The sequence below is a fragment of the Capricornis sumatraensis genome, chromosome 1, assembly GCF_032405125.1.
Source record: "Capricornis sumatraensis isolate serow.1 chromosome 1, serow.2, whole genome shotgun sequence".
Classification (NCBI taxonomy): Eukaryota; Metazoa; Chordata; class Mammalia; order Artiodactyla; family Bovidae; genus Capricornis; species Capricornis sumatraensis.
The window spans coordinates 208,397,807-208,541,985 of record NC_091069.1 but is presented as its reverse complement, the minus strand read 5'-3'; the positions used below and the strand labels follow the sequence as shown (position 1 = coordinate 208,541,985).

General features: G+C 34.7%; 1 protein-coding gene across 1 annotated transcript; it reads right to left on the bottom strand.

The window, feature by feature from the left end:
* Window positions 1-29,712: 29,712 nt before the first annotated feature.
* SI (sucrase-isomaltase) lies at window positions 29,713-142,451 on the bottom strand. The gene is made up of 47 exons (XM_068964118.1): window positions 142,334-142,451; window positions 140,970-141,064; window positions 138,970-139,087; window positions 138,566-138,675; window positions 137,462-137,613; window positions 136,129-136,300; window positions 134,503-134,602; window positions 133,278-133,390; window positions 130,667-130,792; window positions 127,894-128,025; window positions 127,689-127,808; window positions 125,710-125,823; window positions 118,506-118,590; window positions 111,812-111,929; window positions 108,879-109,050; window positions 105,450-105,566; window positions 103,427-103,581; window positions 102,422-102,506; window positions 101,473-101,529; window positions 100,623-100,747; window positions 98,380-98,468; window positions 95,127-95,176; window positions 94,007-94,177; window positions 85,849-86,004; window positions 77,116-77,322; window positions 75,148-75,302; window positions 73,539-73,707; window positions 71,833-71,929; window positions 71,615-71,727; window positions 71,401-71,526; window positions 69,813-69,941; window positions 68,986-69,096; window positions 66,641-66,703; window positions 65,191-65,307; window positions 63,463-63,550; window positions 62,360-62,498; window positions 58,685-58,818; window positions 56,700-56,734; window positions 56,496-56,612; window positions 53,349-53,497; window positions 50,217-50,301; window positions 50,078-50,134; window positions 49,366-49,490; window positions 43,818-43,906; window positions 33,468-33,517; window positions 32,842-33,009; window positions 29,713-29,781 (listed from the first exon to the last, which is right to left on the bottom strand). Exons 1-47 carry the CDS (start codon window positions 142,449-142,451, stop codon window positions 29,713-29,715), a joined length of 5,442 nt encoding a protein of 1,813 aa, XP_068820219.1.
* Between the last annotated feature and the right edge of the window lie 1,728 nt (window positions 142,452-144,179).

The following is a 144,179-nucleotide window of genomic DNA, read 5'->3' as shown; positions in this document are numbered from 1 at the left end:
TAAAGTGCAAAATGTTTATAACCAAATATGTTATTAAAAAAAAAACTGTGTGGTGCATGATCTATAAAACTATTGAATCACTATGTTGTACACCTGAAACTAATATAATATGGTATATCAATTACACTTCAAGCAATAATAGAAAAAGAGTACCAAAATCAAATATTTAATCTGCATTCAATAAATATTACAGACTTATGAAGCATATGCATTTTAATATAAATATTTTATTGGTTTCTAATTATGTCTCTCCTGCTTTCTACTCTTTCCTTATCTCTTCCTCTCTCTCTATCTTTATCTCTGTGTGTATGTGTGTACACACTAAGTTATCTTAGTTTCTATCTCTATTTATTATTTTATCTTTATCTGCATACATATATATGAAAATTTGATTAATTTTCTCTGTAACATTTGACTATCATGACATTCCATCTTGACCCATAAACCACATATGAAAACAAATCTTAGCTATATTTTGTCATCTTTAAGTTTAAACAAAACAAAATTATTTTGCTTAGCTAAGAGTTTTATTGTACCTTTTGAGCACTGAACAACTTATTTCCTTCAACCAAGGGCTATGTTACATATAATATGTCTACCTTTACATCCACCATCCCAGAACTCTCCATTTGCTGAGTTATTGTCATTTAGATCAATTTTGAGTTTCATGAGACTCATTTTATAATAAAATAAATTTAAGTATGCAAATTATTAAAACATTATTTATGGAAACAGATATTTTAGAAATAAAATTTTAAATTATCCATATTTGCTTACCTTTTCAAACCAGAAAAATAATTCATTAAGTGCTTAAGTTGATGATATGGAGGACAGAAACAAGAAGGAAACAGAAACTACATTTCTCTGAATATACTCTTTTGTAGATTTGGCATTAGAAGTGTGTAAAAGTTTTGCATAATTATAAAACAAAATTAAATCAAAGGAGAAAAAATAGCAACACCTAAAATCTGTGAACAAAACAGAACAATTAAAGTTGAGCTGATAGCTCTACCATGCAGAGAAGAAATATTTTATCACTTAAGGTATAAAATTTTATACTTAAGGTATAAAATTTGATTGTAAATAAAAATAATTGGGAGAAAAAAGGAAAATAAAACTTAAACAGCTTTTAGTGATACTGTTAGAATCAATATCTTTATTTGGAATAAGCATCACAAATAGTTTCATTAATGTTTAGGAGACTAACATTTTGTAAGAGAAAATAGATGATATTGAAACCATTTACCACAGACTGGGACTCGAATCCAGCCAAAACCCTGCTGGGGACTGGAACTCATGTAGCTGGGACTCAAACCAATCCTGAACCCAAGGTGCCTGTTTTTAGGACCTAATGAAGCTCAGATTCTTGATGTCTCATCACTAAAAGAATTCAGTGAGAGACAAAGTGATAGGTGAGAAGTAGATTTATTCAGATTCAGAGAGCAGCACACTCCATAGACAGAGTGTGGGCCATCACAGAGGGCAAGTGTGGCCCCGAAATTTGGCATGGTTAATTTCTATAGGCTGGGAATTTAATATGCTAATGAGTGGGAAAATTATTTGGGGGAAGGGGTAGAGGTTTCTAAGATTTGGATCACCACCCACTCCTTGGTAGTTCAGCAGTGCCTTGGAACTGTCATGGCACCTCTGGGTGTGTCATTTCACTTGCTGATTGGGTATCAAGATCCAGTCTTATCTGCCAACTTCATCCCATTTGATTCTAATCAGTTTATGTTGTGTCCTTGGGTTGCATCATTCTTTCAAAAATTGTACCCTGCCCCTTTACCTCCTGTTACAATATATTAAGGATTTAATAAAATCACACAATTCTACATTTAAACTAGAAATATCCATATAATTCCCAACATACTTCTTCTTTTAAATTATCCATATTGTCTAGTTCTGTTCATTACAATAGGTATGGGAATAGTGACCCATTCCAAGAATAACAAGCATACTATCATCCACATAGTAGACTTTGAATATCATTTCTCCCACTACTTTAAGAAATACAAAGAATAAAATAAGAATTACAAAATTCAAGGTAGAGAAGAGGAACATAGAATAAGTCATAGCATTGGCTTGTAATACTGTATATTCTAGTAAAGTGATACAGATAAAGTTAAGATAATTCAGTAACAACTGTTGTTGAAAACCTATCAGCTATTTACATCTGTATTTAACAAATTTTATATGGAGACATACACAAATATTCCAAAACTCATATTGCTATGGTAGGGGATTGATTCCATGGCCCTCCTTCATACCAAAATTCATGGATGCTCAAGTCTCTTTTTTATATGACCTAATTCCTCTTGACAAACCTATATGCAGGTCAGGAAGCAACAGTTAGAACTGGACATGGAACAACAGACTGGTTCCAAATAGGAAAAGGAGTACATAAAGGCTGTATATTGTCACCCTGCTTACTTAACTTATATGCAGAGTAAATCATGAGAAATGCTGGGCTGTAAGAAGCACAAGCTGGAATCAAGGTTTCAGGGAGAAATATCAATAACCTCAGCTATGCAGATGACACCACCCTTATGGCAGAAAGTGAGGAGGAACTTAAAGAGCCTCTTGATGAAAGTGAAAGAGGAGAGTGAAATAGTTGCTTAAAGCTCAACATTCAGAAAACAAAGATCATGGCATCTAGTCCCATCACTTCATGGGAAGTAGATGGGAAACAGTGTCAGACTGTATTCTGGGGGGCTCTAAAATAACTGTAGATGGTGATTGCAGCCATGAAATTAAAAGACGCTTACTCCTTGGAAGGAAAGTTATGACCAACCTTGATAGCATATTCAAAAGCAGAGATATTACTTTGCCAACAAAGGTCCATCTAGTCAAGGCTATGGCTTTTCCAGTGGTCATGTATGGATGTGAGAGTTGGACTGTGACGAAAGCTGAATGCAGAAGAATTAATGCTTTTGAACTGTGGTGTTTGAGAAGACTCTTGAGAGTCCCATGGACTGCAAAAAGATCCAACCAGTCCATTCTAAAGGCGATCAGTCCTGCGTGTTCTTTGGAAGGAATGATGCTAAAGCTGAAACTCCAGTACTTTGGCCACCTCATGCGAAGAGTTGACTCATTGGAAAAGACTGTGATGCTGGGAGGGATTGGGGGCAGGAGGAGAAGGGGATGACCGAGGATGAGATGGCTGGATGGCATCACTGACTCGATGGACGTAACTTTGAGTGAACTGCGGGAATTGGTGATGGACAGGGAGGCCTGGCAGGCTGCAATTCATGAGGTCGGAAAGAGTCGGACATGACTGAGTGATTGAACTGAACTGAATGTCAATACGATGTAATTCTTTTGTAGCAGTTGTGAGAAGGGCAAATTCAAGTTTTGTGTTTTGAAAATATCTGTAATTAAATATATATATATATATTTTCCATTTGCTGTTGGTTAAATCTTTCAGTGTGGAACCTCCAGATGCGAAGGGCTGACTGTACTTATTTTTTTTTTTTTCAGAACAGAAGTGATAAAGGATGTCAAGCCCCATAAGAACTGAATGTCTTCAGTCCACGTATGTGTTTCAAAATAAAACTTAAGACAAAGGAAAGTATGGGTGTGAGATAATTAGTAAAAATTATGATCATTAAATTTCCTTGCCAAAGTAAACCTTTCTGCATCTTCTAGAGATTTTAAAATTTCTCTCCATATCTAGTCTTTATTCACAGATCATGCTTTTATTGTACTTTTTAAAAGAATGTACAAGCTTATTATTAAAGTTATCATTCACTAGAAAAATTATTTATGTAGTTTGTATTACTTTGCATAATTTATATTTCTTATTGAGAGGGGAAATTATACCAGAGCACACTAATTTTACCATCTAAATTTTATCACTCTTAAATTTTAGCTTCTAATCTATTTTTTCAAGTATCTTAACATAAAATGGTTTAAAAAATTGATGGCAAACTTCATCTTTTCTCCTCTAGTATAACTTCCATATCACAATATATTCTCTCTGTCTTTCCTTTTGTTGTTAATATTCAATATTAATTCTTCAGTTAGTTACAAATCCTATCCCTTAATAGCAAAAGAAAAGATTCTTATTGGCTTAAAAGCTTTGCGAAAATCACCCAGCTACATTGCCACAAATTAGACTAGATATTACTGAATTTTGCTCTATAGTATACTTAGCCATACATCTTTAATGTACGTCAATTTCTAAAACTACATATAGTTAATGCGTTGATGCAACTCAGTAATCCTCTTCTGAGAGATGTTCAGAGGAGTGACCTGAAGCAGCATTCCCTGAATATGCATGTTTGTGAAGATACTCAGAGTGCCTATTTCTTGGAGATCCTCAGTGCACATTGTCATTGTAGCACTATAAGTTAAAACATCCAAGGGGGCTTCTCTAGTGATTCAGTAGTTAAGACTCCACGCATCCAGTGCAGATGGCACAGATTTAATCCCTGGTCAAAGAAATAATATCTCACAAGCTGCACAATGCAGCTAAAAAAGCAAAATTAAAATAGTTTAAAGACTAAAAATCTTTGATTTTTAAAAATAATAAATAAATAGTTGAAAGTATCTGAGAAATCCATCTGTAAAATTATTTCTTCAGTTGTTTGTACCAATGTTTTCTTTACTTGTTGAAATATAGAATGCTTTTTCATTATAACAGATCAGTGTCTGTGTGTGTATGTTATGCAGTGCTGGGGTCCAGCCCTGGTGGATCCAAGGAATTCGTAGGTGGGGACGGCACCAGCGTCCTTGGAAAAATATGTATTTAATTACAAAGATATAGAGAGATTAGAAATGGATAGTGTAGTAGGAAATTTAGTGGAGAAAAAGAGGCTGAATCACTTGGTTTATGTGGAATAGCATCCATGCTCCAGATAGGAATTCAGCCAGAAAAACGGGGAGCAAGAAAGAAACGACATGGGGGAATCAGTCTTTCTGGAAACTGATCCAATTTCTTTATTTTTGGGTTTGCTTATGTACCTTTTGTTATACATAGGGATGAATACAGAGTCACGCTGGGGTCAGCAGTCCTGACCATCAAAATCAGGTGCTTCACATAAATGTACAAAAAAAAAAGATCTTAGGGATATTAGATCATCTTCTGGCCTTGAGACCTGCTGACATTTTATGATCTTTTCTTTCTGATAACCAAAAAACTTATTTTTTCCAAGGGTGTTTTTTCTTAAACCAGGCACCACCCTCCAAATAAAGTTGCATTCCTATAGGGTGAGGGTGTAGTGAGTTACAATCAAGAAAGGAATTTATTTAACCCAAGGTTAACATGATTAATCTTAAAGGTTAATACTTATTTCTCCTATATGCTTAAAGGTTAATACTTATTTCTCCTATATGCTAGTTATATTCATTATAAGGGCAGGGAACATGGAGATTTAGCAGCAAACATCAGCCCAACAAATGAAAATTGTTTCACCAATATCCCCCTTAAGATCTATTTAGTCTTAAGATAGTGATAAAGTTACATTTTTACATAGCAAGGACACAGTGATTTATAATAAAGTACAGTGATATATTACAAATGAGAAAATTCATTGACTCAAAAAGTCTAGTATTGCTAACCTTAAAAACTACTGTATTTCCTTTTCTGTATTCCAAATACATTGATTAATATATTCCCAAGTGCCTAAGGATATGGAGGCCTGGCGGCAATCATTGACTCAACAATGAGAAAAAGCCCTATGCTAATTAAGACTTTCAAAATACTCCAAAACTCTCTGTGCTGTTTATGGTTGAGAGGTAGTAAACAATCATGTGTGTAGTGGCAGGAGTATGGATAATCCTGTCACACAAGCTAGTCTGTCAGCAGAGATGTTTGACCTGAGACATCCTTGTCCCACCCAGGGCAGGGAATTAGCAGCAATTATTGGCACAACAAATGAAAAACCCTTCACCAATATAATTCCTAGCCAACCCACTATACTAATAATTTCCAACTCCCCAAAAGAATTTGCCTTTAGTAAGTCTAAAACATCTTGTGCCTCTCAGGTTGGGAGGCTGTAAACAATCACATGTGGCCAGACGAACCTATACAGGCGGGCTAGATAACCTTCAGAGGAGTCCGTAAGTTGAATCACTATTGTCACGCCCAGGAATTTTTATTGCCTTGGAGCTGCACGTTTACTCCTTCTCCGAGAGAAACGGTTATAGGGGAGAGCATAAAATAGACTCTGGTTTTGGGGTAGATGCTCAGGAACAGGGGGTTTCCTGAGGCTTGATCATGCCTTTGCGTATGCCAAGCCTTCTTCCTCATGACCTTTGCCATGGGCAGAGTTCCTTACGCTGGCCCCCGACAATGCAGTTCATTATTATTCTCTCTTGGTGGTGACTATAGGGTGTATGCTTGTGCTAAGTCACTTCAGTCATGTCCCACTCTGTGCAACCCCACAGAAAGCCGCCCACCAGGATCCCCCATCCCTGGGATTCTCCAGGCAAGAATACTGCAGTGGGCTGCCATTTCCTTCTCCAATGCATGAAAGTGAAAAGTGAAAGTGAAGCTGCTCAGTCGTGTCCAAGTCTTCGTGACCCCATGGACTGCAGCCTACCAGGCCCCTCCGTCCATGGGATTTTCCAGGCAAGAGTACTGGAGTGGGATGCCATTGCCTTCTCTGATAGGGTGAATTATAGGGTGTATAATCTCTCCAAAAAGCACTATCTTCTCTAAGATATCTTTATTTAAATTCAGATGTCTTACTTGCTCTGAGGAAAATTTCCTTTTAAAAATAAAACAAACACTCCATATTGTACTTAGTTACCAAACAAAACCAAATAAATGCCTCTTTCCAAATTTCTAGTTATCATTTCTTCACATCATGCATAGTTAAATAATTCCAATGGCTCAAGTGGAATTCAAGTGTCCAGTTTGAAGATATCAGTAGTGGTCCAATAAGCTTGGGCAAAGAAAGGCTTTTCTTACAGGAAAATCTATTTTCTTTCACTTCAGCAATTATCAAAAGTGAAAGTAGAAGTTCCATCTGACTTCTTTGCAACCCCATGGATTGTAGCCTGCCTGGCTCCTCTGGCTCCTCTGAATTCTCCAGGCAAGAATATTGGAGTGGATTGCCATTACTTTCTCCAAGGGATCTTCCCAACCTAGGGATCAAGCCCTGGTCTCCTGCACTGCAGGTGGATTGAAAATTAAATGAAATAAGCATGAATTTATAGTAGTATCTAGTCTAGAAGAGTACCTGGTCAATAGTTAGCTCTCAATAAAAGTTAATTGTATTTAATGCTCTACATTGCAGTTTTTATATTTAAATAAATATATATATATAATGATGTATATTTATGATTTGGGGTAATAAACACTATTTTCTAGGTGCCACATAGTAAGTAAATTGTCTTAATTTCAAGCACATTACTGACTTTTGAAGAACAAAAACATTGGGATCAGAAAAAAATTTCCTTAAGCTCAGATAAAGACATTTAATTAGTATTTGACTTCAAAATTTTGTATTTATTCATCCAAATTATATTAGTTAAAATCATATCCCACAGAACGTTTCCTTTTCTGTATGTGCTCTGTCTTAAGATAACATTGTAAAAGTCTATTACTCAAGAAATATGCAAATACAATGCTGGTATTAATAAGAATATTATAATTATCTATGGCAATTGAATTTAGGTTATTTTTGTATAACCTCACTCAAGACAAAAACTTTGTCATATGGCATTAAAAATTATCATCATCAATATCATCATTAAGTTTCTTTTCTCAAATATATACCACTCTTTTATGTGAGTGCCAGCAAAAACTCACCTTAGAAAAATGTTATTTTATCTAGAATATACAAAAACGTTTTTGACAATTTGGAGAAATGATTTTTTTCCCATTGAAAATCTTAGAGAGGAGTAGTAAATGCATATTGGTAATTCTTTAAAGTGAATTCTCTATTAAGGTAACTATGTTACTAATATTTCTAATTGTTTGCTTGCTAAGTCACTTCAGGCATGTCTGACTCTTTGTGATCCCAAGGACTCTCATCTGCCAGCTTCCCTGTCCATGGAATTCTTCAGGCAAAGATTACCTGAGTGGGTTACTGTTTCCTCTTCCAGGGGATCTTCGGGACCTGAGACCGAATCCATGTCTCTTATGTCTCCTGCATTGGCAGGCAGGTTCTTTACCACTAACGCCACCTGGGAAGCCCCAACATTTCTTTCTTTTTTTTTTTTTTTTAATTTTTTATTTTACTTTACAATACTGTGTTGGTTTTGCCATACATCAACATGAATCCCCCACGGGTGTACATGAGTTCCCAATCCTGAACCCCCCTCCCACCTCCCTCCCCATACCATCTGTCTGCAACCACTATGGACAGCAGTGTGGAGATTCCTTAAAAAACTGGAAATAGAACTGCCTTATGACCCAGCAATCCCACTGCTGGGCATACACACCGAGGAAACCAGAATTGAAAGAGACACATGTACCCCAGTGTTCTTTGCTGCTGCTAAGTCACTTCAGTCGTGTCTGACTGTGCGGCCCCATAGACAGCAGCCTACCAGGCTCCTCTGTCCATGGGATTCTCCAGGCAAGAGTACTGGAGTGGGTTGCCATTGCCTTCTCCACTGTTTATAATGGCCAGGACATGGAAGCAACATAGATGTCCATTAGCAGATGAATGGATAAGAAAGCAGTGGTACATATACACAATGTAGTATTACTCAGCCATTAAAAAGAATACATTTAAATCAGTTCTAATGAAGTGGATGAAACTGGAGCCAATTATATAGAGTGAAGTAAGCCAGAAAGAAAAATACCCATATAGTATAATAACACATATATATGGAATTTAGAAAGGTGGTAACAATAACCCTGTATGCGAGACAGCAAAAGAGACACAGATGTATAGAACAGACTTTTGACTCCAATATTTCTAATACTGGATTCTAAATTAAAAATATTTTACCAAAGGGGGAAAAAGAATTTTTGCATTCAAAATATTAATATGACTTAAAATGTCCCAGAAATTAACATTTTATAAAAAGTGATTTCATTAAAAAGTTAATAAATATAGAAATTAAAGAAATGTAATATAAAGAATGAGGAATTTATAGCAGAAAAGCTGCATAATGGTCAGTAAAGAAGTGAGTGAGTGAGTGACTCTTTGCAACCCCATGCACTGTAGCCTACCAGGTTCAAAGTGTCCTATATATACTTTTCATTAACCTGCCAATTTTAATAAGTATTAGATGTTACCAAACTAGGATGAATAGTGAAGGAAGCATTAGGTTCCTTATTCAGTTCAGTTCAGTTCAGTTCAGTCGCTCAGTCGTGTCCGACTCTTTGTGACCCCATGAATCACAGCATGCCAAGCCTCCCTGTCCATCACCAACTCCCAGAGTTTTCTCAGACTCACGCCCATCGAGTCCGTGATGCCATCCAGCCATCTCATCCTCGGTCGTCCCCTTCTCCTCCTGCCCTCAATCCCTCCCAGCATCAGAGTATTTTCCAATGAGTCAGCTCTTCGCATGTGGTGGCCAAAGTACTGGAGCTTCAGCTTCAGCATCATTCCTTCCAAAGGAATCCCAGGGCTGATCTTCAGAATGGACTGGTTGCTTATTACATACTCATTATTTATTACATACAATATGCTATTTTACTACTTCTTCTGGATTATTTCTCACAAATTTTTTTTTTTTTTAATCTGGAACGTCTCCAATAACCTTGTAAGCTATTATTGATGTAGGCTGAATGAATATTTTTTTAGAAAAACTGAAACAAATTTCAAGTATCATATAGTACATATGGGTACATTCCCAGCCCAGGAATGGAACTGAGGTCTTGCATTGCAGGTGAATTCTTTACCAGCTGAATTACAAGGGAAGCCCTATATGGTACAGAGAAATAGCATAATTTTTAGGAAAGCTTTGGTAGAAGTAGAAATAAGCTATAAATAACTCACATACACAAAGTCCAGAGCTACTTATATTTACTTTATAAATATTAATTGATTACAAGCTTCCAAAAGATAAGTTAATTTTCTTCTAAATAGTTCTAGAAACTCATACCTTTGCATTTTTGCAATATTTTTCATATTTTTTTCAATGACTGAATAGAAAATCCCTAATCCTTAATAGAGCTGTGTTCCTTTTATACAAAATACATTTTGTATTATACTATACAAAAGTATTATATTATACTATAAAATAGCAATCATACTATTTTTATGCTTGAATAACAGATAATTAATACATTAAAATTCATGTAATGTATTTTTAGATCCCCAGAAATAACTCTTTATTATTAGATGTTAATATTTAGTATCCCTCTCCTTTTAATGGTTCAAGTTTTAGTTTCACTTATGATTATCAGCTTTCCTCATATCAGATTTCTATTTTACCAACAGGCTAGATTTCATCATAAAATCATTTCTATATGTGGGCCTTAAGTATCCATATTATTCCATTTTCCCAGCTTATTTTTCCAAAAAGTTAATTATGTGAAATTGACTCAAGTCAAGCGGTGAATTGGTGAACCAGGCCTAAATTTATGACTCACATTCCTGATCCTTTTTGTCTAACCTTTTAAGCAATAATTAAATACTTTCAGCTTCTGTGTGTGTGTTCCATTTTTTATCAGAACATTCTACTACTTATCTTCTTTAAATGTTATCTGTTCCCTGTCATTAAATGCTGTGGACAATAAGTTCTATCTGCAAAAGCTATGTTTTACTGTTTTCTAAGAGAATTGCATTTGTGGTTTTTATTTTATTTTCAATGCTGTGACCTTGTCTTTTTTTAACCACAGGCACATGTAGATGGCATGTGTCATTCTGTACCCTTTCTTACCAGATGCACTGCTGTCTTTCTAATTCCTTCCTGTTGTCGAGGATATTTTTCCATATCCTCAAAAATAATGAACAGACTCTATAAATTACTGAAATAAAAGTGTATATAATATATTTTTTCATCTCCAGAATCTGAAAGTTGTAAAGAGACACAAAAACTGATGTTAAGCTATGGTGTTCGATAGCTAAGCTATTGTATATCTCAGTCTTTACCATTTTACATTTATAAGAGTAAATCATATGACTGCTTCTCTAATTTTCATTTATTGAATGAGACCCAGGTTCAATTCCTGGGTCAGGAAGATCCTCTGGGAAAGAAAATGGCAACACACTCCAGTATTCTTGCCTGGAGAATCCCATGAGTAGAGGAGCCTGGCAGGTTACAGTCCACGGGGTCTCAAGAGTCAGACACGACTTAGCAACTAAACTATCCCCACCTAATTTTCATTTATGAACTTACTAAATTAAAAATACCACAACGTATAACCGCAAGAAAATATTGCACAATCAAGATGAAGGAAAAGTTCAAGGAACTTAGACTAAATTTAGTTTATCCTGCAAACTTTTTGCCTTAATTCATAGGCAAACCTAGAGCAATATGAGTCATGCAAAAAATAGTTTAACTGATACTGTTTAAAAATATGGCTAGAGAATATAATATGGATTTGTGTGTAAAGAAATAGCAGAAAGTGAGAATAAAGAAGACAGAAGTACTACCCAAACTGAGAAGGGCTTTAGAAGCTGTGCTAAATATTAACACTTAAAATTTAGAGAGAAACAATTAATGATCTGTTAAATATTTTTAAGTAACATTGCAGTATCAGAATATGGCATTTATGATATATGTAATGAATTTGTACATAACTACCACTATATATTTTCACTAACAATTTATATGTAAATGGAGTAAAATCATCTTAGTCTTATGACACATTTTTAGCTTTTTGAAGATACATAAGAGAGTCTTCCCTTTCTTCATATTCTTTCATCCCTTACCGGTTAATGAAAAAAAAAAGAAATCCTAAGGAATATAGTAACAGAAATTTGGAGCTAACCAACAAGGTCTTATGGTATAGCACAGGGAACTACATTCAATATCCTATAATAAACCACAATGGAAATAAATATGAGAATTAATATATATATGCATATAATATTGATGATTTGATAAACTTGAAGCTAATCAGGAATCCACCTGAGGCCAGATTAAAGTAGTTCAGGCTCTCTGCTTTATCCACAACCCTGTTCTTGAACCATTGCTATAAAACTCCTCACCAAAACCGTTTGGGTCAGGACACACAGTTTTAAGGGCAAGAATCTGCTGTGACCCCCTTTGCCTGGCAAAGCAATAAAACCATTCTTCTCTACCTCATCCAAAACTCTGACTGAGATTTGATCTGGTACCATTGCACAGAGACTGAGATTTCATCATTATCCACTGCCAGCCAGATTCCCAGAACCAAAAGTGGCATAAAATTGTACTGCTTTTTGCTCAACAAAAGAAATGACAACCAAAGCTATGGGAAAACTATCTTATAAATGATAGAAGACATATATGGGGCCCAAGTCAGAAAATGTATCTTGTTGATCTGCATTCTGGAAAATTCAGTCAGTTCAGTCACTTAGTCATATCTGACTCTTTGAGACACCATGAACTGCAGCATGCCAGGCCTCCCTTTCCATCACCAACTCCAAAAGTTTGTTAAAACTCATGTCCATCAATTTGGTGATGCTATCCAACTGTCTCATCCCCTATCATCCCCTTCTCCTGAGTTCAATCTTTCTCAGCATCAGGGTTTTTTCCAATGAGTCACTTTTTTGCATCAGGTGGCCAAAGTAATGGAGCTTCAGTTTCACATCAGTCCTTCCAAAGAATATTCGGGACTGATTCCCTTTAGGATGGACTGGTTGGATCTTCTTGCAGTCAAAGGGACTCTCAAGAGTCTTCTCCAACACCACAGTTCAAAAGCCTCAATTCTTCGGCAGTCAACTTTCTTTTTAGTCCAACTCTTACACCCATACATGACTACTGGACAAACCGAGTTTTGACTAGACAGACCTTTGTTGGCAAAGTAATGTCTCTGCTTTTTAATATGCAGTCTAGTTTGGTCATAGTTTTTCTTCCAATTCCATAGTTTTTCTTCTTTTAGTTTCATGGCTGCAGTCACCATCTGCAGTGATTTTGGAGCCAAGAAAATAAAGTCTGTCACTGTTTCCATTGTTTCCCCATCTATTTGCCATGAAATGATGGGACTGGATGCCATGATCTTAGATTTTTGAATGTTGAGTTTTAAGCCAGCTTTTTCACCCTGGAATATAAATTTTTCAATCTGGAAAATTAAAATGCATTAATTTTTGCCTACCAGGAATTTTTTAAAGTAGAATGGATGATGGATGCAAATTACTGCACTAAAATGGAGTTCTGGGTAATTTTAAGTAGTTACTTGGGATATTGGGAGATACCTTGAGTGGAAAGAGCAACTCTTGTCACTTCTACATCTATTCATTTGCACTAGCAGTTCAGTATTTTGTCCTACCTTATCATTTCTATGAAAAGGAGAAGTCATATTTCACTATCCCAAGCTTTAGTACAATGCTAAACATAGTAGGTCCTAATAATATATTTTAATAGCTGAATAATATTACAGATATAAAACATCTAGATAATAATAAGAAACAGATTAGCAATTAACATGTTTATTTATGATATTATCTTCTATGATTTATGGAAGCTACTAAAAGCCACACATCCTGATCATATCTCCAACATAACAAACAATGTAATTAAAGACTGTAACTAGATGGTGAATATAGGGATGGAAAGAGTGTTGATGGCACTAAAATAATAGGCCAGGGTGGTGACCCTGAGGAGCCATCCTGAGCCTGAGGCCAGGAGCAGCAGCTGGAAGGAGCCACCCACGCCCAAGGCCAGGGCCGGCGGCCGGGAGGAGCATCCCGAGGAGCAGTTGCTGCGCAGGCCCAGAAGGGCCAAAGGATCTATCCCACGTTGAAGGTCAGGAACGGCGGCGGTAAGGAGATACCCCTGGTCCAAGGTAAGGAGCAGCAGCTGTGCTTTGCTGGAGCAGCCGTGAGGAGATATCCCATGCCCAAGGTAAGAGAAACCCAAGTAAGATGGTAGGTGTTGCAAGAGGGCATCAGAGGGCAGACACACTGAAACCATACTCACAGAAAACTAGTCAGTCTAACCATGCTAGGACCACAGCCTTGTCTAACTCAATGAAACCAAGCCATGCCTGCGGGGCAACCCAAGATGGGCAGGTCATGGTGGAGAGGTCTGACAGAGCATGGTCCACTGGAGAAGGGAATGGAAAGCCACTTAAGTATTCTTGCCTTGAGAGCCCCATGAACAGTATGAAAAGGCAAAATGATAGGATACCAAAAGAGGTACTTCCCAGGTCAGTAGGTGCCCAATATGCTACTGGAGATCAGAGGAGAAATAACTCCAGAAAGAATGAAGGGATGGAGCCAAAGCAAAAACAATATCCAGATGTGGATGTGACTGGTGATAGAAGCAAGATCCGATGCTGTAAAGAGCAATATTGCATAGGAACCTGGAATGTCAGGTCCATGAATCAAGGCAAATTGGAAGTGGTCAAACAGGAGATGGCAAGAGGGAACATCGACATTCTAGAAATCAGTGAACTAAAATGGACTGGAATGGGTGAATTTAACTCAGATGACCATTATATCTACTACTGCAGGCAGGAATCCCTCAGAAGAAATGGAGTAGCCATCATGGTCAACAAAAGAGTCTGAAATGCAGTACTTGGATGCAATCTCAAAAACGACAGAATGATCTCTGTCCATCTCCAAGGCAAACCATTCAATATCACAATTATCTGCCAGGAGCCACCACGGGAGATCCCACCCATGACAAGGTCATGTGGAAGAGAACTGTTAAGCAAGGCTTCAGGACTCAACGGGCTCCCAAAGCTTTCTCGAGCATCTACCCCAAAACCAGAATCTGTCTGTTTTACTATTTCATGACTTTCACCAACTCCTCTGACATTAACAGGGGGCTAACCCTGACCACCTTTCTCTGGAGAAAATTAACTTAGGGCTATAGCTAATAAGTCTCCTGGACATGAGAGGAATATTTCCAATCAAAACCCCTCTGTTAGCATTATAGCTTGCTTGGCAGGTATATCCAGACTCTTGCAGCTACGCATATGATTATTTACATCCTTCCAACTGTGAGAGGCATGGAAAGTCTAAAATATAGAGCCTTTTAAAGAATTAAAAGTTATTAGAGTAGTGCTAGGCATAGGATTTCATTATTGGGCCAATGCTTGTTGCTAAGTTCCCATATCTCTTATCCACTGTGCACCTGGGAGTGCATTAGTTAACATAGTTGGAAAGTAAGAAAAACAAGTGTAGCCTTGAAATTAACCACATCAGACTTTTGAGCTAATTGGTTCCTTCATGTAACTCATTGCACCTTTGCTTCATGAGAATGTAACTCTGTTTAATACTTTTTGAGGCTGACATAGATTAGAAATATAAGAAAAAACATTTCAAGGGAAAATAAGTTTTCTGGTTGAGAAGCCTTTATCAAAAGAGGGTCATAAAATGTTCACAGGCCTCCAAGGCCAGAAGATAATGTACACAATATTGTTTATGGGAAAGGTTTGCAGAAAAATCCTGGTTTCAATAAAGACAAAACAGATGCAATGTTTGGGCTAACTCTGTATGACTTTGCATCTTTTATTTCCCTCTATGTTTAAGATAAGGTATAAAACTACCTTTTAAAAATAAAATTATTGAACCTCGCTTGAAGAAGCTTGGTCACCCCGTGTTTTTCTTTTTTCTCTCTTACTTTCTTTTTCAGGCTGATCCCTTGGAGCATAGAGGCTCCCTGCTTTCGCTTATCTGCCTGGGTTTCTAAGACCCGAATGGGAAGACGTACTGCTTCCTCACTCCCTAGGGAGACCGGGAAGGCACCTGTGGCCTTCGTGAACAGGGCAAACTTCTTGCCTCAAAGTTTTATTGGCTTTCTATGTAAACCAAGGAATAGCAGCCTCTTTCTCTCCTCTATTTTCTTATCTACAATATTCTTTCCTTATCTCTCTCTAAATCATTCGCCAATGCCATCTTTCCTTCAGGTTCCCCTGGATCCTGCGGGAGCTGGACCCTGGCAGTTATCCAAGTCTATGCCCCAACCAGTAACGCTGAAGAAGCTGAAGTTGAATGGTTTTATGAAGACCTACAAGACCTTTTAGAACTAACAGCCAAAAAAGATATCCTTTTCATTATGGGGGACTGGAATGCAAAAGTAGGAAGTCAAGAAACACCTGGAGTAACAGGGAAATTTGGCCTTGGAATACGGAATGAATCAGAGCAAAGACTAATAGAGTTTTGCCAAGAAAATGCACTGGTCATAGCAAACACCCTCTTCCAACAACATAAGAGAAGACTCTACACATGGACATCACCAGATGGTCAACACCGAAATCAGATTGATTCTATTCTTTGCAACCAAAGATGGAGAAGATCTATAAAGTCAACAAAAAGAAGACCAGGCACACATCATGAACTCCTTATTACCAAATTCAGACTCAAATTGAAGAAAGCAGGGAAAACCACTAGACCATATAGGTATGACCTAAATCAAATCCCTTATGATTATACAGTGGAAGTAAGAAACAGATTTAAGGGCCTAGATCTGATAGATAGAGTGTCTGATGAACTATGGAATGAGGTTCGTGACATTGTACAGGAGACAGGGATCAAGACCATCCCCATGGAAAAGAAATGCAAAAATGCAAAATGGCTGTCTGGGGAGGCCTTACAAATAGCTGGGAAAAGAAGAGAGGTGAAAAACAAAGGAGAAAAGGAAAGATATAAGCATCTGTATGCAGAGTTCCAAAGAATAGCAAGAAGAGATAAGAAAGCCTTCCTCAGTGATCAATGCAAAGAAATAGAGGCAAACAACAGAATGGGAAAGACTAGAGATCTCTTCAAGAAAATTAGAGATATCAAGGGAATGTTTCATGCAAAGATGGGCTCGATAAAGGACAGAAATGGCATGGACCTAACAGAAGCAGAATATATTAAGAAGAGGTGGCAAGAATACACAGAAGAACTGTACAAAAAAGATCTTCACAACCCAGATAATCATGATGATGTGATCACTAATCTAGAGCCAGACATCTTGGAAAGTGAAGTCAAGTGGGCCTTAGAAAGCATCACTATGAACAAAGATAGTGGCGGTGATGGAATTCCAGTTGAGCTGTTTCAAATACTGAAAGATGATGCTGTGAAAGTGCTGCACTCAATATGCCAGCGAATTTGGAAAATTCAGCAGTGGCCACAGGACTGGAAAAGTCAGTTTTTATTCCAATTCTGAAGAAAGGCAGTGCAAAAGAATGCTCAAACTACCACACAACTGCACTTATCTCACATGCTAGTAAAGTAATGCTCAAAATTCTCCAAGGCAGGCCTCAGCAATACGTGAACCATGAACTCCCTGATGTACAAGCTGGTTTTGAAAAGGCAGAGGAACCAGAGATCAAATTGTCAACATCCGCTGGATCAAGGAAAAAGCAAGAGAGTTCCAGAAAAACATCTATTTCTGCTTTATTGACTATGCCAAAGCCTTTGACTGTGTGGATCACAAGAAACTGTGGAAAATTCTGAAAGAGATGGGAATACCAGACCACCTAACCTGCCTCTTGAGTAATCTGTATCCAGGTCAGGAAGCAACAGTTAGAACTGGACATGGAACAACAGACTGGTTCCAAATAGGAAAAGGAGTACGTCAAGGCTGTATATTGTCATCCTGCTTATTTAACTTATATGCAGAGTACATCATGAGAAAGGCTGGGTTGAAAGAAATACAAGCTGGAATCAAGATTGCCAGGAGAAATATCAATAACCTCAGATATGCAGATGACACCACTTTTATTGCAGAAAGTGAAGAGGAGCTAAAAAGCCTCTTGATGAAAGTGAAAGAGGAGAGCGAAAAAGTTGGCTTAAAGCTCAACATTCAGAAAACGAAGATCATGGCATCCGGTCCCATCACTTCATGGCAAATAGATGGGGAAACAGTGGAAACAGTGTCAGACTTTATTTTTTTGGGCTCCAAAATCACTGCAGATGGTGATTGCAGCCATGAAATTAAAAGATGCTTACTCTTTGGAAGAAAAGTTATGACCAACCTAGATAGTATATTCAAAACCAGAGACATTACTTTGATGACTAAGGTCTGTCTAGCCAAGGCTATGGTTTTTCCAGTGGTCATGTATGGATGTGAGAGTTGGACTGTGAAGAAAGCTCAGTGTTGAAGAATTGATGCTTTTGAACTGTGGTGTTGGAGAAGACTCTTGAGAGTCCCTTGGACTGCAAGGAGAGCCAACCAGTCCATTCTAAAGGCGATCAACCCTGGGATTTCTTTGGAAGGAATGATGCTAAAGCTGAAACTCCAGTACTTTGGCCACCTCATGCGAAGAATTGACTCATTGGAAAAGACTGTGATGCTGGGAGGGATTGGGGGTAGGAGGAGAAGGGGACGATTGAGGATGAGACGGCTGGATGGAATCATGGACTCGATGGACATGAGTCTGAGTGAACTCCGGGAGATGGTGATGAACAGGGAGGCCTGGCATGCTGCGATTCATGGGATTGCAAAGAGTCAGACACGACTGAGCGACTGAACTGAACTGAATGTGAAGGTGGCTATACAGCTCCTCTTAAAAACACATTGTTTAGATTACAAATGTTTGTTAACTTGTCTTTCCATAAGCCCCCCTTCCATCTTATGGAATTTCCCCCCACTTTCCCTACTTCATCATCTCAATACCTCAGATGACGGTACCACCATCTTTCAGTTATTAAGCCACACAAGAAAATCACATGGGCTTCATTTAAGCCAGCTCTTCTCCACTTCTGCTATTTCTTTTGATGCTGTATTCCTGGCAATTAATCACCTTGTGCTGCAAATTCTTAACAGCACTGATATTTTCAATTCTGCAAAGTAAAACATAGAGCAACTATGTCAAAATTGTTTATAAAAATTTAAAACAGCCACATATTAGTCTCAGAGCTAGCAGATTCCATTGTCAAGCACAATAATAAATTTATATGGTAGTTTTCAGTTCTAAAATTTAAATGCACATTTTGAGATCTCTATTAAGAAGAAATTTGGTCCCCATGCTCATGGTGATTCAGAGAAGTCAGTAAGTGGAGGTGCAAGTTAGTCTCCCTTAACTGAACTAGCCATGTATCAGAACTTACCGGACAGTTTTGCAAACTCAGGAGAATGGTTTTTGTCACATTACTAAGAATGGATTTATTTTTCTCAAGCAGTCTGAAAAGTGAAAGTTATAGCTTTCTTTAAATAATTCAAAACAACCTCTTGCAATTCAAGACAGAAGTGCAAATATAAATATCCGAAATGGGATGCTGTAAATTCTTTCATTTGCATTCTTGGTTTGGACAATTCATGAATGACTCGGAAAGTCTATGGCATGGTCATTTGCAACTCTGCTGAAACAAATTCCAGTCATACACCTGCTGGAAGTCTTAAATGTGGAAAAGAGACATTCATCTGGGAACTGAGCCTGGTTTACTACATAGCATCAAAATTTCAATGCAGTTTCCTTCTTTTCCTCTTGTGTCTGCTCTCAGATAAACAATACGGGGCTGAAGGTTGTTACTTCAACTTTTCATTATCAATTTGCATGTATAAATTTTGAAGATTTTAATCCTGAGAGAGATGGGCTTTGAGATTTTTATTTCCTGCTAAAAATTAGAATTAAGTGTCTCTCTGAAGATAACACACATACATACACACACAGCCTGTTATGCTGGAGCTTTATGCTCATCCAAGGGAAGGTTAAAGCGTCTGCCTCCAATGTGAGAGACCCAGGTTCGATCCCTGGGTCGGGAAGATGCCCTGGAGAAGGAAACAGTAACCCACTCCAATATTCTTGCCTGGAGAATCCCATGGACAGAGAAGCCTGGTAGGCTATAGTCCACGGGGTCACAAAGAGTCGGACATGACTGAGCAATTTAACATGAGGGCAAAATCAAAATTAAAGGGAAAGTGATTTTTGTTCCCTTGTCCTATAAATAAAGTGATAAAATCTTATCTTCTTTAACACTTTCCTGATGATAATCTGAGCAAAACATTTTAAAATGACAATTTCAAAAAAAACCTGTAGTGTGGTAACTACTGTAATTACAAGTCTATATATTTTTCTAAAATAGTACTACTTATAAAATCCTAAAGGAAAGAAAAAATATAAAAGCTAATGAAGTTGTTATGATTTGACACTGATAATAAAATTGAGTTATTCAGTAAAGGGAACACGTGTATACCTGTGGCGGATACATGTTGATGTATGGCAAAACCAATACAATATTGTAGAGTAATTAACTTCCAATTAAAATAAATAAGTTTATATTTAAAAAAGAAACAGTTTTTGGTATCTTTCTGTAACATAAATATTGAGATCTCTAGAATAGTTGTCATCAAATATAAATAATGTTATTTCTGGGTGGTGTGATTTCAGGTGGTTAAAATTTCTTAGTATTTTTCTGCTTTGCTCAATTAAAAAAAATAATGCACTATATTTTCTTAAATAATAGACAATTGAAAATAAAACTCTTTTGTAATACCTTTAAATATTATATTGACATTCTAAAGATTTGTTTTATTGTGAACGTTTATCATTCATTAAATTTATAGAAAACCCAGGTTTCAAATCAATGATGTTTAGCATGCAATCATTTTTGGCTGGAGTGAGAATTGGGAGAAAGTGTTCTTAATGAATAATCTCTTTTAACATACATTTTCAAGATAAAGCTAGACTTAAAAGATGCTTACTCCTTGGAAGGAAAGTTATGACCAACCTAGACAGCATATTGAAAAGCAGAGACATTACTTTGTCAACAAAGGTCAGTCTAGTCAAGGCTTAGGTTTTCCAGTGGTCATGTATGGATGTGAGAGTTGGACTGTGAAGAAAGCTGAGCACTGAAGAATTGATGCTTTTGAAATATGGTGTTGAATTAGACTCTTGAGAGTCCCTTGGACTGCAAGGAGATCCAACCAGTCCATCCTAAAGGAGATCAGTTCTGGATGTTCATTGGTAGGACTGATGTTAAAGCTGAAACTCTAACTTTGACCACCTGATGCGAAGAGCTGACTCATTTGAAAAGACCCTGATGCTTGGAAAGAGTGAGGGCATGAGGAGAAGGGGACAACAGAGAATGAGATGGTTGGATGGCACCACCAACTCAACGGACATGGGTTTGGGTGAACTCCGGGAGTTGATGGACAGGGAGCCCTGGCGTGCTGCAGTTCATGGGGTCACAAAGAGTTGGACACGACTGAGCAACTGAACTGAACTGAACTGTGTAATCATTAGTCCTACTTCACATTTTATGTATTTGTATTCAGCTCATTTATTGAGAGGATTGGATAGCATCACTTACTTAACAGATATGAGTTTGAGCAAACTCTAGGAGATAGTGAAGGACAGTGAAGCCTGGTGTGCTGCAGTCCATGAGGTTGTGAAGAGTCAGATACAAGCAAGCCACTGAACAACCACAACTCATTTATTGATATATGAAACAAATCAGAAGATATTTATTTAATTCAAATTTATTATTTGTTATATTAATTTAAATCATAACATTAACTTCTAATATACAGATCACAAATTGTGCTTGCCATGCATTAACTCATGGATCAGTTCAGTTTAGTTCAGTTCAGTTGCTCAGTCTTGTCCTACTCTTTGTGACTCCATGAATCACACCACGCCAGGCCTCCCTGTCCATCACCAACTCCCGGAGTTCACTCAAACTCACGTCCATTGAGTCGGTGATGCCATCCAGCCGTCTCATCCTCTGTCGTCACCTATTCTATGGATGGATGTGTCTATTTTTTACAGCTGAAGAAAAGAAGCATTAGAGAATGAAGTAACATAGCAAATGTGTAAAACTAGTAAGTGATATAAAAGTCAAGATTTAAATCTATGAGCACCTAAGTTTTACATATATTATTTTAATACATTCTTCTGAAATTAAAATAATTTCTAAACTATATAACATCTTTCTGTATATCATATGTTAAATTTTTTCCAATTATCGTTTCCTTTAATCTACATAAATATACGAATTAGATACTATCATTATCCCTTTTTACAGATAAAAATAATTACATAATTTGCCCAAAGTCATGCACTTAATAGTCACAGTAATGCTCATTGATATTCAGTATCCCACCTAACTTTTTAACTCTTACCACAAGGGCCTGTAAACCTTTCCCAGACTTTCTTGCCCAAGAGTTCCTGTGATATATTTCTTGTGCTCCCTTTCATCTTCAAACCAAAAATGGCCAGTCACAGCACCCTGACACTGATGCCCTTCTGCCTCTCTCCTCCCCTTATAAGGATCCTTGTGATTACACTGGAACCACTAAAGTAACCCAGGATAATTTTTCAATATCAAAGTTAGTTGACTAGAAATTTTAATTTCTTCTGCAATTTTCCTTTGCTGTGTAGCCTAATATATTCTAAGATTCAGAGGATAAGGACATGGACATCTCTGGGGTGGGTATTATTCAGCCTAGTACAATTGGGTATAAAAAATAGACCAAAGATAAAGATTTTAGATCACTAACCTTTAACTGGATGACTATCTGAATCAGCTCCGTTCAGTTCAGTTGCTCAGTTGTGTCTGAATCTTTGGAACCCCATGAACCACAGCACGGCAGGCCTCCCTGTTCATCACCAACTCCCAGAGTTTACCCAAACTCATGTTCATTGAGGTGGTGATGCTATCCAACCATCTCATCCTCTGTCGTCCCCTTCTCCTCATGCCCTCAATCTTTCCCAGAATCAGGGTTTTTTCAAATGAGTCAGGTGGCCAAAGTATTGGAGTTTCAGCTTCAACATTAGTCTTTCCAATGAACAAACAGGCCTGATCTTTTTTAGGATGGACTGGTTGGATCTCCTTGCAGTCCAAGGGACTCTCAAGAGTCTTCTCCAACACCACAGTTCTAAAGCATCAATTCTTCGGTGCTCAGCTTTCTTTATAGTCCAACTCTCACATCCATACATGACCACTGGGAAAACCACAGCCTTTATTAGATGGACCTTTGTTGGCAAAGTAATGTCTCTGTTTTTCAATATGCTGTCTAGGTTGGTCATAATTTTCCTTTCAAGGAGTAAGTGTCTTTTAATTTCATGGCTGCAATCACCATCTGCAGTGATTTTGGAGCCCCAAAATAAAGTCAGCCAGTTTCCCATCTATTTTCTATGAAGTGATGGGACCAGATGCCATTATCTTAGTTTTCTGAATGTTGAGCTTTAGGCCAACTTTTTCACTCTCCTCTTTCACTTTCATTAAGAGGCTCTTTAGGTCTTCTTCACTTTCTACCATAAGGGTGAGATCATCTGCATATGTGAAGTTATTGATATTTCTCCCAGCAATCTTGATTCCAGCTTGTGCTTCGTCCAGCCCAGCGTTTCTCATGATGTACTCTGCATAGAAGTTAAATAAGCAGGGTGACAATATACAGCCTTGACATACTCCTTTTCCTATTTGGAACCAGTCTATTGTTTCATGTCCAGTTCTAACTCTTGCTTCCTGACCTGCATATATGTTTCTCAAAGGTAGGTCAGGCAGTCTGGTATTCCCATCTCTTTAAGACTTTTCCACAGTTTGTGGTGATCCACACAGGCAAAGTCTTTGGCATAGTCAATAAAGCAGAAATAGATGTTTTTCTGAAACTCTCTTGCTTTCTCAATGATCCAGCAGATGTTGGCAATTTGATCTGATTCCTCTGCCTTTTCTAAAACCAGCTTAATAATCTGGAAATTCATGGTTCACATGTTGCTAAACACTGGCTTATAGAATTTTGAGCAACACTTTATTAGCATGTGAGATGACTGCAATTGTGCAGTAGTTTGAGCATTCTTTGGCATTGTCTTTCTTTGGGATTGGAATGAAAACTGACCTTTTCCAGTCCTGTGGCCAGCGCTCAGTTTTCCTAATTTGCTGGCATATTGAGTGCAGCACTTGCACAGATTCATCTTTCAGAATTTGAAATAGCTCAACTGGTATTCTATCACCTCCACTAGCTTTGTTTAGTGATGCTTCCTAAGGTCCACTTGACTTCACATTCCAGGATGTCTGGCTCTAGGTGAGTGTGAGTAATCACACCATCGTTATTATCTGGGTCATGAAGATTTTTTTTTTTAACAGTTCTTCTGTGTATTTTTGCCACCTCTTCTTAGTATGTTCTGCTTCTGTTAGGTCCATACTATTTCTGTCCTTTATTGAGCCCATCTTTGAATGAAATGTTCCCTTGGTATCTCTAATTTTCTTGAAGAGATCTCTAGTCTTTACTATTCTATTGTTTTCCTCTATCTGATTACTATGGTCTTTGAGCAAATATGCCAAGTCCCGCCTCCCCCCAAAAATGTATTTGCCATGGTAATTGCTGTGATGATAACTGTGGCAGTGTTTTGCTAGAACTTCAATATTGTAAATATTGTATATAAAATGCAGTTTCCAAAGTTTTCATTTCATAACATTGTTCCTATCAAGGAAATTTGTGTTTCTGTTATGAAAATATCTGTTTAAAAAATTAGCAGTATTTGAAGAAATAAAACACATTTCTGAGTTTTGTTTTAAACCAATTTACACCTATTAGAATGTGTTGAACTGAAAAAGGAAATATCCATATTTTCAGCATGTCAAATGCAAATGTTTTCTGTGTTTTGATGTTTCAGAGGGTGAGAATGCTCCTTGGGTTGGCTAAATTTTACCACAGATATGTCTTATTGTATGCAGAAACCCATTAGTGCCAACGTAAGTAATACTGATTGCTGTTTCCTCCTAATAGACATCAGTTAAAAGAGAAATAATGAATCTATGGAAAATAGTAACCATTCTTTTGGAGGAAACACCTTCTTTTCTGCCACTCCTGATTCAAGTAAATGCATGTGAGAGTATCAAACCAGAATACCTTGCAGCCAAAATAGCTGAGATGAAAATCACCACCATTCTGCCACTTTCATTCTGGCTGACCTTAACAGTCAGATTCCTCATTTAAAAAAATAGAAACAATTATATAAATGTTGTGTTTTCAGGAGAGTTAAAGAAGGTGAATTAATTTCTCCAAAAATATTTATTATCTATTCATTGGCATGTGCTTTTCTAGGAGTTGGGCATCAAAGAGCTCACATTCTGGGGGCAGGTAGACAAACAGGTAGACAAATACACGAATAAACATTATAGTGTGTTTTATGGTAGAAAGTGCTAAAAATGAACCATTGAAGGTGGGTAGGAAGTAAAACAGTGTGGTCAGGGATGACCTCATTGAGAAGGCAACCACTATCAAGCATCTAAAGGAAGTGAGGGAATCAGATGTTCTATTACACATAGAAAACAATAAGTGCCCATAGAGGGACTTCCCTGGTTGTCCAGTGGTTAAGACTCTACTGTAAGGGGCTTGGGCTTGTTCCCTGGCCAGGGAACTGAAATATTGCATGCCCACCCATGTTGTCCCTCCGTCGTGTCCGACTGTTTGTGTCCTCATAGACTATGCTAAGTCACTTCAGTCGTGTCTGACTCAGTGCGACCCCATAGATGGAAGCCCACCAGGCTTCCCCACCCCTGGGATTCTCCAGGCAAAACACGGGAGTGGGTTGCCATTTCCTTCTCCAATGCATGAAAGTAAAAAGTGAAAGTGAATTCGCTCAGTCGTGTCCGACTCTTTGCGACCCCATGGACTGCAGCCCACCAGGCTCCTCCATCCATGGGGTTTTCCAGGCAAGAGTACTGGAGCGGGGTGCCATTGCCTTCTCTGACTATAGCCTGCCAAACTCCTCTGTCCATGGAATTTTTAGTGGTATGAATACTCGAGTGGGTTGTCATTTCTTACTCCATGGAGATACTGCATGCCATGCCCCATGGTGTGTGTGTTGGGGGAGTACCATGGAAGAATATGTTCAAATGTCTCAAGTTGGAAGAAGCAAAGCATTTCTAGAAACACAAAAAACATATGTATAATTGAAGCAGGGAAAGTGAAGGATAGTATGACACCAGGTGAGTATGAAGAACCAGAACTATACCATATCAAGAAGGCTCATGTGACGGTTTATTTACACCCTAAGAGAAAAGGAAAGCCATTGATGAGCAAGTGTGATGGCAATGTAACTGCAGTTGTTTTTATTAAACATGTTGGCTTTTGTAATGAGAATGGGGTGGAGGGGGAGGCAAGAATTGAGGAAACTGAGGAAGATAGAGTAATTAATGGGCTATTATGGCATTCCAGACGAGCCATAAAAATGACTTGTACTATATCAGGAGCTAGAGAGATAAAAAGTTGAAAGAAAAATATAGGACCTAGAATCTACAGAATTTGGGGACATGTTAGTTCTGGGATATTAAGAAGAAATCACTGCCAAAGATGACCTCCTAATTTTGGTATGAAATACTGGATGAATGGTGGGGCCATTTTCTGAAGTGAAAAGGAGTGGATGAAGAGCTAGTTTGGCAATTAAAATGGAGTTGCAAAGTTGGGGAAGATCGTGAATTCAGATATGAAAAGTTCACCTTTGTGCTGCTTGTGAGATGTCCAAAGAACTACTGAAAAGAGTTGCATACACAGGTGTGAAGCCCACATGGAGATCTGGCCTGGAGGTTCAGATTGCTGAAGGTTGAAGCAATAAAGCACTAGAGAAGCAGTGCCAAGGGGGAAGTCAAGCTTCCATTAAGGATAGCAAGATGTGCTGAGGGAATATTCTGAGCAGTAGAAGGATCTGGTCATTAACTGACTGTGAAGCTGAAATGGCCCAGAGAATGAGTAGGAGGTAGAGGAGTAAATACCTGTGAAGGGAAAAGGACATAGGGAGCCTTTGAGGGATATGGAATGCCTCTAAAGTTAATTTACATAGTTCTGCTCTGAACCATTGCATGTTGTTTTTAGAGACATCTTACTTCCAAATTCTTAAAATTTATCTTACTATAGCATCTGTGTATTGATAATGGCTTTCACATTTAAACTATCACATCAGATGAAATTTAAGAGTAAATGTTTTGATTCAATGCTATTTAATCTTATTGTACTTCTAGATAATTATTTTTCTCAATTCATACACTGTGACTTCTTTGAATATTATATCATAATATATCAGATGTTTCAAGTAAAGATTTCACCTATATGAGCTACAATTTTTTTTTCCCAAACTCAGTGTTGAGAAATGAAATACTAGTTGATGATGTTATAAAATTCACAGTGATGAAAGGACTAAAATAAAGTAATAGATTTGGTTTTTTTCCAATTAACCTATTTCATTGTAATCTCATTTTAAAATAAAATGACATCTAGTCACTACATATTATTAGCATTCATTTAAAAAGTGAAGCAATTTTCATATCCATAGTCAACACAAAATTATATCAAAGATCTTTAAAATGTTTACTAAAATGACATTAAGAAATGAAATACATATATTATAAGAGAAAAAGCTTAGCCAGATATGGCAGTAACATACATCAGGAACAAAATGTGGAAGACCTGGGTAATAAAGGAAATAGCTATTTGATCAAATGGCTAATAATTTCAAGTCCTATATGATATGTCAAGTTTAAAAAGATAAAAATTTACATCCAACTATTCAGATAGTGTCCAGAATTACTGAAATACATAAAAATATAACAAGGAGCTATACAAATAGACAAGAAGCAGAAGAAAATGAATTTTATAAAAGAATGGACTTCAAATAATTTATCCAACAATTTCATTTAAAAAAATTATAAGAAGAGAAATATTTAAATTTTGAGAAGAGAAAAAGATTTCTTTTGGAAAACCACAATCTGTAGTACTCAGTAACCATAAGATACAATACATGCTCTCAAGAGAGAATGTGAGATTTGTTTTTTGATTAGTTTGAGACTACATTCAAGCTCTGGAGTCTAAAAGTTGCTATCTGGAAAAGTAAAACATATATAGGGTAGTAACATAATATTTCATTTCCCCTAATTTATGCAAACTGTATCAATTTGAAACTTGTATTCATAAAAATTTGTAATGACAAAAGATAAAAACACCACAATCTCCTCTGCAATCCTTCAACTGCTCAAAAGATGTCTCAACATTTCCTACCTAGTTGAACCAGAAGATCTCCCAGGGAGAGTCCTCTGTATGTAATGTGCAGTTGCTCTCATACCTTTGATGTAAGTTAATAAAAATAGTAACTTCAGTTAGACTAAGTATATAAGTATATTTTGTTACCTGCAGAGATCTTGGTACCAGTTAACTTGCTCCTTCCTTAATCTTGTATTTCTTTTCATCTAGAATGACTTTCTCAAATCTATGTGATAAAAAACCACTTTCTTTACATTTATTCAAAATTGTAAGTATGTACTTTTTTCTAATTTATCCCCCACCAACCAAAGGTCTATCAAAGTTTCCTTTTATCAACATCCTCTCCAACACTTATTTATTGTGTTTTGAATTATAGCCATCATTATCATTATGGCATCCTTGTATTCTGAGCCTTTTGGCTAAGATCAAGTGTAACATGGGGGCTTCCTTGGTGGCTCAGTGGTAATGAATCCACCTGCCAATGCAGGAGATACAAAAGATGTGGATTCAGTCCCTGGGTTGGGAAGATCTCTTGGAGTAGGAAATGGCAACCCATTCTATTATTGACTGAAAAATTCCATGGACAGAGGAGCCTGGTGGGCCACCATCCATGGGGTTGCAAAGAGTTAGGCACAACTGAGCATGTGACTGAGCTATTCTGAGTTATGAATTCTGTTAAATATTTCAATTATAACAACATTCAAAATTTTTTTAATTAGGAAAAAGTAAATTGTTCCAGAATATTAGTTGGTTGAGTAGATTCAAAGAAACCTAAGTGTTAAAAAATACCAATGAATATTCTTTTAAATCATGACTTAGAGAGTCATTCAACCAGAATGAATGAGCTAAGGTAATTTATTCACCTAATTAAATAAATAGATAGTAATGATTTTTTTTTTTCTCCTATCCATAAAGGAAAGCTAGAGGAAGAAATCTGGATTTATACTCTGGCCTGAAGCTTGTGTCCCCCTCCCCTAGATTCATATGTTGAACCTCTAATTTCTGACAAGTTGGTATCTGGAGATGACTCCTTTGAGACATATACAGTCATGTGGGTAGAGCCCTCTTTAATGGAAATAGTGTCCAATAAGAAGAGATGTTGAGAGCTCAGGTACTTTTTCTTTGCTTTCTGCTATGTGGGGACACAAGGAGAAACTGGCTGTCTGCAAAGCAGAAAGAGGGCCCTCACCAGACACCAAATCTGCTCGTGCCTTGATCTCAAACTTCCCAAAACTGTGAGAAATACATTTTTATTGTTTAAGCCACACAATCTATGGTAAATTCTTACAGGAACCCAAACTAAGAAATTTTCCTTTTGGAAAATAAAGAAAAATGTACATTATTTGCATTGATATACAGTTTATTTTTGGTTTCTAATTAAATGTACGGAATAAGAAATAATTAAATCTGATGACAATTGGTGGTATGCAACTTAAATCTACTAAACATTGAAGAAAATGTCATATAAAATTACAAAATTTTTGCTTAATTTAAAAATCACTTATTTAAATTATATCTTAGTTACACACACATGTATTTAGTAATTAGATTACAGTCAGCTGATACTGAGTAAAATAGAACCATTAAATTCTACTAAATATATTTAAAAATTGAATCTAGGCCATGTTAATATTATATAATAGTATTAATGTTGATGAACACTCTGCAATAACTTTAGGTAGATGTTATCAAAATCATATTTTACACAATACAAGAAACAAGTGAAGAAGGTAAACTATAAGTATGGTGGTGAAACTTAAATCCAGATGTTAATTTCTCTTTGACAATTCAGACTGATGGTGATCTTCATGACCAGTTGACTTCTATTGGTTCATCTAGAGTAACATTATTCCCTGTTAGATCAATATCTAATATCTTAAAAAAGAAAAAAAAAGGGTAATTAATTGTTTAATCAGAACTGTGGGGTGTTTTTCAACAAAAACTAATTCCATAAATAAATGCTCTATAAGTAAACACATTATAGCTTGTTTTACTTTCCCATTTTGGTCAATTTTTACATCAGAGAGTTTGCAACCATTTCAGTAGTACTTCCAGCCAACTCACCCATTATACAGACAATGAAAATAAGTCTCAGAGAGCTGTCAAAACACAATCAGAAACTGAGACTATTTACTAGTTATTCTTATTTCTACAACTTTTCTCTTTCTCTGTGACTCTTAAATACTCGATTATAATTGCATTACATATACCTCTATGCTTTCTGCCCTCAAATATTATTCAGTCACCTACACACAGAATTTAGATTTTAGTAATATGCTTTCTTTTGCATCAGTCTCAAAGGGCTTTATGCTGAATTTATTGCCAATGATTTCATTACATGCATGTTACTTTCTTTCACTGGAGAGAATCTTTATCAGACCATATAGGGACTAAGTAGAGAGGGGGGTGACTAATGAAGCAGCTGTACTTAAATAATCATCTGTAATATAATGAACTCACTAGACTTCCATTGCTTTGATATACTCACATGACTCTCAGGGCCTTTAGGTTAGAAAGTTGGATTAAATCATCAAATATGTAAGAGAAGAAGAAAATGAGCATTCCTTTACTGCTAACCAAATACCAAGTATGCACATAGGGACATTATACAATTTATTATTTATTAAAGCACCTTAGACTTTCCCACACTTTATAGTAGAAGAGTTTAAAACATAACAGGTAAATAATGTTCTTAGTACCTAACAGGAAGATTTGAAACTGATCCATCTTATAAGAAAAACTAACAAAATTCTTTTATATCAAACATGAAGAACAACCCATGCATCTCATAGCTCTTAATAGCTGCATAGATGGCAAATAGGCATAATTGTGCTAGGTAAATATTTTAAAAATTTCACTGATACAGCAATTAAATCATCTTTTGTATGTAACTCCCGCACCCATGGGCAAGGGTCACTAAGATAGAGAAAGAAATTGATCACTCCTTCCTTTTTCCATATATCTATAAAGCTTTAGAAAACAGAAGGTGTTCATAAATATTTGTTTTATTTAAATGTACTTAGAAGGGATAGCTCCAATTTTTGGTAAAGTTAACATCTTCTTTTAGAATCATTGAGATTATAAAATATTAAAAAATTACTCTTAAAATTCTTTGTGAATGTTTGAAATCAGTGGAATGAACTTTTCTTTATAAATAATGATTTTTTTTAATGCAAAGTATTTGGTCAAAATTAACTTGAAACAATACTTGATGTGTTAAAATACCTTATTTGACATTGCTTAACTGACTGTATTTAGTTTTACAGTAAAAGTTGTGAGCTTTATTTTTCACCATTGTTGTAGTAAACAAAGAACAAGAAAATAAATAAGGGAAACCATCATTCTCTAATTTCATTGAAAACTCGGTTGTTAAAAAAAAAAGTTGATTTCTGATTATGATGGATAATCATTGACTGTTTATTCTTGGGAAATTAATTTTCCCTTTCAAGCTCAGTTTCCTAGACTGTCATATAAGACTACTGGACTAAATCACTGATTCCCATACTTTAGAATTTTATAAACCAGTAAAAATTTAAGAAGAAAAAAATGAAGGTGAGGTGCTAAGTTATCAACTTTTATTCTACCATGCTGCTACTGCTGCTGCTAAGTCGCTTCAGTTGTGTCCGGCTCTGTGCGACCCCATGGACGGCAGCCCACCAGGCTCCACTGTCCCTGGGATTCTCCAGGCAAGAACACTGGAGTGGGTTGCCATGTCCTTCTCCAGTGCATGAAAGTGAAAAGTGAAAGTGAAGTCGCTCAGTAGTGTCCGACTAGTAGCAACCCCATGGACTGCAGCCTACCAGGCTCCTCCATCCATGGGATTTTCCAGGCAAGAGTACTGGACTGGGGTGCCATTGCCTTCTCCGTTATTCTACCATAGATGGACACAAAATACATAAAACTCTAATTTCTTAAACTTGATAGAGTTTAAGGAAATTTAATGTCAAAGTAGTAATTAAGACAGATATATATGAAAGGGGAAATTCTGATTGCATATAGAATAGCAGTAACAATAGGATAGATGCTAAATTTCAACAGGACAAAATGACTTTGGGTGCTGTCAACTCTCACATCTTATAAAATGTATGAGAACCTAAAATTGTGTCCAAGACACAATTATTTTCTTTTTCAGTTGTAGTCAGCCAAACAACTAGCTGTTTTGTAAATTATGTTCACTGAAGTGGTCAGTTGATTAAAAAGCCAGTTGTTTTCATTCAGCTTTAAACACAAAACAGGTATGTGTACACACACTCAAAGTTTTAACAGTTTAGATGTAGCCTTGAACTTGGATCAAGCAAAACAGTTCATGGATTCTAAAATATATGTTCTTTAAAATCTATTTTTGTAGAATTTGGGATGAGAAAGAGTTTAAGAGATTGTTTACTTGCATATTCTTATTTAATAGGAAAGAAAAAGAAGCACTGAAATTATTTACTCAAAGTAAAAAGCTCATTACTAGCAGCAAAGGGACTTTAACATAAGAATCCTGAGTCCCTATTTAATGTTTGAATCATATCCTTGTATTGTATGCCATATTATTCATAGATGTTAACAGATAATTCTATTCATTTTGAAAGGGCTTTCAAGTATAATTCATCCAAGACATATTAAATGTTCAAATGTGAGCATTTTGTTTTAGAAAAGTACTAGGTTTTGAGGCACTTTACTGTAAAGGGATGAAAATAATTTAGAGATTTAATGTTAATTTTGCTTTGATTATGTCAGAACAATTATAAAATAGATTCCATTAGGTTGATTTATATGACGTTACCAAGGATGATAATATAGAAATAGGTATGAAAGTTTAATGAAAATAAGTAGAGTAATAGGTTTTTATTGTTTTTTTTTTTTTTTTAGACCTAAGAAATGTAAGAGGTTCACATAGATATTTGGAATAGTTCCTTTTAAAAAGAAACATTTTCTTCTGTCAATTACCTCCAGGTTTTGGTCTTCAGTAAAATTAACAGACTCTTTATTTCCGTTATGTGTGAGAGTAACCTCACTAACACGCATCTTTTCTTTCCCCCATATGTGGATATATCCAAGCCTCATTTCACTTCTGTTTACGTAACCACTTTTCAGTATAGTGCTTGTCAAGATGGTCTATGAAGACAAAGAAAAAGAAATCATTTGAACCTTTCATTTAGCAAAAGCAATTAAATCTTTGGTTGTTGTTGTTTAGTTGGTAAGTCATGTCTGAGTGTTTGCGACTTTATGGACTTTAGCCTGCCAGGCTCCTCTGTCCATGTGATTTCCCAGGCAAGAATACTGGAGTGGGTTGCCATGCCCTCCTTCAGGGGAATCTTCTCAACCCAGGTATTGAACCATGTCTCCTGCATTCTTTACCACTGAACCACCAGGGAAGTCCCATTAAATGTTTTAAAAGCATATATTTGTTAACCAAACTGTATCAATATTTCATAGTATACAGATTGTTTATTCATATATTTGAAAAGAGGTATATTATATAACATATATAGTATGTAAATACAAAATATGGCAGAAAACTTCAAATATTATTTAACACAATTGCATATAAATGATCTGTAATGAATACATACCTTATTTAAGTTAAATTGTACCAAGGAATATAGGTCTCTTTCATAGGTGTCTATAAGAGAAAAAAGAGTGATGTATTTATATTTCAAAAAAATAATCTGTAGTAAATACTAGCATATTTTGCTTTTCTTTCACAGTACAAAGGATATCAAATATCATCAATGTATATCTAATTCTGTCTAAGTTTATGTATCTTATTCAACATAGTCTGAGGAACACTGAAATATGAAGAATGAGTCATGTATCCATGTAGACAGAGTCCTACATGGATGGGTAGATTGATGTGTGTGTGTGTTTGTGTGTGGGAGAGTAACTGTAGAGGAGACACAGGTCTAAACACTTCTCTAGGAGGGTGGAAGAAGTATAAGAATAAACAGAATTAAGTGTGATAATCATCGACACTCCCCAGCCATCTTGATGGCTGAGAATAACAATATAAAGGAAAAAGAATATGATGGCCACTTATCCTAGTGTCATTTGAGAAAAACATTCATTATTAGAGATTATTAACAGGACAATTGAAATCAAATGGATAAAACATAGGCTTTATATTCATCACTTAAATTAGGTATAATCTTGCTATACTGAAAACCAATTAAAAATGTAATATTAGATCTAAAATTTATTCAGTATCTGTCAAATTCTAAGTACTTTATCACTATGCTGTAAGAGATGTATTATTATTTTTCCTACTGTATGGAAGAGAGAAATGAGTCCCAGATAAATTAAATAAATAGCTCAAAGTGAAACAACTAATTAATATCAAGTCTGAACTTATGTCTGTTTTTCTCTGATTTCTATGATTGTGTTCATATGTAAAACCAAACAAACATGTAAGACAGAAAAGCAAAAGTAGAGTCAAAGGCATGATAAAAACAAGTATTAGGATAACATTGAAAATGTAACAAATTTTAATTCCTTCTTCCATTACACATGCCAGCATTATGTTTATTAATTCTCTAAAAAATAAAATGCTTAATTTGAGAATAATTTTGTTTATACTAAGATTAAATTATATTATCTGTAAATTTTTTTCTCTATAAATAGATTAATTCATATATGACTTCAATAACACATTTTGAGGCCAAAAAATTAAACTAATTTTAAAATGCATAAGTATAACTAGTTTTTAAGAGCAATTTTTAAGTACAGATCTATGAAATAAAAGAAAGCAAAAGTGACAGCTATTAAGAGCATATAACAGTTTTTTTGTTTTTAATAAATAAGAGAAAGATACCACTTATGATCTTACTTCAAGTTAGACATATGTCTATTTCACTAAGATGAGTAGGAAAAATTAGTATTTTACTAAACTACAACCTTATTAGCTAGAACAGTCAAAATTTACTTAATATATCCACATTTCAAAATAAGTTTATTTTGCTTTATCCTTTTTTGTGACAAATACATGTCTATAAATAAAAGTGATTGGAGCAGAGGAAAGGGACCAGATAGATGATTAAATAGTTAATTCCACTAGGGAGTTTTAAGTTTAAAAAAAAAAAAAAAATCCTGTAAGCTAATGATCACTCAGGAAAATAGGTTTGCTTAACTACAAAATCAAGCAGGCTTGCTTAGCAACAAAACCATACAATGCAAGCACGAGACATGGCCCAAAAGAATAAAACAGTAGTGGAGTGAAACCCACACCCTGCTCAGTAAGATCAGTAAGTTAATGATTCCTAGGACAAGCCTTTCTGCACACACTAAAAACAAAAATATAAGGAAAAGATGGCATTATGCTGAAACCTGAGATAATCTACTATATTTTAGTATGTTACCTCCTTTTTGCTCATTTGCATTGTGCCATGACAGTCCCCATTTGACCATGCAGGGACAAGAAAACTCCCTCCCTTGTCTGATGTGGAGGAGGAGGTGATGTGGGAAGCTTGATGTCTACTCAAGAATGAGGAAGAAGGTGGTCTTTTCTTCCTCCCCACCTCTCCTCTGATTATAAAACAGTAGCCCACCAAGTTCTCAGCACAACACCCTCTTGCCCATCTTCTTATAAACCTCACAAGAGTCCTATTCTTGCATCTTATTAAGGATCCTCTTGCTTAATTCTTTCTGCTCTGAAACATAAAGAATTGGAGCCTCCCAAAACACATTTTTACAGTTTCAATAGTATTCCTTATAATTTAAATGTACTTAAAAGAAAAATTTATTTAGATATTTAGTTTATTAGATAGGTTGGCAAGCTTGTTGTAAGAGAAAATTCCTTCAGAGATTCTGATCTAATAAATCTAAAGATTCCAAGCATTTGCTATGTATTGTTGTTGTTATTCACTTAAGAAATTTCAGAGGATTTGTTGAAACCTTTATAGTTACTTATAACAAATATACTGAGATCGTGAAATATAACCAAACTAGTAGATATAATGGGTCAGAACAACTTTGTATGTTTGCATAAAGAGAACATAGAGAAATATATGAATTCTGCTCACTTTTCAGTGATATAACAAAAGAAAAATCTGCCATGAAACTTCAACAGAGTAAAGGTTTTACCAAGTTCTTTCATCTATACCTTAGCTTGATAGAAAGAGCTGCATTTAAAAAAAAAAAAAAAAAAAAAAAAACTAAGAAAAGCTTTGTCTCCCTACAGCCAAAATGAATTAACTAAATTTGCTAGAGAGTGAGATTCAAATATCCCAAGACAAATGTGCAAATTGTGCATAACTCAACTTTACACTCTTGGAGAATTGTAAGCAAATTCAAAGTGCCTCCTAGTGAGGAAGAAAGGCTATAAACTTTGCAGAACCTCAGTTAATGTGTTAATGAAGTTCAGGGCTCTGAAAACATAGGATTTTATTTAACTAATAGAAGTTGAGTTACTTTCTAATTCACAAAATACTAGGAAAACTTATATATTTATTTTGAGGCTTGCTTATTACCATATGATTCTTATATCACTTTCTGACATAGATTACTTACTAATAGATTCCTATTTCTTATGGTTGTAGACTATTAACTATAATTAACCTGAAAAGATGAAAGAAAGATGTCTTTGCTATTAATGAAAAATCTCTCATCTATGGATAATGTATATAAATTGTAGTAAACCGTCCTACAGCTCCACACAGATGTTAGTTGCTGTGACTAAGAGCCATGTCAAGAGAATGCTAGATCCCCATCTAAGGGAACTGACACTGCTAATCCTCTAACAGTGTTTATTTATCAGTGAAATAATAACCTGGGGGCACTTGACTCAAAGGCATATTTCTGGGCCTCTCCTTTACTTAATGGAATTTGGATGGCCTTAGAATATCCATTCTTTACAAACTAATCAAGAAGCAGAGCACACACTGCTAAAAGTTTGGCAGTTCAGTCCGATTTTGAGGGATAGCCATGGAGTAAGCAAAGATTTAAATTTAAATCCTTAAACTTTTCATGTAAAAAACTGTACAACATTAAAAAAGAAAAAAGGAAAAAAACAAAATTTATAGCCATAAAACACACAGACTAAGTTTAAATTTGTTTCTGAACTATCTCATGTTTTAACGGCATCTTTATGCATCAATATATACACATGGGAACGTGGCTTTTCAACTCAGCTGACCTCACACGTACTGAATGTCTATTGTGCAAACAGAACTGGCTAACTTCTGGGAATACAAAGATGATCAATATACCATCCTGTCCACACAAATCTCTTTGTTATCTAGACATTGATCATAGGGATTACATATATTTAAGATAAGAAGAATGTCTTTAAAAATTTGTAAGTCTATTTTTAAGTTGATTCAACTATTTATTAAATTATTTTATCTCTCAATAACATTATTGGCCTTTTTTTACTCAGCTTCCAAAGCACAATAATAGGTAACCAAAAAATAATGTGAGATAATATGTATGGTATCAGTTATATTTAATCTCCTGTTAAGTAGTTAGAGTAGGAAAAAAGAATCAAAAATAGCAATGGCTAAAGGACAAAGAAAGGAAAAAGCCCACAAAAATAGGTCAAAGGAAGGTCTGAGGATGGGAGTGAGAACCTCAGGTGAAGCAAACAGCCCTCCTGGCTAGCACAGTTTACATGGGGCAGACTCAGGGGTAGGAGAAAAAAACACCAAAAAAGAGGAGCCAAAATTGAGCCTCTGGCTTCTCTTCTCTTCTTTTTGCTTCTTTTGGGTGGGCCTGTCCTCTCATCCACCCTCACACTTTGACGATGTATTTTCCTTTGCTTGGCAAATAAAACTGAGCTGTAACTGACATAATACTGAGCTGTAACACTGGTCCATCTGTCGCTTCTAACTGTTGCTGTGGTAAGACACAACCAAGGAAATTACACACTCCCCTGACATCTCTGGTGCTGTTTCTCAGATATAACCTGGCTGAAACAATGTCAGCCTGGCCCCCATGAGGCAGAGACCAAGCATAGCAGAAGCCTAACTTGGTGAAAGCTCCCATGGTGGAAGCTTAACGCGAAGAAAACGCAGCACAGAGGAACTGACAGGAAGCCCAGTGTGCTGGAAACCAGAACAGCAAAAACAAACTTGGCAGAAAGCTCACATGGCTCAGTCTCAAATTTCAAAAGATCCTGTTAAGGGGTTAAGGTAGAATGTCCTTGATCCTATGGCTGAGGGGACATATGGCTAACAAAATCTTAATGTTGTGGTCTGGGTGTGGGTTGGAAAAGAATTTCCAGACATGAGGCAAAATGAGAGGAAAATAACGTTTATCAGAGTGGGAAACACTGTTAGAACTGTGGGCCAGCTCAAGGGAGAATCAACGTTGAACAGGAGTCCTTAGTCCACTTTTATACCCATGGTACAAGGATTTGGATAGGGGTCTTGTGGGTCATTTGTTGATTGGATGAGGCACATATAGTGGGTGGGGGTGGGGAAGAGTAAGGCAAATATTTTCTCCCAATGGGGTAGTGGAGTATCTATCATGGTCAATAAAAGAGTCCAAAATGCAGTGCTTGGATGCAATCTCAAAAACGACAGAATGATCTCTGTTCGTCTCCAAGGCAAACCATTCAATATCATGGTAATCCAAGCCAATGCCCCAACCAGTAATGCTGAAGAAGCTGAAGTTGAATGGTTCTATGAAGACCTACAAGACCTTTCAGAACTAACACCCCAAAAAAGATGTCCTTTTCATTATAGGAGACTGGAATGCAAAAGTAGGAAGTCAAGAAACACCTGGAGTAACAGGCAAATTTGGCCTTGGAGTACGGAATGAAGCAGGGCAAAGACTAATAGAGTTTTGCCAAGAAAATGCACTGGTCATAGCAAACACCCTCTTCCAACAACAAGAGAGAAGACTCTACACATGGACATCAACAGGTTGTCAACACTGAAATCAGATTGATTCTATTCTTTGCAGCCAAAGATGGAGAAGCTCTATACAGTCAACAACAAAAAAAAAAGACAGGAGCTGACTGTGGCTTGGATCATGAACTCCTTATTGCCAAATTCAGACCTGAATTGAAGAAAGTAGGGAAAACCACTAGACCATTCAGGTATGACCTAAATCAAATCCCTTATGATTACACAGTGGAAGTGAGAAATAGATTTAAGAGACTAGATCTGATAGAGTGCCTGATGAACTATGGATGGAGGTTCATGACATTGTACAGGAGACAGGGATCAAGACATCCCCATGGAAAAGAAATGGAAAAAAGAAAAATGGCTGTCTGGGGAGGACTTACAAATAGCTGTGAAAAGAAGAGAAGCAAAAAGCAAAGGAGAAAGGAAAGATATAAGCATCTGAATGCAGAGTTCTAAAGAATAGCAAGGAGAGATAAGAAAGCCTTCCTCAGAGATCAATACAAATAAATAGAGGAAAACAACAGAATGGGAAAGACTAGAGATTTCTTCAAGAAAATTAGAGATACCAAGGGAATATTTCATGCAAAGATGGGCTCGATAAAGGACAGAAATGGTATGGACCTAACAAAAGCAGAAGATATTAAGAAGAGGTGGCAAGAATACACAGAAGAACTGTACAAAAAATATCTTCATAACCCAGATAATCATGAAGGTGTGATCACTCACCTAGAGCCAGACATCCTGGAATGTGAAGTCAAGTGGGCCTTAGAAGCATCACTACGAACAAAGCTAGCGGAGGTGATGGAATTCCAGTTGAGCTATTTCAAATCCTGAAAGATGATTCTGTGAAAGTGCTGCACTCATTATGCCAGCAAATTTGGAAAACTCAGCAGTGGCCACAGGACTGGAAAAGGTCAGTTTTCATTCTAATCCCACAGAAAGGTATTGACAAAGAATGCTTAAACTACCACACAATTGCATTCATCTCAAACGCTAGTAAAGTAATGCTCAAAATTCTCCAAGCCAGGCTTCAGCAATACATGAACCGTGAACTTCCAAATGTTCAAGCTGGTTTCAGACAAGGAGAAGAACCAGAGATCAATTTGCCAACATCTGCCAGATCATGGAAATAGTAAGACAGTTCCAGAAAAACATCTATTTCTGCTTTATTGACTATGCCAAAGCCTTTGACTGTGTGGATCACAATCAACTGTGGAAAATTCTTAAAGAGATGGGAATGTCAGACCACCTGACTTGCCTTTTGGGAAACCTATATACAGGTATGGAAGCAACAGTTAGAACTGGACATGGAACAACAGACTGGTTCCAAAGAAGAAAAGGAATACGTCAAGGCTGTACTTATTTACAGTCACTCTGCTTATTTAACTTATATGCAGAATACATCATGAGAAATGCTAGGCTGGAAGAAGCACAAGCTGGAATCAAGATTGCTGGGAGATATATCAATAACCTCAGATATGCAGATGACACCACTCTTATGGCAGAAAGTGAAGAGGAACTAAAAAGCCTTTTGATGAGAGTGAAAGAGAGGAGTGAAAAAATTGGCTTAAAGCTCAACATTCAGAAAATGAAGAACATGGCATCTGGTCCCATCACTTCATGGAAAATAGATGGAGAAACAGTGGAAACAGTGTCAGACTTTATTTTGGGGGGCTCCAAAATCACTGTAGATGGTGATTGCAGCCATGAAATTAAAAGATGCTTTTCCTTGGAAGGAAAGCTATGACCAATATAGATAGCATTTTTAAAAAGCAGAGATATTACTTTGCCAAAAAAGGTCCATCTAGTCAAGGCTATGGTTTTTCCAATGGTCATGCATGGATGTGAGAGTTGGACTGTGAAGAAAGCTGAGTGCTGAAGAATTGATGTTTTTGAATTGTGGTATTGGAGAAGACTTTTGAGAGTCCCTTGGACTGCAAGGAGATCCAACAAATCCATTCTGAAGGAGATCGGCCCTAGGTGTTCTTTAGAAAGACTGATGCTAAAGCTGAAACTCCAGTACTTTGGCCACTTTATGCGAAGAGTTGACTCATTGGAAAAGACCCTGATGATGGGAGGGAATGGGGACATGAGAAAAAGTGAATGACAGAGGATCAGACGGCTGAATGGCATCACCGATTTTCCCTGACTTTTAAGTCTTGCAGCTATTGGGGTCCTGAGAGAAGATGCTTTAAAACAGTCTTTTGAGGACAAACTAACTATTTTTACCAGTCATCAAGTGAAACAGCTCCTGAATGGGAAAGGCCATTTATGGATGTCTGATCAAAGGATCCTCAGATATCAAGTGGTGCTGATGGAAAATCCATGCCTGACTATATCCCCTTGTGAGGTTCTTAACCCAGCTACCCTCCTGCTTACCCCTGAGGGCTCTCTTCCTTTTCACTCTTGCCTAGAAACCTTGGACCACTGGACAAAACCCAAGAGGGATTGTCAGAAAATCTTCTGACCAATCCTGAAGAAATCGTGTACACTGATGGAAACAGCTTTGTCTTGGATGGAAAAAGAACTGGATATGCAGTACCCTCCAATTTTGAGACCATAGGTGCTAAACGTTTGCCACCTGTTACTTCAGCCCAGTTAGCTGAGCTCATAACCCTGTCTTGAGCTTTAGGGCTGAGAAAAGGAAAAAGAGTAGCCATTTACACTGACTCCAAGTATGCCTTTGTGGTGCTACATAGACACTGCTATTTGGAAAGAAAGAGGGCACTTGAACACCTGAGGGTCCCCAATCAAATATGGTGATAAAATCCTCAGGCTCTTGAAGGCAGTCCATCTGCTCATTGACTGTAAAGGGAGCATAGATGTGGTACAAGGGAACCAAGCAGCTGATCAGGCAGCTAAGAGAGCAGCATTACAGAACAATAGGGATTGCTACCTTAGATCCACAGACTAATTTGCCAGAAACTCCTTCATAAACTGAAGGTGAGACTCTTGAAACTAAGAGTGAAGACTTTCAAAAATATCATATGAGGGTAGTTCCAAAAGGAGGGACTCATTTTTCTGCCTGGGAACCTTCAATGGAAGTTGGTTAACTAGTGATATGCTACCACTCATTTAGGGGAAAAGGCCCTCCTAAGATTACTAGAAAGGTCCTTCAGAGGAACAAGCCTCCGAACAACTAGAAGGCAAGTGTTCTCCTTTTGTCCCAATTACCAGTTAAACAATGCCTAAGGAGCCCAAAGACACTAGCTGGCCCAGTCTGCCCAACAACGTGGTACCTACCCAGGAGAGGACTGGGAGAAGGATTTCACCCAGATGCCAGTTTCTCAAGGGTATAAATACCTATAAGTCATGATAGATACATTCACAGGATGGACTGAAGGCTTTCCCACCAAGACTGAGAAGGCTGAGGAGGTGGTAAAAAAACTGCTCTATGAAATCATTCTGAGATTTGGTCTGCCCAGATCATTACAAAGTGACAGTGGGACATCATTTTCTTCTAAGGTCATCCAAGGTCTCTAAAGCATTAGGCGTTACTTCTTATATCCATTGTGCCTGGAGGCCTCGGCCTTCAGGAAAAGTAGAAAGAGCCAAAAAATTATTAAAACCAGCGATTAAAAAGATAACTCAGGTGACCTCCCTGGGATGGAAGGAGGCTTTACCAATAGCTCTCCTTCACATCCATATTGCCCCTAAGGAGCAGGTTGGTCTTAGTCCTTATGAGATGCTATATGAGACCATTTGTTTATGTCAATGACCTCTTCCTAGATCCAGAGGCTCAGATCCTCCAGTCTCATACCATGGCCACTGGGCATTCCAACAAGATATACACTTGTGGGGTGTCAACTAGGACCCAAAAGATTCTAAAGAACCACCACTATATGCTCTAGGGACTCAAGTCCTAATAACAGTCTGGAAAGATGAGTCTCCAAAGGCTCAACTCCAGCCCACAGGGAAGGGCCCCTGCCCTGTAATACTTTATACCCCTACAGCAGTTAAGTTAACAGGATACGACTCCTGGATTCACTACTCACAAGTCAAGTCATGGAAGAAAACTGAAGAGGACAATCAATATACCTGTGAGCCCCTGGGAGATCTCAAATATCTATTCAGGACTACAAATGAGTGCCATTCTAATTAAGTTTCTGGGGATAAAATTTCTCAGGATAGCTCTAAAAAGCCAACACAGCTTGGCAAGAGTTGTACTCCAAAATAGACAAGAGATAGATCTCCTGATCCCTGAACAAGGAGGGACTTGAGCCATCTTGGATGAGATATGTTTTTTTCTGGGTAAATACCTCCAGCTAAAGTTTAAGGAAGTCTCACAGTCCTCACGAAAAACAAAACATTCAGATCCTACAGGAGCTCAAAGAATGAGCTGGAGAGTTCTCAGTGTGGCTCTAATCTCTCTTTGTGGATCCTTCTTCTGGCAATGGAGGATTTGGAGCTAGCTAATGCCCCTACTAATCCCTATTATCACAATATTGATGCTGCTTATGATTGCTCCATGTATTATCAATTGTGTAACACATTTTTTGTCTCTGCCCAGGTCAATAAGCTACAACATGCAGTGCCAGTTCAACAAGGATATATAAAACTACACCCGACCATGGGAAATATCATTCACCCTTAGATGGACACCACTATAAGGACTCTGAGGCTTGAGATTAGCAAGAGGGGGAGGCCCAATATCCCTCACTATCCCAGTTTAGCAGGAAGTAGCCAGAAAGACCTCGATGGAGCCCTCTATTCCTAAAGAATTGCACCTCCCATCTCTTGAGGGAGGAATTTTAGGCAGTTAGAATAGGAAAAAGGGAGTCCAAAAAATAGCAGTGGCTAAAAGACAAAGAAAAAGCCTGCAAAAATAGAACAAAGGACAGTCTGAGTAAGAACCTCAGGTGAAGCAAACAGCCCTCCTGGCTAGCCCAATCTTCTGTTCACTTCTTTTGGATCGGCCCACCCTCACGCTTCAAGGATGTTTTTTCCTTTGCTTGCCAAATGAAACTGAGCTGTATCACCAAGCTGTAACACTGGTCTGTCCATTGCTTCAAATTTTTGCTGTGGCGAGACAGAACCGAGGAAATTACATACTCCCCTGACACTCCTAAATGGAACACTTACCAATAGTCTCTCCATCATCCCAAAACAGAGATCCTTGTGCCATCTGATTATCATCTGCAGCAACAATGAGCTTCATGTAATTCTGCCGGCTGTAAAAAGAATATAATTTTATGAACGTTTAAAGAGTATCGAGTGTTTTATTGTATGTGTCCAAAGAACACAAATAAGGATATCAATTAAGGAGAATACAAATTGTTCTAGGAAAAGAAAATAAAAGGATTTTCCTGGCTTCCTTGCTGGTTCAGATAGTGAAGAATCTGCCTGTAATGCAGAAGATCTAGGTTCAATCCCTGGCCTGCAAAGATCCTCTGAAAAAGGGAATGGCTACCTACTCCAATATCCTTGCCAGAAGCATTCCATGGAGAGAGGAGTCTGGTGGGATATAGTCCATGGAATCACAGACAGTTAGACACAACTGAGTGACTAACAAGAATGGAAAGTATATAAACCACAAAATCCTTCATATTTAATAGAAAATATCATGCATATCTTTGATATCAAGGATTCACCTACTATAGAAAATCAGAAGTGACCTCATTTATAATTGAAACCATGTTAAGGTTATTTATTTATTTACACTTTCTATGATAATTCTATGATTGATCATTAAACATAAAGCTATTTCAGTAGCATGTTTTAATCCTTATGACATAAATTATCCTCATATTTCCATATATAAATAACTTAATTATCATTGACAGCTGTTAATAAGAATGTGAAGAGTAGCTATTAGAAAATTGCAAATCCTGTCTTTGGATTGAGCAATACTTACCATCTTCTGCTGATAATATGCTTATTTCTGAATTAAATATCTGCTTCCATTCTCAGTATACTAATCACTTGGTTTGACAGCCTTATACTGCCATGGAAGGATTAATTATGCTTAGCTATCTGCCTTTTCTGATCACAAATGTTAAAGGCTGTACTGCTATGGAAGTCTCCTAAAATATCCAAAATATCTAGAGTTCAAATCTCCATAGCAAGTTTATATTTTCCAAGTAAAGATTTTAGCAAGTATGTATGTATGTATTTCAGTTCACAGTCACTGAATTGAAAGATAAGTAGATCTTATTAGCAACATGAATATCTGTTTTAACATAATTTCCCAACATACTTAAAATGAGATTAAGAGAAGCTTCACAACTTTCATTCTACCCTGTATAGAATGAAAGTTCAGTTTACCCTTGAACAACATACATCCAAGTAACCACAGTTCCTCTGCACCCACAGATTCACCCAATCATGGACTGAGTAGTACTGTACTATTTACTATTGAAAAATATCCACATATAAGTGGACTCATGTAATTCAAACCCATGTTGTTCAAAGGTTAACTGTATACCTAAATATCTTATTTACTTTACTCATCTACACACACACACACACACACACACACACACACACAGAATGGCCTCTCTAGTCCTCTTTAATAACATAAAGATTCTTCAAGGCAAAACTTATAACTGGTCTCCTTCATGAGACTCTTACTTCTCAGGTGCAATCATTTTTCTCCTCTTTAATGATATCAATATAAAGTATTGGAGGAGTACTGGAGCAGGGCATGGCAACCCACTCCAGTATTCTTGCCTGAGAATCCCCATGGGCAGAGGAGCCTAGCCAGCTACAGTTCATGAAGTTGCAAAGAGTCAGACATAACTGAGCGACTATCCACAGCACAAGATAAGGTGTTGATAGAGATGGGTCTGGATGGCTTTGCTGTTGCTGCTGCTAAGCAGCTTCAGTCGTGTCTGACTCTGTGCGACCCCATAGACAGCAGCCCACCAGGCTCCCCCGTCCTTGGGATTCTCCAGGCAAGAACACTGGAGTGGATTGCCATTTCCTTCTCCAATGCATGAAAGTGAAAAGTGAAAGTGAAGTCGCTCAGTCGTGTCCGACTCTTAGCGACCCCATGAACTGTAGCCTTCCAGGCTCCTCATAACCTATTCATGCCAGCTGGGGCTGTCAGCACATGGATCACCATGAGAGGAGGTACAGCAGGAGATGAGAAGAGAAACAGAACTGAGTCCTCTAGAATCTGAATATCTAAGCCAGGAGTTTAACAGTGGAAATAGATTCTGTGATTGGTATCAGAAATTCATTCTTACATCAGTCATAGGAGACAGAATGGACCCACAACCCCTGGTAGATATGACACATCGTTGAACAAGAGGGAGATGTCACATAAGCAATCTTAGAAGATGTTCAGTTATAAATGGTATGGATAGAAAATCTGAACTACCTTTCATTGTAAAATGGGACAAGATTGATAAAAACAGATCTGGTTCTTCTATGGACAACAGAGGACTTAGCAGTTTGAAAGAGTAGTGATATTGTCAATAGATATCTACTTTCATAAACTAATGTGAATCAGGGAATGTGTCATAGTACTGATGGAGGAAGAAAAGGGGGACTGGAAAAGACAGAAGGAAAGAGAAGTCTTCTGAGCATTGTTTTCTTAAAGTTCATAGAAAAGTTCATTTTAAAAATATACTTTGGAAAAGAAGAAGTAAAACTCTCACTGTTTGCAGATGACATGATCCTCTACATAGAAAACCCTAAAGACTCCACCAGAAAATTACTAGAGCTAATCAATGAATATAGTAAAGTTGCAGGATATAAAATCAACACCCAGAAATCCCTTGCATTCCTATACACTAATAATGAGAAAGTACAAAAAGAAATTAAGGAAAGGAAGCAATTCCATTCACCATTGCAACGAAAAGAATAAAATACTTAGGAATATATCTACCTAAAGAAAATAAAGACCTATATATAGAAAACTATAAAATACTGATGAATGAAATCAAAGAGGACACTAATAGATGTACATGGATTGGAAGAAACAATATAGTGAAAATGAGTACTCTATCCAAAGCAATCTACAGATTCAATGCAATCCCTATCAAGCTACCAGCAGTATTTTTCACAGACCTAGAACAAATAATTTCAAGATTTGTATGGAAATACAAAAAACCTTGAATAGCCAAAGCAATCTTGAGAAAGAAGGATGGAACTGGAGGAATCAACTTGCCTGACTTCAGGCTCTACTACAAAGCCACAGTCATCAAGACAGTATGGTACTGGCACAAAGACAGAAATATAAATCAATGGAACAAAATAGAAAACCCAGAGATAAATCCACACACCTATGGACACCTTATCTTTGACAAAGGAGGCAAGAATATACAATGGAGTAAAGACAATCTCTTTAACAAGTGGTGCTGGGAAAACTGGTCAACCACTTGTAAAAGAATGAAACTAGATCACTTTCTAACACCACACACAAGAATAAACTCAAAATGGATTAAAGATCTAAGTGTAAGACCAGAAACTATAAAACTCCTAGAGGAGAACATAGGCAAAATACTCTCCAACATAAATCACAGCAGGATCCTTTATGATCCACCTCCCAATATACTGGAAATAAAAGCAAAAATAAACAAATGGGATCTAATTAAAATTAAAAGCTTCTGCACAACAAAGGAAACTATAAGCAAGGTGAAAAGACAGCCTTCTGAATGGGAGAAAATAATAACAAGTGAAGAAACTGACAAACAACTAATCTCAAAAATATATAAGCAACTTATGCAGCTCAATTCCAGAAAAATAAACGACCCAATCAAAAAATGGGCCAAAGAACTAAATAGACATTTCTCCAAAGAAGACATACAGATGGCTAACAAACACATGGAAAGATGCTCAACATCACTCATTATCAGAGAAATGCAAATCAAGACCACAATGAGGTACCACTTCACACCAGTCAGAATGGCTGCAATCCAAAAGTCTGCAAGCAATAAATGCTGGAGAGGGTGTGGAGAAAAGGGAACCCTCTTACACTGTTGGTGGGAATGCAAACTAGTACAGCCACTATGGAAAACAGTGTGGAGATTCCTTAAAAAACTGGAAATAGAGCTGCCTTATGACCCAGCAATCCCACTGCTGGGCATACACACCGAGGAAACCAGAATTGAAAGAGACACATGTACCCCAATGTTCATTGCAGCACTGTTTATAACAGCCGGGACATGGAAACAACCTAGATGTCCATCAGCAGATGAATGGATAAGAAAGCTGTGGTACATATACACAATGGAGTATTACTCAGCTATTAAAAAGAATACATTTGAATCAGTTTTAATGAAGTGGATGAAACTGGAGCTGATTATACAGAGTGAAGTAAGCCAGAAAGAAAAACACCAATACAGTATACTAACACATATATAAGGAATTTAGAAAGAAGGTAATGATAACCCTGTATGTGAGACAGCAAAAGAGACACAGATGTATAGAACAGACTTTTGGACTCTGTGGGAGAGGGAGAGGCTGAGATGATTTGCAAGAATGGCACTGAAACATGTATACTATCATGTAAGAAATGAATCATCAGTCTATGTTCGATGCAGGATATAGGGTGCTTGGGGCTGGTGCATGCGGATGATCCAGAGAGACAATATGGGGTGGGAGGTGGGAGGGGGGTTCAGGATTGGGAACTCATGTACACCCGTGGTGGATTCATGTCAATGTATGACAAAACAAATACAGTATTGTAAAGTAAAATAAAGCAAAAATAAAAATTAAAAAAAAAAATAAAAAAAATAAAAATATACTTTAATGAATAAAATAATACTTCTTTCCACATATCAGACTCAGAAAAAATAATGAGTCTTAGGTGAGGTAGCCATTTAAAATACAAAAACTTTGCATGTTATCAATACCTTTGCATGTTTATACAGAAGACATTAAATTTCAGTTGTTGTTTTGGTCTGTGAAACATTTCTATCATGTGGGAAATCAATTTTCCATGAGTCAAGTTTCTACATTATTTAAGCACTGACAATTTTTCTCCCTTCAAAGCAAATAATGGTAATTTACTCAAAGTCTACTATAAAAGGTTGAGTTTCCCAAAACTTGGCATTTCTTCATTGTGACACAAACCTCCTGCATGGACAGTATCCACCTGGGTCACTTGATGTCACTCACCCACATGGGACTTGGGGGTCAAGTGACACTGAAGTAAACATGAAGCTCATATTTCTTGCTATGCCATGAGTAAGACCTTTGTCTCAGACACAGTAGTCATGAAACTGTGGCAGGCTAACCTGTAAGGTTGGAAGTAGGATAAAATCTCAGAACTTTCCTGGTTCTTGACAATTCTAGCATTATGTAACTGAAAATCTAATCTGAGTTCTGTAAACACTTTGTTTTTGTTGCTGTTGATCAGTTGCTAAATCGTGTCCAACTCTTTACAACCGTAGCTGACAGGTTCCTCTGTCCTCCACTATCTCCCTGGTGTTGCTCAATTTCATGTCCATTTAGTTGGTGATACTCTCTAATCATCTTATCCTCTGCTGCCCTCTTCTCCATTTGTCTTCAATCTTTCCCAGCATCAGGGTCTTTTCTAATAAGTAAGCTCTTTGCATGCATGACCAAAATGGGGCTTCAGCAACAGTCCTTCCAATGAATATTCAGGCTCGATTTCCTTTAGAACTAACTGGTTTGATCGACTTGCAGTTCAAGGGACTCGCAAGACTTACACTTCACTTACCTGTAAAATGTGTTGTTAGCAGGCTCTTGACATGGTAGGATGTAACCACCACGGACATGTAGGTTGATTTCATATAAAGGAGCTGCAAATGTATGAAATGTTTCTCTGACACCAATATCTTTGCCCTGGAAATGAGACAGTTGCAAGAAAGAACAAAAGCAATATGAGAATCATCAGCAACACTGGTACTTGAGGGGGTACATTTATAGAATCAAATAATATAATTTTTAATTTAAAAAATAATAAAACCACACACATTTATTCAGGAAGTTATGTTGGTTAAATGATAAACCAGTTTATTCCTTAGGTTATTTATAGCTTTGAAATTAACTTACCACTATTTTTTGTAGTATGCACATGCAGAAAATACATGGGTGCTTGATGGGTCACAAAAGTTATTCCTGACTTGTCACATATATTATTCTTGGAAGGAATGAATTACTTTTAGCAATATTCTTGCATACTTAATAAAAGGTAATGACATTTTCATGCACAATGTACAATTTTGACATTTATTTAGTAAAATAAACCCATGACTATATAACAATCTATGGCACAATAAATTAACTCTCTCACTGGTTGTTAATTAGCAAGAAACATCTTATTCTTTTTAAGTGGAAAGGAAAACAAGTATGTCATTAATAAAAATGCTATAATCAATTAGTTACTCATTTCTATTTTGTCAATTCCCCAAAATTTCTTAATTACTTACTGTATGGTAATCAAACCACCGAGCATTAGGGACATAGCCTTCTACAGTGTCAACGTACTGGAATTTAAAAATATAGTCATTAAAAACATATAAACCAAAGAATATTCTTTTGTGAACAAAAATATTAAATGGGACTTACAGGTTCCAATACAGGGGTAACCATAAATGCTGGACCCCACAGAAACTGTTTGAATATATCCCAGGTTGATTTTTCATTTAAAAACCTGGACAAAATATATACAAAGTTAAATCAAATAAATTTATCTCTTTGAAATACAATAAAATAATTATTAAAAACATATTTTGAAGTATGGACTTTTGTGGATAGAAATGCAAATCAAACTATAAAAGATCAAAAACAATTTCATCATTTGGAATTCAATATGTGAAAGTCACTCAGTCATGTCCAACTCTTTGTGACCCAATGGACTATACAGTCCATGGAATTCTCCAGGCCAGAATACTGGAGTACGTAGCTGTTCCCTTCTCCAGGGGATCTTCCCAACTCAGGGATTGAACCCAGGTCTCTGGCATTGCAGGCAGATTCTTTACAAGCTGAGCCACCAGGGAAGCCCCAAAATTCAATACACAGTGGTGCAATATTTTATGAGTAAATCTAGAGCATGACTAAACCTTCTGACAAAATGCAGAGTTGCAATGGACATGTAAGACCGACTGAGTGAGAAATCTCCTTTGAAGTGAACTTCAGTTCAGTCAGTTCAGTTCAGTCGCTCAGTCATGTCCAACTCTGCGATCCCATGAATCGCAGCATACCAGGCTTCCCTGTCCATCACCAATACATAGGTTCAAATATTAGCTTTGCCAAATAGAAGATCAAAAAACAGGAAGCAAAGATACAAACACTCTGGAAGAAAAGTGTGAGACTATGAAAGTGCTGCACTCAATATGCCAGCAAATTTGGAAAACTCAGCAGTGGCCACAGGACTGGAAAAGGTCAATTTTCATTCTAATCCCAAAGAAAGGCAATGTCAAAGAAAGTTCAAACTACCACACAATTGCACTCATCTCAACACTAGTAATGTAATACCTAAAATTCTCCAAGCCAGGCTTCAGCAATATGTGAACTGTGAACTTCCAGATGCTCAAGCTGGTTTTAGAAAAGGCAGAGGAACCAGAGGTCAAATTGCCAACATCCACTGGATCATCGAAAAAGCAAGAAAGTTACAGAAAAACATCTATTTCTGCTTTATTGACTCTGTCAAAGCCTTGGACTGTGTGGATCGCAATACTGTGGAAAATTCTGAAAGAGATGGGACTACAAGACCACCTAACATACCTCTTGAGTAACCTGTTTGCAGGTTAGGAAGCAACAGTTAGAACTGTATATGGAACAACAGACTAGTTGTTCCAGTCCAAATAGGAAAAGGAGTATGTCAAGGCTGTATATTGTCACCCTGCTTTTTTAACTTCTATGCAGAGTACATCATGAAAACCCTGGGCTGGAGGAAGCACAAGCTGGAATCATTATTGCTGGGAGAAATATCAATAACCTCAGATATTGAGATGACACCACCATTATGGCAGAAAGTGAAAAGGAAGTGAAAAGCTTCTTGATGAAAGTGAAAGAGGAGAGTGAAAAAGTTGGCCTAAAGCTCAATATTCGGAAAACGAAGATCATGGCGTCTGGTCCCATCACTTCTATTTCCCCATCACTGGGAAATAGATGGGGAAACAGTGGAAACAGTGTCAGACTTTATTTTTCTGGGCTCCAAAATCACTGCAGATGGTGACTGCAGCCAAGAAATTAAAAGACGCTTACTTTTTGGGAGGAAAGTTACGACCAACCTAGATAGCATATTGAAAAGCAGAGACATTACTTTGCCAACAAAGGTCCATCTACTCAAGGCTATGGTTTTTCCAATGGCCATGTATGAATGTTAGAGTTGGACTGTGAAGAAAGAAAGACTGTGAATGCCAAAGAATAGATGCTTAGGAACTGTGTTGTTGGAGAAGACTCTTGAGAGTTCCTTGGACTGCAAGCAGATCCAACCAGTCAATCCTAAAGGAGATCTGTCCTGGGTGCTCATTGGAAGGACTGATGCTAAAGCTGAAACTAGTACTTTGGCCACCTCATGGAAGAGTGGACTCATTGGAAAAGACTCTGATGCTGGGGGGGATTGGGGACAGGAGGAGAAGGCGAGGACAGAGGATGAAATAGCTGGATGACATCACTGACTTGATGGACATGAATCTGAGTGAACTCCAGGAGTTGGTGATGTACAGGGAGACCTGGCCTGCTGTGAATCATGGGGTCGCCAAGATTAGGTCATGACTGTGTGACTAAACTGAACTGAACTGCTTAATTTGAGTAAATATTCTCTGTGTATTGTTTTTACTGGTTTATGAATAGTGAAATCTAACAAATCACCGCATTCAATTATTCTGATAATATAGGGCACACAAGAAGTTAAGTATATCATGGTTATTATTTTTTTTTTTGGTTTGTATACATGTTTGTTTTTTACTTTGTGTAACATCCATAAGAAATGTATTTGAACTAAAAACAGAACATGCTAACATTTTTGCAACTATATTCATAGAATTGAATTTCAAGATTTGGTCATATATCAGTTTGAGATTTAAAGAGTAAATCCAAAACAATTTTCTACAAAGAATGGGAGAGTTAGGATGGTCTTCCTCAGTCAGGCATTTGTATGTGGTACATTAACTGAATTGCAGTAAACTTCAGTTAAATAAATTATAATATAGAGATAATATTACTTATTTGCAAGAATTCTCAAAAATACACACTGTAATAAGGTCTATAAGTAATCTAAAACAATATTGGTATGTAGTAGTTATTTCTAAAACATTACTTTTTAAAAACTGGTTAATGTACTTCATTTTTAATGGCATATATTAGACTGCTTTTTAGCAGATTTCCTCATGTAAATGCTTATTAATCCAAAATGTACACTAAAACAACAACAAAAAATGTTTTAGTTTAAAATATTTTATATTGAAGTGAAAGTAGATTGGAAAGTGAAAGTCAAGGTCGCTCAGTCATGCTGACTGTTTGCGATCCCATGGACTACACACTCCATGGAATTCCCCAGTCCAGAATACTGAAGTGGATAGCCATTCCCTTGTCCAGGGGATCTTCCCAGCCCAGGGATTAAATCCAGTCTCCCACATTGCAGGCGGATTCTTTACCAGCTGAGTCACCAGGGAAAGCCCATTTTATATTGATAATTGAATAAAACAAAGAATAGCTTATTTCTTTGTGATAGGAAAAAGAATGTGAACTTACTCATGCAAAAGGGGTCGGATAACAGTGCCACCATGAGCATGAATTTCATGCATCTGTGTATAGAAGTAGGGCAATAAAGTGTATCTAATATTAAGAATGTCCCTTGACATTGTAGAAAAAGTTTTATTCCAGGAAGCAGGATCTTGTCTCTGAAACAAAGCAAAATAAAATATAAGCTCTTGTTCTTGGTTAAATCATAGTTTTCAAATACATATTTGAAGGATAAAAACTATGGAATAATTTAAATCACCATCATATGCTATATACGTTCTTCACAAAATTCTTCTGGAGTAATATTTCTATCTCATATGATGGAAAGACAGAGCATAATATTAACACTCTAATAAGAAAGTGCAAATTAAGCTCATACATGATTTCATGTAGGTGAACCTACTTAAAGAGCAGTTCATATTTGAATAGGTGATAAATACCCTTGTCAAGTATGGTGATACTCACTATAGGATGAAAAATCTAGGGGAGAAACAGAATGCTATACAAAAGTGGATTGAAATAAAGAGACATGCAAAGTCCATCACAGTAACCCTGCACACTGTGATCTCATGAGAAATGAATAAACTATGGTACTGAAGAAATAATAGTATAGGAAGAGGAGAGGATCAAATTAATATTGCATAACAAAAAAGAACATGCCCACCAAATCTGCTCTGGAATCACTCTCCAGGTAAAAAGCCTAAAATTGATCCTGGAAAGTTAAAAACTTCTAAATAATGTTATTGTGGGCTTCCCTCGTGGCTCAGTGGTAAAGAATCTGCCTGCCAATGCAGAAGACTCAAGAGAGGCTGGTTCAGTCCCTGGGTCAGGAGGATCCCCTGGAGGAGGAAATGGCAACCCGCTTGAGTATTCTCAAGGGAAATTGCCTGGTGGGCTATAGTCCATGGGGTTGCACAATCCATGCATGCACTCAAACAATGTTATTGCACTTACTGGTTAAAAAATAATAGGGAAATTGATTACTATCTTACATTCTACTTTATATCAAGGGAACAAATAAGACTGCCGCATGACTCCAGGGGACAACACTTTCAGTGTTTTTTGTGATTATCAGCAGGAACAGAGTTTTTAAGAGTGGTATCCTATCTATGAAGATTCCAATTTTCCTAGATTCCAGTAGTAAAAACGTTTGAATGGTGACCAATTGTTAAATTGGTACATGTAGAATTGGAATAGGCAAAACGTTGAAAGTACAATCATCCAATAACTATTAAGCTCTGTCTTCTCCTACTGTTACCAGTTTCCAAGTCAAGTTAGAAGAGGCAAAGACCATATATGTTGCATACTGACTTTGTTGACATTATTTCAGTTTTTACATGCTGAAAATAAGCATTTAATCCTAAATCATAAATTCTTAAATTCAATTATACTACCTCCTAAACTTGAGACGTCTGTTCTTCACATTTCATTCAGAAATACTTCATCAGTCTTTCCCTCTCCAATTTCATAGTCTTCAAAACTCCAGCCACATTCCCACCTTGTGGTCTTTCACTTGTTCCCCTGACTTGAAATTCATCCCCATATGTTTAAATTTGTTTGTTTCCCCAACTCAAGTCTCTGCTCTAATGCTAATGTCACTTTACCCAAGAAGACTTCCCTGAGCATCCCCTCTAAAACAGAACCCAAATAACTCTTTATAATTTTAGCTTACCCAAGTTTTCCCTCATATGACTTATCTGGACTTGCTGTTCTATATACATATTTTATATATGTGTGTGTATATATATATATATATATATATATATATATATAAATTGTCTATTTACATATTTATTGTCTATATACATATTATATATATAAATTGTATATTATCTCTATCCTTTGGATATATATTATATAAATCATATAGTGCAGGGACTTTGTAAATTATTAAATAATAGATTTTCAATGAATTCCTCTTGAATGAAAGAAAAATTAAAGAATTATTAAAGAATCCTTGTTTAGGATTTTATTCATTCAAGCCTCAATCTCCTAATAATACAGCTTTCTGAATTGCATTATTGACAAAATGTTCTCCTGCTAAAATATTCCTATCTTATCAACTTCTCTATTGCCCAACATATTACAAATTATTACAAAGAATTACAAATTCTCCCAAAATGTGGCCCCATACTGCCTTTAATCTTGTATATATTTTCATTTTGTAATACAAATTTTTCTTTCTATTCTGACTAAAATTTCCCAGAGGTGACATGAAGAATTCACAACACATGATGAATTCTGCCATTCAGTTATTATGGCTAGAGTGCATCCTTAAAAGACCAGCTCCATCTACAATTCTTCCATGAGAATATTAAAAGATAATTTATCTTTTTTATTATTAAAAGATAATTTATCTTTTTTTCTGTAATTTTTCACTGAAAATGAATATCACAAAATATAACAGTTAGATACTGTCTTCAATTGTTTATACTTTTCTATGAGCTGTGTGCTGTCACTTCAATCGTGCCCAGCTCTTTGCAACCCTATGGAACATATAGCCCTCCAGGTTCCTCTGTCCATGGGATTCTTCATGCAAGAATACTGGAGTGGGTTGCCATCCTCCTCCAGGGGATCTTCCAGCCCAAGGACTGAACCTACGTTTCCTATGTCTCCTGAACTTGCAAGCAAGTTCTTTACCACTAATGCCACCAACCACCTCACTCAAAAAGTTCTTCCAGTTTAGTAAAGTATATATAAAGTATATAGTGCCACCACATATAAATTTGTTCTCATGATTCCCTTTTCCTTTTATTTCTTCTCAATTCATCTTTAAAATGTTTTCTGTTTAAATTTGCCCATTTCACACATTGATACTAGTATTCTAAGTGACTTTTTCTAATTATTTAGTTTGAAGTCAATTTTTTTTTCATTGTTCTGTCCAGGTTTGTAAGGATTTCGAGAAGCAGTTTTTGCCTTGGCTTCTCCAAATTTATATAGACCAGCAGTACATATGCCGGCCAACCAAGTCTTAAACCCCAAAGTATAAAGATAACCCAAATCAGGAAATTCTTAAACTGATGGGCTCAGATGCCCTCAGTAAATGTAGAGATTCAAAGCATTCATCTGGAAATCAGCCAGGAAGGGTGAATTCTAGTCAAAGATGCTTAAGGTTAGTGGGACAAAGGAATGAGAGTAAATGCAGTAATTACATACTCTAGTAAATGCACTGTTGTGATTTCTTGCATATGGATAAAATGCTCCAAGTTGCATCCAGCGGGCACAGAGCTGATATTCTGAATTGTTGAAGAAACCACAGATATCTGCTCCAGTCTAAAATACAGTGATATTTAATGAACGTTAATAGTATGTTTTTTAATATTCACAAGTGATGAAGATAAGAGGAATAGAGCTACTTACATATGACATTCCAAAGAGACTAAATTCCATCATACCTAAAAATTATAAAAGAAAATTGCAGAAATCAATATTTTGATATTTGCTTTTTTCTTTTTTTTAATTTTAATTTTTTTTTACTTTATTTTAATTTACAATACTGTATTGGTTTTGCCATACATTGACATGAATCCACCACGAGTGTACATGAGTTCCCAAACATGAAACACCCCTCCCACCTCCCATCCCATATCATCTCTCTGGATCATTCCCATGCACCAGCCCCAAGCATCCTGTATCCAGCATCAAACATAGACTGGCTATTCGTTTCTTACATGATAGTATACATGTTTCAATGCCATTCTCCCAAATCATTCCACCCTCTCCCTCTCCCTCAGAGTCCAAAAGTCCACTCTACACATCTGCGTCTCTTTTGCTGTCTCACATATAGGGTCATCATTACCATCTTTCTAAATTCCATATATATGTGTTAGTATACTGTATTGGTGTTTTTCTTTCTGGCTTACTTCACTTTGTATAATCGGCTCCAGTTTCATCCATCTCATTAGAACTGATTCAAATGTATTCTTTTTAATGGTTGAGTAATACTCCATTGTGTATGTGTACCACAGCTTTCTTATCCATTCATCTGCTGATGGACATCTAGGTTCTTTCCATGTCCTGGCTATTATAAACAGTGCTGCGATGAAAACATTGGGGTACACGTGTCTCTTTCAATTCTGGTTTCCTTGGTGTGTATGCCCAGCAGTGGAATTGCTGGGTCACAAGGCAGCTCTATTTCCAGTTTTTTAAGGAATCTCCACACTGTTTTCCATAGTGGCTGTACTAGTTTGCATTCCCACCAACAGTGTAAGAGGGTTCCCTTTTCTCCACATCCTCTCCAGCATTTATTGCTTGCAGACTTTTGGATTGCAGCCATTCTGACTGGTGTGAAGTGGTATCTCATTGTGGTCTTGATTTGCATTTCTCTGATAATGAGTGATGCTGAGCATCTTTCCATGTGTTTGTTAGCCATCTGTATGTCTTCTTTGGAGAAATGACTATTTAGTTCTTTGGCCCATTTTTTAATTGGGTCGTTTATTTTTCTGGAATTGAGCTGCATAAGTTGCTTGTATATTTTCTATTTATTTTTTCTAATACTGACCTCTAATTCAATAAAACAGCTTTTCAGATTATTAATACACTTTTTATTTTTTCTTCCTATAAAATGTACGTATTTTTTTACTTTATGGTATTAATGACATTTATAAAAATAAGACTCCTTGACTCTTTCAAGATGACACATTTAGATCACAAGGCTGTTATGAACAAATTGTAGTATAAGAACGTGTTAATGGCTTCCTTGGTTTTATTATTAAAATAAAAGGCTGTTTCTGTAATTATCTAGCCATAGATCTTATCATTTGAAACAAACTGAATTACCCTTATTAGATAAAATCCCTTGAGGAGTGATTATTTTCATGAAATAGAATGTATGTGAATTTCCAGCTCTTCTTTTAAAGGAATATTTCTAAACATTGATTAAGTGTTTTCCTTGATCCTAATATAAATATAAAGAATTTTTAAGTCTATATCTGAAACTGAAAAATAATCCCTTTAACAAAATAATATTTTATTTACTCTTTATCCAAATATAGTCAGAAAACTTTCAAAATTTGTTTGAGATGTTTCATACTTTAGCGTCTACAAGATATTCTTATTCCCTAGACTCTAGAATTTCTATCCATTTCTTTTCTTAGTTCTATATGTTATCTTTCTCAGTTTCTGCCCTTTCGCAAAAGGAAACTGAGACCAAAAGGGACAAAATTATTTTCTCAAAATAAGCTAAATCCTGCTCTCTGGCCCATTGCTTTTTCATTATGTTATTTGTCAGAGAACATGGTGCCAAAAGCATATTCAAAGGACTTATAAAGTATATGAACTAGCAACAGTGAATAGCTAATACAAACTTCAAAAGAATAATGAGAAAGATGGTGACTCTCACATACCAATGATAGATTTTTCCAAATTGTCCCATGTTGCATAGTTGTCTCCAAGCCAGTGTCCTGACCATCGTCCAGCAGAAGGATATGTGGAACGAGAAATAATAATTCCTCTTTTGCCAGTTGCCTTTTGCAATGCACTAATATAGATGGAGAGGAACTATGAGTTCTTATAATATATGAGATATTTTCTTCATATATTTCTACATAGGACCACTTCCTTAAACAAAAAAGTATTTTATTTATGTTGTCTATGCTGTCTCTTGCTTTAGCTATCCTTTACAAGTGAGTCTTCTCTCATTATACTATAAAATCCTCACAAACATGTAAAACATCTTTTTCCCTTACAACATTTAGCAGAGCAACATGCCTAAGTGGCCCTTTTGCTATTTGACCAGTGAATATAAGCCAACTATTGATATTATCGACTCAACTAATTATATTGTGAGGTTTTGAATGAACTTATTTCATCCTACTTAAACATGTTCTCTTAATAAAGTTTAGGCCCTATTAATGCTTCAACTCTTCTTATTTATAACTTGTTAACAATTAATCTCCGTATCACTCTGCAGAGAATCTTTGCTATAATACTCCCTGTTTTAGAGGGTAGTTTAAAGACAGAAAGGCTTCGCTAGGTCTTAAAAAAATAATAATAAAAATAGTTATTCTATTTTAAGGATAGAATCTGTCTAAAGACAGATCTCAAGAGAATGGTTTTTAAAATTGGATCATATATTTTTCTTTTCCATTCTTTTCAGCCTTTGAAGAACAAGTTTATTGACTTTATTATTTATTTAAAACATATGCTAGTGTTAAGAATAATGCAATATGTTATCAGTATCTGTCTCTTATAAATGTACCAAAAATTAAAAAATTCACTATTGAATGTTATAAAAATAATTGTTTTTATTTTATTATTCAAAATAAATTGTATATGAATAGGGACTATAGAACCATATTGGAAAAATATTTCAAATTCTTAATTAGGCAGATTTGTAACCTACAGGCATGTTATCAACTCTATGTAATCATTTCCTTGTTAAAGATGGATAACAGTGTTTGTACTGATTTCTTTATACATAAAACTTCTTCAATGAGACCTTGAGACTCTGGAGGTTTAAGGAATGCCTTAATCTTCTTTGTACTCCTTATACCTAATATAGTGCTTGGCATATAATTAATTTTTGAATTAATGAATATCTCAAACTTACAGGAAACTGAGAATTATTGAAACTGAAATAATGAAACTAAAAATGGTACAGTCTGAATAACTTGAAGAAAAATATTATGCTTTTCATTCTTTCAGTTTTTTCCAATGTTAAAAAGTCTTACTGTTCATCATTTGTTTAAATGTAATTTATTTATAGCATCCTTTTACATTTGCAAGATCTTTAAATCTATAATGACTATCTCTATAATATCTGAGAGTTCAACAATTTTATTCTTATATAACTGAAAAAATTAAATAGTAAAAAAGTATTTAAAAGATATAAAAAGTCTATGGCTATGCATAAATTGAGTTATTTAACTCAGCATTTAAAACTTATTAATCTTTTAATTTAAACAACAAATATGATTAAAGTTTTACTGAAAGATTTTATGTACAAGAATAAAATTAACATTAAACGGATATTCTTTGGAAAACTGTACCAATATCTTCCTCATAATGCTATTTAAGAACTGAAAATGGATTTTAACATCCCCAAATAACTTATAACATATCATATAACAACATATCAACTATCTAGAGATTTACCTAATTTTTCCCTGAGTTTATTTATAAAATTTTAATAGCTGTGGTAAGATAAAACTGGTTCATTTAGATGTACTAAACATTGCACAGTGTGTCAGGAACCATGCTAAATTCTGTAATGTGCTCCAGAAACTCAATTTATTGTCCTTTTTGAAAAAAAATTTTTTTTTTTCATTTCCCTTAAAGTACATATTTTCTTCTCAAGTTATATAAGTTTTGCTAATGGGTTCACCAGTCACCTCTCAATATTTTTGTTATTCTTAATATCTATAGTATTATGGTAAAGTGAGGTTAAGGAAGGATAATTGTGCCCCATAGTATGTTTCAGTAGGGTTAACTGAAGAAGCATTTGTCTTAATAAAAAAGCATTATTCTTAAGAAATACATCTACTAGTTTTTCTGAATGCCCTTGCATTGGGATTTTGTGAACAAATCTATAGTCAATCATTCATGTAATAATATCTTAGATAATTCACTGATTCTAGGTTGAAAAGTGTTTGGTCCTGGAAATAAGATGTGTGTTTCACTAAATGAGGAAATATTACCCATACCCTTTACTGCAAAATGCTTTTCGTTCTTTAATCAACTTTAGTCATCTACTAGAGTACTGGTTTTCAATCCCAGATGCTCATTACAACCACCTAGGTAATTTTAAAAAATTCAGATTCTTAGCCTGCAATTCAGATTAATTAAAATCAGAATTTATATAGTACAAAAATTTCTAATTTTGTACTATATTTAAAATAGATGACCAACAAAGGCCTACTGTATAGAACAGGGAACTCTACTTAATATTCTATGTTAACATAAATGGGAAAATAATTTGAAAAGGAATATATATACATATATATATGTATATATATACAAAAGTACATATACATATATGTATATATATATGTACATATACATATATATATGTATAACTGAATCACTTTGCCATACGCCTACAAATAACACAACATTGTTAATAAACTACACTCCAATATAAAATAAAATTTAAAAAATATACAGTGGATTACAATGTGTAGTTAAGAGCCAATGATCTAGAGTTGCACTGTGTAGTATGGTGACCATAAGCCACATGGTATTGTTTAATTTAAATTTTTGAAAATTAAATAAAATTTAAAATTATTTTTATGAGTTACACTAGCCATATTGTTCAACAATCATATATGGCTGGTAGCTACCATACTGAACAATCCAGAATTATAAAACATTTCTATCATTGCACAAAAATCTGTTGCACAATGTTAACAAAGACTTTTATTTAAAGAATAGACTATGTTCCATCATTATTAGCCTCATATAAGAATTTGTTTAATAGAGCTATTAGTGGGCTTTCCAGATGTTATCGTGATAAAAAATCCACCTGCCAGTTCAAGAGACATGGGTTCAATCCCTGGGTTGGGAAGACGCCCTGGAATAGAAAATGGCAACCCACTCCAGTATTCTTGCCTGGAAAATTCCATGGATAGACGAGCCTGGCAGGCTACAGTCCATGGGGTCACAAAGAATCAAACATGACTGAGCACGTGTATGAGTATTAAAGTTTGAGAAGCTCAAAGTCAATTACATAGTTTCATATTTGCTAATAATGGATTTAAATAGCAGATTTAGCCTAGCATTTATGCTTTAATTAATGACATCAAACTATATATTGTTTACACATATTCATTAAAAATTATTCTTTGAGCTCTTACTATTCCTGAGGCATTGTGCTACTATGAGCTGAGTACCTGCTTGGGAACAAAATATAATAATTCAGGGTCCTTTGGGAATAGGATGAAAATTTAAAATAAATATACAGACAGAGAGAGAGAAAAAACTATTCCAAGTGCTTTGAATGATCAAGTAAGGTAAGATCAGCAGCGAAGGACTCAAAGTAAATCTAACAAATAATAGAAAGGATGATTATGAAAATTGCTTACTCATAAGTAGGTTTCAGCTGTGACCATCCATATAGATTGTGAACATCATAATGCAAAACAGATGATCCATCACTAAGAATCTGCTCTGTTTCCATACACATGGTTCTGAAATGTAATCCATCAGTTCTTTTTGTGAGTTCTGGGGAGAATCAATGAAAAAACATTAATATGTTATAAAGCCATCTGTATTGAAATCTGTAACCTGTACTCATAAGCTATTTTGGTAAAATATTAATCTCTGTTTGAAAAGAACACTTTTTAACCAATTGTGCACTTTGTTTATGCTAATTTTAAATTAAAAACTGGTCTGCAATTGTGAGTGATTCCAATTACAATTGTGACCAGAAAATATGTGCAAAATTTTACTCTATTTAGTAACAAAAATGTTAATAATTAATATGAATTCATAAAATCATGAAAAATGTACTCCTTAAAATCTACTATATTTTATGCATTTAGATAAGAAATATTGATTCAATAGATTTTTTTTAAAAAGATTCCATTTGCTAACATAAAGCCCGGGATAAAGAGCCAAGCAAATGCTACAACAGCACTATTTCTCAATCAAATTTTTTCTCAGTTTCAGATTAAAATTATCAGAGCTTTGCCATAACTTTAGATGTTAACCATTTATGCAGTTTACTGCCTATGTAGGAGTATGTGGATGAATGCCAAAAGACTGTTCTTTTCTCTCCTAGGTCAGGACAACCAAGGAAGTGCTGTTAGCATTCTTTCACTTTTTCCCTAGTAAAGAAAAACTTGGAAAAAAAAAAAAAAACCTTTATAAAAGATTTAAAGATTTTTATTCAAACAATATTGAGGATTCTCAAATCTGGGATGATTCATAAGAAAATCAAAGTAATCAAATTTAGAAATGTATTCATATAGGTAAATCATGTTTCTTGACCTTTTCTTTTTTTTTTCTCAAAGTAATGTTAGATGATCTAGATGATATTGGTAATGAGCTGAGGTGTGGTCCAGTGTGCAAATGGGTAGTGAGAACTGGGAATGTGAATCCTATTCTCTAGATCATAAAGTATATAAACCTGATAAATCAATGATAATAACATGATAACATCAAAGGTATAACAGCAATATTGTACCTGGGAAATAAGGTGGATAATTTAGCTCTGTATTTCTGCATTGATTAGTAGTTGTTCCATTTACAAAACTTGATGGTTCATTCATATCCTTAAAGAGAGAAAGAAAAGTAAACAAAAAACAAATTTAGAGCATATCTTCTTAAAAGAACTAATTCAGAAACTCAATAAATTGAAATAGCATATCCAAATAACAACACTTTTTTAAAAAGAAAAAATATAAGACAATCTCAACAATACTGAAGAATTTAGTTTAGCTCAATATTTCTTAACATTTTACAGTTCATGTCTCCTTTTTTAAAATATAAAATATCCTATTTTTCTGTGTAGATAAAACCTACATGTAAAAGTGAATTGTTTTCTGTGTTTCTAGACATAAAACTAAATTATAATAGTGTATATCCCCCCATTTTTTTCCCTCCACTTCTGCCCTGAAACTTTGTATAATTTTTATTTTTGAACAATGGCTTGTGGTTTTTAAAACTGCAAGATATAGCTTACAAATACAGAAAACTTCAAAAAGTCTTTATTGAATACACATTTTAGAATCTTAGTAGCCACATATAAAAAGACCATCATATAAATATATAAATTAGTTGACAGTTAAAGGTGAGGAGGAAATGGCAACCCACTCCACTAATCTTGCCTGGAGAATCCCACGGACAGAGGAGCATGGTGGGTTATAGTCCATGGGGTCGTGAAGATTTGGACACAACAGAAGAAACTAACAAACACATTTAAAGGTGATTCCTTTAGCATAAAAAGGTTATTTTTTCTCCAACAATATATAATTCTTGGGGATTATTTAGTAAAATCCCTTATAGCGCACAACTTTATAAATAAAATAAAACTGTATTTCTGTTAATTTAAAAAATACATACACTTTTATATCCTCAAGCGTTGTACATAATATCACCTCTATAATTTTTTTAATTAAAAAAGTAAGTAAATTAATGCAGACATAAGGGGACTTCCCTGGTGGCTCAGACGGTAAAGCGTCTGTCTACAATGCAGGAGACCTGGATTAGATTCCTGGGTTGGGAAGATCCCCTGGAGAAGGAAATGGCAATCCACTCCAGGACAACTGCCTGGAAAATCCCATGGACAGAGGAGCCTGGCAGGCTACAGCCCATGGGGTCGCAAAGAGTCGGACACGACTGAGCGACTTCACTTTCTTCACTGAAAAATCAACAGATAAATTCACCTACAAAAATCTAGAGAAGTATTATGCAAAATCTCCTGTATTAAATGTTTGCTTGTGATATAGTAAATTCATTTTATGTTTTCTCAAAATTTTATTACTAAAACTCTTATATCAACACTTTAATGTTACACATAAAATTAGAATAGTATTTAAAGGATGATTTTGTTACATCTGTAAGAGACTATAACTTCTTAAGACTGACAGTTGAGTGTGAGATTTATTCCTACATTGAATGAAAATAAAATAAATATTTATAAGCACTTATAAATCATTAAAGAGACTACTTTGGTTTCTTAGCAAAGTTGAAATTCAATTTTAATATTCAGGAAAAAGCAGCCAAATACTTAAATTGAATTGTTCAAACTGCATTTTATCAGTTTTTTGCATAAGAAAGTTCTACAGAAAAAAATGAGTGAGATATTTTCATAAAGAATACTTTGCTAAGATTATATAGAATTTAGTATAATTTTTGCATAATCAGTACACAATAAATAACTTAAAATATAAATTTCTTAAAGTTTACTTACAATCCACAATCCATCAAACTTCATCTGGTTATTATAAAAATCTATAATTTCTCTTGCCCACCACTCTGCTGTAGAATTCCTGAAGAAATCTGGAAAAGCTGCATGAGCTCTGGAAGCCTGTAAAAACAAAAATTAGACCAACATGTAGAAAGTCATAAGAGAAACCTTATATTTCAGTAAGACATTTATCTATCAGATTCACAAGTTGTCAACAAGTGATAGTAAAGACAACTTGATCTCAACTCTCATGAAATAATATCCATGATCTTCCTCCAACAACCAAGTCTATGTGTGTCCTTAAATCTAAATGGAGTTTCTCATTGACAGCATATATATAACTTACAAACTGTTAGCTAGACTAAGAAAAAAGAGAAAGTTAAATAAAATCAGATATGGAAGATGAGAATTACAACTGATGTCACAGAAATAGAAAGGATGGTAAGAGGCCATGATAAATAATAATACAACAGATTGGATAACCTAGAAGAAATGGACACATTCCTAGTTTTACACAAACAATATCTGATGAGTAGATATACAAGCATCCTCAACCAAACTATTAGCAAAACACATTCAACAACACATCAAAAGGCTCATACACCATGAATAAGTGGAATTTTTCCCTGTGAGGCAAGGATTATATTACACACAAAAATCAATTACTGTGATACAGCATATCAACAGAATAAATGATAAAAATCACATGGTCATATCAATAACAGTGCTTCCCCAGTGGCTCAGTGGGTAAAGTATCCGCCTGTAATGCAGGAGCCACAGGAGACGCAGGTTTGATCCCTGGGTCAGGAAGATCTCCTGGAAAAAGAAGTGACAACTCATTCCAGTATTCTTGAAAAATTCCAAGGACAGAGGAGCGTGGTGGGCTATGGTCCAAAGGGTCCCAGAGTCAGACACGACTGAATGACTAAGCATAAGCATATCAACAAACAATGCAGAAAATGTATTTGATAAAATTCAACACTGTTTCATGATAAAAATAAAAAACAAAAAACTCTCAACAAACTAGGAATAGAAAGAAATTACCTTAACATGATGAAGACTATATATTAAATCCCGATAGCTAATATCATACTCTTTAGGAAACACCTTGAATATTTCCTTAATCATAATAATCTTGAGTAAGTAGAAAAAAGCTGATGGCATTAGGTTTCCTAATTTCAAGATATAGCTACAGTAGTGAAAAGCACGGTCTTGGCATAAAAATAAACATATAGGCCAATGGCACAGTTAAAGAGCCCAGAAATCATCCACACATGTATAGTTAACTGATCTTTGACAAGAGTGAAAGAGTATGCAGTGAGGAAAGTATAGTCTCTTTAGCAAATGGTGCTGGAGAAACTGGATATTCACATGCAGAACAGTGAAATCTCTAATTATTAAATCTAAGTGCTGAATTTCTTTTAGTTCTATAATTAATCAATATGAAACTCACATTAACAGCTTCATCTTCAGTTAAACTTTCACCTATTGTCACATTAGGCAAATCTGGCCAAACCTACAAAAAGAGAAGAAATGAGAAACCAGCTCAAAATAAATTCAGTGTGGTATGACTTTTATAAATAAAGTATAAGAAAGTTTTATAAGCAAATAATAAAAAAAAAATTCCCTTCAATTATTTGCTTAGTTTGTGTTTTGGCATATGTATCATTTGCAAACTCTTTCCATTTTCCATATTAATCTTCTCTTTAATATGACAAATAAAAAAATCCAACCTTGGTGTAGGTAGTGATTTTGGAAACAAGGCATGCAACCAAATTGTCTAGTCAACAATTAATTTGAATCACATACACCAAATTTAATTTAATGTGATATATTAAAATTATTTCTACACTTACTCCAGGATAAAAAAAAATTTGAAAAACAAAAACATATATTTTTATATGAAAGGAATTGAATATCTGAGTTGGATGAGGCCACACTGAGGCAAATAATCCTCTTGGTTTTCACAGTAGTACTAAAATCCTTCTCTCCACCATATTCCTAACCCAGTCACTGCCTCTTAGCCTACCAGTGTTTCTTCTATTCCAATCACAAACACAAAACAGGACTCAAATTCAATCATGCCAAAAGCTCTGGGATTTAAATTTATGTTGTAGAAAGTAGAATCTGCAGAAGGGTAATTACATATAAGAGATTAGCTGCTGATAGAGAATAGTGCTTAAAAGGTAATAAAATGAGAAAATGTACAAAAATATAGAATTAGAAGAAACTAGGAGGGAAATAATCCCTTTTAATAATCAATATTCTATACTTTTATGTTTCTTAAAACATTGTGATTTTTCACCTTTTACTGCAGAATTTTTTCTATTTAACTTTCATCTTTTTATTTTGAAATACTTTCACACTTATAGAAAAGTCACAAACAATATACCTAGTGTTTTTCTGTACCCTTCACCATGCTTCTCTTAATAGTAATATATTTATAACCATTGGCCATGTTCGAATTTCACCACTTTTATCACTAACGTTAATATTTTTGGTCTAAGATCCAAATAGACTTGCACATTGCATTTAATTACATCTCCCACTATGGAAATTATTTTCATTCTAACTGTGACTAGTGGATTTTTTTCTTTATTCTTTAAAAAATGTATTCTATATTAGAGTATAGTTGATTAACAATATTGTATTAGTTCAGGTATACAGTAATTATGTTATACATATACATGTATCTATTGTTTCTGAAATTCTTTTCCCATTTATGCTTTTACAGAGTATTGAGCATCTTTATTCTTTATGTATAAGCCAAAGGAGGATGTTTTCTACAAGGTATTAATATACTCAGATCTGAATATTATTGTCTAAATGAAATACAACAAACTATTTTCCCTGTTCAGGTAAGGAATATAACTATAGCTTTTACAATTATACAAGATGTTTTAAAGAGAATTACAAATATTAAATAACTTTTGTAGTATAGAATAATGAATGACCATCTTATTAGTGGAAATTTTATAATAAAACACAAAGGTACCAATAAATACAATAAAAAACACATTAAAGATGAAACAAGTAGTATTTGGACATATGATGTATGAATTCTTTCTGTTTCTAATAGTTTGGATTGAACTGATGGAGTGTCTATTGATGGTGACTTCAGCCATGAAATTAAAAGACACTTACTCCTTGGAAGGAAAGTTATGACCAACCTAGATAGCATATTCAAAAGCAGAGACATTTCTTTGCCAGCAAAGGTCGGTCTAGTCAAGGGCTATGGTTTTTTCAGTGCTCTTGTATGGATGTGAGAGTTGGACTGTGAAGAAAGCTGAGCACCAAAGAATAGATGCTTTTGAACTGTGGTGTTGGAGAAGACTCTTGAGAGTCCCTTGGACTGCAAGGAGATCCAACCAGTCCATTCTAAAGGAGATCGATTCTGGGTGTTCTTTGGAAGGAATGATGCTAAAGCTGAAACTCCAGTACTTTGGCCACCTCACGTGAAGAGTTAACTCATTGGACAAGACCCTGATGCTGGGAGGGATTGGGGGCAGGGGGAGAAGGGAACGACAGAGGATGAGATGGCTGGATGGCATCACTGACTCAATGGTTGTGATTTTGAGTGAACTCCAGGAGTTCGTGATGGACAGAGAGGCCTGGCGTGCTGCAATTTTTAGGTTTGCAAAGAGTCAGACAGGACTGAGCGCCTGAACTGAACTGAACTGAACTGGAATCACTGTATCTCTTCTTCTGAATATGCCTTAACAGTTGCTTAATTAAGTAGAAACTTTCAGTGAAATAGCACTTTTACACTTATTTTATTTCAAGCTATCAATTCAATACCTTTGCCCAACAAATATCATTTGTGTTAGGCCATTTGACAAAGACATCTTTCTCCTGTCCTCTTTCAAAGGCAGGGTAAGTCTTCGTTTCATTTCCCGAAATTGCTGGATCCTAAAATGAAAATGAAATACAAAACAGGTGTCTATGATATAGAAGTATAGCCACCTGGGTAGCTGTTATGAAATATTACAAATTTCCATTATCAAATTATCATTGTATTGTATTATCACATAGACTGACAGATGGACTGACGGTATAAATTTCTGTGTTCTGGCTTGATTGTTTTTTAAATTTTCTAGAAGGAAAATTTAAGAACTTTTGAAAATGTGTTAGCTATGATTACAAGCAAGATTACTACTGTTTTTGTTGTGCTTTTATTTCCCCAGTGGGATTTCTGACTGCCTAGCTTGCTTTTGGTAATATATTGATGAAATAATCTCTCCATTGAATCACTAACTCGAAGCAAATTTGTAAACATGGCAAGAGTAAGAAGCTGTCCCAGAGAATGATATGAGAATCTTACAGGAATAGAAAAATCCATCATCACTTTGTGATAGTGTCTATAAACTGAGGTCAGTTTGTAGCTTGGGTGATTATTAAGAACAGCCTGTCTTTGACTCCCAGCTTTATTTAGTCTTAGGTCTCTAAGGGTAAACCCAAGAATGAAGATAGCCTTGTGGCTGCCCATGTAAATGAAGTGTTAAAGGAAGAATTCAAACTTACATATTTCATATTTTGGAACACCTATTCCTCCCTCATTAAGAAGAGAAGTCTGAACAAAACTAAGATAATAAGGCTCAGATAGGAGATAAAATATAAATACTGACCAGGATAATAATGTATCTCATTCCCTCACTTCTCATTTTGTCAACAAACTGAGGAAGGTCACGGAATTCATCATCAATTGTGAAGTCTAATTGCCTTTCCATGTAATCAATATCTGTGTACTGAACATCCTGAAAAATATGAGAATTGTAGTGTGGTAAGAATCAGCAGATTGAGTTCATCACATTCTATCATGTTTATAAAAGTAATAGTAGTATGAAAGTTTAAATGCTTGAGGATTGAGTAGTGTGATATTCAAGAAATAAAGAGCATGTATAGATGCAAAATATTCTAAGAACAAGTTCATATAAATGCTATGTTTTGTTAAAAGTTCATTAAATAGTAACTCTGATTTAGAAGTAAAAATCCTTTCAAATCACTATCTTTTGTTTTATAATTCCCAAAAGAAATAAGACACAAGAGTAAAGGACTTATAAGGTCATGAAATTGTATTAAATAATAACTTGGAATTTTGCACAGTATACAGAAAGAAGTATTGCTCTATTTCTGGAAACAAAAAACAAATATGGGATAATTTCAATAATTATAAAATTATAAAGGAGAATAAATTATTAATAAATTCATCAATTATTTAAAGTTATTCTTTTATCATCCATCAAAGTCATTTTCAAAATAATAGCCTAAGCTTAAATAAGCAAAATATTGTTTATCAGTAGATATTTACAAATATATTTATATGAATAAATGCCTTCATTATATTATTAAATCCTTAATTTAGGCCTAAATTACTTTAAAAATTATTTTCTGTTAAAGACAATTTCTTTTTCTAGATATTACAAAAAATATGGATAACATAGAACTAATAATGAAAAAATCTTCTTCAATATATTTTTTCACTTTCATATCACTATATCATTAACCTATACAATTAATTTCACTTTAATAATGTATTCGGGAACCATATGTTGGATTCTACTGTATGTCTTGATGTCTTATAAATGATACCCTACTTATTCTTCTTAGAGGGAGTTCTTATATACAAAGCATTCTAGATTTCAATTTTTAAATATTACCAGGAAGATACCTGAGATTTCTTAATCTTGCTAAAAAATAAAAATCACAGGAACTGATTATTTTGGATACTTAAAAATATTAATTTCCCACACATTGAGGGAAGAGGATATTCTGCAAGCCCACTGATTCTGTATGACAACTGTCATCAATTCCACGGCAAAAATCATTGTTTTACCTCAAATTTTCTGTAACTTTTCATATCAGTTGATTAAATAAGTTCCCTGGATTCTTACTCTCATTTAAAAGAAGACAATAAATGTGTTTGACTACCTATGAGACAGTTTCTAAGAGAAAAGCAAGTGCATAGTGACTTGTTTAGCACAACTCACAGTCATAAGACTGATGAGAAAGAAAGAAAAATAATGGTATTAGCCCTTTCTTTATCCCTCTGCTAAAGAAAATCAGTATAATCTGATATCCAATTCATTTTGTGCTAACAAACCAAGCATTGCTTTTTGTCAAAGGTTTAAATAATTTTAAAGTGTGTGTTTAATTATTTCATTCTGCTTTTATAGATGACATATTTAACACTGTTTTAAAAATTGATATACATACATAGGGGATCCGAGCAGCCACCATGTCATTATATACTTCTTCAACTTGTGAAGTATTTCTGTACCCATAACGACATAACTGGAATCCCAAAGCCCAGTAAGGTGGCATGACTGGTTGGCCGATTACCTTTGAAAAAAAAAATTCTTGGTGAACTAAGATAAATACTTTATATTATAAAGAAAATGTTATCTCTTTTTAAAATGCACAGTCATACTTCATGGTATTGCTTTGTTACGACTTCTGGAGATGGGCCCAAAAACATATAAAAGTCCAAGATTCCTCCAATCATGCGATATGTCAGAGCAGGCATTGGCTGAAATGTAACATCTGGAAATCCAAAATATTATTACATTTTATCTATATATGTTATTATTTTATTTGAGTCACATAAAATATGATTTTTTTAATTTAAATTTTAAAAAATTGTTTTACCCATTGCATTGCTGTTAAGTAAGAGAACTCCATGAGCATTGTTCTCATCTTCCAGAGCCATGTAATAGGGATGAAATCCATAGGAATTAAGTTTGTACTAAAATTTAAAAAATAAACATAATGTATATTTGAATAATAATAGCATGCGAATTTTTGTCAATGTAATATTTAAATTCACTATAAGATTGAGCCTAGGAATTTAAATATTCCTTCATTGCACACCCAAACTATGACTGAATTAAAACAAACACATTTTTTAAAAAATGTAATTATTCAAACCATTAGTGCATTAGAGTATGAGAATGAATATACAAATGTGTAACACTCACAAATACTGCCAAATTAACTTACATAAAGGAACCACTGGTTTTAGAATAGTTGTGTTTCTTTCCATAGATTATGTATCTTAATTTATTTATTAATTAGTACTTCTTTTTCAATAATAGAATGTTTTATTAATGATTAAAGTGATCAAAGTACTCAATCTCAAGGACTTAATGGGATATCTAAGTTTCTATAATAATTTATGATAATATTTTAAATTAATATATTTTTCCTCTACTGAGCATTTAATTTCATTTTCAGCATCATCTTTTATTTTTTCAGAATGGAAAATCTATATGCAGAGTCATGCAATGTAAAGATTACAAAACTTATAAGTTGATGATCCCTAACTGAATTAATGTCATTGACCCACAATGAATCCTAGTAACTGAGTAGCATGTGACAGAAAATTTATATATTTAGGATCGAGGTTATATAAGCCTAACAGTGCCAATACTTAATGTTGAAGGGCTTTTGTTTTTTTTTTTTGTTTTTTGATTCCCCAACCAAGGATCAAACTTGTGCTTCCTGCAGGGGAAGCATGGAGTTTTAACCACTGTACCACAAAGGAAGTCCCTGAAGGGTTTTAAAGAGGTAAACTTTGGTAAACATGGTCTTTCAAGCTGGAATAAATGAAAAACAGTATTCATAGGTTTGAACTATTGTGATACAAATAAAAATTGTATGAGTACTTTACAATAAGAAGTGGTTATGATAGTATACACATTTATAATCTCATTCTGAATATATCCTTTAAGTACATATGACAAATGGAAAATGCAAATGAACTAGTATTTTTATTAAAATGTACTTTTCTATGATATATTTAGAGTAATTATAGTTAATACTAATTGTGAGAAATATATTAAATATTCATGAAATATATACCATTAATAAGACAAAACTTTGGGGAAAGTGTCATGAGCATATAAAAATATTTCCTAAGATTGTAACTAACAGTATAACCTCATAAAAAGGCACAACTGCAGCTTAGGGTAACAAAGGAAAAAGTGAGAATCCAATCTTCATCTAAGGAGTAAAAAAGAAAATCTCAAAGAAAACCTTAGCCAGTTATTTTCTAAAAGCTGAAAGTAAACATGGATTTGGCAGGGAATATTGAATCTGAATGTTCTTTCTATGCAGTTGAGAGAGTAAGCAATTAGGTCACGACCTCACTTCTCACTGTAGTCAATGATGTTATCTGATCAGTCATTTACTTTCACCTGTACTTTATTGTGACTTTTTGTTTGTTTTTCAGAAAAACACTCCAGCAACTGTCATGATTTCTAGTCCCTTTCTTTGTTTCAATATTGAAATACAGGCCGACAAGGAGATGGCTGTGTCTTAGTTGCCACTTATGGTAGTCAAATACTGGTACTTACACCAGGGGGTTGGTCTCTGGTGAACATTCCCCAAGTATGCCAGTTCAGGTCAAGCCTAAATGTTGTGTGTTCCATTTCCCCAAAACCATACACATATTCTGAAGGTAGGCGTGTAGATATCTGAATGAACTGGTTGTTAAAAGCAAAACCAGGAAGGTGAGAATCCCAACTGAAAACAAAAGAAAACATATAAACATATACAGTTTTATTCCTGTATATGCATACAAATAGGATCACAAATAATAATGGTAATTCTTTCTTAGGTGATGTGAAAATCAGTAGTATTTTTCCCTATATAGGGCTTATCATACCCAGATATAGATGGAAATAGATAATTATTCCAATACTGTTTTGGCTAACATAGCAAATATCAAAATCTGTTTCACAAATTCATAATCTTATTATGGCTATATGTGTATCTTTAGATATATATCACTTTTTAAAATAAAATCAATATAAATCTATAAATAATATATGACCTAGAAGTAATATATGTCCTAAGAATTGAAAGTCCTTCATTTTTCTGTTCTCTTGAATCAGCAAACTTTTACTACATATAGAATAAAAAGAAATCAATATCAAAATAAATAACACATAATGTATATTTTAATTTCAAACTCTATTACTATACCCAATTATTTTCATCTTTTAATTTATATTTGTAAAAACGTGTTTACAAAGAACTCGAGAAGAAATGTGTTACAGAGAATGTCATTTGCAATAAAAAGATAAAAGAAGAGGAAAAGAAAGTTGGCCAGAGGAAGAAAACATTATTACAAAGAATTTGGAACATATTCATATTTTTATATTAATGATTTTGGAAAAGTATTTGCTAAAGAATAATACTTCCTGAATAACAATAAATAATGTCTCTGTACCAGGGATTTTCCACAAAATCATTTAGCTTTTTAACATTTGGAATGAAACTCTTCAACATTTTGAAACAATATAATGTTTTTCTTCATTATTTGTATCCATACTGACAATACCTGAAAACATCCTGACAACATCATGTAAAGAATACAGGGCAAGTTTAAATTACATAGAAGTATTTTGTAATAGAAAATACATAGGAATATACTTTGTAGAACTTTTCACTAAAATAAAGGAAATATTTTAAAAATTAAGTTTATTCATTGAATATAAAAATAATGTCTATATGTACATATCTAAACTTCCTTTCATCAATTCCTTACAGAGATAGTATTAGCTTGATCAAAATCCAGAACTAAAAAACTCCAATTTCAATCATTCTAATAAAATATTGACATATTTCTAAATACATGTATAGATACTTATTTTGACAACACTCATCAGGCTTTTCAACACGAGTCTTTATTTTTGCTCTCAGCTTGAATGGAAGAATGGGTCTGATATTTAATAATAAAATTCATCACATCCTAAGTGTCAATAAAATCTTAGACCAATTGTTAACAGCCCGCTAACTTTCATTTTTGAATATTAAAATAAGCCAATTATTTAATACCTTTAAAACCACTTTTGATGTTCTGACACAGTAGCACAGTGAAGGCTGTGAAAATAATCATCCAACTTTGCCACCTAAGCTAAAATGAAACTATCTTTCATATCAAGTAATTCAATCACTTACATAACTCTTCTTGTGCTTCTTCTTCGAATCTGAATGCCAAAAGGATTTTCCTTGATTTCAACATCATAAAGTCTAGTTTCATAAGTACTTGTTGGTGTAGTTGGAATGTTCAATGGTACTGGAACTTCATATCTCTTATTTTGGGCATCATAAATCTATTATAGGGAAATAATGAAAAGAGATGTGTTTAGTTCTTAATGGTGACATATTAGGTGTTGTGCTGTGATTAGTCCCTCAGCTGTGTCTGATTCTTTGAAACCACATGGACTATTGCCTGCCAGGCTCCTCTGTCCATGGGGATTTTCCAAGCAAGAATACTAGAGTGGGCTGCCATGATCTTTCCAACCCAAGAACCCAGGTCTCCCACATTGTAGGCAGATTGTTTACCATCTGAGCCACCAGGGAAACCCGAGAATACTGGAGTGGGTAGCCCATCTTGTCTCCAGGGGAACTTCATGACCCAGCAATCAAACTGTTGTATCCTGCACTGCAAGTCGGATTCTATACCAGCTGAATTATCAGGGAAGCCCAATATATTTAGGTACATATCATTAACATTTACATTCTTATTTACATAATTCCTAATTTTGTATCCATGGCCCATATATCTATTTCAAATTCCATAAACATATATAGATATATAATGAATTAAATAATGTACTGTATTTTACCTGTTTTAATGTTTTGTAATTCATTTTTCCATACAGTAAGAACTCTTAAAGAAGAGAACTTTCAGAGCTAGATATTCACTTATATGGATACACAAAATTATTTACCACTCATGGTTAGACACAGTTGCCTCAATATTTTAACCTTATGTACGATTTTACAATGAATATTAATGCTAATTTATCTTCATTCACATCTTTACTTAGTATATTACTTACAAGTGAGAATATTAGGTCAGAATGTATTACAATTTGTATGATCCTTGATATCTATTGGTAAACTATTTTCCAGAATTAGTATATTAATGAACATTCTCATTAAAATATGTACTCTAATACTATTCTTTGTTAAACAAGAAAACACTTTTTTTCTAAAATTGCCATTTATTTCCTTGCTGTAGAGGATAAACACAGTTTTCTCATTTTTTGTATTTTTCTTTAATTTCTTTCATTTTTATTAGCCTCCAATTAAAATAAATAAATTTATATTAAAAAAATAAAGGGTGTTAAGTATTTTAATATTTTATTCCAGATTGTATTTCTTCAGTTAAATGCCTGCATATGTATGGGTTAAAATTGTTTTTCATTTGTCATATATGTAGTACAATTTCTAATAATTTTCTTAATGGAGTTCTTCAGTGTTCTTCCTTTGTGGCTCAGCTGGTAAAGAATCTGCCTGCAATGTGAGAGATCTGGGTTTGATCCCACGGTTAGGAAGATCACCTGGAGAAGGGAAAGGCTACCCACTCCAGTATTCTGGCCTGGAGAACTCCATGGACTGTATAGTCCATGTGGTCACAAAGAGTCGGACATGACTGAGCGACTTTCACTTCACTTCACTTCAGCTCTCTTAAGTAAAAGATAACTGCTAAGTATAACTATTGAAAGAAATTATTTCTTTTGTATTTCTTACTATATTGGCCATAAACTTCAGATCACTGTTTAAAAAGAATGGAAACAATAAGGATCTTATTGTGTTTGTTTTGTCCTATTTTGTTTACTTGAATGAAACAACCAACAGAGTCCAACTAAATGATTTATCAATTTATCAATAATTTAAATAATTAAAAATCACCATTATATGTTTAATTGTTCAAAAAGCTAGCAAAAACAGAAAATTTTACTTATTGTGCATCTAGCTATGGGCTCTGTAGGAAGACAAAGAAAGCTTTATAGAATCAAAAGACCATCAATCCAATTAATAATCCTTAATATTACATGAAAAACCCAAGCACCTAATCTATTTAAAATTCTTCTTGAGACATGAATCATGCATTGTGATAGTTTATAATAAACATACCTTAAACTGCAACATATCATCTTTGTGATATTTCACCTCCACACGAAGAGATGAGATGGAATCAGAAGGTAGCTTTATTCGAGGATTTGCAGTATTCAGCTGGAGGTCAGCTGTTATACCCACTGATGAGTACTGAGTTGAGTGGACTAAATAAGAGTTGTATTCTTTAGGAAAGTAACACTCAGGTGCTTTGGATCCTAACTGAGCCTAAAAACACAATACATGTTCATTTCAGAAATTGTAAGAATTGTAATGTTTAGCTAAAGAAAACCAGAGTAGACATGTTAACCACATGTATGACTTATACAATTTTTACATTAAAAATCTGTAAATAGTTTACATTAAATATTAATTAAAATTTATATTATTTGTGTAATAAAATACATTAAATAATTTACAAATTATTTAATACTAAAATGAAAGTGCAATCATAACACAAAATATCTATCAGGCAACATTATCTATCAGGATAGGCATTCCCTCTCCAGGGGGATCTTCCCAACCCAGGGATTGAACCCAGGTATTCTGCATTGCAGGCAGACCCTTTTCCATCTGGGCCACCATCCTAAGAAGACATCAACTAGACCCAAACTGATGGACATTCTACCACAAACCTTGCCAGTAATCTTCAATTATAAAAAGCAAGACTCAGAAATTTCACAACTTAGGAGGAAACAGAGATCAAATTGTGAACATCCGTTGGATCATTAGAAAAGTACTGGAGTTCCAGAAAAACATCTACTTCTGCTTTATTGACTACGCCAAAGCCTTGGACTGTGTGGATCACAGCAAACCGTGGAAAATACTTAAAGAGATGGGAATACCAGAACACCTAACCTGTCTCCTGAGAAATCTGTATGCAGGTCAAGAAGCAACAGTTAAAACTGGACATGACTGGTTCCAAATCAGGAAAGGAGTACATCAAGGCTGTATATTGTCACCCTTCTTATTTAACCTATACACAGAGTACATCATGCAAAATGCCAGGCTGGATGAAGCACCAGCTGGAATGAAGATTGCCGGGAAAAATATCAATAACCTCAGATATGCAGATGACATCACCCTTATGGCAGAAAATGAAGAACTAAAGAGCCTCTTGATGAAAGTGAAAGAGGAGAGTAAAAAAATAGGCTTAAAGCTCAACATTCAAAAAACTAAGATCATGACATCCAGTCCCATCACTTCATGGCAAATATATGGGGAAACTGTGGAAAGAGTGGCAGACTTTATTTTCTTGGATTCCAAAATCACTTCAGATGGTGACTGCAGCCATGAAATTAAAAGATGCTTGCTCCTTGGAAGAAAAGCTGTGACCAACATAGACAGCATATTAAAAAGCAGAGACATTACTTTGCCGACAAATGACTGTCTAGTCAAGGCTATGGTTTTTCCAGTAGTCATGTATGGATGTGAGAGTTGGATTATAAAGAAAGCTGAGCACCAAAGAATTGATGCTATTGAACTGTGGTGTTGGAGAAGACTCTTGAGAGTCCCTTGGACTGCAAGGAGATCCAACCAGTCCATCCTAAATATTCATTGGAAGGACTGATGCTGAAGTTGAAACTCCAATATTTTGGCCACCTGATGCAAAGAAGTGACTAATAGGAAAAGACCCTGATGTTGGGAATTATTGAAGGCTGGAGAAGGGAACAACAGACAATGAGATGGTTGGATAGCATCACGGACTTGTTGGACATGAGTTTGAGTAAGCTCCAAGAGTTGGTGATGGACAAGGAAGTCTGGCATGCTTCAGTCCATGGGGTGGCATAGAGTTGGACACAAGTGAGTGGCTGAACTGAACTGAACTGAGGAGATCCTTGGGTCAGGAAGATCCCCTGGAGAAGGGATTGGCTACCCACCCCAGTATTCTTGCTTGGAGAATTCCAGGGACAGAGGAGCCTGGCACAATGGAGTGACTAACACGTTCACTTTCTTTCTAAATCTCAGTGCCTAAGTCGTTTGGCTGAATGTGGCTTAAAAAATGCCGGCAATCGTGCAGACTGCTCTCCCTTTACATAATCATGAAAGTTCGAGTGGGTCCAAAAGATACAACCAAGCTATATTTGCCTAGTTCATTCACTATCACACTGCACTGGGTAACATTTTCCTTTTGTCTTCATGAAAATCCTCCCAATTCTCATCATCTCCTAATGATTTTCCTTATTATTTCAGTATGGAAAGGAAAGCAATCAGAAGAAATATCAGAATAAAACAGGACAACTACCCGACCATCTCTTTACTTCCTGTTACAAAATATGTTCTGCCTGTGATTCTATATAAGGAAAACCATTTCATTTGTGCACCCAGTCCCATGCCTCTTTACCAGAAAAGACATTTCTCCTGCAATTCTCAACTTCCTGTCCTGTATTACTAACATTCCACTCATTACAAGTTATTCCCAATGGCATAAACTGATTTGATTTTTCCCATCTTGTGGTGCTAGTTGTAAACATTGCACCTGCCAATGCAGGAGACTCAAGAGATGCAGGTTCAATTCCTGGGTTGGGAAGATATCCTAGAGAAGGAAATGGCAACCCACTCCAGTATTTTTGCCTGGAGAATCCCATGGACTGACGAGCCGGCAGGCTACAGTCCATGGGGTTGCAAAGAGTCAGATATGACTGAGGTGACTTAGCATGCACGCATCTTAAAGAAACTGTCGCCTCATTAATTTCTCCAATTACTGCTCTATTTTTTATGCTTTCCTTATGGTCAAAGACAAAAAGCTCACCATATTCTCTATGTCTAAGTTGTGACTTCAGTGTTAATGGAATCTCATACTCACTCTGATGAGGCTTTTATTCCCAGAACTCTATCAGTATTTCTCTTGTAATAGTTACCAAAGACTTCGATGATGCCAAATCCATGCCACTTTCCAGTTCTTATCTTACCAATTTATAAGCATAACTTTTACAATTGAAATTTTCTCTGTCTTGAAATGCCTTGTTTGCTTGGCTGGCAAGAACAACAATTAGATTGCTTTCAATCTAATTCATTTACAATTTATTTTCAGTCTCTTAACTGATTCTTTATCATTTCACTGAGTCAAAGTGTTGGATGATTCAGAAGTTTAGTTTTTGAACTTTCCCCTTTTCAAGCTCCTTCCTTTGATGATGTCACTGCATCACATAACTTTAAAAACTATATTTACATATATATATATATATATATATATATACACATATACATATATACTGACTCTACATTTTATATCTTACCAATAATGTAAAATTTTCAGTTTCATTAGTTTCAGTTCAGTTCAGTCACTCAGTCGTGTCCAACTCTTTGCAACCCCATAGACTACAGTACCCCAGGCTTTCCTGTCTGTCACCAACTCCCAGAGCATGGTCAAACTCATGTCCATCGAGTTGGTGATGCCATCCAACCATCTCATCCTCTGCTGTCCCCTTCTCCTCCTGCCTTCAATCTTTCCCCAAATCAGGGTCTTTTCCAATTAGTCAGTTCTTCACATCAGGTAACCAAAGTATTGGAGTTTCAGTTTCAGCATCAGTCCTTCCAATGAATATTTAGGACTGATTTCCCTTAGGATGGACTGGTTGGATCTCCTTGCAGTTCAAGGGAATCTCAAGAGTCTTCTCCAACACCACGGTTCAAAAGCACCAATTCTTTGATGCTCAGCTTTCTTTACAGTCCAACTCTCACATCCATACATGACTACTGGAAAATCATAGCCTTGACTAGATGGACATTTGTCAGCAAGGAAATGTCTCTGCTTTTTAATATGATGTCTAGGTTGGTCATAGCTTTTCTTTTAAGGAGCAAGCATTTTTTAATTTCATGGCTTCAGTAGGCATCTATAGTGATTTTGGAGCTCAAGAAAATAAAGTCTGCCACTATTTCCACAGTTTCCCCATCTATTTGCCATGGAGTAATGGGACTGGAAGCCATGATCTTAGTTTTTTGAATGTTGAGCTTTAAGCCAACTTTTTCACTCTCCTCTTTCACTTTCATCAGGAGGCTCTTTAGTTCCTCTTCACTTTCTTCCATAAGGGTGGTTTCATCTGCATATCTGAGGTTATTGATATTTCTCCGGGCAATCTTGTTTCCAGCTTGTGCTTCATCCAGCCTAGCATTTCACATGATGTACTCTGCATATAAGTTAAATAAGCAGGGTTACAATATACAGCCTTGATGTACTCCTTTCCCAGTTTGGAAGCAGTCTTTTGTTCGATGTTTTGTTCTAACTGTTGCTTCTTGACATACAGATTTCTCAGGAGGCAGATATAGTTTGTTGTGATCCACTCAGTCAAAGGTTTTGATGTAATCAATAAAGCAGAAGTAGATGTTTTTCTGGAACTCTCTTACTTTTTCTATGATCCAAAGGATGTTGGCAAATTGATTTCTGGTTCCTCTGCTTTCTCTAAATCCAGCTTGAACACATGGAAGGGCACAGTCCACATACTGTTGAAACCTGTCTTCGAGAATTTTGAGAATTACTTTGCTAGCATGTGGCATGAGGGCAATTGTGCAGTAGTTTGAATATTCTTTGGCATTGCCTTTCTTTGAGACTGGAATGAAAATTTACCTTTTCCAGTCCTGTGCCCAGTGCTAAATTTTCCAGATTTGCTGGGATACTGAGTGCAGCACTTTCACAGCATCATGTTTTAGGATTTGAAATAGCTCAACTGGAATTCCATTACCTCCACTAGCTTTGTTCATAGTGATGCTTCCTAAAGCCCATTTGACTTCACATTCCAAGATGTCTGGCTCCAGGTGAGTGATCACACCATTGCAGTTATCCAGATAGTGAGATCTTTTTTGTATAGTTCTTGTGTGTTCATTAGTTTATATCTCACAATTGGAAAGCTTCACTTTGATTTATATTGAAAGTCTTAATTTTAGTTTTTCCAAAACAAAATTATTTCTCTCCTTGCTTGTTTCCCCATAGTTTTGACAGTGTGTTACTAAATACTTTCTCTTTTTCTCAGCTGTTTACACCAAAAACTTGCAGTCATTTTACTCTTCTTTTCTCTCATATCCCATATCCAATCAAAGAACAACATTTTCTAGTTTTAGGTTAAAAATATGGACAAAAGTCAATCGTGTGTGTGTTTAGTCACTAAGTTGTGTCTGAGTCTTTGTGACCCCATAGACTGTAGCCCACCTGGTTCCTATTTCCATGGGATTTATAAGCCAGAATACTGGAGTGGGCTGCATTTCCTCCTCCAGGGGATCTTCCTAACTCAGCAATTGAACCTGATTCTCCTGGGTCTCTTGCACTGGCAGATGGATTCTTTACCAGTAAGTGACCTGGGAAGCTTCCCACAAAGTCAGACACTTATTACTAATTCTACCATTACCACTTTGGCTCAGTCTACCAATATTTTACTTTTTTACTGCAGTAACCTCTTTGCTGGTCTCCCTGTCTTAGTTTTCTCACAGTCTGTTCTCAACACAGAAACCATTATAGTTCCATTAACATGGAAATTTAATCTACTTATTTGTCTGTTCAAAACGCTCTAGCAGAATTCGATCTCGGAGTAGAAATCTTATTACTAAAAGTGGTCTGAGTAACGGAACTACATTATCTGTTTCAATATGTCTGTAATTTTATCTCTTGCTGTTCTTCCTCCCACTCATTCTGTTTCAGACATGATGGCCTCCTTGCTGTTTGTAGACTCTACCAGGTACATTTTTACTTCAGGTTCAATTCAGACTGATTTATTTTCTTTCTGGAATATTATTCCTTGCTTTCTTTCCTTCGTCTCTTTTAACAAATGCCACCTTCTCAAAGACACCTTTTGTGCACACTAATTATAGCAACACCACTGGCATCCCACATCCTCCCTTTTCCTTTTCTGCTTTTTGTCCTCTGTAATAATTATCTAACATAGAACACAATTTTTATTTTTTAAGTTTTTAAAGTATTTTTTGATGTGGACCATTTTTAGTCTGCTGAATTTATTACAATATTTTTTTCTATTTTATGCTTTGTTTTTTGGCTGCAGGGCATGTGGGATCTTAACTCCCTGAAGAGAGATTGAACCCACAGCGCCAGCACTGGAAGACAATGTCTTAACCACTGGACCACCAGGAAAGTGCCTAAAATAACTTTTTAAGTTATCTGTTTTCCCACACTGAAATATAATCTCTAACAGAAAAAAGAGTTTCATTTATTTTGTTCTCCTAGAACAGTGCCTAGAACATAGTAGCTCTCAAGTATTTATTAAATGAATCAAAGAATAAACAGTATGGTCTAAAGAAACATTAATTTTCTAAAGTATATTTGATAAATTTCTAATGTTAAAGCTCCACTTATTTGACTTAAAAATTTATAACGTGTTGAATATGAAGAGTAATAGTAATGGGAATAATAAATCTTTCATACTTTCTTATTAGAAGTTACTAGAGCTTTAGCACAATCCTTTAGATTCAATTTGATAACAGAAGTGACCATGCACTGAACTCAATGGAGGATGGATATGAATTTGAATGAAGTAAAAAGAAGATACTGTAGGCAAAGTGTAATGATACTTCACTATTTGTTTTTATTGATTTCAGAATCTTTTCTCCTTCTCACTTGTTTTCTTCAGTTCTTTTGAAACTTTCCTAATATTAAAGATTATGCAATTTTACCAAGCAATGAAGAGGAATGAGGGCCATTCCTTTTTGGGCAGGTATTTTACGTATTCCTCATATAAGTACTGACATTTCTGGGAAGTTGCTGGCAGATGAGTCTAGACTCTTCTCAGTGTAATAAGACATGCATTTAATTTGTGGGTAACATGAAATTTGGAAAACTCAGCAGTGGCCACAGGAATGGAAAAGGTCAGTTTCCATTCCAATCCCAAAGAAAGGCAGTGCCAAAGAATGCTCAAATTACCACACAATTGCATTAAACTCACATACTAGTAAAGCGCTCAAAATTCTCCAAGCCAGGCTTCAGCAGTACATGAACGAACTTTCAGATTTTCAAGCTGGTTTTAGAAAAGGAGGAGGAACCAGATATCAAATTACCAACATTTGTTGGATCATTGAAAAAGCAAGAGAGTTCCAGAAAAGTGTCTATTTCTGCTTTATTGACTGTGCCAAAGCCTTTGACTATATGGATCACAATAAACTGAAAAATTCTGGAAGAGATGGGAATACCAGACCACCTGACCTGCCTCTAGAGAAACCTGTATGCAGGTCAAGAAGCCAAAGTTAGAACTGGACATGGAACAACAGACTGGTTCCAAATAGGAAAAGGAGTACATCAAGGCTGTATATTGTCACCCTGCTTATTTAAATTATGTGCAGAGTACATCATGAGAAAAGCTGGGCTGGAAGAAGCACAAGCTGGAATCAAGATTCCCGGGAGAAATATCAATAACCTCAGATATGCAGATGACACCATCCTTATGGCAGAAAGTGAAGAACTAAAGAGTCTCTTGATGAAAGTAAAAGAGGAGATTGGAAAAATTGGCTTAAAACTCAACATTCAGAAAACTAAGATCATAGCCTCCGGTCCCATCACTTCATGGCAGATAGATGGGGAAACAGTGGAAACAGTGTCTGACTTTATATTTTTGGCTCCAAAATCACTGCAGATGGAGACTGCAGCCATGAAATTAAGAGACCCTTACTCCTTGGAAGGAAAGTCATGACCAACCTAGACAGCATATTAAAAAGCAGAGACATTACATTGTCAACAAAGCTCTGTCTAGTCAAGTCTATGATTTTCCCAGGAGTCATGTATGGATGTGAGAGTTGGACTATACAAAAAACTGAGTGCCAAAGAACTGATGCTTTTGAACTGTGGTGTTGGAAAAGACCTTTGAGAGTCCCTTGGACTGCAAGGAGACCCAACTAGTCCATCCTAAAGGAAATCAGTCCTGGGTGTTCATTGGAAGGACTGATGTTGAAGCTGTAACTCCAATATTTTGGCCACCTGATGAGAAGAACTGACTCATTTGAAAAGACCATGATGTTGGGCAAGATTGAAGGCAGAGGAGAAGGGAACAACAGAGGATGAGATGGTTAGATGGCATCACCAACTCAATAGACATGAGTTTGGGTAAACTCCGGGAGTTGGTGATGGACAGGGAGGCCTGGGGTGCTGTGGTTCATGGGGTCCCAAAGAGTCAGATATGACTGAGTGATTGAACTGAACTTGAAATAAATGTGTGTTGTTGTTGTTGCTGTTGTTGTTGTTTTTTCCCAAAAAATCCCAATGATGTAACCAAAAGCTCAGAATTCATAAAATTAAATAAGCACAGGAGGGTACTCTTCTCATATACCCTTCTGTAAAAACTTGTGCTTTTAATGACCATCATTGTTCTTGAAGGTTTGACAGAATTACTGGCAGAAATTGTCACCTCTTAGTGGACCAGTTTCAACCTATCAATCAATTTCAAAAGTTTTGATAACTTGAGACAATGCTTTTGAAAGACTACTCCCTACTGGCAAAATACCTTACTGAACTAAGCTAGTCAGTCACAACCAACATCTAACAGTTTGCCACAAATATAATTCTATTTTATTAAAAAAAGTTACACTATTTCTAAAGTACCTGGAGCACAATTTACACATACATTTAGCACAGCAGTATTAAACCATGTCTTTGGAGAATTAATTAAGATAAATTACCTATTAGAAGTTTAATTTCAAATTCCAAATGCTTCTCTAGATGAATTTAGTTTATATTGCTGTAGAATTAAAATTTTAATCTGTACAGTTTACATTGAAATGCTTATGTGAAATCCATTCATGAATAATTAAAAATCTTATTACCGTTTGCCATAAGCAGCCACGTTCTTCACAGCGTTCTTTAGTTGCCGTGTCTGAATCTGGATAACAAGTAAACTTTTCAACTTCCAAGAAAGTTTGATCCCATTGAACAGTAAAGTTTCCTCCAAGGTTAAATGTCAGATTGTAAATTAGTAGAATCTTTGAAGACAAAGAAAATAGTGAAGAGTATTTATGACCATTGGATAATTTTAAAATAGTTAACATTTATAAAATGCAGCAACCCACCAGCAATTCTTCAAATCAAATCTTAATAATTTTAATGCAATATTAAAAGAAAAGAATAGATAGGAGAAAACATGTCATGCCACTGGAAAAGCTAGAACCTCAAGACAGGAAAACTATGAGAAATTACAGAATACTGATGAAAAACATCTTTAAATCCAGACATGAGTTTACTTCTCAATTCTGCCAATAAATGCTCATGAGTCTGAGGAAACCCCTATCTTGTTTTAGCTTCAATTTTCTGCCTCTGTAAAATAAGATTAACAGATAAATAATATGTGAAATTTAAAACACATACAATGCTTGGGACACAGGGCTTCGAATATTAGGTATGATATAAATATTAACTTCTTCAATGAAGACAAAGTTGACACTGTGCTTGATTTGGAGGCTTCCCGAATCAAATCCACTGCTAACAATATTTGAGGTACAAATTAGGAAATAATATGGCAGTACACAAAAAGAAAAAAATGAGAGGATAGTGTTTTATGTATATATATATATATATATATGTATATATATATATATCTGTATATATATAATAGTGTATTGAAGTGTATACACACACATATATATACAAACATAACAATATATAGGTATAGAGAGATAGATAGATAGATAGATATACATATGAGCTTTCTAGGTGTGCTTCTGATTAAGAAACTGGCTGCCAATTCAGGAGACATAAGAGATGTGCGTTTGACCCCTGGGTAGGGAAGATCCCCTGGAGGAGGAAAAAGAAACCCACTCCAGTATTCTTGCCTGGAGAATCCCATGGAGAGAGGAGCCTGGAGGGTTACAGTTGATAGGGTCTCAAAGAGTTGGACATGACTGAAGTGACTTAGTAGGCATACACACACATACATGCATATATACAATACATGTATGGGCTTTCCTGATGGCTCAGTAAACAATCCACCTGCAATGCAGGAGATTTGGAGTTGAAACCCTCAGTTGAGAAGGAGGAGGGCATGGCAACCAATTCCAGTATTCTGGCCTGGAGAATCCCCATAGACAGAGTAGCCTGATGGGCTATGGTCCATTTGGTAGCAAGGAGTTGGACACAACATAGCAACTAAGCATGCACAACATATACATATGTATACATAATGCAACAGTTCAGTTAAGTTCAGTTGCTCAGTCGTGTCCGACTCTTTGGGACACCATGAATCACAGCATGCCAGGCCTCCCTGTCCATCACCAACTCCCGGAGTTCACTCAAACTCATGTCCATCAACTCGGTGATGCCATCTAGCCATCTCATACTCTGTCGTCCCCTTCTCTTCCTGCCCCCAATCCCTTCCAGCATCAGAGTCTTTTCCAATGAGTCAACTCTTTGCATGAGGTGGCTAAACTATTGGAGTTTCAGCTTTAGCATCCGTCTTTCCAATGAACACCCAGGACGAATCTCCTTTAGGAAGGATTGGTTGGATCTCCTTGCAGTCCAAGGGACTCTCAAGAGTTTTCTCCAACACCACAGTTCAAAAGTAACAATTCTTCGGTGCTCAGCTTTCTTCAAAGTCCAACTCTCACATCTATACATGACCATTGGAAAAATCATAGCCTTGACTAGACAGAACTTGGTTGGCAAAGTAATATCTCTGCTTTTCAATATGCTATCTAGGTTGGTCATAACTTTCCTTCCAAGGAGAAAGCATCTTTTAATTTCATGGCTGCAGTCACCATCTGCAGTGATTTTGGAGCCCAAAAATATAAAGTCTGACACTGTTTCCACTGTTTCCCCATCTATTTCCCATGAAGTGATGGGACCGGATGCCATGATCTTAGTCTTCTGAATGTGGACTTTAAGCCAACCTTTTCACTCTCCACTTTCACTTTCATCAAGAGGCTTTTTAGTTCCTCTTCACTTTCTGCCATAAGGGTGGCATCATCTGCATATCTGAGGTTATTGATATTTCTTCCAGCAATCTTAATTTCAGCTTATGCTTCTTCCAGCCCAGCATTTCTCATGATGTACTCTGCATATAAGTTAAATAAGCAGGGTGACAATATACAGCCTTGACGTACTCCTTTTCCTATTTGGAACCAGTCTGTTGTTCCATGTCCACTTCTAACTGTTGCTTCCTGTCCTGCATACAGATTACTCAAGAGGCAGGTCAGGTGGTCTGGTATTCACATTTCTTTCAGAATTTTCCACAGTTTATTGTGGTCCACACAGTCAAAGGCTTTGGCATAGTCAATAAAGCAGAAATAGATGTTTTTCTGGAACTCTCTTTTTTGATGATCCAGAGGATGTTGGAAATTAGATTTCTGATTCCTCTGCCTTTTCTAAAACCAGCTTGAACATCTGGAAGTTCACCGTTCATGTACTCCTGAAGCCTGGCTTGAAGAATTTTGAGCATTACTTTACTAGCATGTGAGATGGATGCAACTATGCGGTAGTTTGAGCATTCTTTGGCAATTGCCTTTCTTTGGGATTGGAATGAAAACTAACTTTTTCCAATCCTGTGGCCACTGCTGAGTTTTCCAAATTTGCTGGCATATTGAGTGCAGCACTTTCACAGCATCATCTTTCAGGATTTGAAACAGCTCAACTGGAATTCCATCACCTCCACTAGCTTTGTTTGTAGTGGTGCTTTCTAAGGCCCACTTGACTTCACATTCCAGGATGTCTGGCTCTAGGTGAGTGATCACACCATCGTGATTATCTGGGTCATGAAGATCTTTTTTGTACAGTTCTTCTGTGTATTCTTGCCACCTCTTCTTAATATCTTCTGCTTCTGTTAGGTCCATACCATTTCTGTCCTTTATCGAGCCCATCTTTGCATGAAATGTTCCCTTGATACCTCTAATTTTCTTGAAGAGATCTCTAGTCTTTCCCATTCTGTTCTTTTCCTCTATTTCTTTGCATTGATGGCTGAGAAAGACTTTCCTATCTCTCCTTGCTATTCTTTGAAACGCTGCATTCAGATGCTTATATCTTTCCTTTTCTCCTTTGCTTTTCACTTCTCTTCTTTTCACAGCTATTTGTAAGGCCTCCCCAGACAGCCATTTTGCTTTTTTCCATTTCTTTTCCATGGGGATGGTATTGATCCCTGTATCCTGTACAATGTCACAAACCTCCGTCCATAGTTCATCAGGCACTCTGCCTATCAGATCCAGTCCCTTAAATCTATTTCTCACTTCCACTGTATAATCATAAGGAATTTGATTTAGGTCATGCCTGAATGGTCTAGTGGTTTCCCCACTTTCTTCAACTTAAGTCTGAATCGACAATAAGGAGTTTATGACCTGAGCCACAGTCAGCTCCTGGTCTTGTTTTTGTTGACTGTATAGAGCTTCTCCATCTTTGGTGTCAAAGAATATAATCAATCTGATTTCGATGTTGACCATCTGGTGATGTCCATATGTAGAGTCTTCTCTTGTGTTGTTGGAAGAGGGTGTTTGCTATGACCTGTACATTCTCTTGGCAAAACTCTATTAGCCTTTGGCCTGCTTCATTCTGTATTCCAAGGTCAAATTTGCCTGTTACCCCAGGTGTTTCTTTACTTCCAACTTTTGCATTCCAGTCCAATGGCATTCTATCATGTATACTATCATGTAAGAATTGAATCGCCAGTCTATGTCTGACACAGGATACAGCATGCTTGGGGCTGGTGCATGGGGATCACCCACAGAGATGTTATGGGGAGGGAGGTGGGAGGGGGTTTCATGTTTGGGAACACATGTAAGAATTAAAGATTTTAAAATTTAAAAAAAAATAAAATAAAATAAAACGTAAAAAAAAAAAAAAAGAGTAAAAAAAAAAAAAAAGAAAAGGATATCTGTTTTGGGTGTTATTTCTAAAAGGTCTTGTAGGTCTCATAGAACCATTCAACTTCAGCTTCTTCAGCATTACTGGTTGGGGCATAGGCTTGGATTACCGTGATATTGAATGGTTTGCCTTGGAGATGAACAGAGATCATTCTGTCGTTTTTGAGATCGCATCCAAGTACTGCATTTCGGACTCTTTTGTTGACCATGATGGCTACTCCATTTCTTCTAAGGGATTCCTACCTACAGTAGTAAATATAATGGTCATCTGAGTTAAATTAACCTATTCCAGTCCATTTTACTTTGCTTATTCCTAGAATGTTGACGTTCACTCTAACCCATCTCCTGTTTGACCACTTCCAATTTGCCTTCATTCATGGACCTGACATTGTTTCTATCACTAGTCACATCCACAGCTGGGTATTGTTTTGGCTTTGGCTCCATGCCTTCATTCTCTCTGGAGTTATTTCTCCACTGATCTCCAGTATTATATTGGGCACCTACCAACCCTTTCCCCTTTCATTATCCTAAAGGAAATCAGCCCTGGGTGAACTTTGGAATATATGATGCTAAAGCTGAAATTCCAGTACTTTGGCCACCTTACATGAAGAGTTGAGTCACCAGAAAAGTCTCTGATGCTGGGAGGGATTGGGAGCAGGAGGAAAAGGGGGCAACAGAGGAAGAGATGACTGGATGGAATCACCGACTCAATGGACGTGAGTTTGAGTGAACTCTGGTAGTTGGTGATGGACAGGGAGGCCTGGTGTGCTGTGACTCATGGGGTCACAAAGAGTCGGACACAACTGAGCAACTGAACTGAACTGAACTGATACATATATATTTAATAGTGTATTGGTGTGTACACTGTATACTCCAAATATTCCATACACTATTATTTTCATTGTTGTTGTTGCTGTTCAGTTGTTCACTCATGTCCCAGTCTTATGGACCCCATGGACTACTGCACACCAGACTTCCCTGTCCTTCACCATCTCCTGGAGCTTGCTCACACTCATGTCTTTTGAGTCTGTAAGCCACCAACTATCTCATTCCTTGTCATCCCCTTCTCCTGCCTTTTATCTTTCCCAGCATAAGGTCTTTTCTAATGAGTCAGCTCTTTGTATCAAGTAGCCAAAGTATTGGAAGTTCAGATTCAGCATCAGTGCTTCCAATGAATATTCAGGGTTGATTTCCTTTAGGATTGACTGGTTGGATCTCCTTGCAGTCCAAGGGACTCTCAAGAGTCTTCTCCAATACCACAGTTCAAAAACAACAATTCTTCAACACTCAGTTTTCTTTATGACCCAACTCTCACATCCATACATGACTACTGGAAAAATAATAGCTTTGACTACATAGACTTTTGTTGGCAAATAACGTCTTTTCTTCTTAATATGCTGTCTAGCTTTGTCATAGCTTTTCTTCCAAGGAGCAAGCATCTTTGATTTCATGGCTGTAGTCACTGTCAGCATGAATTTGGAACCAAGAAAATAAAATCTGTGACTGTTTCCATTGTTTCTCCATCTATATGTCTTGAAGTGACAAGACCAGATGCCACGATCTTAGTTTTTTGAATGTTGAGTTTTAAGCCAACTTTTTCACTCTCCTCTTTCATCTTCATTAAGAAGCTCTTTAGTTCTTCTTCACTTTCTGCCATAAGGGTGGTGTCAAGTGCATATCTTTATTGATATTTCTTTTTTCAATCTTGATTCCAGCTTGTGATTCATCCAACTTGGCATTTCACATGATGTACTCTTCATATAAGTTAAATAAGCAGGGTGACAATATACAACCTTGATGCACTCCTTTCCTCATTTTGAATCAGTCTGTTGTTCCAGTTTGATTCTAACAGCTGCTTCTTGACCTGCATACAGATTTCTCAGGAGGCAGGTAAGATGGTCTGGTATTCCCATCTCTTGAAGAATTTCCCACAGCTTGTGATCCACACAAAGGCTTTACTGTAGTGAATGAAGCAAAAGTAGATGTTTTTCTAGAATTCTCTTGCTTTTTCCTTGATCCAATGGATGTTGGCAATTTGATCTCTGATTCCTCTGCCTTTTCTAAATCCAGTCTGTACTTCTGGTAATTCTCTGGTCATGTGCTGTTAAAGTGCAGCATGGAGGATTGTAGTTTGAACGTTCTTTGCCATTACCCTTTTTCTGGATTGAAATGATAACTGACCTTTTCCAGTCCTGTGGCCACTGCTGACTTTTCCAAATTTTCTGGCATATTGAGTGCAGGACTTTCACAGCATTATCTTTTAAGATTTGAAATAGATCAGCTGGAATTTCATCACCTCCACTAGCTTTTACCTAGTGATGCTTCCTAAGGCCCATTTGACTTCTCACTCCAGGATGTTTGGGTCCAGATGGATGAACACACCATTGATCTTATCTAGGTCATTAAGAACTTTTTTGTATTTTTCTTCTGTGTATTCTTGCCACCTTTTCTTAATGTCTTCTGCTCTGTTACCTCCATACCGTTTATGTCCTTTATTGTGCCCATCTTTGCATGAAATGCTTTTCTTCTTTGCCTTTAACTTCTTTCAGCTATTTGTAAGACCTCCGCAGACAACCATTTTGCCTTTTTGAATTTTTTTTTTTTTATTGGGGATGGTTTTGATCACTGCCTCCTGTACAATGTTCTGACAAAATATGGTGCACTGGAAAAGGGAATGGCAAACCATTTCAATATCTTACCTTGAGAACCCAATGAATGTATTTTCATTGTTACACTATTTCAAATTTTTGTTTGGTTATTGTTTATGACAGTGACAAAATTTATCACAATTTCATCTGTACAGTTTCTTTTATTATCCTTCATAGCTCTAATTTAGAAATAATAAGTCATACAAAGATTAGTCCAATCTCAGAAGAATTAGAAAGATGTACCTCCAAGTGTCTTTGTAAATCTTTGTGGTTGTTTAATTGCTGAATAATGTCTGACTCTTTTGTGACTCCATGGGCTATAGCCTGCCTGGCTCCTCTATCCATGGGATTTCCCAGGCAAGAATACTAGAGTGGGTTACCATTTCCTTCCGCAGGGAAACTTCCCAACCCAAGAATCAAACCCTTCTTCCCTGCACTGGCAGGGTTATTCTTTACTGCTGAGTCACCAAGCCCTCATAAATCTCTACATTAGCATAAAGCTAGAAATAAATATGAACTGGAATTGTAAAAAACATATAATAAAATGATTTTGTACTAAACTCATAAAATTTTCAATAAGTCTGCATTGTTTAATTTATACTGATGAGTTCTTCTAGTCAGAAGAATATTTACTTTATAGAACATTTACTAAATAAAAAAAACAATTAACCAATACATATTTTATGGAAATTCCTACCTGGAAAACTCTGGGCTAGAGGGCTTAGGAGCCAGACAAAAGCACTCCAAAATTATATTCTATATCTTAATTTAGAATTTATGCTAACATTACTAATAATTAAGATTATAGAAATGGTCGGAAAGTAAATGCCAATAAAAATCACTTCTATGTCTTAAATTATTTTATCTAACATACTTAAGCAACATTATGATTAAATATTTCATTTTACATATGAGGAAGCTGAGATATTAATCTATGGTTTAAATGAACAAACTGCAGGGCTAGAATTGAACCCAGTTCTGCTACTTCTTTACCCTTTCTAGTACATTTGTCAAAGGAGTAAAGAATGAGGATAAGAAAGGGACCACTAGAAGGGAAGAGTGTTAACAAAAATTTGAAAAAGAATGTTGATACAAGATATGTTGAGGACAAAGAGCACTCATGAAAGGAGAAGTGGGGAAAACTGAAGAAATGAATTCAATCAATAACTTAAGGAGTCTTAAATAAGAACTTAAAAAAATTACTATTTTTATTGTATGCAGTAGGTAAATTAGAGAAATGGAATCAAAAAAATATTAGGAAGGCAGAGATAAGTGATATCCAAGAAAAAATTGAATAGAGAAGGAGTAGTATGAATTCACCTTACGGTTGATATCTCAATATAAATTGAAATGACCTAAAATGGGATACTGCAAGCAAAAGGAAAATAAAACTAGAAATGTAATGAATAAAAAAATCACAAAACCATGAGCCTGAATGATTATATGTTTAAAATGACAGAATATGACACTAAAATATTTTAAGAGATTGTATTTACCTGGTTGGAAGCATCATAACTGAAATTGTAGTGAGCTCTCAGTGGTTGATTGTCTTCTATCACTGAAACTTCTGTAACGTTGTCTATCAACCCAAGGACTTTTATAGTCTCAAATGCTAAAGCAGTTCCTTCTGGGTACGATGAATGCATACATGTGATATCTAGCTTGTTCTGAAAAAATATATATATCAAGTAGATGGTCACTGGATACAAATCAGAAATAACAATACAAGTGTATTTATAACAAGCGGATTAAATCTTATCGTTCTAAATATATATAAATTATAGTCTATTTACTAAATAAAGACAATTAACCAACACACATTTTTATGAAAATTGCTAAGTGAAAAACTCTGAACCAAAGAGCGTAAGAATTAGATAAAATTCTAAGAAAATATTTTGAATCTCACATGATTTAGAATTCATTTACACTGATATCATTAATAATTTAGTATTTAATTATATGTATAATAAGAAAATAACCAATCATCTATCCTTACATTCTCAACGGCTCTTCACGTTCAAGTACTCTATATAAATATACTTATTAGTGACTCTTTAAAATTTTTTTGTACATATTCCATAAAATTATTTTCAGAGATAAAATATGCATGATGTAAATCATGCATATCCCTTCTCATTCTAGCCCTAATGTTGGTGAAGAATAACTCAGCTTTAACAAAAAGAATATATGAAGAAATATAACTTCTACTAGAAGCACTGCTACTAATTATTCAAAATTTAACCTTGTGCAAAGTGTTTTCAATTTCACCCCAAATCCATGACAGTCACTGCTATGATTGGTATATTAAAACATTGTCAAATATGCTGAGATTATTTTCCTAAGATCTGCTTAAACAAGACATAGTGCTTCAAGAAGTCTTACAATTTTGTGTATAAACTTCATCATCAGAAATTCATCTATTATATTGGAATACACTATTATATTGAAACATAAAAATTTAAGGTAATTCATATACAATTTAATAATTTAAATTAAACAATTTATTCCATGTCTTTCCATTGATCTTTGGAGAGAAATGCATCTTTCCAAGAAAAGGCATAATCTAGACATTAACAAGCTATTATATTTAACTATGTGTCCAAGGAGAATGCTTACATTAGAAACTGAAAATGTATATAAAATGTAGTTTCCCTTTTGGATGGTATCTGTAATGAGGGAAAAATAAGTTATCAGATCAAAATAATGTCATATTTTTATTTTATTATTACAGTTAGACAACACAGGAAATTTTTTAAAAAATAAGTATTATTTATTAAGCAAATTAAATAAATTCTTTTCATTAAACTTCTTAATTATCTTTAAATAAAATAACTTTGGTAGTTTATTTTCCCAGGAAGTAAAGTTAATAAATGCATCTTTGCCCAGTTTGATTTTTCAGACCGCTAAAATAGTTCTAGAAATTCAGAGAATGCAAACTTGTAGTAAAATATATATAACTATTGTTTTGAATGATATTTTATCTCTCTCTAATAAACTGTGTAACAAGAAGTTTATCTTGGGAAGACGTGGGACACCACAATATTGTTTTGCATCTTTCAATTTGTTTTTTTCATTATCTGAAGGACTGAATGTGGAGACATAGTAAAGATTCATGTACACTTTAATGAGAAATATGGAAGAAAATAATTATTTTCTGCATCGTATATGAAACATAGCATTTTTATCAACATGTTTTTTTAACAGGAAACTATAGATTACAACTAAAATATTTGGGAGAAAATAGAGTGGAAAATACAAGGAGAATCCTAGGATTTATATAGACTACTTTGAGTAACATTAATTTACTTAAAATTTTAATTCTAGGGAATAAAATTAAATTTAGAATCTGAATTGAAGGTTATTTTGCTGTTTATATATCTGACTGATTATTCAGAAAATTCTGATTTTAACTTTTCAACACATTTAAGTATATAGCCATCATATTAGATGACTGATTAAAGCATAACTCCATATTTTTAACCATCCTATATGAAGTAAATTATCAATATAGTTCTTAATTAATTTATTTTTTATTGAAGGATAATTGCATTAAGAATTTTGCTGTTTTCTGTCAAACCTCAACATGAATCAGCCATAAGTAAATTTTTGTAAGTAGGAAAAAGTAATGAACTTGGAAACAAATAATTTGAGAAATAAGAATAAACTTAAAATCAAGTCTCAGATGCTACCAATAGAGGTATTGTCTCAACAAAATTCTTTACCTGATGATTATGAACAGTTTATTAATGTTTCTGCTGAAGTCCACTCTTACTGAATTTCTATGTAATAAGTGTTTGGAATCTATACTCAGGTCAGAGCTCACCTTAGTATGCTTAAATTCTAACACACTGAGTAAGAAAGAAAAGTCTGGTGTGCTGAAGTAGAATGAAAAATGGAGAGCAGTAAGGAACAATTTGTGTGAGAGTGCATGTGTGCATGTGTGTGTGTGTAAAATCTACAGGACATGGTGAGTGCTCTGGATTTTGGTAAAGACTGTGGCTCCTGAATGTAATGGTGAATTGTTAGAGGGTTTTGAGCAAAGAGGTGAGCAGAAAGAGATAATTTGAATCATTTTCTAAAGGGCTTACTCTATCTGCCAATTGGTAAAGAGAATGTAAAAAGAGGCAGCTGACAAGAGCAATCAACTTATAGATGATTAGGGAGCTATCTCAGTAATTAGAATGAAAAGTAGTGATGATAACAATGGTGGAGTTGATAAGATTCCTAGATCAAGATGGAACCAAAAGAGATTCCTAGATAAGAGTGAACTGTAAAGTTGTTGGTATCCTGTAGAGGTGAAGTTACCATCAACTGACAAGTGGAAGACAATGCATTTAGTGGAGCAGATATACTGTGGTAATTTACATATTCACAGGCAGGTAAGACTTCAAAAAGAACACAATTTTTTCAAAGATTCCATATTTTTCAAATTATAAGAGAACACACCAATACATAGACTATTTCTTGGAGTTAAGTTAGAGATATTGGATGCTTCACATACTATAATGGGCTTCCCAGGTGGCTCAGTGGTAAAGAATCTTCCTGCTAATGCAGGAGACACAAGAGATGCAGGTTCAATCCCTGGGTTGGGAAAATCCCTGGAGGAGGAAATGGCAACTCAGTATTCTTGCCTCGAAAATCCAATGGACAGAGGAGCCTCATGGGCTAGAGTCCATGGGGTTGCAAAAGAGTCGGACATGACTGAGCACCCAGGCAGGCCATATACTATAAAACATCGGTGAAGTAGTGAGCTATTTAGTTTAGTCGCTCAGTCGTGTACGACTCTTTGCAACCCCATGGACTGTAGCCTACCAGGCTCCTCTGTCCATGGGATTTTCCATGTAAGAATAATAGAGTGGGTCGCTATTTCCTTCTCCAGAGGATCTTCCCGACACAGGGATCAAACCCAGGTCTCCCACGTTGTAGGCAGACGCTTTACCATCTGAGCTACCAGGGTACACACATATATAAAAACTTATATCTATTAAAAAATGAGATTAAAACACCTTAAATTTATGAGAGTGGTTGTAATTTACTAAGTAAATCCAAACAGATCAATTTTCTATAGCATAATTTAATATTAGAAAAAATGATTCTATTTTTATTCCCTTGGTGTACTAAATTCTCAACTTTTGGGCTAATTAATTAGAAGACATTTAATAATTCAAATAAATGATGACATTTATACGGTAAAATCCTTATCTCAAATAATTTGACATTAACTAAATATTTTTATTGAAGTATAGTTAATTTACAACACTTCAGGTAAAGTGATTCAGTTAAACATATACACATATATGTATATATATATGTATATTTCTTTTTTGGATTATTTTCCATTACAGTTCATTAAAAGATACTGAATATAGTTTGTTGTGCTATATACTAGGTCCTTGTTGTTTATATATTTTATATATAGTATTGTGTATTTGTTAATCTCAAATTACCCATTTATCCCTCCTTCCTACATTGAATAAACTTTAATGTTGGTTTTCTTTTACAGTAATAAATTTTTAGTTTTAACCACTATAATAACCTAAGATAGTTGAAAATAAGATGCAATTTACACATCTGTGAACTTATTAACTATTTTAATTTTTATTCAATAATCTAATAAATAAAGGTATCTACACTTGTCAAAGATTTTTACAATAAACCAAGAGAGAAAACTAAATGTTGTAATTAAATATACATAATTTAAATAGCAATGCTAAATTACATAAAGTTACTTAAACTCTTAAGATAGATAATAAAACAGAAATTAAAAACTAAAACTTGTAACATTTTTAAATGAATGTAATTTCATAATAAAAGCAAAACTTCCCATCATCAAAATAAACATTTTAAAGCATATCACTTTGAAACTTACCTTTAGTTTCTCCATCATCCCAGAAAAAGTCTCCTTTTGCTGTGTTATTATCATTTAATGCAACTATAAGTCCTAGAGGGTTCTTTCGGCTGTTAAGTAAGTTTGGGTGTGTTTGTGATTAAAAATAAATTTATAATAGTGAAATATCCTATAAATAAATCAATTTCAGCATAAGGATTTGTAGGATTTCTGCACAAGAACATTGATATTAATCAAATTCATGTCTATATTTATTAATAATTTTTCAATGAGAAAAATAATTTATATACTTGGAAAATAAATGAAAGAAAGAAATACAATAAATATAGTATGGAACTTCTTGAGGGCTAAGACACCACCATCAAAATTGAAACAGTAAAAAAATATTTCAATTCAAACAATAAAATTAAATATATCTTATAAAATACCATATTCAACATGTACTTGCTACAAATATATTAACCCTGCATTGCAATGCATCAAGGTTATAAAATGATTTAAAAAAAAACTATAAAATAAACTTTTAAATGCCACATAGAATCTCTAATAATCATACAAATGAAGCTAATTATACCATGTGAAATGAAATGTGGTTAATTTTTTTTAGTTGTATATTACTATTGGTTTCTAAACTTAAAATGAGGCTGTATAGTCCAAATAACTGCTCCATACAGAATATATTCTTTTCAGCATGCACCCATCAGAGTGTATCTTTCTCTTATTTGATACATCTCTAGAGTATACCTAATGATTTCAAGAACATAATCATGAAACATTGACAATATGAAAATAATTCTAGTAAAGAAATCTAATACATGACTAGTTTAATTCATTCACTCATAAATTTGTTCCTTCAACAAATATCTAGGGAAAGAGCTTATCCCATAGTAGGGCTTCCCTGATAGCTCAGTTGGTAAAGAATCTGCTTGCAATACAGGAGACCCCGGTTTGATTCCTGGGTCGGGAAGATCCCCCAAGGCTACTCACTCCAGTATTCTGGCCTAGAAAATTCCACAGACTGTATAGTCCATGGGGTCACAAAGAGTCGTACACGACTGAGAAACTTTCACTTTCTTCACTTTCATTCCATAATAGGGTGACACTATTGGTAAGTGAGCGCCGAAGAATTGATGCTTTTGAACTGTGGTGTTAGAGAAAACTCTTGAGAGTCCCTTGGACTGCAAGGAGATTTAACCAGTCCATTCTGAAGGAGATCAACCCTGGGATTTCTTTGGAAGGAATGATGCTAAAGCTGAAACTCCAATACTTTGGCCACCTCATGCGAAGAGTTGACTCATTGGAAAAGACTCTAATGCTGGGAGGGATTGGGGGCAGGAGGAGAAGGGAACGACAGAGGATGAGATGGCTGGATGGCATCACGGACTCGATGGACGTGAGTCTGAGTGAACTCCGGGAGTTGGTGATGGACAGGGAGGCCTGGCGTGCTGCGATTCATGGGGTCGCAAAGAGTCGGACATGACTGAGCGACTGAACTGAACGGATTGGTATGTGAACTAAAATGGTGAAAAGTCGGGTCCCTGCCTTCATGGAGTATACAGTTGAGGAGAACAGACATGCTACATACAAGAACAAGTAAAAATATAATTCCATATATTCTTAATGCTATGAAGAAAATACAGCAGGGTAAGGAACATAGAGTGACTATCTATTGAGGTGTTGTAGAACATGGGCAAATGTGTAGATGCAATATGACACATTCTGTCCATATACCCAGAATGAATTTTCAAGATGAAGTACCAGAATTTTCAAGTTTCTCCTTTTTTCGAAATAGTTCTAAAATGTATTCTTACTGAACAACTTAATTTCTATATCATTCTTTACCTATACAGAAATATCTACCTCATTTATTGACTTTAAACATTTTACCTGGAAAACAATCATTTTGACATTTATGTACTGACAATCCAAACAGGTAACAACTGACACTTTAATCAATTATATAACATTTAATACTTCATTATTTAGTAATAATCAGCAATTAATTTTAATTATATATATTCTTTACAGAAATAAGTCAGTACAGTTTTGATACAGGAGATAAAGTTCTAATCTAATTATGCTCATTTTTTTAATTAAGAAGTTTGTTGTAATATATTAATACATAATTTGATTCTTTTTATAACTATGATAGCTATATGTAAGAATCTTTTGCATTAAATATCAATCATTGATTTTTAATAAATATGTGAAACATTAAATATTATATTATAGTTCAGATTTCAATTAATGCCTGTTAATTTTACCTTGCTGTTGTAGTTACAGCAGGTTCTTGAAAGGGGATAATGTAACCACCTCTAAGATGTAATCCTATTTTGTCTCCTGGAAGCTGCATATCAATACGTTGTTTTCTCCATGGCCTTTTTACACCCTAATATTTGGAAAATAAAAAGATTTTTTCATTATTGCAATGACTTTAACCCCATTTCACAAGAATTACACATAGAATTTACACAGAGAAATAATTCTTATTATGATCCATTCATGTGATTTTAGTGAATAGTAGCATGTTGTTTCTAACTTTTAAAGAAACTTCAGTTTACTGAAGAAATTTAGCTAAAATAAATAGTTTTACAAAAAAATCACTATAGAGAAATCCATTTCCTTTCTACAATAATTAACAATATTCTTAATTAGTCCTATTTTTATTCTTTGTTTTTGGTTAAAGTTAACCAGGTCTCTTGAAAGGATTGAAAAAAAATCTTTCTTATAAAATATAAAGGGTCTGCTTAGCAAATATAAGTGTGTTGCAAAATACTTCCCTTTAAAATATACAATTTTTCTGGAAGAATATGTAAAATAGGAAAACTATTAAAATAAGTTACCAATTCTTCTTAAAGTTACTCTTGACCTTTTATTTCCACAATTTAAGATGGATAACTCTTTACACTGAAGAATATACTTCATATTAATCATGTGCAATGCAACATATACCTGCTCACATGTAAGAAAATGTATACCTGTGCAGACTTTTATGCACTATTAAAATCTGAAATTGTTATTTTTTAGAATAATAACAGAAATATTGTTAAGTTCCCATGTATAGCTGTTGGACAATATATACTTTTGATCTATTATTATATTAGGTTTACTTACAGTTTCAAAGTCATACCAAGTAGCATCAGGGATGTATGCACTCACTATTTCTGCACCCTAAAATAAAGCAAGATAATTTGTATGTGGAGAAGGAAATGGCAACCCATTCCAATATTCTTGCCTGGAAAATCCCATGGACAGAGAAGCCTGGTGGGCTATAGATTCCACGGGGTTGCTAAGAGTCAGACAACAACTTAGCAACCAAACAACAATAATTTGTATGTAGATACATATATTTTACTTCAATATTTAACAGAAGAGAGTCACATCAAATGTTGTCAGATTTTCATAGTGAAGTGGAAAGCTTCCTTTGTATGTTACACTACAATATTTTCTATGTATAACAAAAGGCTATTTTAATAGTTTTAGATACTTTCGTAATACACAATATTCCACAAGCAAAGATGAAATAAATTTAAGTGGCAACTAAAAAAATGGATGCATATATTTGTATCATTATCATCTGCATGGTAAGTGTGAGTGTGAACACATTCATTTCTATATATTTCCATGACATACCAACTTTTAAGTAATAGGCAAAATCCACATACTTCATTCCACCATTTTTTCAACATTTTCATATAATCTATTGGCTTTCAAGTTCTCTTTTATTTACAATATAGCAAAATTTCAATGTCTATGACATGAATGACAGTTATTTTTATTATAAGATTTGATATGTTTCATAAATACAGCTTTCTTTTGTGGAAGAATACTAATTGTACACAATTTCTTCTCCCCAGTACATATCATATACTTGAAAAGCATAAATCTATATAATATACTTATAACTTTTCAGAATTTCTTCTATGTTTTAGAATTTAATTAAACACTTATCAGTTTGAAGCATTCTACTGAGTAACATGCATTATTGCCCAAATGTTTTGTAATTTAGTGTGGATTTGATTACACAAAATTCCCTTTAAAATTTATTAAAATTGCATCCTACCTGTTTCAGTACAGGGGTTATAAGTAATGAGGGGCCCCATAAAAACTGAGTATCCTCAATCCAGCTATTTGTATCCTCATAAAACCTAAGAACAATGACAATGTTTACAATATAAAGATAAAAAATGTTAATCCAAATACTTCAATTTATTATCTTTTAAGTTATTCCCTGGGAATAATCATTGTCTTTAATTTTGCTTGATATGTAAAGTTGACTTCATAAAGTCAAAACTGACTTAATATGTAATTTTGAATCTATAATTATTAATGCATCCTCATGGTACACCTGACACTCAAGAAAAAGAAACATAGAAAGGAAAGGAGAAAGTAAAGAAAGGTGGGACAGAGGAAATTACTTCATTTGGAACTCAAAAAAATGATCTATAATATGTGATAAATAAACAAATATGAAAATAAAAAGTATAATAAACAACTATTCTGTTTAATTCATTTTTTCCTGTAAAATAGGTTCATGAACTATCAGAAATCCTTCATATTCTACTTTCCTCCTTTTTATACTTTTTCCTTATAAACTTCAATTTGACTTGGACTTGAAGGGATCTTTAGTCATTTCTTGAGGAATGACCTTGTTTTGGTCAAGAAATACAAAGACAAGCACAATTCATATTTAGATAATTTTCACAATATACATGATTATGCTGTTAATATTTGCTTATTTAATTATATTTAATGTTTATTTAATAAATGATATTAAATGATATTTAATGCATGTAATATTTAATATGTGTTTTAATATTCTGTATTTAATATTACTTACTGATATACTTACTCCAATATATTCTACCATATTTCTTTCCTTTTAAGTTCTATACAATTATTACATTTCTAGATTGAACTTGTCCATTTCACCAAATTAATTATATTTACTACTATCATTTTACATTTCACCAAATAATTTATATAAATGTCAAGAAAAGCATCAGAAATCCACATGATTTGTCTGAATATAATTTGAAATACTGAAATTCCTGAACATGATACTCACTCATGAAGAAAAGGCCTTGCTACCGTTTCTCCAAACATATGGGCTTTATAAAATAGAGTATAAAGGAAAGGTAACAAGGCATAGCGAATATTCAAATAGTGTTTTGATGACTTAACCAAAAGAGAATCCTGTCCAAAATATGCTGGATCCTGATGCTGTGGGATAAACGGAGAAATTGAAATAAGAAATTTAAAATATGAATAAAAATTAAAACATAAGCATTTGATCTATTTTTGAAAACCAAAATGTGTACTTTTTAGCATGCTTATAGATAGTTGAGATGACTCCTATTTCATCATTTCTAGTTTTTATGTTTTCATTTGGATATATATAGTAATTAAACTTTATTTTAAAGCAGACATTTCCCTTTGAATACACATTCTTGGAGAAGGTAAAACATTTTAACAAAGTATTCTTCATTTCTATTTTTTGCAGTAGATTGAATTATTGGTCCCAATTTTCATGCCTCCTTGTACCCACAATTTCTGTTATATAAATCTTATTAGTATCTACCTCTAACAGTGGAATGTATTTCCCCACTATTTGACTTTGTGCTCAGCTACATGATATACTCCCACCAATGTAACCTTAGGACACATGACACTTGCAAGTAAGGGCTTGAAACGTGCTTTGCTGCCTTGCACCTTGTCACTGCTATTAGAACAATAAGCTCAGTCTGGAAACCAAGGGACACAAAGAACAAAGCCATCTGGTCAGTCTGTAGGCTTGCAACCAGCAAGAAGGACAGCCTTCTTGCTGAGCCCAAGCTAGCTTAGTTGACTCAGCCAAGCTATAATGATGTAAGCAAACCTGCTTAGATTTCCTGAAACCAGCTACTGCCTCCCTGGATACACCATCATGTTTACGCCAAAGCCACAGTTTCCTTTGGCTGCTCCCTGGAAATCAATGAGCTTGGTGGGATATATAGGACCTATGCCGAGGAGATACAGGTCTTCTCCAGTGGTCAACTTTGCCTTGAGGACTCCCTATTAGATGAGCCAAAATTTCATTTGAACTGGGCTGTAGAATATAACTGTTTATCAAACCTCCTTCTTTGCCTTCATCTGAATCAGATTTAGGCCTGAATTGTGATCTGAAGGCTCTCTCCACTTTCTCCTTCTTCTTCTCCTTTATCCACCACAAGTATTTCATCAATAAATTGCTAACGTTTCTAACTCTGTCTTGGCATCTGTTTTTTGGAGGACATACATGAACACAAGTATAATTTAATTCACATGAGGATCTCCCAAGAACACAAATTTATTGAAGCATCACTTAGGTGGATTAGGAAATAACAACTATCAAGTTTATACCTTTTACTTCTGTATTGTCATGCTTTCTTCCAGGCGGAGCTCTGAGTGGCTGTCTTTCTTCTCAAAGAGAGTTAAGCCCCATTGTCTGTACAGTGAATAATTTCTTAACCAGTTTGGACTTAATTGACTTAATGCTTTCACCTAATTTTCTCATTCCCTCTAAGAAATATGCCTATGAGAGCCCATAGCTCAGGGTTTGTAGATTAACCTCCCAGCAGTTCAGATGCATGTTTACAAAGTGTTAGTTTTAAATTTTTCCCCACCTGTCATTACAATTTTATTTACTAAAGAAAAATTATGGACCCAAACTACTTTACAAGTGTCTTTAATTTCTTGTATATCTTTAATAAAAGAAAAATTATAAATCCTTAAGAATATATTCTATTTTTATGAAAGAAAAGTTACCTGGAACTTATTATTAGAATGTAAGAATTCAGACTCAAAAAGCTTTGTCATTAACTTAAGATATTGTAATTTTACACATGTGTATATGTGTTAGGCTTAAAATATTTCTGCAATTCTGTCATGATTTCCTTATTTGATCATATTTTTATATACAAAATACAGACCTTGTGAAGAAGAGTTCCAACTCTTCTTTGCGAATTATACCACAAACTTTCAGACCAGATCTCTACATATATACATTTAAGTACATTGCTAAAAATAGGATTATGTTTTATTTTGAAACATGGAGAACAAGAGGCATTCACCTGATATCCATCAGCGTTATGGTTTCTGGCATATGGATAAAAAGCTCCAAGTTGCATCCACCTTCTGCAAAGCTCTTCTGTGGTCTCAGCCACAAACCCACAGATATCTGCTCCAACCTAAATAACATATATATCTATTATTTATATTGTAAAGATTCTCAGATTGCCCAGGGCATCACATTTATGCAACTGATTAATCTGTACCAACTTAGTCTTTGTTTTACTGTCTTTTTACTACTCCTCCTTGGTCTAGTTGATTTTGTATTTTTGCCACACACTTGCCTCTAATTCAATGTATAAAGCCAAAACTGAGTTATTAAAATGTGTGGCTTCTTAATCCAAAACTCACCATCTGTGATTTGACTTTCCCTATTTATATTTCTGTAGGAGTAAAAGAGTAAAAATATTGCCAGATGTATGATCACATATAATTGTACTTTTTGTCCCTCAAGAACTCTTCAGAAAAAAATGACTATACTTAATTTACTATTAGTATTTAATGTTTACAAGTATTTCTGTGTTTTTGTAAGTGGTTTATATGTATCTATAAACAATATATAATACTATTTTGCATTCTTATTACCTTTACATAAGTGACATGTATGTGTTACACTGCATTTCCCTTTTATTCTCAAAGAATTATTTTTGTGAGATTCAATTAGGTTAATATGGCTGCAGTTCTCTATTGTATGGGATCCCATCACTATAAAATATGATTGTATGAAGCATGTATATAAGCTTCTTTGTGAATATATGTGTATATAAGGCTACATTCCTGACTTATTGGAAAAGCATATTTTTAAAATCAAAACTAGTTGTTTCTTGTCAGGGAACATTTAACAGGAGGATTCCTGCATACTGTTTTCTATTTCTCAAGGATTCTCTGTTCCTTATCAGTTCCTATTCTGAGAATGAGTAGAGCTGCACGCAGTTCTCAGGACTGAGGTCATAAGATGAGACATGCAGTAACTCTTTTCAGTGTCAGGGACCTTGTATGTATTACACTATCCATATTGTGGCTATTGATAAAATTTCCTCCTGTGTAACAGCTGAGTAATCATCTTACTAAAGATATTTAAGCCTGCATTTCTGCTAATAAAGCACCCTTGCTCCATCAGAGCTTGGGTCCCCATGTCTTTTTCTTTCTTTCTCTCTCTTTCTCTTTTCACTTTCTTTTTGTTAACTACGGACGCCAAGTTCTGGTCCATTAAAGGACCCCAACAGTAACTATTTATAATAAGTACAGTCACAGTACAGGAATGTTCCCACTTGCTTCATTTTCTTGCTGATTTCTGATATTTTCAGGCTTTTAATTTTTATCTCCTATATATATTAAATGCATTTCACCAAAGTTTTTACTTGCACATCTCTGATTACTAGGAAAGTTGAGAATTCTTTCACATTTTTTAAAATTTCATATGTATTTCTCTTTCTATAGAATTGCTTGATATATCCTTTGCTGACTTTTCTACTGTTTTTACCTTTTATAGATTTATAGTAGGTTCTTTAAATTAAATATTAATCATTTATTACTTATATGAATTGAAAATATAATTTTCCAGTAGTAGGAAACATTTTATTTTAATTTTTAAACTAGATATTAGATGAACAGAAATTTTCATTTTGTAACCAAATTGTTTCTTTATTAGTTGTGCCTCTGTGCTCTGTTTAAGAAATTCAACTCTTAACTTTACATCATAAAGTTACTCACTTATATTTTCTTCTATGATGCTTAAAGTATACTTTTCACACATAGGTTGTGTATTATTTGAGGCAGAGAGTCATTTTACTTTATATTTTAAATGGATAATCAATTGTCCATATGAATGGTTGATACTTTATTCACTGAGCTACAGTGATAGTGCTACCATTAAACAAATTTCTATTAATGTATGGACCCATGTCCTATTTTGAAATATTAAATTATTGATTATTCAATTAAGTATCATTGCATTATATCACTATTTTAGCTGATAGGGCAAAATCCATATGCTCTTTTCTGTCTTTAAAGTGTATTGTCTTCCACATGAAGTCTAGAATAACTTTATATGTTCTTCAAATTCTCTTTATAGCTTAAAATAGAACATCACTGAATTTAGATAACAGTTTTGGGAGAAAGTATATTTCTATGAGACTTCTTATCCACAAACATGGTGTATCTTTAATTTACTAAGTTACTACAATTTCTCTCAAAAAGTCCCACACTTAGCTTGAATATTTACTCCTGGTTATTGCTTATTAGTTAGTTGCTATACTATACATAACACCTTATCTTGGAATACATTGTAATATTGCTTGTTTTTTCCTTTTATTTTTTTGGACAAAACTTGCCATATATTGGTCTATTTTATTCAAAATTTCAGTCACCTTTTTATTTTGACATTTGTTTCTCTAGAGACATTGCTTTCATTGCATTCATCTCTTATTTTCATTATCTATATGTTTAGATTTATTGTTTTCCATTTTTGTAATTCATGTACTTCACTAATTAATGTTTAAAACTTCTATGTTTATAATCTAAGCATTTAAAGCTAAAAATTTTCTTCTAAATACCAATTTGTCTGATGTCCCAGATTTCTGATATGAAGTACAATTGTTTACATTCAATTTTACAGTTTCTTTCCTTCATTTCCATTCAGTTTATTTTGGTGAATCAATTGATAATGTGTTTACTTTACTTTCCAAATTCAAGATGATGTGTGTGTGTGTGTGTGTGTGTGTGTGTGTGTGTGTGTATGTGTGTGTGGTAGCTTTTTTGTTTTGGTTTGGTTTGGTTTGTTTCTGGTTTTCATTTTGTTTGATACATATGAGAGAATAAATGAATCACTATAATTTTATAAATATTTCATATTTATTTTGTTATGTAATGATACTTCTTACTGTTGAAAATCAACACTGCATAGTACTTTTTTTTTTTTTTTGCATGATTTAGAGACTTACCTGGTTTCTTACATTTGGAATAGCCTATATAATTTTCTCTGCTTAAAAAATCTGAAACATTTCTGTCATCTTTTCTCTTTTAAATAGAAGAAACAACTTTATTATTCTTTTAACTTAAAATGAAAATCTAGAGAATTTTGAATATATCTAGACTTTTGATATTGACTTTTTTACAATGCCAATTTGGATTTTTCCCTATGATTTTCTCTGGTGCTTTTGTATTTATTATATAAGATTTTTCTGTCCTTTGTTTATATTGACTTTTGTTTTAGGAATTAGTATGATTTGACTGAATTTTGTTCATTCTCTCTTTACACTCTAATGTTATAGACACTATCCACAATCTTATTTTTCTCATAAATTCTCTAGGAATAGAAATTGAAATTTTCTGTCATATACCTTCAATCATTTAACTGAAAATCATTAAGATGACAATATTACAACATTGGTAATTGCAGTGTTTATAAATAATATTGTAAAACTACTTACCAAAGGTATTCCAAACAAACCAAACTCCAGCATTCCTGTAATAGACCATTCCATTTGTTCCCAAGAAGCAGTATTGTCTCCTAACCAATGTGCAGAATGGCTTCCAGATCCAGCAAAAGTCGATCGGGTGAGAATAAAGCTTCTTTTATTAGGAAAAACTTTTTCTATAGCTCTAAAAACAAAATCATATTAATAAAAAACATTTATTTTAAAATAATATTGATATGATAAATTCTAAAATCTTAAATTCAAGGCATATATTAGTTTTTAGAACTAATAATAGCTATAATAGTAGCTATAATAGTTACAACTATTTAATTAATATTTTATATTAATTTTGTATTTACATATTAATATGTACTTAGTAAAATACATTCAGATCAAACATAGAAAAACAAATTCTAGAAATGATTTACACTTTGAATAATTTTCTTTACCAAATTAAACATGGGTTTTCTGTACCCAGAAAACAAATCAATATTTGTTTTTCAAATATGTGATTTAAATACAGTGAAAAATCTCTTTATAATATAAAATACAGTAGTCCAAATTGAACCCCAAACACATTTTTTGTGATTCAGTGATGCTCAGTTCAGTTCATTCAGTCACTCAGTCGTGTCCAACTCTTTGTGACCCAATGAATCGCAGCACACCAGGCCTCCATGTCCATCACCAGCTCCCAGAGTTTACTCAAACTCATGTCCATTGAGTCAGTGATGCCATCCAGTCATCTCACTCTATCGTCCCCTTCTCCTCCTGCCCTCAATCCCTCCCAGCATCAGAGTCTTTTCCATTGAGTCACCTCTTTTCATGAGGTGGCCAAAGTATTGGAGTTTCAGCTTTAACATCAGTCTTTCCAATGAACACCCAGGACTGATCTCCCCTAGAATGGACTGGTTGGATCCCCTTGGAGTCCACAGGACTCTCAAGAGTCTTCTCCAACACCACAGTTCAAAAGCATCAATTCTTCGACACTCAGCTTTCTTCACAGTCCAAATCTCACATCCATACATGACCACAGGAAAAACCATAGCCTTGACTAGACGGACCTTTGTTGGCAAAGTAATGTCTCTGCTTTTCAATATGCTATCTAGGTTGGTCATAACTTTCCTTCCAAAGAGTAAGCATCTTTTAGTTTCATGGCTGCAATCACCATCTGCAGTGATTTTGGCTGATCATACATTGATGTCTATATTTTCAAATATTATCTAGCAATGTTGATGTAAAACTTATATGCTTGAAAAGCATTTTATTTTGTTTTAGAATTTCATCTCCACAATACTAGCATTATTCATCTCACCACTATTAGTACCTGAATATTGTTGACAAATTTTTTCATAATTGGAAAATAATCAGAAAAAAGGTAATAAAAATTTAAGTTTGTAGATTACCTTAATAAAAATATAATAGTATTCTAAGGTGCTTTTTTAAAATTACCTTTATATGAACTATAATATTCTTTCTTTCCAGAATTTATTTACTTATACTCTATGATATATAGATTGAAGTGAAGTAAACACTATGAAGATAGCATATACAATTTTGATATCCTAGTATGCTTTGGGATCAAATATGCTTTAGAATTAAAACTTGATCACAGTTGCTTAATTATGAGAAAAATTAAAATTTATTGATCCAGAATTTGTTTTTTTACTTACTTTTGCATTATAGGTCCTTATACAATGCTTGAAAAATAGTAGGCAATCAATATATGATTATCTCCTTTCTTTGCTTTGTCTCATGCTACATTTTTACACACAAGCAAACCCATTTTATTAGAGATGCTACGTACAAAATCGCATTTTAAATGAAACACTCTTTAAGTGAAGAGAAACTAAAAAGCCTCTTGATGAAAGTGAAAGAGGAGAGTGAAAAAGTTGGCTTAAAACTCAACATTCAGAAAACGAAGATCATGGCATCCGGTCCCATCACTTCATGGGAAATAGATGGGGAGACAGTGGAAACAGTGTCAGACTTTATTTTTTTGGGCTCCAAAATCACTGCAGATGGTGACTGCAGCCATGGAATTAAAAGACGCTTGTTTACTCCTTGGAAGAAAAGTTGTGACCAACCTAGATAGCATATTCAAAAGCAGAGACATTACTTTGCCAACAAAGGTCCGTCTAGTCAAGGCTATGGTTTTTCCAATGGTCATGTATGGATGTGAGAGTTGGACTGTGAAGAAAGCTGAGTGTTGAAGAATTGATGCTTTTGAACTGTGGTGTTGGAGAAGACTCTTGAGAGTCCCTTGGACTGCAAGGAGGTCCAACCAGTCCATTCTAAAGGAGATCAATCCTGGGTGTTCTTTGAAGAATGATGCTAAAGCGGAAACTCCAGTACTTTGGCCACCTCATGTGAAGAGTTGACTCATTGGAAAAGACTATGATGCTGGGAGGGATTGAGGGCAGGATGAAAAGGGGACGACAGAGGATGAGATGGCTGGATGGCATCACCGACTCGATGGACATGAATTTGAGTGAACTCCGGGAGTTGGTGATGGACAGGGAGGCCTGGCATGCTGCGATCCATGGGGTCGCAAAAGTCAGATATGACTGAGCGACTAAACCGAACTGAACTTTAAAAAAAAAATAGTGACTTGTTCAAATAGCACCATTTTCTTAGGCCAGTTATGAGATTCATGTTTAGAACACATGTTCAGTGACACCAAGCTGAATCAAAATTTAGAAGAATAATTTCAGTCAATGAATTAAAGTATCACAGTTAAGTACATATATCATTTAGTTCTTGATAATTAAGTTTTAAATATGTGAATATTTAATAAAAGAGGTGATGCTTTTATGTCCTAATTTTTCACAATGAAAATATTATCTTTCTTTGCTTTTCTACAGTTGTTATTATCCACTCTATGTAAATTACCAAATATATTTCTAGACAATAAAGTTAGAGAGTTGTCTGAGTGAAATTGTACTTACTTCTCTGTGGCTATAGACATACTATATCCATAGAGGCTGTGTACATCATACTGTTTTCCCCAGTATTGCATGGCATCCATGCAAATTGTTTTGGAATACATGAGTTTGTCAAGAATATCTTAGAAAGAAATATAAGAAATAATTAGAAAAAAAAAATAATAATTAGGTAAGAAACATTTTGCCATTTTAAGTTGCGTAATTCTTAAGTGATGTGCTATGTAATACTATATATAATTAGAAAATAATTAAAGACATCACTTTATGCTAAATTCCAATTGGGTCTCTACCCTTTATTCTCATTAACTGACCATTACATTTGCACTTAAAGTAATACATATTATGTTTCTTAGCTTCAGTAATAAATAAATTCATGGAAAAAATAGAGTTTATGTATATAGAAATATATACATTTGTATTGTAAATCATATAATTATATTCCGATTTGAAAATTGAATAATTTTTTAAAATATAACCTAATTCCACACATGTAGATTTCTTACACAACAGCAAATCATTTAAATCTCTGCTTTTCAGTTTTTACTGTCTTTTGATTTGCACGCTTATGTGGCATTGTAGTAATTATTGTTATCTTTCTTCAGATATCCTTATCACAATCTATTTCCCTAAGAGCACTTATTTGTCTTTATGTTAAATTTTTAACCAGTTTTAATGGTGAAAACGTTCTTTTTAAAATAGGTGAGAAGTTATTCACATTTGTTATTGCTGTAGTTTAGTCACTAAGTCATGTCCAACTCTTTTGAGACTCCACGGAGTGTAGTCTACCAGGATTCTCTGTTCACTGGAATTGCTATTTCCTTCTCCAGGGGATCTTTCCAATGTAGGGATTGAATCTGTGCCTCCAGTATTTACAGGTGGATGATTTACCACCAACTCCCAAGGGAAGCCCAACTATTCATATTAACTACATGGTGGAGAGGTCTGACAGAATGTGGTCCACTGGAGAAGGGAATGGCAAACCACTTCAGTATTCTTGCCTTGAGAACCCCACGGACAGTATGAAAAGGCAAAATGATAAGATACCAAAAGAGGAACTCCCCAGGTCAGTAGGTGCCCAATATGCTACTGGAGATCAGTGGAGAAATAACTCCAGAAAGAATGAAGGGATGGAGCCAAAGCAAAAACAATACCCAGCTGTGGATGGGACTAGTGATAGAAGCAAGGTCCGATGCTGTAATGAGCAATATTGCATAGGAACCTGGAATGTCAGGTCCATGAATCAAGGCAAATTGGAAGTGGTCAAACAGGAGATGGCAAGAGTGAACGTCAACATTCTAGGAATCAGTGATCTAAAATGGACTGGAATGGGTGAATTTAACTCAGATGACCATTATATCTACTACTGTGGGCAGGAATCTCTCAGAAGAAATGGAGTAGCCATCATGGTCAACAAAAGAGTCTGAAATGCAGATGCAATCTCATTGGATGCAATCTCAAAAACGACAAAATGACCTCTGTTCATCTCCAAGGCAAACCATTCAATATCACGGTAATCCAAGTCTATGCCCCAACCAATAACGCTGAAGAAGCTGAACGGTTCTATGAAGACCTCCAAGACCTTTTAGAACTAACACGCCAAAAGATGTCCTTTTCATTATAGGGGACTGGAATGCAAAAGTAGGAAGTCAAGAAACACCTGGAGTAACAGGCAAAATTGGCCTTGGAGTATGGAATGAAGCAGGGCAAAGACTAATAGAGTTTTGCCAAGAAAATGCACTGGTCATAGCAAACACCCTTTTCCAACAACAGAAGAGAAGACTCTACACATGGACATCACCAGATGGTCAACACCAAAATCAGATTGATTCTATTCTTTGCAGCCAAAGATGGAGAAGCTCTATACAGTCAACAAAAACAAGACCAGGAGCTGACTGTGGCTCAGATCATGAACTCCTTATTACCAAATTCAGACTTAAATTGAAGAAAGTACGGAAAACTGCTAGACCATTCAGGTATGACCTAAATCAAATCCCTTATGATTATACAGTGGAAGTGAAAAATAGATTTAAAGGACTAGATCTGATAAATAAAGTGTATGATGAACTATGGAATGAGGTTCGTGACATTGTACAGGAGACAGGGATCAAGACCATCCCCATGGAAAAGAAATGCAAAAAAGCAAAATGGCTGTCTGGGGAGGCCTTACAAATAGCTGGGAAAAGAAGAGGAAAAAAAAAAAGAGAAAAGGAAAGATATAAGCATCTGAATGAAGAGTTCCAAAGAATAGCAAGGAGAGATAAGAAAGCCTTCTTCAGGGGTCAATGCAAAGAAATGGAGGAAAACAACAGAATGGGAAAGACTAGAGATCTCTTCAAGAAAATTAGAGATACCAAGGGAACATTTCATGCAAACATGGGCTCGATAAAGGACAGAAATGGTATGGACCTAACAGAAGCAGAAGATATTAAGAAGAGGTGGCAGGAATACACAGAATAACTGTGTTATCACAACCTGGATAATCACGATGGTGTGATCACTCACGTAGAGCCAGACATCCTGGAATGTGAAGTTAAATGGGCCTTAGAAAGCATCACTATGAACAAAGCTAGTGGAGGTGATGGAATTCCAGTGGAGCTGTTTCAAAACCTGAAAGGTGATGCTGTGAAAGTGCTGCACTCAATATACCAGCAAATTTGGAAAACTCAGCAGTGGCCACAGGACTGGAAAAGGTCAGTTTTCATTCCAATCCCAAAGAAAGGCAGTGCCAAAGAATGCTCAAACTACTGCACAATTGCACTCATCTCACATGCTAGTAAAGTAATGCTCAAAATTCTCCAAGCCAGGCTTCAGCAATACATGAACCGTGAACTTCCAGATGTTCAAGCTGGTTTTAGAAAAGGCAGAGGAACCAGAGATCAAATTGCCAACATCTGCTGGATCATCTAAAAAGCAAGATAGTCCAGAAAAACATCTATTTCTGCTTTATTGACTATGCCAAAGCCTTTGACTGTGTGGATCACAAAAAAACTGTGGAAAATTCTGAAAGAGATGAGAATACCAGACCACCTGACCTGCCTCTAGAGAAACCTGTATGCAAGTTAGGAAGCAACAGTTAGAACTGGACATGGAACAACAGATTGGTTCCAAATAGGAAAAGGCGTACATCAAGGCTGTATATTGTCACCCTGCTTTTAACTTATATGCAGAGTACATCATGAGAAACGCTGGGCTGGAATAAACACAAGCTGGAATCAAGATTGCCGGGAGAAATATCAATAACCTCAGATATGCAGATGACACCACTTTTATTGTAGAAAGTGAAGGGGAACTAAAAAGCCTCTTGATGAACGTGAAAGAGGAGATTGAGAAATTTGGCTTAAAGCTCAACATTCAGAAAATGAAGATCATGGCCTCCGGTCCCATGACTTCATGGCAAATAGTTGGGGAAACAGTGGAAACAGTGTCAGACTTTATTTTGGGGGGCTCCATAATCACTGCAGATGGTGAGTGCAGCCATGGAATTAAAGACACTTACTCCTTTGAAGAAAAGTTATGACCAACCTAGATAGCATATTCAAAAGCAGAGATATTACTTTGCTGACTAAGGTCCATCTAGTCAAGGCTATGGTTTTTCCAGTAGTCTAGTATGGATGTGAGAGTTGGACTGTGAAGAAGGCTGAGCACTGAAGAATTGATGCTTTCGAACTGTGGTGTTGGACTGCAAGGAGATCCAACCAGTCCATTCTGAAGGAGATCAGCCCTGGGATTTCTTTGGAAGGAATGATGCTAAAGCTGAAACTCCAGTACTTTGGCCACTTCATGCCAAGAGCTGACTCATTGGAAAAGACCCTGATGCTGGGAGGGATTGGAGTCAGGAGGAGAAGGGGACGACAGAGGATGAGATGTCTGGATGGCATCACTGACTCGATGGACGTGAGTCTGAGTTAACTTCGGGAGTTGTTGACGCACAGGCAGGCATGGCGTGCTGCGATTCATGGGGTCGCAAAGAGTGGGACACGACTGAGCGACTGAACTGAACTGAATGATGGCAAAGGAGAAAAGGAAAGACATACCCATTTGAATGTAGTGTTCCAAAGAATAGCAAGGAGAAATAAGAAAGCCTTCATCAGTGATCAATGCAAAGAAATAGAGGAAAACATTGGAATGGGAAAAACTAGAGATGTCTTCTAGAAAATTAGAGATATCAAGGGAATGTTTCATGCAAAGATGGGCTTGATAAAGGACAGAAATGGTATGGACCAGCAGAAGGAGAAGATATTAGGAAGAGGTGGCAAGAATATACAGCAGAACTATACAAAAAGGATCTTCACAACCCAGATAATCATGATCACTCTCCTAGAATGCAAAGTCAAGTGGACATTAGGAAGCATCACTATGAACAAAGCTAGTGGAGGTGATGGAATTTCAGTTGCTCCTGCTGCTGCTAAGTCGCTTCAGTCGTGTCCGACTCTGTGCGACCCCATGGACAGCAGCCCACCAGGCTCCCCCGTCCCTGGGATTCTCCAGGCAAGAACACTGGAATGGGTGGCCATTTCCTTCTCTAATGCGTGAAAGTGAAAAGTGAAAGGGAAGTTGTTCAGTCGTGTCCGACTCTTAGCACCCCCATGGGCTGCAGCCCACTGGCTCTGCCATCCATAGGATTTTTCAGGCAAGAGTACTGGAGTGGGGTGTCATTGCCTTCTCCGAATTCCAGTTGAGCTATTCCAAATCCTAAAAGATGATGCTGTGAAAGTGCTACACTCAATATGCCAGCAAATTTGGAAAACTCAGCAGTGGCCACAAGACTGGAAAAGGTCAGTTTTCATTCCTATCCCAAAGAAAGGCAATGCCAAAGAATGCTCAAACTACTGAACTATTGCATTCATCTCAGATGGTAGTAAAATAATACTCAAAATTCTCCAAGTGAGGCTTCAACAGTATGTGAAATATGAACTTCCAGATGTTCAAGCTGGATTTAGAAAAGCCAGCGGAATCAAAGATCAAACTGTCAACATCTTCTGGAACATTGCAAAAGCAAGAGAGTTCCAGAAAAATATCTATTTCTGCTTTATTGACTATGCCAAAGCCTTTGATGTGTGGATCACAATAAACTGTGGAAAATTTTTCAAGAGATGGGAATACCAGACCACCTGACCTGCCTCCTGAGAAATCTGTATGCAGGTCAGGAAGCAACAGTGAGAACGGGACATGGAACAACAGACTGGTTCCAAATAGGAAAAGAAGTAGATCAAGGTTGTATATTGTCACCCTACATATTTAACTTCTATGCAGAGTACATCATGAGAAATGCTGGACTGGAATAAACACAAGCTGGAATCAAGATTGCTGGGAGAAATATCAACAAATTCACATATACAGATGACATCACCCTCATGGCAGAAAGCGAGGAAGAACTAAAGATGAAGGTGAACTAAAGATGAAAGAACTCTTGAGAAAAGTGAAAGATGAGAGTGAAAAAGTTGGCTTAAAATTCAATATTCAAAAAACTAAAATCATGGCATCTGGTCCCATTAAAGTGAAAGTGAAAGTGAAGTCACTCTGTCGTATCTGTCTCTCTGCGACCCCGTGGACTTTAGCCCACCAGGCTCCACCATCCGTGGGATTCTCCAGGCAAGAATACTGGAATGGGTTGCCCTTTCCTTCTCTAAGCGATCTTCCCAGCCCAGGGATTGAATCCAGGTCTCCCACATTGCAGGCAGACACTTTAACCTCTGAGCCACCAGGGAAGATCATAACATCTGGTCCCATTACCTAATGACAAATAGATGGGGAAACAGTTGAAACAGTGACAGACTTTATTTTGGGGGGCTCCAAAATCACTGCAGATGGTGACTCCAGCCATGAAATTAAAAGACACTTACTCCTTGGAAGAAAAGTTATGACCAACTGAGACAGCTTATTAAAATGCAGAGACATTACTTTGCCAACAAAGGTGCATCTAGTCAAAGCTATGGTTTTTCCAGTAGTCATACATGGGTGTGAGAGCTGGACTATAAAGAAAGCTACATGCCAAAGAATTGATGCTTTTGAACTGTGGTGTTGGAGAAGACTCTTGAGAGTCCCTTGGACTGCAAGGAGATCCAAACTGTCCATCCTAAAGGAAATTAGTCCTGAATATTCATTGGAAGGACTGATGTTGAAGCTGAAACTCCAATACTTTGGCTACCTGATGCAAAGAACTGACTCATTTTAAAAGACCCATATGCTTCAATGGAAAAGATTGAAGGCAGGAGGAGAAGGACAATAGAAGATGAACAGATGGTTCGATGGCATGACTGGCTCAGTGGATATGAGTTTGAGTAAACTCAGGGAGTTGGTGATGGACAGGGAGGCCTGGTGTGCTGTAATCCATGTGATTGCAAAGAGTAGGACGTGACTGAGTGACTGACTGAACTGCATAAAGACACAGAATTACAGCATAGTGTTCAAGGAAAAAAATGTTATTACTTAAATTATGATTTCAAACAAATTTTGTGTCTTTTATTTATCATTTAATCATAAGCAATTCATCAGTGGTAAAGACAAAATATTCTGCACCAAAATTTAAAAATGTGCTCCTTTACTTAGGCATAAATATTTTGGACAAAAATAAACACCAGTTATTTCAGGGTCTCAAAATTATATCAACATCTGTAATTTAGAAAGATATGCTTGAATTTACCAGTAAATAAATATAGTTTTTCTCAATTAACTGTAGAAAATAAATGAAATTTACCAGGAGTAAAAGGTGGGTAATTCAGGTTGTTCGCACTGCATCCTTTCTTTGAACCTTGAACAAAGCTGGAAACCTCATTCATGTCCTAAATGGATTTAAGATATAAAACAACAGATTTTAAATAGTTGTAAATCATTTGCATAAGGTCTATTTATTTGTAAATATTTTATCAAGCGCAACTATGACATTCTTCTCCCAGAAGACAAATATAACCTACCAACCTACAAGCAAGCTTGTTTAACTATTCGCATTACTTGATTCTGCTTCTAGTATGAACAAGTTATTATAGTGAGAAAAAAATATTACTTGTGTTTGAATAAATGTATATACCAGATAACATCAGTATCTTGATGGAATTAAAGGGTTATAAACAACCAAAATATATTTGATTTACCTTGTTTAAAATACATATAAACATTAATCATATTAGAGTAAATGTATTAAGCAACTGTCTTTTTTTTTTTTTAAGGTATTAGGTAATTTAATTTTTTTTTTTTACATGATAGTATACATGATAGAATGCCATTCTCCCAAATCATCCCACCCTCTCCCTCTCCCTCTGAGTCCAAAAGTCCATTATACACAGCTGTGTCTTTTTTCTTGTCTTGCATACAGGGTCGTCATTGCCATCTTTCTAAATTCCATATATATGTGTTAGTATACTGTATTGGTGTTTTTCTTTCTGGCTTACTTCACTCTGTATAATCGGCTCCAGTTTCATCCATCTCATCAGAACTGATTCAAATGAATTCTTTTTAATGGCTGAGTAATACTCCATTGTGTATATGTACCACCACTTTCTTATCCATTCATCTGCTGAAGGACAACTAGGTTGTTTCCATGTCCTGGCTATTATAAACAGTGCTACGATGAACATTGGGGTACATGTGTCTCTTTCAATTCTGGTTTCCTCGGTGTGTATGCCCAGCAGTGGGATTGCTGGGTCATAGATCACTTTCTAACACCGCACACAAAAATAAACTCAAAATGGATTAAAGATCTAAATGTAAGACCAGAAACTATAAAACTCCTAGAGGAGAACATAGGCAAAACACTCTCCGACATAAATCATAGCAGGATCCTCTATGATCCACCTCCCAGAATTCTGGAAATAAAAGCAAAAATAAACAAATGGGATCTAATTAAAATTAAAAGCTTCTGCACAACAAAGGAAAATATAAGCAAGGTGAAAAGACAGCCTTCGGAATGGGAGAAAATAATAGCAAATGAAGCAACTGACAAACAACTAATCTCAAAAATATACAAGCAACTTATGCAGCTCAATTCCAGAAAAATAAACGACCCAATCAAAAAATGGGCCAAAGAACTAAATAGACATTTCTCCAAAGAAGACATACGGATGGCTAACAGACACATGAAAAGATGCTCAACATCACTCATTATCAGAGAAATGCAAATCAAAACCACAATGAGGTACCACTTCACACCAGTCAGAATGGCTGCGATCCAAAAATCTGCAAGCAATAAATGCTGGAGAGGGTGTGGAGAAAAGGGAACCCTCCTACACTGTTGGTGGGAATGCAAACTAGTACAGCCACTATGGAGAACAGTGTGGAGATTCCTTAAGAAATTGCAAATAGAACTACCTTATGACCCAGCAATTCCACTGCTGGGCATACACACCGAGGAAACCAGAATTGAAAGAGACACATGTACCCCAATGTTCATCACAGCACTGTTTATAATAGCCAGGACATGGAAAGAACCTAGATGTCCATCAGCAGATGAATGGATAAGAAAGCAGTGGTACATATACACAATGGAGTATTACTCAGCCGTTAAAAAGAATTCATTTGAATCAGTTCTGATGAGATGGATGAAACTGGAGCAACTGTCTTTTAAAATAAATGTTCTGCCTATGTTTTCCTCTAAGAGTTTTATAGTTTCTGGTCTTACGTTTATGTCTTTAATCCTTTTTTGCATTTATGTTTGTGTATGGTGTTAGAATGGGCTTCCCTCATAGCTCAGTTGGTAAAAAATGGAGGAGACCTGGGTTCAATTCCTGGGTCAGGAAGATCCCCTGGAGAAGGGAATGGCAACCCACTTCAGTAGTCTTGCCTGGAAAATCCCATGGACAGAGGAGCCTGATGGGCTACAGTCCATGGGGTTGCAAAGAGTCAGACACTACTGAGTGACTAACACAACTCCTTCATTTTCATGAGAGAGTGAGAATACAAAAAAGGTGAATAGATTTTAGCATTCTAATAAACATGGCTGTGACCTTATTGAATCCCTGGAAGAGTTTCAGGGAAATCTAGGGCTGCTGGACCACATTATAAGAACCAGTGATCTAGATACCTTTTGGAGTCAGAGCTTGTGGGGTGTTGTGTCTATGGATTTTCTTGCTTTGTAAACTGAGGCCTCAATATTTTCTTCCTACTTACTAGTTTTATGTCCACAAACAGTTGAGTAAAATCTTTGGACCAAAAAAGATAATTCATATAAAATCATTTATAACATGCTCAAGAAATGTGTGTCTTTCTCCTTCTCTGTTAATACACCAAACTTCTATATATTTTTGAGTCTTATTTCCCTCATCTCTACAATATTTTGTTTCTGCTTTCACAAAGGTATCAAACTCAGTCAATTCCTTTGTTAATCTGGTTTTCCTGAGAGGAAGCATATTCTCTTCATTACTCTTCCCTTCTTCAATCCACATGATGTTCAGATGGAATTAATGTAAGAAATTAAGGCCATTCAGGGAGAAGATATAATTTCTCATTTTGATACACATTTTTGTTTTCTTAAGAGCCACAAAGAAAAACAATTAAGTAGTTATTATAAAATATACATTTTTTTACTGAAATTTACCTAATATATTCAATTTTGCTGTCATATGTCCACTAAAATTAATACAAAGAGATACTATAGTTGAACAGGCAATAATTTTAGATAAACATAAATATATTTTTTCTTTTTGATTGTAGAAATTGAATTAAATTTAAACATAGCATCAAGTACTGAAATTCATAAATGGAACTGAGTTGTATTATTTTAAATTTTAAGTCTTTTTCTAAAATATTTTACTAACTCTTGTATATAATATCACTGAAGAAATGCAAGAGCAAACATTTAACTCTGATTTTAATGTTATTCTACTTGAACTGTGTATTTGCAAACTTGCAAAAAAATTGCAGCATTCACTCAAAATATACTTTATCTTATTCAATTTAAGAGTAAATAAAATAATTTAATAAATATAATATAATAGCAAAATAACAAAATGATTTTAACTATATTCTACAATAAATGGATAGCATTTGATATTTTCTTATTTTTAATTAAAATATCTTATCTATTTGGAAAGATTATATTATTAATAAGCTAAACTTACTACTCATAATTTGAAGGAATTGATTTGTATTTCTTTTAATGTATTTTGTATTTTTGTTCTTTCAGAATTCTGAAAATACTTTTCTCTAACATACTCAAATCATTTAAGTGATGTTACATTTATATAATGTCATGTAAAAAGTGAATTTGATTAGCATTTCAACTTAGAGTCAGATTGAAAATTTTGAAAGTTTTGAGGCAGAGAACTCAATGAATTAATAGTAAGATGTATTCCTACAGATTTTCAGGTATCATTAAAATCATCTCAAGCCTAGTAATGACTATTTGTAGAAATTGGCAATGGCATTTTTATGGGTACTTTATCAAGTCCATTGAAAATTTTATAATAATCTGGTGACATTACATAACTTCACATTTAAACTAAATCTAAATGAAGTGAAGTGAAATTGCTCAGTCATGTCTGATTCTTTGCGACCCTATGGACTTTAGCCTATCAGGCTTCCCCACCATGGGATTTTCCAGGCAAGAGTACCGGAGTGGGTTGCCATTTCCTTCTCCAAAAATCTAAATGAAAATGCCTTTATTTTCAAAGAAATTCAAATAATCGACTTTTTCTAAGAATCTTATGAAATGTTGAGAGAACATATCCAATTAAGCCTTCAGTTATTTGGGATACATTGAACATGTTTGGATATATTTTCTTGATGAATTTTAATCTTCCCAACACTATATATTAAATTATTGGACTTCTTTATGGGAAAACTCAGTTGTTCAGATTTTAAAGAATAAAACCATAAAAACAATGTGATTATGAAAATATGCCTATTTTTTCAGAAAAAAAATGGAACTCTTCTTTGAATTTTAAAAATATTGACTGATGCTTTTATTTTAAAATCACAGTTTTAGTCTTAATTGTACCAAATGCAGTTGGCTCTTATTTCTAAAAATATTAAGATATTATCTTAAGAATGATACAGAAAAGATAATTCAACTGTAATGTATTCTTATATGCAAAAAAATCTATTTTTCTACTTCAATTAAGTTCATAACATTTTCTGAAGTGATTTTAATACTTAAAATTAAAAAGCATTAGCATTGAATCAAAATTAAAACTCTATCAAATTATAAAATTATACAAATATTTTACAATTTGACATGAAAATAATTTTTCATTAGTTAAATAATACTCCTTTACTATATACTCATTGTCAGAAAAAATAATTTGAATAAAATGAAAAAAGTGGAGAAACAACTAGCACTAGAATTTGGCAGTTATTTAGGTAAAAGCTAGAAACAGAATATCCACATAAACCAAATGTATGGTTGTGCTAAGAGTAAAGAACCTGCCTGTCAATGCAGGAGACTTAAGAAATCTGGGTTTGATCTCTGGGTTGGGAGGAACCCCTGGAGGAGAGTTTGGCAACCCACTCCATTAGTCTTGCCTGGAGAAGCCCATAGACAGAGGAGCTTGGAAGAGTACAGTCCATAGGGTTGCAAAGAGTTAGACAAGACTGAAGCAACTCAGCATACACACAGAGTAAATATGAATTTGGTGATATTTAATGAGCTTTGACATCATACTAGTTATCATGTTGTGTGTGTGTGTGTGTGTTTTTTAATTAGTCAAAATGCTTCTGTGTCAGTGTCATAACTACTCTGACTTGCTCAGATGCTCTTCAGCCCATCCTTTCCTCTCTTTGGATATGAATCAAGTATTTCAGTCTTCAATAGACTTGGGAACTGGAGTATTTTCTCTTTATAGCATAGTCAAATTCTCTTGCATTATGGCTAAATGTCATTTATACTTGTAACTCTGATGCAATGGACTCAAATTATTTCATATGCAATAAAAAGAAAGAAAGGAAGGAAGGAAGAAAGGAAGGAAGGGAGAGAGGGAGGGGAAAAAAGGAAACAAAGAAAGGAAAAGAAAGGAAAGAAGGCAAGAAGGCACTTCTAATTTAAATAAAGCAATTGAAATTGGAGCTAGAATTGAAAACAAAACTCAAGAGAAGATTGCTTTGTTTTTTTTGTTTGTTTGTTTGTTTTTTCTTTTGGTCATTTCTACCAGAACTGAGTGTTGTTGATTCTATCAAGAATTGTTGCTAAAAAAGGAAATAAAGAAATGAGGTAGGATTGATGGTGACAAGTATGGTCAAGGATTCCCTACCCGGCTTTTTTCTTCATCATAAGGAAGACTTAAACAGAATAAAGTGAAATATCATTAGCAAAAGAGATTTAAAAATATAGGAGGCAAACTGCACAGAAGAGAAAGAAAAATCCACATGGGAGGACTGATGCTGACTGGAGTAAGAGCCACTTCATCAATTGAAAATGAAGAGAAAGAGGAGGGATGCTGGCTTTTGATGGGTTGGGGTGGGAAGTGGAAACAGTTCATGTCATAGTCTTCCATTATCTCTATAAAGGAGAAAGAGAGATCCTCTCTATAGATAAGAGCTGTTAGTAAAATGGAGTATTCACTGAGGATAAATGGAAATTTAACTGATAAAAAGACAAAAGAGAGGACTGCTAGATGACAGTATGTCTTATGAGTTTTGGGGTGAAACTATAGTTATCTCACCAATAACTGTTTGTGTGGAGCATCTGATAAATTGACATTTTATTAAAAAGACAGAAAGTAAATCATGAAAATAAAATCCCAGCAGCTAGATATCATCATTGCAGTCTCACTAATTTTCTGTCAAATAACTAAATGCCTTTCCATCTTCATTTGGTTATCATCATAAGAATTCTGAAGGTTATGCTAATCTTTTAGTCAACTCCATGTTTTCATGATGGTGAAAAATAAACACCTGTAATTGATTGGGTAAATAAATGATTAGATGAATAATTTAATAATGACTGAATTAATAGTGAAAATTTCAGGAAAGTGGAGATGCTGTGACCTCAAAGGTAAAAAAATTTAGCTATCCCCAGATATCCATTATTTTTCCTTCCAAAATTTTGTACAGCTGTAATAACTTTGTAAAACATGGCTGATGTTCTGTGTCCAAACTTTTTAGATTTTTTTTTTTTCCTGAAATACAGAGTTCTCAGATTACCAAGTAATTTCATTCCCCAAATGTTATAGTTTTATAGTCTGCCAGGCTCCTCTGTCCATTCAGGCAAGAACACTGGAGTGGGCTGCCATTTCCTTCTCCAGGGAATCTTCCCAACCCAGAAATCAGACCTGTGTCTCCTGCATTGCAGGCAGTTTCTTACCACTGAGCCACCATGGAAGCCAAGTATCTTAAACAAAAGACACTAAACCATTAACTATAATCACTATTATTTTAAATCATAAGCCTACCAGCAGGCATCAATAGCTATAGATGTAAAAATTTTATCCAAAGCAACTTTTAAACATTAGTGTTTTCCTTTAATAACTTTACCAGTAAACATACAATTTTGCCTGTTTATTGTTGTCATCTGTCTTGAGATAAAACACTTAACTTATTGCTAACATTGATTTGTTCTACTTATAAGTTATTAAAAGAAAGTTTCTAAAGGATAAGAGCTTTTCAAGCCCATGTTGCTGCAATTGCTTAACTACTGCATCTATTAATAAATGTTTTTGAAGTTGCACTACAAATTTTGTTAAATGTTTTCAACTTAAATTATTAACCATAAAAATATAACCTCTTAGTTATAGAAATAAACTTTAATCTATAAAGAATATTATTAGATGATAAAAATCTCAATTAATAGTTTTTAGTTTGTATTTTCTGACCCATAAATATGTCAGGTATGATATTTATATATTTTAGGAAAATTATAACTTATTTTATGCTTAATATATTATAAAGTACATCTTGTTGAACTTATATTTATTTTATGAAAAAATAATTCTACGTTTATTGTCCAAAATCACAAGTCTAAAATAACTACTTACAATCCAAAGTCCATCATAATTTACTTGTTGATGAAAAAGGTAGCATTCATTTGCCCACCATTCTATGCAACTTGGATTTGTGAAATCAGGGTATACTGTTAATCCCGGCCATACCTGGAAGAACAGATTATTCCCATATATACAAATGTAAAAGAAAACATAAATAATGGTAATTCAGACTGAGTGAAGAGGAAGAGTAAAAAATTTTTAAAGTTATGACATTGTACTTCTTTAGGTATATGTGATCCCTGCACCACCTATATCTACAATAATCTTAGGTCTACTTGAAAGCACAGACATATTAACTGTTTGATAAGAGGAATTATATTAGTGCATTTCCAAAGGCATATGTTCTCAAGAAATTTAAGCTAAAAAGTTCTTTGTGTGTTTATTTATATTTGTGTGTATTCTTAGTCACTCATTTATGATGTTCTTGGGACTACTCCAATGGCTTTTAGCTATTACTTCATTAAATCTTCACTAGAAATTTAGGAACTAGGTACTATTTTTATCGTCACTTTACAGAAGAGGTAAGTAGTATAATTAAACTCATTTTGCTGTTGAAAAAAGTGATAAACAAAGGAATTTTTCAAAGTCACTTGCTAATAAGTAGTACAGAAGGAACCTCATATCCAATCACATATCCAGGCACTCTCATATCCAATTCCATGCTGTTAAATACTAGATGCCTCTTTATGATTTATGCTTCTTCATATTATTTTACTTACCATGTAAAATAATGACATTCAGCAAGATAAATTCAATTTCAGATGTATTGGGACAAATAATATTGTTTTAATATTCAAATTATGCATATTAGTGATCAGATCTGTCCATATTCAATAGAACAGGTCTTGGTAGTGGTTTAGACGCTAAGTCATGTCTGACTCTTGTAACCCCATGGACTGTAGCCTGCCAGGCTCCTCTGTCCATGGGATGCTCCAGGCAAGAGTACTGGAGTGGGTTACCATTTCCTTTTCCAGAGGATCTTCCTGACCCAGGGATTGAACCCAGGTCTCCTGCTTTGCAGGCAGATTCTTTACCGACTTAGTTACCAAGGAAGCCCTGGTACAGGTCTTAACAAAATATATATTTTAAGATATTAATGACATTAGGGAAGGAATATTTTGTTTCCTGATGGAGCTCATAATTAAGAAAATTTTCATCAGAAATTTTAACTTTGGTGAATGTGATTAAATAAAAAGTTATTGTTAGTATAGTCTTTATTGTTGTAAATAAATTTATTTAGTCTTATTGTTTTATTTAGTCTTTATTTTTGTATATATAGTCATAATAAATATGTTTCTATAAGTTGATATTTTCTGCTGTTTCATTTCCCTTGACTAAATTACAGAATTGGAATTATCAGGTCAACATATCTACACATTATGGTTTTTGGTATGTCTTATGGATCTGTCTCTAGAATATTTATCTTGATTAAAAATTATGCCTTTGGGAGCTAGGCATTTTCTTCACACTGCTCTTTATTAGTTCCATGATATGAGGAAAGTTAAAAATGGAAAAGGAAATTTAAACGTTAAAGCCATCTCAAATTGGGTTTTTTTCAAATGTAAAGTATTAAAAATAACTTTAATCATAGATAGCTGATGATTTTATTGTAAAATCATTGCACCATAAATATACACCATAAATCTTATTATCCAACATGTAAGTATTCAATTTATACATGCAATTATTTTACATCAAATTATGAGTATTGCTGTAATCAAGGTATTTATCATATTTGTATAACTAATTTCATTGCTTATCATTGAAATTTATCTGCCTTCTTACAAAAACTGCTTTAGAGATAATTGGAATATTTACCCTAAAACTTCTCTACGCAATTAAAATAGCAAATCCAGATTTGAAAGCAAGCAAATTCTCTGACACACACATACGTACACACACTCAGAAACACTTGTTGCTGTACAATAGAAAATCCAAGCAACACAAATTTAATGAATATCATAATTTACCTCTCCAATAATAGCTGTAGTCCCATCTGACTCATTTACCCACACCTTTTGGGCAGTTCCCCTATCATAGGACTCATATGCTGCCCCATTCACACGTTTGTCTATGGAAACTGCAGGGTCCTAATAATAGAGAGAAGAAACTAGAAAATCAATTAATTTTCAAATGTGTAAATGCTAAAAATTAATATATATGTTCAGTTATTACCAAGATGATGACATATTTCTGCCCATGGGCATGCAAATCTTGAACAAATTCTGGGAGGCCGTTAAATGCAACTTGATCATAAGTAAAGATTTTCTTGTCTTCCATATAGTCAATATCAGTGATTTGTGTGTCCTAAAAATTAGCAGAGTATATTTCAATAAACAGTACTGAAAGAAACCTCTAATCACATCAACCCTGAAGTCCAAAGAATTTCTATATAAATTTAATGATTAAAAGGTAAATGAAATTAGATCTCTTTTATTTCACTAAAGACACAACGATATGGCTAATAAAGCTAGTTTGTCTAATGATTATTCACATTTGTTTAAGTGATGACCACTCGGTATGTATTATGTTATAAACACATGTATATGTACATATATGGGATCATTGTATAGAAAACAAAAATCTTCACATTAAATAAAATACATAAAATTTTATTACATTAAAAGTATACAAACTCTAAAAGTGTATATAAAAACAATATAATTTTGTTCATACTTCAACATGTGTTCTATTCTAGTATAACTCATGATCAGTTCTCAAAATTCAGGTACACCTGAGCATTGTGTATGGACATAAAGTGTACTTCATCATTAATAAGCAGCTTAGTAACCTATATCTATATTTGGCAAACAGCTATGAAAAGAAGAGTAACAAAAGGCAAAGGAGAAAAGGAAAGATATACCATTTGAATGCAGAGTTCCAAAGAAGAGCAAGGAGAAATAAGAAAATTTTCTCAGTGATCAATGCAAAAAAATAGAAGAAAACAACAGAATGGGAAAAGCTAGAGATCTCTTCAAAAAATTAGAGATACCAAGAGAATGTTTCTTGCAAAGATGAGCACAATAAAGGACAGAAATGGTATGGACTTAACCGAAGCAGAAGATAATAAGAAGAGGTGGCAAGAATACACAGCAGAACTATGCAAAAAAGATCTTCATGACCCTGATAATCATGAACACTCTCCTAGAATGCAAAGTCAAGTGGGCATTAGCAAGCATTACTATGAACAAAGCTAGTGGAGGTGATGGAAGTCCAGTTGAGCTATTCCAAATCCTAAAAGATGATGCTGTGAAAGTGCTACACTCAATATGCCAGCAAATTTGGAAAACTCAGCAGTGGCCACAAGACTGGAAAAGGTCAGTTTTCATTCCTATCCCAAAGAAAGGCAATGCCAAAGAATGCTCAAACTACTGAACTATTGCACACATCTCACACGGTAGTAAAATAATACTCAAAATTCTCCAAGCGAGGCTTCAACAGTATGTGAAATGTGAACTTCCAGATGTTCAAGCTGGATTTAGAAAAGGCAGAGGAACCAGAGATCAACCAGAGGTCAACATCTTCTGGAACATCACAGAAGCAAGAGAGTTCCAGAAAAATATCTATTTCTGCTTTATTAACTATGTCAAAGCCTTTGATGTGTGGATCACAATAAACTGTGGAAAATTCTGAAAGAGATGGGAATACCAGACCACCTGACCTGCCTCCTGAGAAATCTGTATGTGGGTCAGGAAGCAACAGTTAGAACAGGACATGGAACAGCAGAATGGTTCCAAATAGGAAAAGTAGATCAAGGCTGTATATTGTCACCCTGCTTATTTAACTTATATGCAGAGTACATCACGAGAAATGCTGGACTGGATGAAGCACAACCTGGAATCAAGATTACTGGGACAAACATCAATAACTTCACATATGCAAATGATATCACCCTTATGTCAGAAAGTGAAGAAGAACCAAAGACCTCTTGATGAAAGTGAAAGAGGAGAGTGAACAAGATGGCTTAAAACTCAATATTCATAAAACTAAGATCATGGCATCTGGTCCCATTACTTAATAGATGGGGAGACATTTAAAACAGTGACAGATTTTATTTTGGGGGGCTCCAAATCACTGCAGATGGTAACTGCAGCCATGAATTTAAAAAATGCATGCTCCTTGGAAGAAAAGTTATGAGCAACTGAAACAGCTTATTAAAAAGCAGAGATATTACTTTGCCAACAAAGGTCCATCTGGTCAAGGCTATGGTTTTTCCAGGAGTCATGTATGGATGTGAGAGTTGGACTGTGAAGAAGGCTGAGAACCGAAGAATTGATGCTTTTGAACTGTGGTGTTGGAGAAGACTGTTGAGAGTCCCTTGGACTGCAAGGAGATCCAACCAGTCCATTCTGAAGGAGATCAGCCCTGGGATTTCTTTGGAAGGAATGATGCTAAAGCGGAAACTCCAATACTTTGGCCACCTCATGCGAAGAGTTGACTCATTGGAAAAGACTCTGATGCTGGGAGGGATTGGGGGCAGGAGGAGAAGGGGACGACAGAGGATGAGATGGCTGGATGGCATCACTGACTCAAAGGACGTGAGTCTGAGTGAACTCTGGGAGTTGGTGATGGACAGGGGGGCCTGGCGTGCTGTGATTCATGGGGTCGCAAAGAGTCGGATACGACTGAGTGACTGAACTGAACTGAACTGAACTGATGCTACGAATGATGGAAGGCAGGAGAAGGAGACAATAGAGGGTGACATGGTTGGATGGTATAACTGACTCAATGGACATGAGTTTGAATATACCCCAGGAGTTGGTGATGGACAGGGAGGCTTGGCGTTCTGTAGTCCATGGGGTCACAAAGAATTGGTCACGACTGAGTGTCTGAACTGAACTGAACTCATATTTGGCAAATATGGTAATCCTGAAAATGTCCTGCATTTATTATAATGTGAAAATATTTAACTTTATATATATTCCCACAAACCCTTCATCCTACTTACAAATGGTATGCCAGCTTCCCGATTTCTTTTTACCACTTCTTTCACTACATCAAGTGTCTTGTAATTCCAGCGACTCAGCTGGAATCCAAGATTCCAATAAGCTGGCATTGCTGGTCGTCCAATGAGCTAGAAGTAAATGGATATTTAATTATTTTCAACATTAGAAACTAATATTAATATGCCTTTAATTGCTGTATCTCTAGTACCAATTTAAATTTAACTACATATTTTAAACAAAGATTTTGTCGTATCTACATTCTGAAATGGATATTCTCTTAGAATTGTGTTATGAAACACTTAGCAAGTTTATGTTCAGTCATTCATCTTTTATTTTGTGTTAAAACATCAGAAAGGTAGCACTTTAAAAAGTAGCATTTATAAAAGTGTATTTTGCTGTGCACAGAAAGTTAAAAGAATAAAAGGATAGCATTAAAGATATTAGAGAACAAGAAAACTGTCCCACCACACTCCCCACTTCCTGTAGCAACAAAATGAATGAATGATACAATTCCTATTCTATTACATTTGGCACGTATTTCTCTCCTAGTTTGCAAAAATATTAATAAAATATATGCCTACAAGGCTCCCCACAAAGTATTTCATAAGGTACTTTTGATAGTCACATGTAGGGCCTTGTTTTCTTCCTTCCCCCAAGGACCAGATGGGCCCTTCTCCTCCCACTCTCTGGTAGCCCAAGCAGGCTCAGTGCACAGTCACAACAGACCACCAGTGTCTTATCACAACAACAGAGTACAGGATTTTGCACTTGGATATACAAGTGCAACTGATATTATTTTTTTCACTAAAAACGAAGTATTAGGTTATATTAAAACAAATGACTTTATATGGTATGATGGCTTTTCTCTCATTAAGGCATACATTTTAGGGGAATGAACTGTGATTTCATCATGTATGTCTAAAAACTACTATTTAAAAATTTTTTAAAAATACTAATATAGGGTCATTGTATTCTCTTCAATTTAAGCATTAAATTTATTTTTTAAAACTTGGTATCAAATAAAACTGTGCCAAAACTCAATATGTTTACACTATTCATAAACATATTATGTTTCCTAAAATTTTAAAGATTTAGACATGTGATTGAAATTTCTGTGTGTGTATGTTATACATATCACATAATTTGTTTTTATAAAAGTATATAAAATAGGTGTTGCTATGTATATTAATTTGTGTACTATTCATCTTATACTTTATATGTATATATCATCTTTAAAACATATAAAATGATCTGGTCATTCAAACGCATTAAAGTTTTCAATTTTGACATTCTGGCACCACTATTGAGTTAATTTGTACAGAAAGGATAGTTTGTTCTTCTTCAAACAAGAAATATTTACTTTTGCCTAATTTCTGTCTAATTTGTTCCCCCACTGAAATTCAGCACTGATAAATAATGCTATATTCTACACGCCATTTTTTATTTAAATTCAAGATTTTCCAAGTCTACGCATGAAATGATGTATGCAGCTGTATTACTAATGCATGAATGCTGCACTGGCATGTCAAACATGACTCAAGTTCAGGGAGTGCTGACCACAGACTTTACTCAGCATGTAATAGACAACTATCCCAACTAATATTTCACAAATCAAATCTTAAACTCTTTCAAAAATGTGCTGTCCCCTGTTTTGATGTTGTGACAGCCATACACAATAAATATGATGTCTTATTATTGAGACTGTAACTTTTGTGTGCATTTCTGAAATTCACATTTATGAACGGCAACTTGGAAATTGAAAGATTTTATAAATTATTCAATTGGGTAAAATTCTAGCTACTGTTAGTTCAGGGTTTTAGATCATAACTAAATTTTTTGATAGTAATTACTTCTCTTTTGAGATTATTCTAGGATATGGGAATTGTATGTAAATACTTATTAATAAAACAAGATTTAAAAAATAGACATGATTCTTAAATTTTATGTCTATAAAAATTATTTATTTTTCATGATAACACCAAGATTTATATATGCTAACAATTTACATGGGAGAAACATTTAGAATCCGGCTCAAAATAAGTCCTGAGTTCTTCACCTTTCTGAAGTTTTTCTTGGGCTCATGTACAATAGCATGTTATTTAATAGGTAAATGAAAGTTGTTTGGTTAGTATGTTTAAGGTGTAAGACTTCAGACTATGTTTTCAAAATTTGCCCTTCTAAATCTGAGTGTCAGAGCCAATTTTACTGGGATTTACCTACCGTAGATTAACAGCAAGTGTCACTAGCTCTTTTTTTAAACTCAGTTGCCTCCGGAATTCTTATCAAATGAAGATAAGATATTCCATTTTGTTTTATCCCATATTAAACCACTTTGGTTTAATATGTAACATCTCAAAGAAATTTAAATACTGAACTCAGCTGCCTGGAAGCAAGAAACAATTTGTTATCAGAAATATAGACATCTAAATATACCTAGGTGTCATTGTACAAGAAAAACAAAAATAAAAAGTATCTTCTCATATCTGAAAAATGGTAAGGTATAAAAATATATTCAGCTAAGGGGCCTCCAATAGCTAAGCTAAAATCATTTAAATATGTTAGATGAAAGAAAGGTATGGTAGAAAAAAATTTTAAAATAGACCTGCAACACACCTCCTGATACTGTTGAACTACTTGTTCTGGTGTGTCTCCCAGAAAGATATAAAAGTCCAGAATTCCACCTATAACTCGGTAAGTTACTATTGGAGTAGGTTGGATGAAAATCTCTACAAAACAAAAATTGGAAAAGCATATGTATATAGTAAAAATGTACATAATAAGAAAATAATTGCAATGTCTACTTCAAGTACTTCACATTAATCATATAATTTTAGAGTCTTTTTAATTATTAAGATAAAATATGATATTTAAGATAAGAATACAGGAGAATAGTGGAATGCCACCATATATGAGGTTTATGATAGGTTATTCCAGATATTCCCTTTACAGATATTGGCAAAAGCTCCCCTAGAAAATGCTTAGCAGGGAATAAAGGATTGGTCCTTTTACAATAAAAAATATTTCCTTTTGAAGTTGCATCTCAGTTAGTTATTTTAATTGAAGATGTGAAAGATCATATCACAAGTTGATTTCTATAAAATAAAACTATGAAGGTTTTAATTTTTCTATATGTTAAACATAGTAATTGTCTGGATAACCATATGGAGCACTGCTCTTGCTGGAATATTATTATTTTTGTAGTTTTTTTTTTTAATTATCACTGATTCATCTATCAAATATAGGTATTACATTACTTACAACATTAGAAAATAAAAGGTTCTACATTGCTTGAGTTATGATAAACTGAAATATGATTCATTCTTCTCTCTTTTTTTCCCCATATAGACCTTTTTTTTTTTTTTTTTTTAATCTGCAGGGCATATGAACTTATCTTAACAATCAAGGCTATGGGAATGGGAATAGTCATTTACATGGATACATTCGATGTTGCTCTGGAGGGAAAAGGAAGAGCCTGTATATCATAATATGGCATATTTCCCCAAAAACAGAAGCACAGACACACAAAAATCCATATCTCAGGCTCCTCTGTCCATGGAATTCTCCAGGAAAGGATACTGGAGTGGGTAGCCATTCCCTTCTCCAGGGAATCTTCCCAACTCAGGGATCAAACTCACATCTCTTGCATTGCAGACAGATTCTTTACGTGAGACACAAAGGAAACCCTCACTAACTATAAAACCTGCTTATAATAATTTCACATTCTAAATCACTAACAACAAAGTTTACTCTGCTATAATATATCTATGATTGGAATAAATAAAGCAGATAAAACATTTCAAGTCTCATTTAAACATATTATCAGATAAATTACTCTTACCCATTGCATTGCTGTTCATTAAGAAAACACCAAATGACTTTCCAGAAGTATCCTCAATGCACATGAAGAATGTTTGATGGCCATATAAATTATTATTATTCTATAAGGCATAAATTGGAAAATTAAAAGTTAAAATACATTTAAAATAAAAAAGTATACTTAAATGGCTTTTATGTATTCCTATCTTTCTCTGTAATTTACTCCTGCTGCTACTGCTACTGCTAAGTCGCTTGAGTCATGTCTGACCTTGTGCGACCCCATTGACGGCAGCCCACCAGGCTCCCCCATCCCTGGGATTCTCCAGGCAAGAACACTGGAGTGGGTTGCCATTTCCTTCTCCAATGCATGAAAGTGAAAAGTGAAAGGGAAGTCTCTCAGTCGTGTCCGATTCTTAGCAACCCCATGGACTGCAGCCTACCAGGCTCCTCCATCCATGGGATTTTCCAGGCAAGAACTGGAATGGGTTGTCATTGCTTTCTCAAAATTTACTCCTTATATTCTATAATAATTTTTTCTACTATATACCATATTAAACACCGTAGCACAAAAGGCATTGAACTTATTTTACTTATTAATCCATTAAGATATAAGTATATAACTATATTATGCTATTAATAGATTATTTAACTTTCTTTTATGTTTTATGATGATTAAATGAGTTTTAATAAGCCATTCATCAACTATATTTCAACTAAAAGTAAGCTATCTGTGATAGGGTAATGGAATGTTTATATATCATGTCTCATGTATGCCCCAAGGTATTGTCAGGAATTCTAAGATGATGTCCACTTCATATAACTTTTTCAGTATAGATGTTGAAAGCTGATGAGTAGCAAAATTTATTAATATTTTTGTACCAAATGAGAATCTTTAAAACAACTGACTTATCCATTTCAGTATCACTGGAATTTTAAAAATCAGTAACATTTGACTCAAAGCAATCATGAAGCAGTTTAAAAGGTTTTTTAACGCTATTGTATTTGTCATAAAAAACTGCATACTTTTGAAATTCAGAAATATATATACACAAATAATAACTGATGGCGTCATAACAAAATATGAATAAAGTATTTTAGAAAATAAAGATTAATTCTGCATAGAGGAGTTTGGGAAATTTTCTTATAAGGTGAGATCAAATGAGCTATCAATGATATGTATAAATAATAAAAAACTAACTTCTTGTGAAAATATGTGAACCTAAGAAAGATTATCAGTTATGGAAGAGATAAATGTAGGTATAGCTGCAGGACATGATGTCCACTAGATAGACAGACAGCACATATACAAAATCCTGTTGACCATGGTAAGTGTTTGGAAGTGTTCTTATGTAATAACTAGTCCTAGATACTGTAAGTACAAAAGTAACTGAAAAGTGATTAATAAAATATAAAAGTGAAAAGTCAAAGGAAAACATTCATAAATTAGAAATACCTTTTAAAATATTCATAAAATCTGTTGTTCACTTATTTAGTTAATTTAGGACTTTGATATGAATCCTCACCCTTAAAGTAAAGAAGCTTCTGGAATATATATCACTGACAACAAAAAATAATGGTTACAAAATGCTAGAATTATCTCCTGTCAAATATAATTATTTTATTTATAACAAAAAATAGAGATCCTTACATCGCCAGGAAGTTGATCCCGAGTAAAAATTGGCCATGTTTTCCAATATAAATCATGACGAAATCTCTTATGAATATGTTCCCCGAGACCATAAATGTATTCATTGGGAAGTCTGGCTGAGATCTGTAAATACTGGTCAGAGTATACCAGGGGACCAATGCTGGTATCAAACCTAGAGCATGAAATAATAAAAGAGCTAAAAATATATAAAATGCTCTACTAAATATGGATCTATGTTATCATCCAGAATATTTCATTTTAAATAGGTCAGTCTTTAGCTGTGATTACTTCTTATGAACACATGAATTGTACCATAACCAGAACTTAATTTTATCAACACAATTTGCTTCATCATCAACAATATGAGTCTTCACATGCATTTCTCTCCTTTTATCTTTACTACAATACTGAAGCAGAACCACTATTATAAATTTCATTTCACAAACGGCACAATTTGGACAAATTTACTCATGTTTTCAAGGTGACAAACTGGTAGGCAGCAGAATCAAATTTCAAACCCAGATTTGACTTTCTACAGAGACAGAGTTTTAAAACATGGTACTATATTGGTTTCTATACCTCTATACATGTATTAAAATTAAGTTGAAAATCATTTTTCCTGAAAAAGAAAGGTTTCATGTTTTATATATATCAAATATAAGCTATGCAAAATGTCAAATAGCATTTCTTTTGTGATTTAACATAAAATGAACTTCAAGCTATTAAAACATATTTATGAAAATTAATTGCTGAGATTAAGTCCTGATCATCCAATTAACCTTTCTTGGAAACTCAAGAGCAGCAATATTGAAAGATACTAACTTTTTTACCAGAAATGTCCCTCAAAATGCATTTATAATGAAGGTATTCACATAATGTTTAAATTATTATCTATGGCTATTTAAATTTTTTATGTGTAAATTTATTCAATTAATTTCATACACATAATGAAAAATCCTCTAACGCTATGGAAATTCAGTCCCTCTCTGAATAGTAACTATTTAATCCTATCAATTGAAAGAAAATATGACAGATAACAAGGAAAAGACATATAAGGTTTTATAGGTATGCCAAATATATGCAAGGCTAAAATTGTATTAGTGGCTCTCTTCATTTCAACTTTGCTTGGCCCATTCTATACTTTATATTCTGGTACATTTCATCCACAAGAAATTAAAGCTTCTTTGATATTATAATATTTAAAAACATGTACGCCCATCCTCTTTTGGAAGGAAATTTATTCTTTCTGAAAATGAGACTTTTGTGGTTCTATGATAATACAATAAAATTGACCAATTATTTAAACTTACATAAATATAAGATAATTACTTACAAAATTTTATTATTGCTTTTTCTAGAAATTTTAATGCTAAATGGATCATGTATAACCTCCAGATTATATAGTGGATCAGAAGCTGCAGTTCCACTAAATTCTTTTACAAACTGATGAGGAACTTCATATCTTCTATTATTTGGATCAGTGATCTGCAAAGATATTTTAAAATTAGCATTATTTGATTCAAAACTGGTACTGAATTTTTCAGTTCTGAATTAGGTATTAAATGCAAGTTCCAAATTCAAAACAATAATTCTAATGATTTTATAGATGAGTTATTAATCTAGTCATAAACTTAACTTACATTGTTGAATGGCTATGCAAAAAATAAATTGTAAATATTCTTAAGGAATTAATAGAATTAGTTAATTATAAAGGTACTATATCAAATATAATTTTTATTGACCAATAGAAAAAAATCATGAAACTATTATTAAATATTGATTCTTAAATAGTAGATTTTTGTGAATTTAATTATTAATTATCCATGCAGTATTTTGATGATCACTCACTAACAAGTCCTGAAAGTAATTTGAATTTTGTTTTAAAAAACATTTTTTTGAAATTGTTGTGAAAAGTTATTGTACAAAGGATATATTGTTTTTACTGCCAGTCCAAAAGACCATACTCACAAACAATTTGGTAAAGAAAACAGAAATTAGTTTCTTTAAAATCATGACTAGAAGTGATACCAGTAAAAAGAACTAGTGAGTGGGTCAAACTTACATGGAACAATTAACAGCTTCCTTAAATTAAATTCTAAACTAATCTTTTGTCACAGTCTGTAGTTCAATAACAAAAATTACTACAGTTTATTGAGTGTTAGTTCTTCTCAGGACACTGTATCAAATATTTTACGCTGACTATACTATTACATTCTTTAGAAACTACTGCCAGAGGAAGGAACTAGTTCTTGAGTTCTATCTGAAAAGAAGGCTCAGAGAAGTGGAGTAACTAGTCCAATAAGTTCTTTGGAATAGACATTTATTAAGACGGAAAATGTGGGTTAGAGGGTATATTCATAACATGGGTGGGTTAGAGGGTATATTCATAACATGCTCTTTAGTATTAACTTTTCTTTAGGAAACTCAAAAACCAAACCTTGAACCGCACACGATTGCGTGTCTGATTTTGAGTTGTGAGGAGTACGCTGTTAATGTCATTTCCAAAAAGCGTAGGTGAAGCTTTCCTTTTTAATTTGGCTTCAAGTCCTTAAAGAAAAAAAAAAAAGTTGTATGAATTATGGTTTTATTTATAATGATTAGTAATCACTAAATATTTTCATAATTTTTCTAATTTTACTGTAGATCTCACCTTTTCTTTTTTTAATTTGGAAGATAGAATTGTGAAAAAAATAATTTCTTAACATACCAAATTTGAACATTCTTGTGTACATGTTCCTATTTGATTTTATTTAAGATATTTTTCCAAAGAAAAAAGTATGAATATACTTTTTTTATTCAACTTAAAATATGTTGGATCACCCCGGATAGAACACTTCTCACCAGCATTTGTTGATGTTACTTTCTCAGCATTATAGCCGTGGTTATTTACGAAGAAGCACCAAGGAATAACAGAATCATTCCATGGCCTCCAGCAGCAACCTCGAGCTGCACAAAGTGTCTGATAAAACATTTATTAAAGGAATCATAGGATTAGTACTGTTATTATATATGTTGGTCTCTATTTTTTAAACATTCACTCATTATAATAATTGTTTGAATGAATATTTTAAAAAAACTTATTTCTTCAAATATGTAATGTACTAAACTATCATTTATTCTTTTGTTCCTTTCACTTTGAAGAAATGTAAATATTTGATGAACTGAATTACATCAGTGATCGATGCTCTGAGTTGTGATTTATCAAATTTACATATGAATATACATTATTGTAAGGTCATGTTATTTTCAAGATTCCTGCCCTCCAGATAATTAATTATAGTCTGTTCTTTTACCATTTAGTCAGTGCAGAAGAACTAAAATATTTATTGTGCACCAATTATATATCAAATTGCAAGTGAGGCTATAAAGAAGAGATGGTCCTAAATTTAAGCCTAGGTGAAATGTTTAAGGTCTTTATTTCCAGAAAATTATTAGTTTGATATGATTTAAACTATTTAAACTAGTTCATATGCTAGCTGTTGCAACTAGAGGCTGCCATTACATCTAATGTATAAAGTAAAATAATAAATTCTCCTCAATATTATGATCTATATGGAAAGGTTTGGGAAAGAAAAATTATATATGTTTATAGTAAAATTTGAGTCACATGGTGATGCTGTGTGTTAACATTGGTATGATAAAAAATCTATTTAATATTTAAGTTTAATAGTGTTACATATTTTTGTAATTTGAATACTTGTGGGCCCTTTTTCTTGGCTATTTGCCTTGAAAAAAATTTTTTAAAATCTCCATGTTTACCAGTTAACGGTACACATGTTAAATTCTTTCCCATTTTTAACATCAAATTAAAATAGCATCAGGTACACATATACACAGGGGCTTCCCAGGTGGCTTAATGGCAAAGAATCTGCCTGTAAATGCAGGAACCACAGGAGATTCAGGTTCAATCCTGGGTTGGGAAGATCCCCTAGAGGAGGAAAAGGCAACCCACTCCAGTATTCTCACCTAGAGAATCCCACGGATAGAAGAGACTAGCAGGCTACAGTCCATGGAGTCGCAAAGACTCAGATACGACTGAGCAACTGGGCACACATACACACACACATGCACATGCATACATGTTATAAAAAATGATAGTTCAATGGGAACTGAGCATTTTGGAGGGTCATTACCTAAGAATCTGGAGTGTGTGTGACTTTTGATATAAACATCACAAGATGGGAATACACACATACACACCTTCACTCATTGACCTCTCAATCCCATACAAGTTATAATGACTATGGAAGAGTCAATTTAGGGTTAAGTGAATCCATTTATTTGCACTTAATTTTCTCCAGCTGAATTCCTTCTCCCCAAATAATAAAATAATAAATGGTTTTAAAAATTAAAAAAATAGTTACAAGAATCAATGTTACTAAAAAAAAAAAAAAAAGAATCAATGTTACTTTATTTTCCACAGATTCTTCTTGTTAATGTCATCATCACAAACAATTTAAAATATTTAAACTATTTAAATAGTTACACTCTATTTTACACTCTATTAGAGTGTAGATATTCTTTCTTAAAAGTTCTATATTTATCAAAGGTCACATTTTTTAAGCAGTAGTTTGAGTGGATAGAATTTCATAAAGAATTGTAAATTTAACAATAGCTTTTTAAGTATGAAAAAATATTAACTTGCTATTTTGAATTGAAGTACAGAAAAGCAGACTCAGTAATTTCCATTATCTCTCATCTGTTCATACATAAATAAAAAGAAATGCAGCCTAATTAATAGCTATACTTTTTAAAATATGGAATATGTCCAATAATTATCTTAATATAATTATCATACTATATATCTATTTGTAGAAATATAAAAGACTTTGGTTGCAGACCTGTGTGGGAGATCGTTCTGGAATGCAGTTTATTCTCTGGTTGATAGGATCGTTCAATACACTTGGGCATGTGCCTCGGGTTGAATCACTGATTTCTGAGAAAGAAACAGGTCAGTAAAACAAAACATGGTTTTAAATTTGCTTTTCAAATTTTCAAGTAACAAATACATTGAAAGTAAACACAAATATATATATATATATATATATATATATATATATATATATATATATATATATAAAATGAAAATTTAAAAAAACCCTACAAATTCAAGTCCTAATTACCAAAAGGAAATGATCCAAGCAATATTTAAACCTGTATAAAGCCCTTTGACTGTTCCTTAAGTGAATCAAAGTACATTCACAGAAGGTCTTAAAAGATAGACTCAAAAGGAAGCAAAATGTTTCCTGTACCATACTAACAAACTGTGTTTTAGAGATGAAGAAAAAAGATGGAGAAATATGTATGGGGAATATATATGGGGAGAGGATGCAAAGAAGGAGACAAGAATTAGAGAAGAAAAAAAGGTTAGGAGGAAGAAGATACTTAAACAGAAGAGAAAGAAGAGAATAGCAAAAAAAGCAAAATCCCAGCTCTATATAATAAAGAGGGACTTTCTAGCAACCAGAGATGGGGAAGATAAATTTGATTGCTTCATAATGTAGCAAGCTTTCAGTTTACTAGAAGATTATAAAACAAGACTAGAGACAGCAGAAAACACTAACTATTGTTAGAGTATAAGATAATTTGCAATACATTTTCCACTTCTGATTTAATCAGGAGAGAATGATGAAGAAAGAAAAAGTAGATCAGGTGGATGAAAGTAGCATGCATTAACTTTAAATTAGGATATAAATATTCAGGAAAAATGATAAACACTTCAAGCCTGTTTCACCTCTCTGTTTCTCTCATATGACCTCACTCTTTAAAAAAAAAAAAAAAGTCTATGACAAAGAGGTTATCCCCTTAAATTTCCTAACCCTGACTGCAAGTGTCTGAAAGCTAGAGCAAAACCCGACTAATGAGATTTCCTGCTAGTTAGAAGAACCTCACTGGTAACTATAGAGGATTACTGTGCTGTGTATTCATATTTTGTTTCTTTTGCCTATTTGCTAGTTCTAAAGCAAGGCCATTAATATCAAAGCATATGGATTTCTTAATTGCAATCACACTTCATTGAAATATCTGTAATATAATGGATAGAAAAAGTTGGAGTAACTGTAACCTACCTGAGATCTTTCTTCAAGTATTTCATCTCATATAGATCTCATATATGTTATAAATTACTTTTCAACATCCATAATTATTATAGAGTAAACTTTATCTCAACCTACTATAATGTATAAATATTTTCAACATTATTTACCTTCAACAGCAGGTGTCTTAGTTGCTAAAACAACAACAAGGGCAATAGCTATTATTGTAACTATAGCAAAGAGGACAATCAGAGTAATTTCTAATCCAGAAAATTTCTTCTTTGCCATCTAAAGAAAGAAAAAGAATATACATTTGAAATGTAGAATATAGAATAAATGACCATAATTATCATAAAATTATATATTTTTTCTACTAAGCATAATGCAAGCAGAGCTCCAGACAGCTCTAACAGTTTACAATCTAAAATAATGCCCATTTGCAAAAGGGTAAACAACACATGCAATTTCAAGTAAAAAGACAGAAGTAGCAATGAACATTATAGTAGTACACTGAAATGAAAATATAAAAGGAAAAAATTTCCAAGAGGGATTAGTTGCTGTCTCATTTTAGAGCGTTTTTCAAGTCAAGGAAAGCTAATACTTATATTGTGTTCCTAATTCCACAACAACTGTATGAAGGAGACACTGTTATTTTATGAACTTCAGGCTTAGAGAAAATATTATTTTTTCAAAGTCAAAAAACCCAGTTCTTCCTACTATAACTATTGCTCTGCAATTCCAGCACTACTTTCTTATAAGGATATTATGGAAAAGTATGGGCTTCCCTGGTGGCTCAGAGGTTAAAGCGTCTGTCTGCAATGTGGGAGACCTGGATTCGATCCCTGGGTCAGGAAGATCCCCTGAAGGAAATGGCAACCCATTCCAGTACTCTTGCCTGGAGAATCCCATGGACGGAGGAGCCTAGTGGGCTACAGTCCACGGGGTCGCGAAGAATCGGTCACGACTGCGCGGCTTCAAAGTTAAAAGTAAAAAGTATGGAAAAGTATATAAATATAAATATGGGACAAATAAAATACATATAAACATACAAAAGAATGCAAATATAAAATGTAGAAAATACATATATACAGGACACGTACACACACATACACACACACACACACACACACACACACATATATATATATATATATATATGCTATACATTTAGGAGCTGTTGCTTTAAAAAAACATTTAAACTACATGATCACCAAATTCTGCTCTCAAATAGCAAAATATACCAGACTCTCAAATCAAAAATGTATTTATTTCAGATAATATGTATTTGAGTTACCATCCAGAGGTGCCTAAATGTAGGTAGAGAAGAACTCTTCTCTTGTAATAATCTTAAAGCCTATTTGTTTAACTTAGTTTTGATCATAATCTATCTCTCCTTGTCTTTAAGCTTCCACAATTTTTCTATATTTTATGTTGCTATATGTTTTAATTCAATAGAATATACTTAGATAGAAATTAAGAATTTTCACAGTAAGTTCTCTTATAAATTGCTGGTTTTAAAATCAATTTTTGGTGTTTTTCTTTCTGGCTTACTTCACCAATACAGTATACTAACACATATATATGGAATTTAGAAAGATGGTAACGATAATCCTGTATGCGAGACAGCAAAAGAGACGCAGATGTACAGAACAGACTTTTTGACTTTGTTGGAGAGGGAGAGGATGGGATGATTTGGGAGAATGGCATTGAAACATGTGTAATATCATATAAGAAACGAATCCCCAGTTTAGGTTCGATGCAGGATACAGGATGCTTGGGGCTAGTGCACTGGGGTAACCCAGAGGGATGGTATAGGGAGGGAGGTGGGACGGGGGTTCAGGAGTGGGAATTTATGTACACCTGTGGCGGATTAATGTTGATGTATGGCAAAACCAATAGAGCATTTTAAAGTAAAAAAAAAATAATAATAATAATTTATATTGAAATGTAAAATAATAACAGTAATAATTAAATGAGTTAATATTTATAAAGTACTTAAAACAATGCTTGACACCT

Coding starts and splice junctions, on each gene's coding strand:
- SI (XM_068964118.1), bottom strand. CDS start 142,451: ATGGCAAAGAAGAAATTTTCTGGATTAGAAATTACTCTGATTGTCCTC. Junction 111,930..118,505: donor TTACCCACCTTTTACTCCTG/GTAAATTTCATT, acceptor TTTCTTTCTAAG/ATATTCTTGACAAACTCATG. Junction 53,498..56,495: donor ACAACAGTGCATTTACTAGA/GTATGTAATTAC, acceptor GCTTTGTTTCAG/AGACAAGATCCTGCTTCCTG.